The sequence below is a fragment of the Hemitrygon akajei genome, chromosome 4, assembly GCF_048418815.1.
Source record: "Hemitrygon akajei chromosome 4, sHemAka1.3, whole genome shotgun sequence".
Taxonomy (NCBI): Eukaryota; Metazoa; Chordata; class Chondrichthyes; order Myliobatiformes; family Dasyatidae; genus Hemitrygon; species Hemitrygon akajei.
In genome coordinates this window covers 36,563,086-36,702,348 of record NC_133127.1, presented here as the reverse complement: position 1 = coordinate 36,702,348, position 139,263 = coordinate 36,563,086, and the positions used below count along the sequence as shown (strand labels likewise).

At 41.6% G+C, this 139,263-nt stretch overlaps 2 protein-coding genes across 2 annotated transcripts; one reads left to right on the top strand and one right to left on the bottom strand.

The window, feature by feature from the left end:
• The first annotated feature begins 29,006 nt into the window (after positions 1–29,006).
• Positions 29,007–37,957, top strand: LOC140726240 (uncharacterized). Its single transcript, XM_073042341.1, has 6 exons — positions 29,007–29,223; positions 33,187–33,256; positions 33,916–33,954; positions 34,526–35,287; positions 35,750–36,059; positions 37,034–37,957. Exons 2-6 carry the CDS (start codon positions 33,203–33,205, stop codon positions 37,057–37,059), a joined length of 1,191 nt encoding a protein of 396 aa, XP_072898442.1. The 5' UTR covers positions 29,007–29,223; positions 33,187–33,202; the 3' UTR covers positions 37,060–37,957.
• A 32,526-nt stretch (positions 37,958–70,483) lies between these two features.
• pkd2 (polycystic kidney disease 2) lies at positions 70,484–127,692 on the bottom strand. The gene is made up of 15 exons (XM_073042340.1): positions 127,052–127,692; positions 110,778–110,891; positions 103,973–104,106; positions 93,823–94,073; positions 92,745–92,969; positions 91,240–91,468; positions 89,217–89,387; positions 81,736–81,917; positions 81,363–81,483; positions 80,473–80,571; positions 78,797–78,918; positions 78,592–78,709; positions 77,326–77,489; positions 75,723–75,870; positions 70,484–74,520 (listed from the first exon to the last, which is right to left on the bottom strand). The coding sequence occupies exons 1-15, from the start codon at positions 127,446–127,448 to the stop codon at positions 74,293–74,295; spliced, it is 2,703 nt and encodes a 900-aa protein (XP_072898441.1). The 5' UTR covers positions 127,449–127,692; the 3' UTR covers positions 70,484–74,292.
• Between the last annotated feature and the right edge of the window lie 11,571 nt (positions 127,693–139,263).

Genomic DNA, 139,263 nt, shown 5'->3' with positions numbered 1-139,263 from the left:
TGGGCTGACATGTCAGAATGGGAATAGGAAGTCGAATTGAAATGGGTAGCTGCTGGGGAATCCTGTTTTTTTTAATGGATGAAGGTGTTCAACAAAGCTCTTCTCCCACTCTGTATCCGGTCTCACTGATACAGAGGAGGCCACATCGGGAGCACCAGATACAATAGATGATCCCGACAGACTTGCATGTGTGGTGTCAGCTCACCCGAAGGACTGTTTGGGACTCTGAGTGGAGGAGGTGTACGGAGGAGGTGTAGGGGCAGCTTAGCCCGTCCCATTTGCAGGAGGGAGATCAGTGGGAAATGACGTGTGAACAACTGAGTCAAGTAGAGAACGATCTCTGCAGAGACAAACAGTGGGATGTGGGAAGGGAAAGAGATACCTAGTTGTAGTATCCGTTGTAGATGGCAGAGTTGTGGAAAATAGAACTTTGGAAGATTGGAGAGGTGGGGACCTCAATCAGGTCCATTGCCCAAGGATAAACGGCAGGAGTAGTTCTTGGCAGCATAATAGAGCTTTGAACAGCAGCCATTTGGCATTTGGGATTGATTAGTAAGAGCGAATTAAAGGAAGACAGGGGAAAGCACAGCAGCCATAGTTAGAGTGGTGATCTTAAGGCTTCAGCGAAGAGAAGCTTCATTCAGAGAATGCAAAGGAAAGAAAAGCAAAAGTTTTTTTCATTATCTTCTTTACATCATCTCTCTGACACAGTGGTGCCAAGAAAACAACCTCTCCCTCAATGTCACAAAAACAAAGGAGCTGGTTGTGGATTACAGGAGGAATGGCGATCGACTAACCCCTATTGTTATCAATGATTCTGAGTTTGAGAGGGGAAACAGCTTTAAGTTCCTCGGCATCCACATCACCGAGGACCTCACTTGATCTATACAGCAGATCACCTCAGACAGTTGAGGAAGTTTGGTATGGGCCCCCAAATCCCAAGAACTTTCTACATGGGCACAATTGAGAGCATCCTGACTGGCTGTATCACTGCCTGGTATGGGAACCGTACTTCCCTTAATTGCAAGATTCTGCAGAGAGTGGTGCGGACAGCCCAGCTCATCTATAGTTGTGAACTTCCCATGATTCAGGACATTTACAAAGACAGGTGTGTAAAAAGGGCCTGAAGGATCATTGGGGACCTGAGTCACCCCACCCACAAACTGTTCCAGCTGCTACCATCTGGGAAACAGTACCACAGCGTAAAATCCAGGACAGCTTCTTCCACCAGGCCATCAGACTGACTAACACATGCTGATTTGAGTGTATTTTTATGTTACATTGACTGTTCTATTTATTATAAATTATTATAAATTTCTGTGATTGCACATTGCATATTAGACGGCGATGTAACAAAGATTTTTACTACTCATGTATGTGATGGATGTAAGAAATGAAGTCACTTCCATTCGTCTGCTCAGCTAGGACAGTAGAGATGTCAGGCAGGATAGAGCAATGTTCCTCGTGGAATATGGGGAGGCAGGGAGATCACCAGTAGCCCTGACCACTACGACTGTAAGAAGTGCATCCAGCTGCAGCTTCTAACAAACCACGTTTGGAGCTGGAACTGGATGAACTCCAGATCATTCTGGAGGTTGAAGAGATGACAGAAAGGACAGAAAGAGAGGTAATTACAGCCAGGGTGCAGGACACAGGAAACTGGGTGACACTCAGAAAGGGGAAAGGGGTAAAGGAGCTAGTCAGAGTACCCCTGTGGCCATCCTCCCCTCAGCAATAGGTATATCACTCTGGATGCAGTCGAGGGGGGTTGGAATGACCTCAGAGGAAAGTCAATGGCACTGAGTCTGCTTCTGTGATTCAGAAGGGAAGGAAAAAGAAGAGGCAGGTTGTGGTGAAAGGGGATTCGTTAGGGGAATGGACAGGAGGTTCTGTGGGCGAGAAAGAGATTCCCGGATGTTATGTTGCCTCCCGGGTGCCAGGGTCCAGGATATCTCAGATCGAGTCCTCAGCATTCTTAAGTGGGAGGGTGCACAGCAGAGGTCATGGTCCATGTAGATATCAATGACGTGGGTAGGACAAGTGACGAGCTTCTGCATAGTGAGTTCAGGGAGTTAGGTGCTAAGTTAAAGGGCAGGACCTTCAGGGTTGTGATCTCAGGATTGCCACCCGTAACACGTGCTAGTGAGACTAGAACTAGGAAGATTATGCAGTTTAATACGTGGCTAAGGAGTTGGTGTAGGAGGGAGGGCATAAGATTTTTGGATCACTGGGCTGTCTTCCAGGGAAGGTAGGAACTGTACAGAAAGGATGGTTTGCATCTGAACTGGACAGGTCCAGTATCCTGGCAGGAAGTTTTGTTAATGCTGCACAGTGGGGTTTAAACTAGAGTTGCAGGGGGTATGGGAACCAGAGTGCCAGAATAGTCAGTGGAGAGGTTGTACAGGAAGACATTGCTAAGACCTCAGACAAAGTCAGGATTCAAAAGGTTGAGTGTGGTGCAACAAAATGAAATCATATCATTAGAAAGAGGTGGCATAGGGTTGGAAGGTGTTGAATCATTGTGGATAGAGCTAAGGAGCTGCAAGGGTAAAAAGACCCTGGTGGGAGTTGTATACAGACCCCAAACAATAGTAAGGACGTGGCCTACAAATTACAATGGGAGATAGAAAATGCACGCCGAAAGAACATGTCACAGGGCACTTTAATAGGCAGGTAGATTGGGAAAACCAGGTTGGTGCTCGATTACAGGAGAGGGAATTTCTAGAGTGCCTATGAGATGACTTTTGAGAGCAGCTTGTGCTTGAGCCCACTAGAGGATCAACTATTCTGGATTGGGTGTTGTGCAATGAACCAGAATTGATTAGAGAATTTAAGGGGAAAGTGATCAAAATATGATAGAATTCACCCTGGAATTTGAGAAGGAGAAGCTAAAGTCAGATGTACCAGTACACTTTTGTCTGAGATCTTACCAGTGGAGTAAAGGGAATTACAGAGGCATGAGAGAGGAGTTGGACAGAATTGATTGGAAAAGAACACTGGCAGGGATGATGGCAGAACAGCAACGGCTGGCATTTCTGGAAGCAATTTGGAAGGCACAGGGTATATAGATCCCGAGAGGAAGAATATTCTAAAGGGAAGATGACACAACTGTATCTGAAAAGAGAAGTCAAAGCCAAAGAGAGGGCATATAATAGAGTAAAAATTAGTGGGATGTTGGAGGATTAGGAAGCTTTTAAAAACCAACAGAAGGCAACTAAAAAAGTCTTTAAGAAGGTAAAGATGGAATATAAGCATAAGCAAGCTAATAATATTAAAGAGGACACCAAACATTTCTTCAGATACATGAAGTGTAAAAGAGAGGTGACAGTGGATATTCGACCACTGGAAAACAATACTGGAGAGATAGCAATTGGGGACAAGGAATTGGGCAAAATGGCCCAATTCTGCTCCTATGTCTTATGGTCTAAAATGATGTTCTGGAAACAGAGGCTCATAAGATGGTAGGTTAGGATTAGGGGAACCCTATCCCTGTTATTGCAGCGGGAGGATGAGGTGAGGGCAGATGGAGGAGATACGGCGAAGAGCAGCATCATTGGTGGTGGAATGGACACCCTCTTCCCTGAAGAAGAAGAACATCTCAGATGAAGGACTTACCCTGAAAACAAACACTTTTTTTTCTTAGCAAACATGAGGAAATCTGCAGATGCTGGAAATTCAAATAACACACACAAAATGCTGGTGGAACACAGCAGGCCAGGCAGCATCTATAGGGTCCTGACGAAGGGTCTCAGCCCGAAATGTCGACAGTGCTTCTCCTTATAGATGCTGCCTGGCCTGCTGCGTTCCACCAGCATTTTGTGTGTGTTGTTTGACTTTTTTTTCTTACACTGTTCACAAATTATGTTATCCAGATGGCGATACTAATTAATTAGTCAAGGTTTTACAAAGCATTTTGTGTCCATACTAAAGTTCATTTTTGAGCTTGAACCTGTGCTTCCTGCATGCAGTCACTGTCTAGGCCAAAGGAATATTTCAGGTTTAGTTTTTCTCATTTTGCCTATCTTGTGTCTCCTTCAGTTTGTAAAGATTTTTTCCAGTCACTGTTTAGAACTTAACAACTCAGCCTCAGCATCACCTCCAGGGCTCTTTTGCCCCTACAGTCACTAAAATACTGTATTGAACAATCGAGCCAGTATTTCCACCAGTTAAACAAAGAGAAAACTGAAATAATTGATTTTGTTGCGAAAAAAAATTACAAGTCAGTGCTCGCTTAGAATCCCTGTTGTTACAGACAACAAACCACTCCAAAAACCTTGGTGTTGTGATGGACTCGGACTTAAATTTTAACTGTCAAATTAAGACAATTACAACGTCAGCCATTTTAAAAATATGGCAAGAGTTAAAGGGCTGATGTCCCAGCAAGATCTAGAAAAACTTGTCCGTGTATTTATTTTCAGTAGGCTTGACTACTGTAAAGGCGTTTTCACAGGTCTCTGTAAAAAATCCCTCAGACAGCTGCAGCCCGCACAGAACACCACTGCTAGAGTCCTCGCTGAGACCAAGAAAGTAGAACTTATCTCTCCAGTTCTCAGATCACTACACTAGCTTTCTGTCAGTCAGAGGATTGACTTTAAAACATTACCACTGGTTTATAAAGCACTGAATGGTTTAGGGCCAAAATATATTTCCAGATTCCTGCTGCATTATGAACCTTCCTGAGCTCTCAGGTCATCTGGGGCTGGGTCTGTTTACCGTCCCCAGGGTCAAAACTAAACATGGTGAAGCAGCTTTTAGTTACTCTGCTCCACCTATCTGGAATTACCTTCCAGAGGATCTGAGGTCTGCCCCAACTTTAAGCTCTTTTAAATCGAGGTTTAAAACTTTTCTTTTTGCTTTTAATTAGAATCTCCTGCACTGCAACTTCTATTTATCATATCTAATTTTTGTGTGATTTTATTCTCTTATACATTGTCTGAAATTTGATGTTTGATTTTTATATTTTGTTCTATGTAAAGCACTTTGAACTGCCTTGTGTTTGAAAAGTGCTATCCAAATAAACTTGCTTGTTTGCTTGTAGGAGCATGAGATCGGGGCTGATGTGTAATCCAGTTTCATCCTGAGGAGCCAGCTATGTCATTGGTAATGAGTTTATTACTGACCTCATGTGAAAGCCTTTTGTTTGGTGCCACCCATACAGATCATTCCATACATGATTGCGTAGAGGCAGTGCATATGGAAAAGAAAACCAGGATGCAGGACGCAATGTCACAGTTACAGAGAAAGTACAGCTTAGGTAGTCACTAAAGTGCAAGGGCCATGGCAAGGAAGACAGAGAAATTAAGAGAAATTTACATTTAAGTCAGACAACACAATGCTTTATATTCTTTTGCATTTTTTCTCTTTCACCCCTCAGGTTTGCCCTTGGGATTGAGGGTGTCTCACATTCACCCTGGTACCGTCAGAGGGAACCATGGTCCACAGCAGCAAGTTAGTAGGAGGCCTTTCTCTCATGAATGTTGAGCGTATGGCTCTTTCTCTTGTAAGCTTCAATGACAGTATCAATGATGGCTTGGACCAGGAACGTACACAAATGTCAGCGTTACCTACAGCCTGTAGCTGGGTGACCTTGGTTCTGGAGTGAAGTTGCTGCAGATTAAGCAGCTTTCCATTTGAACCACTCCTGCAGGACATTTATTCGGAGTGATAATCCAATATTGCAGAAAGACAGATTTTAAAAAATGTAGGGGCAAAGATGTAACCTTGATTACACCAGTCTCATGGAGACAGATGGCACAGAAACTGGACCTACAGCCCACCTTGCCCTTGCTGACCGTGGTACTTAGCTACACGAATCCCCTTTCCCCCATTAGGCCTTTATCCCTCTGCTCCCTTCCTGTTCGTGTGCTAGGCCAAATACCCTTTAAATGTGGTAATTGTATCTGTATCTACTACCCCTTCTGGTCACATGTTCCCAATGCTCATCACCCTCAAATCTTACTTTAAATTGCCTCAAATCTCTTTTTAATGTTTCCACTCATATCAAAGTTTGTAACCTCTTACTGTAGAATGGTCTGGCCTGTGGGTAAAAGACTCTGACTATCTAACCTGTCAGTGTCTCTCATTTGATCGTCCTCCATTTGGTCACTTGTCTGACTCCTGTGTTCCTCTGTGAATAAGCCGGCCTGTCCAATGTCTCCTTATAATGTTCCGGGTTACATCCTGGAGAATTGTTCCTGCACTTTCTTTATAGTCACTGCATTGCACTTTGATGCACCATCAATAACTCACTCTGAGACGTAGGAAGCGAGGTATTGGCTTTTATTGACTGGAAGAATGAACAACACTACATCCTGGGGAATGAGGCTGGGCAACAGGCCTCAATCGCCTTTATACAGGGGTCTGTGGGAGGAGCCACAGGAGCAGTCCAGACAGGTATATGTAGTTCACCACACACTTGTACAGTAGCTTGACAACCCAAGTTGTACACAATGCTCTATGTGCAGCCTAACCAGTATTTGTACAGCTGTAACAAGACGTCCCACCCTTTATAGTCAATGCCTTGTACTATGAACACAAGAATACCAAATCTCTTTTTCATCATCCTCGTCACTCGTGTTGCCACTTCCAGGGAGCTCTGAACCTGCACCCCAAGGTCTCTCTGTAATCAATGCTCCTCGGGTCCCTGTCATTCATTCTGTCTGTCCTACCAGAATTTGACTTCCCAATGTGCATTAGCTCACACATGTCAGAATTAAATTTCACCTGCCACCACTCCACTCAACTTTACAGTTGATCAATGTTCTTCAGTATCAGTGAATAACCTCCTTTGTTCTCTGCACCCCTGTGGTGAACTACATATACCTGTCTGGACACGCCCCTCTGCTGACTGCTCCTGTGGCTCCTCCCACAGACCCCTGTATAAAGGCGATTGGAGGCACTGCTCCTCCCTCAGTCTCCAGGATGTCGTGGTCTCTTTCACTGCTAATAAAAGCCTGTTGTTCACCTCCCGTCTCCGAGAGTTATTGATGGTGCATCAATTTTATTAGCAGCAATTTTAAAACATGGAGAGCATTTTACGACCAGACAGATTGGATCTCGACCCTCAATCCCAGGAAGCCAGCAACGCTTTCGATCTCTGGCTAGCATGCTTCGAATCGTACCTGGAGGAGATTCATGTGACTGACCCTGCCACGATGCGCAGGGTTCTCCTCTCCAGAGTCAGTGCAAGGGTCTACTCCATGATCAGAGACCAAACGGACTACCAGGGTGCGATGGATGCCCTCAAAAGACAATACCGGCGGCCCGTGAACACCGTCTACGCAAGACATCACTTAGCGACACGATGGCAGTGGGCCGGAGAGTCGAGCGCTGAGTTTGTTCAGGCCCTACAGACACTCGTGCAGGCCTGCGACTGCAGGGGACTGACGGCGGAACAGCATGCGGAGCTCCTGGTACGAGACGCCTTCGTTACGGGGATCAGGTCAGTGTACGTGCGCCAGCGGCTGCTGGAAAACGCCGATCTTACCTTACGCTCGGCGAACGAGATGGCCAACACGATGGAGGCTGCTCTGCACAACGCTGACGCTGTCCAGGCGCACGATCTCCCGCCGGCCCCATGGACGCTGCAGACCCCGCAACCCGCCGGCGAATCGACCTTGGCTGCTGCCAGTCGCAAGTCCATGCAGTGTTACTTCTGTGGACTCGAAAAGCACCCCTGAAAACGCTGCCCGGCCCGAGAAGCTATCTGCTCCAGCTACGGAAAGAAGGGCCTGTAAGTCCAAACCACGAGCGGGGTCGAGCAGCATCACGTGCGAGGCATGGGGGTCGCCATCTTGGTCGCTGCCATCTTGCCTGCCTGCCGCGTGCAAGGCATGGGGGCGACCATCTTTGTCGGCGCCACCTCGCCCCGCCTCCGACCCACGGGTGCTTACCGGACACCAAGACGACAATTCAACTCTGGCCTCCGTGACCCTCAACCAAGGCGCCCCACACCAGCTTGCAAGGTCAATGATGGACATCCTGGTGGAGGGGCACAGGACTAGCTGCCTGTTTGACACGGGCAGCACTGAGAGTTTTATTCACCCGGACACAGTGCGATGCTGCGGACTCGTGACACGGCCGGTAAGCCAGAAGGTCACCGTGGCTTCTGGATCGCATTCCACAGACATCCGGGGGGGTTGTGTAGCGACATTGATGGTGCAGGGCACAGAATATTGGGACTTTGCGTTACTGGTCATGCCTCAAACGTGTGCCCTGTGCTATTGGGGCTCGACTTCCAGAGCCACCTGAAAAGTGTGACAATGGAGTATGACGGGCCCCTCCCACCAATCACTGTCAGAAATCCTCAGTTCTGTGGGACTTCGCCATATACCCCGCTACTGACCACACACACACACCAACCCACACATCCCACCCAGCACCATGCCGACAGCTGCACTACTGACACCACTTGCAGCCTCTCCACCCTCAAGATCCCTCCCCCACCGCTGTTCGCCAACCTGACCCCCGACTGTAAACCTGTGGCAACTAAAAGCAGGAGGGACAGCCTTGTTGTTGCCTTGCTGCTGCTTGTGTGTGGGGAGGGGGAGTGGGGGGGCTTTGGGGTTCTAACGTTTAGCTGTCATTCATTCTTTGGGCCACTCCTCCGTTTTCGTGGATGTTTGCGAAGAAAAAGAATTTCAGGATGTATATTATATACATTTCCCTGACATTAAATGTACCTATTGAACATATTGAAGTCATTGACATAAATTACAGTTAATGAAGGTTCCAGCACTGATCTCTCTGGTACACTACTGGTTACAATCTTCAAGTCAGTGGCACACCCCTCCAACACTACCCTCTGCCTCCCGTCACCAGGATCGTTTTAGATCCAGTTTGCCAATACATGTCTAATCCTTTGTTTTTAATACTCTGGCCCATTCTACCACTCGTGACTTCATCAAATTATACTGAGAATGGACCCACACACACAAAATGGCAGAAGGACTCAATGGATCAGGCAGCAGCTATGGAGGGAAATGAATACTGTAGTTGATGTTTTGGGCTGCGACCCTTAATCAGCTCTGGAAAGGAAGTGGACCTCTTGGTCAACCACATGACTTGGATTGTGAATTTAATGTGAGCAGCTGAGTCTAGGGATTGAGTCCCACAGATATTTCTGAAACCCCATCTCACTCCCTCACCAAAGACTTTATTGAAGTTGAGAAAAGCCCAGTATGGTAGTTGCTGCTCCTCATATTGCCTTGGAGACGAAGCTGATGAAGACCTTGTCCTCCTCTGCCTTCTGGTGGACAGAATTCACACTGCGATTTGTTTAGTCACTGGGAGGAGGGGCATGGGGAAGAACCTAGGAAATAGCTGCGTACAACACGGAGCCACAGTTGGACTTAATTCTCTCCTATTAGCAAAAAGGCCACAATTACCTCTGAGTTTCAATGGAACATTCTCGCTTTCCCAGATGTAGATGATGAGATTCTGACGGAGACTCCTCATGACGAAAGCACAGAATTCAGCAGGCATACAATCTACTTCCAGTCTTGTTATCATTGAATTGGGAATACAAAAATTGCCCTACAAGGCTGTTCTGGATAGATTGCAATGTGGCAGAGTCAAGGATTCTCATGTCAAGAACAAGGTTCAAGTTCAAGTCTATTGTCATAGGCAAAGATACACAGGGTATAAGCACCATGAAAATGAGCAGTGTTTGCTCTCTCTATGTGTGCTTAGGTCACGGTTAAGGAAGTCTTGGCGTGGTCCTTCCTGCTACTGGTAACTAGGTATCTATCCTTGGTGTGCTCATTCCAGTTGTCCCCTTTCAGTGGGGTGGGGCGTTGGTGCTGCAGCCACAGGCTTTTCCAACATGACATGTCTGAGCCTTCTGCACTCCCTTGATACCCCATCTTTCTTTATTTGCAGTAATTTCTGCTGGATCACGGCCTTCAGGGGCCTGACAAGCTGATCACCTCTCCCTGAGGAGAGGTGGAGTTTCCAGAACAGGAAAACCTGGAGAACTCTCTCCTCGATCTCTCAGTCATTCTCTTCAAACCAGCTTGCACTCTCTGTGAAGTAATACAGTAGCTGTTCTGCTTTTGGTCAACTGTAAGTGGAAAGAACTGATGGTAGAATTAAAATCATTTTTTGTTAACGCCAATTAGTCCAGTTAAGATTGAATACCGTGTTTGTTTATGGAGGAACAATCTTGATCAAAAGGAGAGCAAAGGAAAATAAAATAAAAAGGCAAAAGCTTTGGCTTTGTGAGCAAGTTTGAAAATGACAATGTGAGAATCAAGGAGCTAAGAAATCAGCTAAAGTTATATGGAAGTTGAAAGAAAAGTCTGAGTTACTATCACTATTCAGTTTGAACATTATGCCTGGTACTTACAGGAAAAGAGTGGACAACAGTCCAGGTCACTTGTCAATGGAAATGAAAACATAAGACTTTGACCAACAGAAAGAGAACTTTAAGAATGTACTGAACTGAAGAATGCCTAAGTACCCAGCATGAGCTGAGAGAGCCCAGATATGAAAATTCATACTTCATACTGGAGGTTTAAAAGACCCAAAGGCTGTGCTGGTCCCTGAGATGATAATAAATTTCCTCAATAGTGTTAGCCTTCACTGGAAAGATCCTGAGATATGGTAAATTTTCCAGGACTTTGCTGGCCCCTAGAAGAGCAGTCCGGATAGTCCCATTCACCTCCCCTTATTTCCCTGTACCCCTGCAGTTTCTTCTCTCTCACACAGCCTCATGACCACCTCCTTATTTATTTTTGTACTTACCGACACAGAAGACAACTTACAGCGATCAATTAACCTAACTGAACACAAGGAGGAAACACAAGTGGTTAGTGAGAATGTGAAAACTTCACCCAGTCAGAGCACTAACTGCTGGGCCGTCTTGATCCTTATCATCTTCCTCCCATATTGGTGTGGGCAAAGAGACCAAACTCCAGGGGTCTGAGATGATACAGAAGTTGGGTCTTTGCAGGGTGCATCGGGACCCTGATGGAGAAGCTGACACCTTGGGAAAGGAACAAACTGGCAATAGAGTCTGCCAGCAGCTGATTGGCTGGCAGCTGTTGTACACTATCCTACAAAGTCAAAGGTAGCCTCCAAGTATGTTCTAGTGCTGTGGTTCTCTAACTTTTTTGGGCTACCACCCCTTGGCTTCCAGACCACCTCCCCAGTGCCCTCAGTCCCTTTCTGACCATTACATAAAAACTATAAAGAATTTTGATTTACAATGCACAGTGAAAGACAAGAGAAACTGCAAATTCAAAGCAGTGACAAATAATTGCAAAAAATAATTCAAGTCAATTTAAAGCTACAAATAAAATTATTTCTTTATTTAATTATGGTAAAAACAATTTTCATCAACAATTTTAGAGTGTACATTAGTACTTCAACAATTCACTACTTCATTACTTTTTTGCCTTTCAATGAGATGGATGGGTTTGGGGCAGTGATATCAACTTCTCAGCACTGGGCTGGATGTCACTCAGGAGTCTCAATCCCCATGTTCAGTAATTTTCAGTCTGTTTCATTGTTTTGAAAGAAGTTCGGCGATTGCACTGGAACTGCACTCCACTAAATACGTTGGAAAGGCATTAAAGTACATTTTGACTTTCTTCCACAATGCAAGATAGTATTGGGATTTCTTTCTGCAACCAAGTGTCTTGATATGAGTTTTTTGAACTTCGGTTTCAACTCAAAGTCATTTTGTACTGAGATCAGGTCTTCCTCTGTACTTCCTCATTACAAGAGTTCAAGAATAGATTTATTACCTAATCTGGAATTTGGATCAAGAGAACCTCTGATGTGGCTTTTCATGCAGGTGGGCACAGTATACCTGAAGATCATCATCTGGTAGTTTTCATTCATTAATGAATTAGATTCATTCTCTTGTGGGCATACTCAATAAATCCAATAACTTTAATAGAATCAATGAAAGATTCACAGGAATTGCATCAGTGCTAACGCTGCACTACAGTAGCGAACAGCAATATTGCAGAGTCCGGGCCCAGAAATTAAACAATTCCTTCTGTCCCGATTTCTCACAATATGCCAAATACAGAAGTGCCACATTGTTTTCCAACAACTATAACACACTTCAAGAAAAATTTTAAAGAGTGGAGGCTAGCAAGAAAAAAGGTGATTATACGATCATTGAAATTCATTATGAGGCACTGAGGATCAAATGCTTAGAATAAGTAATTTACTTCTTAAATTAAGCCTGTAATCCCTCAGCTGCCCCCTTGCTACTGAGCACCACCCACTTTATCTTTAACGCTCCCTTAGAAACTCCCACTGCCCCCAAGGGGGTGATATCACCCACTTAGGGAACCAAGGTTCCAGAGCAATATAATCATTCATTAAAGTCTATTCAGATCATGTCTACTATACTAATAAGGGCTTTTGTATAGGATGTTGTGGTGATGTCTATATTTTGATGGAAGTGTTCTGACAGCTGATATCTGTGAGAGGAAGAAATGTAAATGTAACTGTATCTGGAAATTGAAAGTTTTGTCAAGCTGAGCAAAAAAAAATCAAATAAACAAATAAATAGATAGATAGATAGATAGATAGATAAATAGATAGACCGATGAACTTTGGCCACAGGAGAGTGTTTGTAAGCAGAATTTATAGGTTTATGGTATGGAGTAAGAGTTTCAAGGTAATAAAAGGAAGGCCTAATGAAAGGCCTAGATAGAGTAGATGTGCAAAGGACATTTCCAGTTGTGGGAGGGTCTATTACTAAAAGGCATGGCTTTCATTAAGACACCCCTTTAGAACAGAGATGAGGAGGAATTGCTTTAACCAGAGTTTGGTGAAGCTTTGGAATCCATTGCCATAGATGGCTGTAGAGACCAAGTCACTGGGTATATTTAAAGCAGAGGTTGATAGGTACTTAATTAGTAAGAGTATCAAATGTTATGGAGAGAAGGAAGGAGATTGGAGATGAGAAGGAAAGTAAATCAGCAGCCAAATTCAATGGTGGACTTGACATGATGGGCCAAATGGCCTATTACTGCTGCTATAACTTTTGGTCTTATGGAAGAATTGTTTTCACCCAGAGGATGGGTGGAGTCCGATCACACTGCCTGAGGGAGGAGACAGAGACTCTCACAGCATTAGACAGGTATCTGGAAGGGTGAAGGTGTTGAAGGAGTTGTTAAGTGGGATTAGAGGGGACAGGCGTTTGAAGGTGGATATGGATACACTGGGCTGAAGGAAACATTCCCCTGCTGTACATGTCTGTGACTCATACACCTGTGTCTTCAATATTAAAGAAATTCTTTCTAATGATGACCACAAGTACACTTGTTACAAAACTGAAAGCCAGTTGGAAAGTTCAAGAGGTTTTCGATCAAGTCTTTAAATTGCTTCACTAATACTGGGAAATTAATCATCCGTGCAAGTTGCTGCAGAGGGAAATTGGAACAGACATGAATCAGATCACATGCAGTGAGTTATCAGAGTGCAGTGTGGACCTGAACCACCTAGGGTCAATCACCAGTAGGACAACCTGACCTCACCCCATCACAGACATTCCCCTTGTCTGCTTCATCCCTCCCCCACCCCTGCTGCAAATTCAAACTACTCTCTTTCCCAATTCCACTGACGGGTCTTTGACCTGAAATGACATCTCTGTTTCAAACCTACAAAAAGAGAATGTACTATCTGTTTCAAAGGCAGCTTCTATCCCACGGTTACTAGATTCTTGAATGGATCTCTTGTAAGTAAAAGATAAACTCTTTGTCTCTCAACCTACCTTGTTGTAGCCTTCCACTTCATTTACCTACCTGCACTGCACTTTGTCTGTCATCGTAACTCTATACCCTACATTCTGTTTTCCCTTTCCTCCCTCAGTGTACTTATGTGTGGAATGATCTGTGTAGATGTCGGTCAAACAAAAGCTGTTCACTCCATCTCTGTACACAACCAGTTAACATTGCACAAATGTTGCCTAATCAGGTTCTGTTGCATGTCTGGACGATTCTGGAATATTCCAACGACTTTTTATAGCATACTGCCCTCTGGAGGAAAACACGATGCAGGGAACCTCCACATCCCTGATCCAAGGATCCAAACTCACGCTCCGTGCAAAGTCTTGCATATCTTAGATTTATGATGCCCACTTCAGGTCCCAGACACCAGGGTGGATAGTCTGAGTGCCCACGAAGGGAGATTTATTAGCATTGTCCCTCCTCTACTCTCTGTGCACCCAAGGTTGTGACGCCACCCACAGCTCCAATCTGCTAATTAAATTTGCATTGATCGGCCTTACCTCAAAAATACCAAGGCACCCTACAGAGAAGTCATCACCCTGGCACAGTGGTGTCGAGAAAGCAACCTCTCCCTCAATGTGGTAAAACAAAGGAGCTGGTTGTGGACTACAGGAGGAATGGAGACAGGCTAACCCCTATTGACATCAATGGATCTGGGGTTGAGAGGGTGTACAGCTTCAAGTTCCTTGGTATACACATCACTGGGGACCTCACTTGGTCTGTACGTACAGGCTATGTGGTGAAAAAAGCACAACAGCACCTCTTTCACCTCAGACGGTTGAAGAAGTTTGGCATGAGTCCCCAAATCCTAAAGACTTTCTACAAGGGCACAATTGAGAGCACACTGACTGGCGGTATGTACGTAATGTGAACAGAGAGGACTAGCTTAGGAGGCTTTATATTGCTAGTTTAATTAGTTTGGCACACAGTTGTGGGCTGAAGGGCCTGTTCCTGTGCTTCCTGCTTGTGTTCTCTGAATGTGATCCCCCACTGTGAGCAGTCTTGGCCAGATGTTTCCAGGAGTCAATGAGGGCTGTGTAGTTCTTCAGGGATTTTGATCACATCCTTGACTCTTTTCCTCTGCCCATCTACAATCCGTCCAGTGCCAGTCTGAGTCTGGTGTTGAGAGTGTGAATGAACTGCACTGCCCAGTTGGTATTGGAATTGGATTAATATCGTCACACGTACCAAGGTATTGTGAAAAGCTTTTGTCTTGCGTGCGTTCAAGGCAAATCACTCCATATCCACTTTATTAGCTTTACCTATACACCTGCTTGTTAATGCAAATATCTAATCAACCAATCATGTGGCAGCAACTCAATACATAAAAAATATGGTCAAGAACAACACATACAAAATGCAGGAGGTTCTGCCCAAAATGTCGCCCATACTCTTTTCCTAAATGCTGCTTGGCCTGCTGAGTTCCTCCAGCATTTTGTGAGTGTTGCTCGGATTTCCAGCATCTGCAGACTTTCTCTTGTTTGAGATATGGTCAAGAGCTTCAGTTGTTGTTCAGACCAAATATCAGAATGAGGAGGAAATGTGGTCTAAGTGACTTTGACTGTAGTGTGATTGTTGGTGCCAGACAGGATGGTTTGAGTATCTCAGAAATGACTGATCTTCTGTGATTTTTCATGCACTCCAGTCTCTAGAGTTTACAGAGAATAGTGAGGAAAACAAAAAGTAAAACCTAGTGGCAGCTGTTCTGTGGGTGAAAACACCTCGTTAATGAGAGAGGTTAGAGGAGAAGGACCAGACTGGTTCAAGCTGACAGGAAGGTGACAGTAACTCAAATAGCCACGCGTTACAACAGTGGTGTGCAGAAGTGCATCTCTGAACACACGAAACATTGAACCTACAGCAGCAGAAGACCGCAAACAACATTCAATGACCACTTTATTAGGTACAGGAGGTACTTTAAGGAAATAAGAAGAAAACAGAATGCAGAATATAATGCAGCAAGTGTCACACAAGTAAATAAACAGATTGCAAGGGCCATGATTCATTTGATTAGAAGATCAAGAGTTCATCTTTTAGCATACAAGAGGTCTATTCAGGAGTATGATAACAGCAGGAGAGAAGCTGTCCTTGGAGCCTGGAGCCTTGGGAGCCTACTCTCAAATTTTTGAATTTTCTCCCAAAAGGAAGAGAGGTAAAGAAAGGATGACCCGGGTGGGAGAGGTCTTTGATATTGTTGGCTGCTTTTCCAAGACAGTGGGAAGTGTAGAGGGAGTCAATGGAACAGAGGCTGTTTTGCATGAGGGACTGGGCTGAGTCTACAACTCTTTTTCATTTCTTCTGATCCCAGGAAGAGCAAATGCCATTCTATGCTGTGATAGAACATTTTCAATGGTGTATTTACAGGATTGTTAAGTCATCAGAGACATGCGAATTTCCTTAGCCTTCTGAACATTCCTTTCTGGACATTCCTTTCATGTGGCTGGGCCAGACCAGTTTTTGGTGGAGCTGACTGGGTCTCAAGAGCTGGGACTTTGGAATGAGAGAGGTCACATATCATCAGATACCTGCTGTCAGTTGTCCACGTGTCTGAAACACGGAGGAGAGCAGGGATCTCTGGAGTCCGATAGACCATGACCTTTGTGCCAGGTCTGAGGTCTCGATCTTCAAACCCTTCTTTCCTCAATCATATGGTGAAGGCTACATTCTCTCAGTAGCAGCCTTTTGGCCGCTTGGAGGAGTGAGTTCTGAACAGGCCTGGTAGTGACCTTCCCTGTGACAGGGAGGCCACTGTATTGAAGATGGTCACAATGATGGCATCTCTGAGATCCTCTGGAATATTCTCCCTTTCCCATGCGTGGGTAATGAGGTTGTGGATCCTGATCACAAAACCTTATTGTTCCTGAGGCAGGTTTTCTCAGCCTCTTGCTGGCAGCAGGACCAGTCTGAATGGGATGCTGTTGAATGAAGTCACAGCTGTGGAGGTCTTTGAAGCTTTCATTCCTTCTTCTCTGTGGGTTAGACCTGAGTATTACAGTGGCAGTAGCCTTTTCCACCACCGTAGAACCTACCACATCATGGCTGTCAGCAGGTTCTCTCCACCTCTCGTCTGTTCTTTACATCTTGGATTTCTGTTGGACCTCAGCGCTAAGGAGCCTGTGGTGTTAATTCTTTTCTCTCGAGAACAGATGGAGCACCCAGTCCAGGAACACCTCACATTGTGGCTCATTCTGTCCTCAGTATCTCAGTCATTCTCTTAAAACAGTCTAGGTCCTTGCTCTAGATTAGTCAGGATCACACACCTTGGCAAGTAATACAGGGGTCTGTGAGAGGAGCCACAGGAGCAGACAGCAGAGGGGGGGGGGGGGGGTGTCCAGACAGGTATATATAGTTCACCACACACACCTTGGCAAGTCACAAGTAATGACCTGAAACATAGGATATAGGAACAGAATTAGGCATCGCGTCTGCTCCACAATTTCTTCAGGACTGATCCAATCTTCCTCTCAGCCCCAATCTCCTGCCTTCTCCCTGTATCCCTTTATGCTCTGACCAATCAAGAATCTATCAACCTCTGCCTTAAATATACATAAAGACTCGGCCTCCACAGCTGCCTGTGGCAAAGAATTCCACAGATTCACTACTCTCTGGCTAAAGAAATTCCTCCTCATCTCCGTTCTAAAGGACGCCCCTCTGTTCTGAGGCTGTGTCCTCAGGTCTTAGACTCTCCCACCATAGGAAACATCCCCTCCACATTCACTCTATCAAGGCTTTTCACCATTCAATAGATTTTAATGAGGTCACCCCTCATTTCTTCTGAATTCTAGTGAATACGGGTCCAGAGCCATCAAACTCTCTTCATGTTCAATCTTGGAATCATTTTCGTGAATCTCCTTGAACCCTCTCCAGTTTCAGCACATCCTTTCTAAGATAAGGGGACCAAAACTGCTCACAATACTCCAAGTGAGGCCTCACCAGTTCTTTATAGAGCCTCAATATTACATCCTTGCTTTTATACTTTAGTCCTCTAGAAATGAAACCTAACATTACGCTTGCCTTCCTCACCACAGTCGCAACCTACAAATTAACCTTCAGGGAATCCTGCACAAGGACTCCCAAGTCCCTTTGCACCTCAGTTTTTTTGTATTTTCTCTCCATTTAGAAAGTAGTCAGCCCTTTCATTTCTTCTACCAAAGTGTATGACCATACACTTCCCAGCACTGCATTCTATCTGCCATTTCTTTGCCCATTCTCCTAATCTATCTAAGTCCTTCCATAGCCTCACTACTTCCTCAAACTTACCTGCCTCTCCATCTATCTTCATATTGTTTGCAAACTTTGTAACAAAGCCATCAATTTTATCATCTAAATTATTGACATATAACATTAAAATAATTGGTCCCAACATAGACCCCTGTGGAACACCATGTCAGCAGCAGAAAAGGCTCCCTTTATTCCCACTCTTTGCCTCCTGCCAATCAGCCACCGCTTTATCCATGCTGGAATCATTCCTGGAATACCTTGGGCTCACAGCTTGTTATGCAGCCTCATGTGCGGCACCTTGTCAAAGGCCTTTTGAAATTTCAAGTACACAGCATCAACCACTTCTCCATTGTCTATCCTGCTTGTTATTTCTTCAAAAAAATTCCAACAGATTTGTCAGGCAAGATTTCCCCTTGAGGAAACTGTGCTGAGTACAGCCTATTTTATCAAGTACCTCCAAGTACCCTGAGACCTCATCCTTAATAATCAACTCCTGCATCTTCCCAACCACTGGGGTCAGACTATCTGGCCTATAGTTTCCTTTCTTCTGCCTCGCTCCCTTCTTGAAGAGTGGAGTGACATTAGCAATTTTCCAATGTTCCAGAACCATTCCAGAATCTAGTGATTCTTGAAAGATCATTACTAATGCCTCCATGGTCTCTTCAGCCCCCTCTTTCAGAACTTTGGGGTGTACAACATCAGGTCCAGGTGACCTTTCAGTTTTCCAAGAACCTTCTCTCCATTTATAGTAACTTCACACACTTCATGCCCCCGACACCTGAAACTTCCACTAAAATATTAATGTCTTCCACAGCGAAAACTGATGCAAAGTACTTATACAGTTCATCGGACCCAAGGCTTCTGTACCTTCCCCCGATGGTAGAAGTCAGAAGAAGGCATAGCCTGGATACAGGGGGTTGATAGATAGGCGAGGGAACAGCAATAAAGATAAAAATCTGGGACATAATTGGTACAATTACCTGTACAATTAATTAACAGCTTTAATTGTCAAATGATTAATGGACATTTTTCTGTAAAGCCTTTGCCAAGGTCCCACAAGAGAAGCTGGCTGGCAGATGGCAGAAAGGTTAGTGGTGTTGTAGATAATGAGGGCAGTAGCCATCTGCTGCAGGATGGTATTGATAAGGTAGACATAGAATCGGCAGAACGGCCAGGGAATATTGGAGAACGGAGAAAACTTGATGTACAAATCCAAGAATTCCTGAAGGTGGAAGCACAACTAAATAAAATGATTAGGAAGATGATTTTGCCCACCCCCCAGGAAGAAACATGAGGACTTGTCCTCAGTAGTTAGGATATTGAATATAAGAGGGAGGAGGTTAAGGCATGACTTTATCGAAGTAACATTAGGCCACGGCTGAAGTACTGTGTACACAGACTGCACTGAAGAGGGTACAGAGGAGATTCACTCCGTTGTTGCCGGGCACGGAGCATTCAGTGATGAGGAGACACTGGTTGTCTTCTTAGGAAGGCGGCCTGATGGAGAGGGACAAAATAATGAGGGACGTAGATCAGCTAGATCAACTTTTGTCCATGGCAGAAGCGTGCAAAACCAGAGGGTATAATTTGAAGGTAAGAGTAGGAATATTTTTCACCCAGAGGGTGGTTAGAACCTGGAACATGCTGCCGGGGGGGGGTGGGGGGTGGTGTATGCAGAGACTCTCTCAACATATAAGAAGCATTGTGATGACACTGAAAATGTTGCTGATGATGAATGGGATGGCTTCCTCGATGCGGTGGGTCAATTTCTGTGCAGTGTGATCGGATGTTGTGTGAGGGGAGGGTCACCATAGGAACCATGTGCTAAGCATTTATTACCCACAACCCTCGGGGAAGGCCTGAGGCAAAACCCTATGGCCACCTGATGAGGGTCTATGGTCTGGGCAGTTGCAGCCGGGGATTTGGGCTCGGATTCAAACTGTGAATGCAGCTTCTACTCAGAGTGGGGATAGCTTTCGGCCAGCTAATCGACATTCACAACCCAAGTTAGCTTACTATCTCCCCACATGACCTTCGAGTTTAGATGAGGAGGGATCTTGCTGAAACCTATCGAATATTGAAAGGCCCGAGTAGATGTGTTCTTTTTTAATAAAATTTTGTATAATTTATGCATAGATTTTTCTTATAAGTGCATCTCTGATGCTATGTACCTGTGATGCTGCGGCAAGTACGTTTTTCATTGTTCCTAAATTCACATGTTCTTGTGTATAGGACAGTAATCTCAACTTTCGACTTTGACTTTGAAATCAGGATGATGTGCAGTTTTGAGGGGAACCTGAAGGTGGTGGTGTTCCACTCTAGTTGCTGCCCTCGTCCTCACTGGGAAGGGTCACGGGTTTAGGAGGTGCTGCTGGACCAGTCTGCATGAGTAACTGCAGTGCACACAGCAGCCTTTGTGTAGCAGTGGTAGAGGAGATGAATGTTTAGGATGGTGGATGAGTGGGCTGTTTGCCCTGGATAGTCTCAACATTCTCAAGTGGTTTTGGAATTGAACCATCCAGGCCAGTAGAGAGTGTTCCATCACACTCCTGACTTGTGCCCCGTCAACGGTGGAAAGGGTTTGAGGTATCAGAAGGTGAGTCATTACCACAGGGTACACAGTCTATGACCAACAGAATTACAATTCAAAAGCATTAAATTACTTCCTGGTAAGCTCAGTCGCATTCAACAAAGTATTTTGGTACATCAAATACCAACAGATACTGTACGTATGTAATGGCTGAAACCTCAGGAGATTCACACTCAATGTTTTAGGAACAGCTTTTTCCCCTCCATCATCAGATTTCTGAATGTCCCATGAACTAACTATCTGTCCATCTATCTAACCTGTCTCTATCACAACATATGCAAAGTGCCAGAGGAACTCAGCAGGTCATTTCTGATGGAGGGTCTCAGTCCAAAATGTCGACTGTACTCTTTACCACAGATGCTGCCTGACCTGCTGAGTTCCTCCAGCATTTTGTGTGTGTTGCTCTGGATTTCCAGCATCTGCAGACTCTCTTGTGTTTGTTCTCTGTATCTATCTATTTGTTTGTTTATTTGTCTTTCTGTATATTCAGTTATTTATTTATCTATCTATTTATTTATCTAAATATTTACGGATCTATTCATTTATTTATTGCAGCTTACAGTAATTTTTACATCTTGCACTGTACTGCTGGCACAAACAAACAAATTTCACAACATCTATCCACAATAATAAACCTGATTCTGATCTTGAGAGTTGATATGCAGAAGGACATTGGGGTGCAGTTCATAGCTCCCTGAAAACGGCCACACAAAAGAGATAAGGTAGTAAAAAAAGGCATTTTTATGCGTGTCTTCATTAAATATAAGACTTGGGATGTCACAATACGGTTCCACAAAACACTGGTCACTTGGAGTATTGTGTACAGTTCTGGGTGCTACACTGTAGAGGGGTAACTATAGAGGGAGTGCAGAAAAAGCTTGCCAGGGTGTTGCCTGGAATGGAGTTGTAAGGAGAGTTTGGATAGGCTGTCTTCATTTGCTCTGGAACAAAGGAGGCTCAGGGGTGACTATATAAAGGTTTATGAAGCTATGAGGAGCATAGATGGGATAAATAATCTGAGTCTTTTTCTTGGGGTTGGGGAATCTAAGACTAAAGGGGACAGGTTTAAGGTGAGAGGGGAAGAATTAAAGGGTAACACTCACAAAACGCTGGAAGAACTCAGCAGGTCGGGCAGCATCTATGGAGAGGAATAAACAGTTGATGTTTCGGCCCAAAGCCCTTCATCAAGAGTAAAGGGGATCTGAGGGGCATGTGATTCACACAGTCAGTGATTGATATATGGAACGAGCTGACAGAGGAGGTGATAGGCAGGCACATTGTTTAAAAGGCATTTCGACAGATACATAGATAGGAAAAAAAAGGAGGGATACAGGCCTAATGTGGCAAATGGGGACAGTGTAGACAGGCATCATGGTCAGCATTGCCAAGGTGGCTCTAAGGGCTGGGTTCTGTGCTGTACCCATCTCTGACTCTAAGCAGAGTGCCTGAGGGTTTCTACTGAGAACACCTTGTACATTGCAGGTTCTACCAGATCACTGATTTGTGCGGGTACGCAGGGTGAACATCACACGGCACAGGCTGCACCAGTAGTAACACTGTGGTTTCCTCCTTAATCTGCACTGCTGCACAGAAATAGGGAGGCCCTTCAACCCATCAAGTCAATGTCAGTCCTTCGTCACCTTGTGACATTCCCAAATCTCCTGCCACCCGCCTGCAATCGGAGCGACCCTCAGCCGTGATATTTGATCTTTGAAGTTCCTCCAGAGGAAGGTCTCACAGTCACTGGGAGAACACAGAGACTCCTGGTATTCGTCAGCCCTGGTCAGAATCGGCTGGGAGGCAGCAACACCCACCGTTGTTCCTGATAGTGCCGGTTCCATTGTGGATCGTTGAAGAATGCTGATAAGTTCAACATCATAATAGATGCAAGTTCTGGGATGCAAGATGCAACATGTAACAGAACAAAGTTTTATTGACTCCAAAGATTTTGGAATGAGAATCCACAGATAGAAGTGTCTTCCTATCTGCACTCCTTCCTTCCTTTGTGTTTCATTTCCTGTGGAGTGAATGCCTCTCTGCCTGGTCTGGAGGGTCTGACTTAAGGAAAGATTAAATAGGATACGGAAGACTTGGATAACAGAAGACTGGGGGGAGATTTGAGAGAGGGATATAGATAGGGTAAATGCAAGCAGTCTTTTTCTACAGAGCATGGGGGGGGGACTACAACTAGAGGGTATGGGTTAAGAGTGAAAGGTGAAAAGTTTAAGGGGAACATGAGGGGGTTGCTTCTTCACTCAAAGGGGTGAGAGAGTGTGGAACGAGTGCCGGGGCAAGAGGTGCGTGCCAGTTTGATTTCAGTGTTTGGGTAAGTATATGAATGATAGGGGTATAGAAGGCTATGATCACGGTGAGGATCGACGGGAGTAGGCAGTTTAAATAGATCAGCATGGACTAGATGGGCCAAAGGGCCTGTTTCTGTTCTATGACTCAATGACTCTATTCCTCTTTTGGAGTTCAGTTCTGGTCCCAGCTGGATGAAGAACAACCTGGTGGACTGTTCAGAGGCCAGTATCTATAATGTGTTTGTGTCTCTGCACGTGTACATTATACAGGGAGAAGCCACAAGAACTCCAGCTGATGGATTTGGTGATTAATGCTCCAGGCATTAGTCGGTTGGGACTTACTTTCATTCCAGTTTGGCTGACTACACAGTAGGGTTTATGTACAGTATGTAAACTTATAATTCATCAGTTTTACTAAGTTTCCAGCTTAAGGGAATTTAGACTCTGACAGTACCTCCCAATGTTTAGGAAGATCACTCAGCCCTTCTCAATTTTGTCCATAAGACCATAAGATATAGGAGCAGGAGTAGCCCATTTGGCGCATTGAGTCAGTTCTGCCATTTCATCAAGGCTGATCAATTTCTCTCTCGGCCTAAATCTCCTGCCTTCTCCCTGTATCCCTTCATGCCCTGACCAATCAAGAATCTATCAACCTCTGCCTTAAATATACCTATAGACTTGGCCTCCACAGCTGCTTGTGGCAATGAATTCCACAGATTCACCACTGGCTTAAGAAATTCCTCCTCATCTCCACTTTAAGTGGATGTCTCTCTATTCTAAGGCTTTGTCCTCTGGTCTTAGACTCCTACGCCATAGGAAACATCCCCTCCACATACACTCTATTGAGGACTTTCAACATTCGATAGGTTTCAAGGAGATTCCCCCCTCCTGAATTCCAGTGAGCACAGGCCCAGAACCATCAAACACTCCTCTTATGATAAGCCTTTCAATCCCGGAATCATCTTTGTGAATCTCCTTTGAACCCTCTCCAATGTCAACACCTCTCCTTTCTTAGATAAGAGGCTCAAAACTGCTCACAGTACTGAAAGATCATTACTATTGCCTCTACAAGCTCTTTAGCCACCTCTTTCAGAACCCTAGGGTGTAGGGCATCTGGTCCAGGCGACTCATCCACATTCATACCTTTCGGTTTCCCAAACATCTACTCCGTAGTAATGGCAACTTAACTCACTTCTGCCCCCTGACACTCTCAAACTTCCAGCACACTGCTAGTGTCTTCCACCGTGAAGACTGCTGCAAAATACATATTTGATTCATCTGCCATTTCCTTGTCCCCAATTACTACCTCTCCAGTATAATTTTCCAGCTGGCCAATATCTACTCTCGCATCTCTTTTACACTTTATATATCTGAAGAAACTTTTGGTATCCTTTTTAATATTATTGGCTAGTGTACCTTTGTGTTCCAATTTTTCCTTCTGTAGACGCAAACACGAGGAAATCTGCAGATGCTGGAAATTCAAGCAACACACACAAAATGCTGGTGGAACGCAGCAGGCCAGGCAGCATCTATAGGAAGAAGCACTGTCGACGTTTCCGGCTGAGACCCTTCGTCAGGACTAACTGAAAGAAAAGATAGTAAGAGACTGGAAAGTAGGAGGGGGAGGGGGAAATCCAAAATGATAGGAGAAGACAGGAGGGGGAGGGGTGAAGCTAAGAGCTGGAAAGGTGATTGGCAAAAGGGATACAGAGCTGGAGAAGGGAAAGGATCATGGGAGGGGAGGCCTAGGGAGAAAGAAAAGGGGAAGGAACCTACTTACATATTGAAATCCCCCTGTGGTGAACTACATATACCTGTCTGGACACGCCCCCTGCTGACTGCTCTTGTGGCTCCTCCCACAGACCCCTGTATAAAGGCGATTGAGGCCTGAGCCCGGCCTCTCTGTCTCCAGGATGTAGTATGGTGGTCAGCCACTGCTTGTTCCTTCTTCCAGTCAATAAAAGCCGATATCTCACCTTTACGTCTCAGAGTGAGTTATTGATGGTGCATCACCCCCATGACTAGCATAACATTGCCCTTTTGACATGCATTTTCTACCTCCTGTTGTAACTTGTAGACCACATCTTTGCTGCTGTTTGGGGGCCTGTATATAACTCCCATCAGGGTCTTTTTATCCTTGCAGTTTCTGAGTTCTACTCACAACATTTCTACACCTTGCAATCCTATGTCACCTTTTTCTCAGGATTTGATTTCATTTTTTACCAACAGAGCTACCCCACCCCCTCTGCCTACCAGTCTGTCCTTTTGATACAGCGTGTACCCCTGGACATTAAGTTCCCAGCTATGATCTTCTTTCAGCCACGATTCAGTGATGCCCACGTCATACTTGCCAATCTGCAACTGTGCTACAAGTTCATCTACTTTATTCTGTACACTGCACACATTCAAATATAACACCTTCAGTCCTGTGTTCATCACCTTTTTCAATTTTGTCCCTTTTACATTGCAACTCATCTGATCGACTGCAATTTTGCCCTATCATCAGCTTCTCCTTGCCAGCAGTCTCACTACACACTGACTCTGTTTGTAAACCAACTACCTCATCCTCAGCACTGTCACTCCGATTCCCATCCAAATTAGTTTAAATCCTCCCAAAAAGTTCCAGCAAACCTGCGCACAAGGATATAGGTCGCCCTCGGGTTCAGGCGTAATCCATTCCTTTTGTACAGATCATATCTTCCCCAGAAGATATCCCAGTGATCCATAAATCTGCACCCCTGCCTCCTGCACCAGTTCCTCAGCCACACATTCACCTATACTTACCCTCACTGGCACAGACAGGATTACTGCCCTAGAGGTCCTGCTTTTCAGATTTCTACCAAGTTCCCTAAAATCTGTCTTCAGGACCTCCTCACTTTTCCTACCTATGTCACTGACACCAATATGTACTGACATCTGGTTGCCCATCCTTCCCTTTGGAATGCCGTGGACCTGATCCGAGATGTCCCTGACCCTACCACCCGGGTGTACCTATCTCCAATGGTTTCTAATGGTCCCCAGGTCCTTGCCCATTGACCCAGACCTTATATAAAGTTTGATCAACTTGCATTTCAATTCCAGGTGTGTTTCCATCCTAACCACAGGAAAGCAGTTGTCTCCAACTATATCACTGATTCAGATGGGTAAAAGGTGTGGTATGAGGACAATCATTTGTAGCTTGCTTTTCTGCTTCTGGTTACAGCAGGACCAGACTGTTGCTTAATACACTTTCAGACAGAATAATGTTCCTCATATCCTTGCTCCAGTCTCTTCCCTCCTCCTTCTCTGCAATTTCATGACTATAACCACAGAATCATTGGAGTGAAGCATGCAAGTTCCACTCCCGCTAACAGCACACTTACTTCCTACACAGACAATGAGGTATCCAGATACAGTGAGAGGCTCCCTGTTACCTTCTCCCAGGGATCATTACCACAATCACATATTCAGGCTACTGGAGTGGCGGTGTCTGAGTTGTGGGAGTGTGTTCACGGGCGGTGTAATCCCAGTCTTGTTCACAATACTGGTGCGTTTGAGCAAAAGAAAGGTGAACGTGGATATCAGACCACTGGAAAGGTAGTAATGGGGAGCAAAGGAATGGCAGACAGACTTAAGCCTTCACTCTAGACGTTCTGGAGCTCCGGGGGCAGAGGAGAGTGTAGTTGCTATTACTAAGGAGAAGGTGCTTGGGAAACTGTAAGGTCCGAAGATAGATACGTCACCTGGACCAGATGGTCTACATCTCAGGGATCTGAAAGAGGTAGTTGAAGTGACAATGGAGGCATTAGTAGTGATACAAATTCTGCAATGGTTCCAGAGGACTTGAAAAATTGCAAATATCACTCCACCCTTTAAGAAGGTAGGAAGGCAAAAGCAAGAAATTATAGGCCAGTTAGCCTGATTTCAGTGGTTGGGAAGATGTTGGAGTCCATTAATAGAGATGAGGTTTTGGGTACTTGGAATCACTTGATAAAATATGCCAAAGTCAGCATGGTTTCCCTAAGGAGAAATCTTGACTGACAGAACTGTTGGAATTCTTTGAGGAAATAATGGACAGTATAGAGAAACAAGAGTGAATGTTGTTCATTGGATTCTCAGAAGACCTTTTACAAGGTGCCACACGTGAGGCTGCTAAACAAGGTAAGAGTTCATAGTATTACAGGTAAGATTAGCATGGATAGAAGATTACAAATCTTGAAGGGCCGAATGGCCTACTCCTGCACCTATTTTCTATGTTTCTATGGATAGAAGATTGGCTGACTGGCAGGAGGCAAAGATTGAAAATAAATGGAGCCTTGTTTGGCTGACTGGTGGTGTTCCACAGGGCTGGGACTGCTTCTTTTCACAACATATATCAGTGATTGGATGCTGGAATTATTGGCTTTGCCGCAAAGTTTGTTGACGATGCAAAGATACGTGGAGGGGCGGGTAGTGTTGAGGAAGCAGAGAGTCTGTAGAAGGACTTAGAGAGATTAAGAGAGTGGTCAAAGAAGTGGCAGATGGAATATAGTATAGGGAAATGTATGATCATGCATTTTGGTAGAAAGAATAAAGGTGTAGAATATTTTCTAAATGGGGAGCAAAGTCAGAAATCAGAGGTGCAAGATTCCCTAAAAGTTAATTTGCACGTTGAGTCAGTGGAGAGGAGGGAAAATGCAATGTTAGCATTTATTTTGAGTGGACTAGAATATAAAAGCAAGAATGTAATGCTGAAGCTTTATAAAGCACTGATCAGACTGCACAAAGTATTGCGAGCAGTTTTGGGCACCTTATCTAAGAAACAATGTGCTGACATTGAAGAGGGTCCAGAGGGAGTTCATGAGAATTACAAATGAGGATTATTTTAGGCTCTGGGCCTGTACTCACTGGAGTTTAGAAGAATGAGGGAGGATCTCATTGAAACCTATTGAATATTAAAAAGCCTAGACAGAGTGGACATGGAGAGGATGTTTTCTATAGTGGGGGAGTCTAGGATCAGAGGGCACAGATAGAGTGGATGTGGAGAGGATGTTTCCTATAGTGGGGGAGTCTAGGACCAGAGGACACAGATAGAGTGGATGTGGAGAGGATGTTTCCTATAGTGGGGGAGTCTAGGACCAGAGGGCACAGATAGAGTGGATGTGGAGAGGATGTTTCCTATAGTGGGGGAGTCTAGGACCAGAGGGTACAGCCTCAGAATAGAAGGACGTCCCTTCAGAACAGAGAGGAGAGGAATTTTTCTAGCCAGGGGGTTGTGAATCTGTAGAATTCATTGCTACAGACAGCTGTGGAGACCATGTCATAGAGTATATTGAAAGTGGATGTTGCCAGGTTCTTGTAAGGGTGGCAAAGGTTATGAGGAGAAGGCAGCAGAATGGGGTTGAAAGGGAATAAATCAGCCACGATGGAATGCTGGATGGCCTATTTCTACTATGTCTTTTGGTCTTACCAAGGGAACAGGTGTTATGAAGAGAAGGAATAGAACTCCTCAAATGGACCTCCAATATATAAACAGTGGTGAAAGTAACTGAGGTCAGCCTACCCCTACTCCAGGGCTTGGCCACAACAGAAATATCAAACACCAGAAGAAATGTTCTTATGCTGGGGGGAGGGTGGAAAATTTGATTTGGAAGGCCATGTGAAGGACAAGTTTCTTACAGAGTAGAGGGGCCTGAAATGGGATACCAGGGGCAATAATGGAAGCAGGCTGTTTGGTGGATTTTAAGAAGCTTTTAGATCCACGAGTTCCCAACATGGGGTCCGCGGACCTTTGCTTAATGGTGTTGTCCATGACATGAAAAGGCGAGAACTCCCGAGATAGACACATGAACATGAAGGGAATGGATGGATATTGATGATTCAGGGAAGAGGACATTGAATTGACATCAGAATCGGGGCAGCATCGTGGATCGAATGGCCTGTCCACTGATGACCTGCAATATCAACCCCTCACGTTCCCGAGTTGGCCCATTTGTCCTAAGAGCAGTGAGTCTCCCCCCGCCCCGTCAAATGATCGGCACGGTGTACACCAGGCGATGAAGGACAGACGCAGCTTTATCTCACGTAAAATAGCACGAAACTTTCTCTCGGTTGCAAAAGTGTGAAATGATGAAATGATGGCTAAAACATAATTGATATCTGGATTCTAAACAAGTTTGGACTGGGGCGCGTTTATCCGCTGTCTGGAGGGGAGTGATGCCTGCATCAGCCCATTCCCACCCCTTCCCTGTGCAGTGATTGGCTGTGGTCAGGAGCGTGTGGAGAATAAGTTCCAGGGGCGTGAGGTCCCTGTTCACTGTCGGAGAGTTCGAGCCCAGCTGGAATCTAGAGAGAAGTCCAGCTCACGCCTCCTTCAGCCCAGCATCTCCACAGTAGACAGGTAATGAGGTTAAACTCTGCCAACTTGTGGCAAAAGACCGGGTCTAGACCGAAACTGCGGAGACTGGGATGTCTGTTTTGAAGTGTTGAGGATGCTGGCTGGGTGGGTGACATCTTTGTCGTTTACTGAAGATGTAAGAGGTGAGCATCAGAGAACAGCCGGTGTGTGGTGTGGGTCTCTCACCCTGAGATTCAGTAACTGCCCCGGGACGGGCTACTGATCACTACAAGTTAGTTCATTTACACTCTCCCATGTAGCAGATTCTATCTTCCTTCCTTATTCGCGGGCAGAAACTTAATTTTGTCTGTCTAGGGGTGGCATCTGAGGTACAAGATGCTGGAAACGCGCCAGGTCTGGCAGTGTCCGAGGTGGGAGACTACCATTTGCGTTCTTCTCGCAAACTGCAACGAGAAGTGTTTTATTAAGTTTGCAGGCAGTGGGGTGTTGTGTGACATCGGGCGGCGATCTCCCTGCTCTAACTCCAACTCTGTCCCAGCCGGTGAGGGACTGCTGATTTCTGTCTGTTTCACCTTCCCTTCTCCGTCAGGAGTGTTGTGAATGTGCCGAAGAGGTTCTCACGGGTATTGGGGTGTGGGCTGACCCAGTCTCCGGGGCACGGGGTTGTTGTCCATCAAAAGGACTCAGTATTTGACTCACGGGATGGAAACAGCAGAAACCTGGCGAGATTAGTGTTTGGGTAAGCGATGCGAGATGGTCCCGTGTGAGCAAATACATTCCTGCGATTCATAAAAAGTGGAGGCATTTAGCACCGTTCGGCCCTCATCACTTCCCCGTGCTAATGAACACAAGATGGTGGAAATCCAGAGCAACGCACAAAATGCGGGCTTCGGCCCGAAACGTCGACTGTACTGTACTCTTTTCCTAGATGCTGTCTAATCTGTTGAGTTCCTCCAGTATTATGTGTGTTGCTCCGTGTTGATGAACTGTGTCTGTCACTAATCCTTTACCACAGCCCGCCACCGCTCCCTCGCTCCACCCGGCTGTTCCCTCACTATCTCCCGTGCTGCGGGGGCACCGCAGGCCGCTTTTCTTCGCCTGTCACTGGCCCGGGATTTCCAATTATTGATCTCGAAGCCACTGGGATCAGATGGAAGAAAACATAAACGGGGCGATCCTCGGGGTAATCGGGGTTGGGATAGATGTGGCTGGGGTCCAGGGGCAGTATACGTCTCACCTAGAGCGGTGAGAATGAACAAACCCGGCGCACGCCTTCCCACTTTGAGACTCTCCCCCGACATTACCGGCGCCGCTAGAGACAGACCGGGACGGTTCATGGTTCCCTTGAGGCTGCGAAGGTGGGGTACTTTATCCACACAGGACGCCCGAGCTCAGTTCGCCGTCTGTGACCCGAGGAGACATTTAGAAGCTGGGAGAGGGCGGCCAAGGAAGGCGCGCTCCCCAAAAAGGGCGGCGGACAGCTTTACCAAATCCTCGGCGGCGGAGGGTGCATCACCTGCGAACTGCTTAGCGTTCCTTAGTGGAGTTCAGTGGTCCCAGGAGAGGGAGCTTTCAGACGTGGGGAAGGGCGAGGAGAATAGAAATTCGGCCCGGCGAGCTGATACTGACCATTAATCCCATTTTATTTCCCCCACGCCCACTCACCATCAACCTGGTGCACATATATACCACCTCTATCCACCACAATCACCTCTCTGTCCTGTCACTCCCTCCACCTCTCCCCCTTCACTGTAACTCAAGTCTTGTTTTTACCATGACGGGCCATTGACAGGAATCATAAACTCTCCTTGTCCCGCCACAGACGCTGCCTGTCCTGTGGAGAACGTCCAGCATTCCCTGCTTATTCCAGCATCTGCCACAGCTTGCTCTTGGCTCTGCCCTTTCTGAGCAAGCAGATATGATAGTGGCATTTAAGAGGCTTTAAGACACCATAAATGACAGGCACCGTAAGGACCATGTTCAAATGGTCCTGGTTAGATTTCATTGTGGTTAGTGCAAACATGATGGGCCGAAGGGCCTGCCCCGCGCTGTGTGACCTGTGTAATACTTCTTACAGCCTCCATTTTCAAAGTCTGACAAAGCTTCAGCCCTTACCTCAGTGGCCAGCTGTTCTGAGGTGTCCCCTCTGTGGGAATCAGTGATACCTGGTCTTGTTCTCAGCTGGAGTTCCATCTCCAGGCGTACAAGAACAGCACGCCTGAGATGTATTTGCAAGGACATCCTGCACAGGGACAGGGGAGCTTCACTGGGTCACAAGTTGTTATGCTTCTGATGATGCACCCCTCCTTTTTAAAAAGAAAGGTCAGCATTTCTCTAGCAGGATTTTCCAAGCACTTGCAGCCAACAAAGTACTCTTAGAGTTTAACTACTGTTGCAATGTTCCAAATTGTGCACAGAGAGCTCCCATAAAATTTCCTCCTCTTGAGTTTTCAGGTCCTCATTAGGGCAAATGGCCCTGTTTTACAATAATGACCATGACAATGATTTTAGCAATATTAGTGTTGCCTAAGTGTTGGAGAATGAAGGGAGAGGTATACAGAATAGTGAGGCGTATAGATAGGGGAAATGCAAGCAGACTTTTCCCACTGAGGTTTGTTGACACTAGCTCTAGAGGTCATGAGTTAAGGGTGAATGCTGAAATGTTGAAGGCAAACATGACGAGGAACTCCTTCATTCAGAGTGTGAGAGATGCAGGTTCAATTTCAAAATTTAAGAGACACTTAGATAAATACATGGATGGGAGGCTATGGTCCGAGTGTAAAGTAGATAGAATTAGGCAGAATAATAGTTTGACACAGACTAGATGGGCCAAAGGGCCTTTTGTGTGCAGCAGTGATCTATGACTTGATGACTCAATGAGCATTAGCCTCAGAACCTCAGCTGTAATTACCTGGCAGTAGTCCCAGGGATATTCTCCATCTATGATGGGACCTTGGCTGAATGAGAAGCAGCAGTTGTACAGTCCTCCTTCAGTACAGCACCAGCATGATTTCTGTGGTCCAGGCTTTGAGTGGAGTTTGAATTCGTGACCTGTCTCAGCTGCAGGAGTTCTGCTGATAGCCCCTGCTGCCAAGGTTCCGAGCGTGAATGCTTCCTCTGTGTGGCTTGATAATGGCCATAGCTTTGACTTGTTTATTCCGTTCCCAGTTTGAAACTCTATCTGGTTATTTACCCATTTATATTCAAGGCCATAATCATCCCACAGCTTGCTACAGGCAAACCATAAACTCCTTCATTGCAACTATGAATAAGTGTGGGTGTAGTTTAAAGATGGAGACATTCTTGCCAATGACTTGCCCCAGTGGATTCATACATATCACCTAGTGAGGCAAAGTCAGTCATTCAGTTCACTAGATCCACACTGGTGTTCCTAAGACCATATGCCATAGGAGCAGAATGAGGCCATTTGACCCATCCAGTCTGCTCTACCATTCCATTTATTATCCCTCTCAACCCCATTCACATGCCTTCTACCTGTAACCTTTGACATTCTTTCTAATTAGGAACCTATCAACCTCTGCTTTAAATATATCCAATGATTTTGACTCACAGCCATCTGTGGCAATGAATTCCACAGGTTTACCAAAGTTCAAAGTAAATTTATTATCAAAGTACATATATGTCACTATATACAACCCTGATTAATTTTTATTCTCTTGCAGACATACTCAATAAATCCATAATAGAGTCAATGAAAGACTGAACCAACTTGGGCATTCAAACCAGTGTATAAAAGACAACTAGCTGCAAATCCAAAAAAAGAAGTAATAACCACCTCCTCATTTCTGTTCTAAAGGGACATCCTTGTATTCTGAAGCTGTGACCTCTGGTCCTAGACTCCCCCCACTACTGGAAACATCCCCTCCATGTCTACTCTGTCCAGGCCTTGGTAGAGATCCCCCCTCCCCATTCTATTTCAGTGATGTTTGGGAAAGCTCCTTCAGTCAGCTCTGTGCCCTGATGAAGAGAATTCCTGTTTTGCAGGTGGTTCCTCACAAGGATGAAAGTGGTGGTTCTCAGCAGTTGCCTCTTGGCCGTGGCTTTGGCTGCTCCGGTAAGCAACAGTTTTCAATAAAAACAATACTTATTGTCAGCACACCCACTGGCCAGTCAGACTGAACTCAGTCATAGCCTCTACTTGTCTGTGCCTGTCTTGGCCTGACTCATTCTACAGTGAAAGCTGTTGGCCTTTATTTCTTCACGAAGACAATTTCACTCAAAGTTATCAAGGAAAACAAGACCGTACCAATTTGTGAAAAGGTGCATCCACATCTAACTGCCCTGATTAAATGCAGCCTCATTCTCTCCTAAATAACTTGTAAAGATATTAAAAAGCCACCAAGATTCATTACATTGTGTCAGGCACTCTTCCGACCACAGACCTGTGGGCTTCAGAGCTGTGGGGAGAGGTGAAGAGTGTGGATTAGTTACCTGGCTTATAGGATTGTCAGTGATAGGACTGGGTCAGGAAAAGAAAAAAGGTAAGAAATAATCATCAGACTTCGGCCACCTCTGATGGGAAGGGAAGAATAACAGGGAAATCTCTGGGAACAGAGCATGGCCAACCTAAAGCCAAGGAAGTAGAAGCAGTGAGCCAGAGACAAAGGGTGTGAACCAAGGGATAGAGAGCATGTTACTTGTGGCAATGTTGACCAGGTATCACCATCATCATGTTCAAAATGTTCAATAGTTGTTCTACATTTAATTTCCCAGGTGTGGAAAACCAGAAGTTTGAATAGTGGCAGCAATGAGGTAAGTCTGATACTATCTCTGATAGCGGTTACTCTAGAAAGTGGGACGGGTGACAACAAGATGATGCTGAGTTCCAGGACGGGATGTAAGGGGGATTGTTGTAAGGCCAGAGAAATGGGTTGATGAAGGTGGTGGATAGGAGGGAGGGGGAGGCCTCCAATCAAGATCAGAACTAGGAGGGTTGGGAGTGGAAGCTGACAATCCCCATGGGGATGGGAAAAGGCGAGGTGGAGATTGGTGGATGTGGGGAGGAGATTGTTGGTGCTGAGTGTTGGGATACAGTTCCAAAGTCCCTGAGCATGAGTCATATAAGAGTGCTGATCCTTGGTCATCCAGCTGAAGTTGCCTCTGATATAAGTTGGTTCATAACCCCAGCAGAATGTTCCAAGGGGGCACCTCTCCCTACAACCAACAGACCCAGGAATAAAGCACAACTCAGTTGAATGTTTGACATAACATCATTCAACATAAAAACACTCTTGCAGACTGAGATAGAACAAGTTAGGATATGTATCAAACCTCAGGTAATGATAAGATTTTGATAATGAATCTCTTTGATTTTTAATTACAGCGATACGCTCGTTACTTTCAACCTTTTAACCCACCTTATTACCCCTTTCAACCATACCTTAGATTTCCCTACCACAGATACCCCAGCTTTCCTTTCTTTCCTGGAGTCACCTATCCTGACTATAGACAGGTACCTGTATTTCATGGCTTTGAAAGACAAGCCAATCCTGGGGCATCAAATGTGAAAGTGAACTATGTGGAAGAAAGTGCCCCAGAGGAATATTCCATGGTCAATGGAGCTAGTTTCAGCTCTGAAGTTTCCCTCGAGGACTCCAGCAGTGTTGAGGATGATTACAGGATAACCTTTGTGAATGTGCCAAGTGAGCTACCAGATGACAGGTATCCTGGCGTGCCAGATTACATGTACCCTGGGGTGCCAGATTACGAGGGTCCTGTAACACCCGATGAAGAATTCCCCGGAGTGCCAGATTACGAGGGGCCTTTCATACCAGGAATTGATACAAGTGTGAATGTTGACTTTCACCAGCAAAGCCCCAAGGACACAGCAAGTGAGGGATCTAATGTAGAGGAGGTCACCGGTGTTTTACCATTGTCAGACTCCTTGCAGAGTTTTGATTCACGTGGATTAACCCAGGAAGACAATGAGATGGTTGTAGGCAGTAATGAGGATGCTGGTCATCATGAAGCAGCCAGTGAACCCACAGAAAAGGACACTGATCAAGGGGAAATCTGGAATAGCCAGGAACCTGTGGGTCAGCAAAGGTCTAATGAAGACTCAGTTGAGGAACCACAATCCCATGAGGTAGGTCTTGTCTTCATCTATTTATTGCCCAACAGACTGTATAATAAGCTGACCTCCAACTGAGGGCACCACCCATCTTTCATGATGCATTCAAGCCACTTTACCCACAGTCTTTCAGAGGGTGTGAATAATATGCTTTCCAGTACAGAACGAACTTTCTTCCATGTTTCCTCAGCTGTCATTTCCACAATTATTCCCACTCCTTTAGAGCATCTCAGTCCAGGATTCTCTAATTTTGTTGAAAACATATTAAGAAGTCCCAGAATTATTTAACATGAGATAGTCTGACTTGGGTATGTTAGACTTGAGGTAGCTCACTCATACATTGCTAATGACCCAAAACTATTTTTAAAACAATGATTTTTTTGTTGGCTTCTGACATAGAATCTGACTGGTGTATATAGATTTTTAACAGCTCCAATAGGAATTCATCACCTGATGCTGATGTTTCTATTGACACAGAATGTTGATGCCAGTCTAAGGGATATGGATTTTACCACCCATGATAATGATGAAGATGGTGACAGTTATGAAGATGATGATAATTATGATGACCATTATGGTTTTGTTGACAATAACCAAAATCACAATGATGGAACTGAATCTGAATTCAACGAACCGGATTCCAATCAGAAAATTTCATTGGATTCAGATGAGACTGACCTCAATGCTGGTGGAATTGAGTTCAATGAGAACAACAGTGATGACAAGGATTCCAGTGAGGATGTCACCAGCAAGAGCACTGTTGAAGATGACAGTGTACTCGATGAAAGTAAGTATCTTCACACTGCAGATTTATTAGTAATAATTTCTAAAATGCACCTACATGGGTGGTAGTTCTCCTAGTTTGGCGATGGGCTCACTTTCACCCTACTGGTGAATGGCAGGAGGCAACTTGCTTTCATCGCCTCTACTTGACTTTGGTGCCAACCTGCAGCCCTTCTTTCACTTGGTTAAGAATGCCAGGTCTAAGTGCCTGCCTATAGGGTCAAGCAGTATCAGGGTCAAAAGATTAGCACAACATTGTGGGCTGAAGGGTAGGTACTGTGTTGTACTGTTCTATGTTCTGAAGCTTACACCACTTGTGGTACTGTACAATCTAGGAATGTATACAGAATTTTTTATCACTGATTTTTATTGCAACACCAACAAATTACATTCAGTATAACCAGTGGCCAATTACATTTTGACTGTTTAACTCAGACACCCCCCAACCCTCATCCCCACCCCTCGCCACCCCTCCATCTCCTCCCCTATCCACTCCCCTCCACCAACCAACTGTCTGTGCATACACAGACAGAGCATTCCTATTTTAACAGAAGATCTTTTAAGTTAGATATCAAATTTGTCCACATTAAGATTGTGTTTGGTCGTGCATCATTTATTCTTGCTGATGATAATTCCAGGTAAGAAATGTCCAAAAAGCTCCGAAGCCAGTGAGTACTTGAAATATTATGAGGATGTTTCCAACGCTGGACTACAATCTTCTTAGCTGCAATCAGGCCTGCCAGCCAGATTTTGTGTGTTTTTTTCCGTAAGGGAAAGGTGGGAGTCATAATTTAGAAGATGTACAGTGGGGTCCATTGGTAATTGTACCCCTGTTAGTTCTGTAAGAGTACTGATAACCTTCCCTCACAAACCAAAAACCCCTGGACATTCCCATACAACATGGGAATGTATACAGGATTTGAAGGTCACCTGGTGAATATTGTTGAAACTAACCTGTAGCATTATTTTTTGTTGCAGACAGCGAAACCAACTTTTCCTTCTAATGTGCTAATGGATGTGCAAAAGATGTTGGATTAAAGTAATTCTTTATACTTTTTACAGTCTTTGAACTGATGGACAGAATGTGTTAATTTCATCATTGGAGATGTTAAACATGCAAATTATGGACTTTTTGCTTAACTAAACTCACTTCATTTGGGGGTAAAATGGAACTGATGGACAGAATGTGTTAATTTCATCATTGGAGATGTTAAACATGCAAATTATGGACTTTTTGCTTAACTAAACTCACTTCATTTGGGGGTAAGGTTTTCTGACATTATATAGAATATATATTTCACACTATTGTACAAACCATCAGGGATCTGATGATACATCTAGAAGAATCTAAACAACTGTTTACTATAAAGCAATCTCTTTTCAAACTATTTGTTCTTGGTACATGGGCATTGATGGCAAGATCCATATTATCTCCCCATCCACAGAAAAAAATTGAAAGGTAATGGAGAACCATTGGAGACACATGTAGTGAAGGTGTTGCCTTTGGGAAGGATGACTCCGGATTTAGACCTAGTTATTACAAAGAGGCAAATATGTAGGTCTGAACTAGGATGGTGTTCGATTTGGAGTGTTATAGTGCTCTCATGACCCAGTTATTCCTATCCTCCTTTGGTCTTTAGCAGTTGAGGTTGCAGGTTTGGAAGGTGCTGCCAAGGACTCTTGGCAAATTGCTACATTTACATTCATCGTTCCTTTGACACGTCCCTTCCGGGAAGTTCCTGTACTGATTCATTAGAGATCAAGGGATCTAAATATTTTTATTCGACACTGCGATGCTGCATTTATCTGTACATGATTTTATTTTTATTTATATGTATATGTGAGAGAGAAAGGGTTTTAAGCAGTCATTCCTGTATTGAATTTGGTTGTGCAAATTGGTTGTGTCGGCTGTTTTTAAATCTATTTGAAAAACTGCTCCATTCCTATAAATAAAGAACCTTGAAAATAATCTTTCTGAGGAGTGATTCAATTCAGTATCTGGAATATTGTGAAGATTCCCTGTGAGTACCAGGACCACGCATTTCTGAGGTTCTGTGTTTGTACCATGCCTACTCAGAGGATGAATACATCAACTCTCCAGCTTTCTGGATCTACGATTCTCAACCTAGTGCAGTTCCAGTGAAAACCGTGAGGTCTGAATGAGTGTGGAGTGCGAATTATAGAGTTGTATCCAGTCAAACCCTACTGGGAGTGCAAAGGGGAAAAAGACAGACCACCCCCAGCTTTCACAGTCAAAACAACTGTCAGTTACCCCTCTCCACTGAGAATGAATGAACAGAGTCTTCACCCTTTGACAAATTCTCACAAGATTGACAGAAGTATAATGGGTTACGGGTAAAACACTACAAATGGGACCTGCTTAGGTGGGGCACCTTGGTTGGCATGGTCCAGTTGAACCACCAGGGCCTGTTTTCATGCTGTATGGCTCTATGACTCTGTGAGAGGAGTGTGATAGGTGAAGGCCACCATGACTGGAACATAAAAGGAGTTGATATTGCAGGGTGAACAACTGTCATTTTGAAGAAGAGGGTCAAAGTAGGTGAAGGAATTCTAATCAGTAATTAATACAGGGAAAGCAGGGATGGTGATTATCCCAAAGTTGAAAGTCAACATTGAGTCAGGGAAAATGTCAATGTGTCTGGTCAGGGGGTTGAGGTGCTATATCTGGAGCTTGGGCTGAGAAATGCAGAAGAGTAGGAGTGGGAAAATTAGGATGAGAATGGAATGAGAACCAGGTTACTGAGAGCTGCAGAATTATATTAGCTGATGATGTTTTGGACAGATTCCAAAATCACTTTATCTTGCTCCAGATGCGTGTTGCCTGATAACTATATAACCTGGAGTATGACAATCACAGACTAAAACTCTTCTGCCCAGTAACAAGGATTGATTTGCACCCAGGGCCATCAGCTAGTCCTTAATGAAGAACATTGCATCCTTCCACCTCACCTTTCTCATCCTCAGCTTGGCCCAGTACTTCATCAGGAGTTGTTCAAGAGGGTGAGGACACAAAGCTTTCATTGACAGGAAAGATTTTACAGGATGATTTCAGAAGCAGGAGCTGGGGATTTGCAGAAGAACCAGCTGAGTGACAGGGAAGAAGCTGAAAGAGCAGTCAGTGGTCTGGTCCCATCAGCTGCTCCTCATCTGTCTGAGCATTTCGATTCATGCTTTAATCTACAATCTACATATAGATTGGGTGAACCAAATTGGTAAGGGTGCTGAGGAAGAGGATTTCTTGGAATGTATGCGGGATGGTTTTCTGAACCAACATGTCGAGGAACCAACTAGAGAGCAGGCCATTCTAGATTGGGTATTGAGCAATGAGGAAGGGTTAGTTAGCAATCTTGTCGTGCGAGGCTCCTTGGGTAAGAGTGACCATAATATGGTGGAATTCTTCATTAAGATGGAGAGTGACATAGTTAATTCAGAAACAAAGGTTCTGAACTTAAAGAAGGGTAACTTTGAAGGTATGAGACGTGAATTAGCTAAGATAGACTGGCAAATGATACTTAAAGGGTTGACGGTGGATATGCAATGGCAAGCATTTAAAGATTGCATGGATGAACTACAACAATTGTTCATCCCGGTTTGGCAAAAGAATAAACCAGGGAAGGTAGTGCACCCATGACTGACAAGGGAAATTAGGGATAATATCAAGTCCAAAGAAGAAACATATAAATTAGCAAAAAAAAGCGGCACACCTGAGGACTGGGAGAAATTCAGAGACCAGCAGAGGAGGACAAAGGGCTTAATTAGGAAAGGGAAAAAAGATTATGAGGGAAAGCTGCCAGGGAACATAAAAACTGACTGTAAAAGCTTTTATAGATATGTGAAAAGAAAAAGATTGATCAAGACAAATGTAGGTCCCTTACAGTCAGAAACAGGTGAATTGATCATAGGGAACAAAGACATGGCAGACCAATTGAATAACTACTTTGGTTCTGTCTTCACTAAGAAGGACATAAATAATCTTCCGGAAATAGTAAGGGACCGAGGGATCTAGTGAGATGGAGGAACTGAGGGAAATACATATTAGTAGGGAAGTGGTGTTAGGTAAATTGAAGGGATTAAAGGCAGATAAATCCCCAGGGCTAGATGGTCTGCATCCCAGAGTGCTTAAGGAAGTAGCCCAAGAAATAGTGGATGCATTAGTGATAATTTTTCAAAACTCCTTAGATTCTGGATTAGTTCCTGCGGATTGGAAGGTGGCTAGTGTAACCCCACTTTTTAAAAAAGGAGGGAGAGAAAAACCGAGGAATTATAGACCGGTGAGTCTGACATCAGTGGTGGGGAAAATGCTAGAGTCGGTTATTAAAGATGTGATAACAGCACATTTGGAAAGAGGTGAAATCATCGGACAAAGACAGCATGGATTTGTGAAAGGAAAATCATGTCTGACGAATCTTATAGAATTTTTTGAAGATGTAACTAGTAGAGTGGATAGGGGAGAGCCAGTGGATGTGGTATATTTAGATTTTCAAAAGACTTTTGACAAGGTCCCACACAGGAGATTAGTATGCAAACTTAAAGCACACGGTATTGGAGGTATGGTATTGAAGTGGATAGAGAATTGGTTGGCAGACAGGAAGCAAAGAGTGGGAGTAAACGGGACCTTTTCAGAATGGCAGGCAGTGACTAGTGGGGTACCGCAAGGCTTAGTGATGGGACCCCAGTTGTTTACAATATATATTAATGATTTAGACGAGGGAATTAAATGCAGCATCTCCAAGTTTGCGGATGACACGAAGCTGGGCGGTGGTGTTAGCTCTGAGGAAGATGCTAAGAGGATGCAGGATGACTTGGATAGGTTAGGTGAGTGGGCAAATTCATGGCAGATGCAATTTAATGTGGATAAATGTGAGAAGGAAAACAGATTATTATCTGAACGGTGGCCAATTAGGAAAAGGGGAGGTGCAACGAGACCTGGATGTCATTGTACACCAGTCATTGAAGGTGGGTATGCAGGTACAGCAGGTGGTGAAAAAGGCAAATGGTATGTTAGCATTCATAGCAAAAGGATTTGAGTGCAGGAGCAGGGAGGTTCTACTGCAGTTGTACAAGGCCTTGGTGAGACTGCACCTAGAATATTGTGTGTAGTTTTGGTCCCCTAATCTGAGGAAAGACATTCTTGCCATAGAGGGAGTACAGAGAAGGTTCACCAGATTGATTCCTGGGATGGCAGGACTTTCATATGATGAAAGACTGGATCAACTAGGCTTATACTCACTGGAATTTAGAAGATTGAAGGGGAATCTTATTGAAACATATAAAATTCTAAAGGGATTGGACAGGCTAGATGCAGGAAGTTTGTTTCCGTTGGTGGGGAAGTCCAGAACGAGGGGTCACAGTTTAAGGATAATGGGGAAACCTTTTAGGACTATGATGAGGAAAAACTTCTTCACACAGAGAGTGGTCAATCTGTGGAATTCTCTGCCACAGGAAACAGTTGAGGCCGGTTCATTGGCTATATTTAAGAGGAAGTTAGATATGGCCCTTGTGGCTAAAGGGATCAGGGGGTACGGAGAGAAAGCAGGTACAGGGTTCTGAGTTGGATGATCAGCCATGATCATACTGAATGGCGGTGCAGGCTTGAAGGGCCGAATGGCCTACTCCTGCACCTATTTTCTATGTTTCTATGTTTAGTGAGAAACACATACGGCTCCACTAATAGACAGCCATCACTCATCCTACTTCCAAATTAAATCCACTCACCAGACATACAGGACAACAGCCAGAAGAAAGATTACTTCCTCACCATTGAACCTGGAGCAATACAGCATAGAAGTCCTTCAGCCCAACTAGTCCATGCTGACGAAGATGTCCAGCAGCAAAGCTAGTCCTATTTGTCCTTGTCCTTCCTATCCATGTCCCTGTCCAAATGTCTTTTAAAGCTGTTACTGTACCTGCCTCATCCACTTCCTCTGGTTTCTTGTTCTGTATACTGACCACCCACTGGCCAAAAAAATTGCCTCTCAGGCTCCTATTAAACCTTACCTTTCTGTCCTCTAGTTCTTGATTCCACAACCCTGGGGGAGGAAAATAACAGTGTGCATTCACGCTATTGTGTCTCTCATTTTATATAGTTGGGCCAAAGGGCCTGTATCCATGCCGTATAAAGTCAAAGTCCATTCATTGTCATATGGACAACTGCATGTATGCACACGTGTAATGTAAAGCTTACTTGCAGCAGAATCATATCCACATGCAACATTCCTTACTGCTGTTAGTGCGTCTGTACACAACTCCCATCAGGGTAATTTTTACCCTTACAGTTCCTTAGCTCTACCAACAATGATTCAACGCCTTCCGTCGCTATGTCACCTCTTTCTAATGATTTGATTTTGCCTTTTACCAACAGAGCCATGCCACCCCCTCTGCCTACCTGCCTGTACTTCCAATACAATGTGTATCCTTGGATGTTAAGGTCCCAGCTACAATCCTTTTTCAGCCACGATTCAGTGGTGCCCACATCGTGCACGTCAATCTACAACTGTGCTACATGTTCATCTATCTTATTCCATATACTGCGCGCATTCAAATATGACACCTTCAGTCCTGTGTTCACCCTTCTCGATTTTGCCCACCTTTCACACTGCAACTCATCCCGTTGATTGTAATTTTGCCCTATCATCAGCCTTTCCTTGCTCACTTTAATTACCTCATCCTCAGCACAATCACTCCAGTTCCCAATCCCCTGCCAAATTAGTTTAAACCTCCCAAACAACTCCAGCAAACTTGCCCGCAAGGATATTGGTCCACTTCTGGTTCAGGTGTAACCCATCTCTTTTGTACAAGTTGTACTTAAACCAGAAGAGATCCCAATGATACACAAAATCTGAAGCCCTCCCCAACCCAGTTTCTCAGCCTCGATTCACCTGCTAAATCATCCTATTCTTACACTCACGGACTCGTGTCATGGGCAGCAATCCAGAGATTACTACCTTGAAACTTCTCTTCTGAGCCACAGTACCAGACACCCAGTCACTGCAGATCCCCCCGGTAGGTCGCCCCCCTCAACAGTATCGAAAGTGGCATACATATTACTGAGGGGAACAGCTACTGCTGTACTCCGCACTGGCTGAGCATTTCCATTCCTTCTGCTGACAGTCACCCAGTTACCAGTCTCCTGCAATCTAGGGGTAACTCCTTCCCTGTAGCTCCTGTCTATCACCTCCTCATTCTCTCACATGAGCTGAAGCTGTAGTTCCTCATCTTTTCTGAAGAGCTGCAGATGTGTTTGTCCAGGAGGCTGGAGGTCTCCCAGAATTCCCACATCTCACACACATTACAAAACACTGCTCCTTGAGTCATTCTCACTCCATAACTGCCTGAACAGTTGAGGAATGAAGAAAGCCGCTCCAAACACTGACCCACTCACCAACAATGCTCGCTCCGCCTGCACCTGTGTTATTTTTACTCACCCTTTCCAATGAACCTGCCCGGTGATTGGTCACAGTCCAACTCTGAAAAATTGTCTCAAAGTTTTGCCTTTTTAATCTTGAGTACTGATTGAAAAGGTAGTGATCTTCATGTACTCCGGCTCGGTGAACGGTCACAGTCCAACTCCCTTTAGTGAGGCATTGGCAAAGTCTAAAAACTGAGATGCATGGGGGTTCATGGTGACTTGGCCACTTGGATTTGGAATTAGCTCATCCAAAGAGAGAGGGTAGTGATTGCTGGGACTTATTCTGGCTGAAGGTCCATGACCTGTGGTGTTTAGCAGGGATTTGTGCTGGGACCTCTGCTGTTTGTGATATATATGTATAATTTCCCCTCAATCTTGGGAGGCTTGGGAGATTGAGGGATCGGCACAGTATCCTTGCTGCTCCTAGAACTGCACTCTTCTGCACTGAGATCTCAGATGTTGTTCCTGGGATTTGTTGGAGCCACTCTCCCAGTCCAGGTGTCACAGCTCCAAGTGCTCCTATCACCACCGAGATTACTCGCTTTATCCAGCCACATCCTTTCTATCTGCTCTTTCAAGCCCTGGTATTTCTCCAACTTCTCATACTCTTTCTTCCTGACGTTACTGTCATTCGGGATTGCCACATCTATTACTATCGCTTTCTTCTGCTCCTTGTCCAATATTACTGTGTCTGGCTGGTTGGCCAGTACCTGCTTATCAGACTGTATTTGGAAGTCCCAAAGGATCTTGGCTCTATCATTCTCTGCTACCTTCTCAAGTGTTTCCCATTTGGACATGGGAGTGTCCAATCCATACTCAGCACTGATGTTCCTGTACACAATTCCTGAACTCGGTTGTGCCTTTTGGTGTATGCTGTCCCTGCCTGCATCTTGCACCCCGCTACCATGTGCTGGATGGTTTCAGTGGATTCCCTGCACAGTCTGTATCTTGGGTCTTGTCTGGGGTGAGAGACCCCTGCCTCTATTGCTCTTGTGCTCAGCACCTATTCATGTGCAGCCATGAGCAGTGACTCTGTGCTGTCCCTCAGCCCTGCCACTTCCACCCATGGGTAGGACTTTCTGATGTCAGCCACCTCTGATACCTGGCGATGGTACATCCCGTGCAGTGGCTTGTCCACTTCCATGTCCCCTGCCTGCTGTCCAAGGTATTCTCCTAGCAGGTCATCCTTGGAGCCACCTTCCTGACATACTCATAGACATATCACTTTTCTTCCAGGACTGTGGCCTTGACACTTCCAAGTCCCTGTACTTTTTTCTGGTGGGTGTATGGTAGTTGCTCAACGTTGGACTTTGGATGGAATTCAGAATTAGAATCAAAATCAGGTTTATTATCACCGGCATGTGACGTGAAATTTGTTAACTTAGCAGCAGCAATTCAATGCAATACATAATCAAGCAGAGAGAAAAAAAATTTAAAAATAAGACATAATAAATAAACAAGTAAATTAATTACATATATTGAATGTTATTTTTAAAAATGTGCAAAAACAGAAATACTGTATATTAAAAAAAGTGAGGTAGTGTCCAAATCTTCAAAGTCCATTTAGAAATCGGATGGCAGAGGGGAAGAAGTTGTTCCTGAATCACTGAGTGTGTGCTTTCAGGCTTCTGTATCTCCTACCTGATGGTAACAGTGAGAAAAGGGCATGCTCTGGGTGCTGGAGGTCCTTAATAATGGACGCTGCCTTCCTGAGACTCCGCTTCCTAAAGATATCCTGGATACTTTGTAGGCTAGTGCCCAAGATGGAGCTGACTAGATTTACAACCTTCTGCAGTTTCTCTGTGTATTGTTAGTAGTTTCCACATCTTGATGTCAGCGGCTTCCAGTTCGTTCCTTAGCCAGCACACTATTGTGGCTGGGTACCTGATGACTGATAGGGTGAATGTGTTGATGGCTGTGATCTTGTTCTTCCTGTTCAGCTGGCCTTTTAGGACTTGTCTCACTCTTTGGAGGAACTTGGATGTCACAGCCTTCCTTGTGTCCCCATCGCGGCTTCCACGCACCCACAGAATCCCCAGGTATTTGTAGCTTCCTGTACATCTGGTACGTGGCCTTCAGGTGACTCGGCTCCTTCAGTCGGGATGAGTTTGCCTCTTTTCACTACCACCCGGCTGCACTTTTCCAGTCCAAATGACATCCCGATGTCTCCGCTGTACACCCTTGTCAGGTGGACTAGTGAGTCAATGTCTCTCTCACTTCTGGCAGACAGCTTGATGTCGTCCATTACAGGAGGTGGCTGATGGTCTCTCCACTCCTGAACCTGGACACATATCCACTCTCTGAGATGATCTGGCTGAGGGGGGTCAGGCCTTTGTAGAACAGCAGTGGGGAGAGTGCATCACTTGGTATATTCCACGTCTGATGGTCACTTGTGATATTGGCTTTGAGTTAACTTCTAGCATTGTCTTCCAACAGCCCATTGAGTTCTTGATGAAGGTCCTTAGTGTCTTGTTGACCGAGACAGAGACAAGCATTCCAGGATCCATGTGTGGGGCATTGAGTCGTATGTTTTCTGGTCATCGATCCAGGGTGCGTTTAGGTCGGTCTGCCTGGTCTTTGAGTCTCGCATGACTGTTTTGTCTATCAGTAGTTGGTGCTTGGAGCCCCTGGTTCCATCACCAATCCCCTGAGCAGGGCTCAGGAATTTACACATATGTTCCTTCAGCCTGATCCCTGATAGGAGTTTCCATGTAGTTGACATACAGGTGATAGGCTGGTAGTTCGACGTTGTTGCTCCTTTGTGAAGATCCTTCATTATGAGTACTGCCCTTCTTTGCGTTAGCCAGTCAGCGTGGGAGCCTGCTTCAAGCAGCTGGTTCATTTGAGCTGCCAGCCGTGTATGTAATGCTGTTAGCTTTTTCAGCCAATAGACGTGGATCATGTCAGACCCTGGTGATGCCCAGTTCTTCATACTTCTGCTGCTGTGAATGTGGGAGATTACAGAGGCTTACTTGTAGATCTTTCAGCCATTGGGCACTGGCGTTTCTCCCACATACTCTTCCAGTACTCCTCAGTTGCCGTTTTGGTTGGTTCAGGACCTGGCATGTTGTTGCTTCGGGACTGTGTAAATACTTTCCCTGGTTATTTACTCACTTGGCCTCTGTGTCCTTAGTGTAGCTCTGTAGTCTGGTAGATGGGTGGGTTAGTAAGTTTCAGATGATACAAAGATTGGTGGTGTTGCAGAAGACATGGAATATTACTAAAAATACAGCAGGATATGGATAAGCTACAGAGATAAGTAGATAAATGATAAACAGAGTCTAAACAGGCCGAATGTGAGGTGTTGAGCTTTGGGCGATCAAATAGGCCAGAATGTTGTTAATGGTAAGACTTAACAGTGTTGATGTAAAGAGAGATCTTGGGGTTTAGGTCCATAGCTCCCAGAAAGGGGCCACACGGGTAGATGGGGCGGTAAAGACGGCACATGGCACACTTGTCTTTATTAGTTGAAGCACAGAGTCCAAGAGTCTGCGAGTTATGTTGCAGCATTCTGATTGGCTGCATCACAGGCTGGTATGGGGGGGGGAGGGGTTACTGCACAAGATTGAAATAAGTTGCAGAAGCATGTAAAATTCGTCAGCTCTATCATGTATTATAGTATCCAAGACACTTTCAAGGAGTAGTGCCTTAGGAAGGCTGCGTCCATCATTAAGGATCCCCACCACCCAGGACATGCCCTCTTCATACTGTTACCATCGGGAAGGAGGTACAGAAGCCTGAAGGCACACACACAGCAATTTAGCAACAGCTTCTTCTCCTCTGCCATCTGATTTCTAAATGGACGTTGAACCCGTGAACGCTACCTCACTTTTATTTCTGGTTTTTTTGCACTACGTATTTAAACTTAACTAATTAATAGACATATATATACTTAATATATCTAATTTTCCTCTGTATTTATTTATTTATCATCTATTTCACCAGTCTGTAAAGTTAACAAATTTCACAACATATGCCGGTGATATTAAATCTGTTTCTGATCTTTATAAAACTCTAGTTAGGCTATATCTGGAGTTTTGTCTTCAATTTTGGTCGCCCCAGTACAGAAAGGAAATGGAGACCTAGGAGAGGTGGTAGGAAAGGTTTATCAGGATACTGCCTGGATTAGAGGTATGGTGCTATTATGAGAGATCGGACAAACTTGGGATGTTTCCTCTGGAACGGTGAAATCTGAAGGAAACACAATAGAGGATTATAAGATTTTGAATGGCATAGATAGAGTAGACAGCTGGTATCTTTGCCCCTAGGTCGAAATATCTACTTATCACATGTATTTAAAGTGAGAGAGGTAAGAAACTTAAGGTAAGGTATTTATGGTAAGAAACAGTTACAGGATGGCTTTGTGTCAGTGGACTGGGCCGTATTCAAGAACTCATCTGAGGACCTGAATGACTACAGCAGGGTCATTACAGACTTCATTAAAACAGCTGTGTATGAGTGTGTCCCCACATAATCGTTCAGGGGTTTCTCCAATCAGAAGCCCTGGATGAACAATGAAATCTGGAACCTGCTGAGAGCCTGATCAGAGGCACTCAAGTCTGGAGATCAAGAATGCTACAAGAGGTGAGGGTATGATCTCTGGAAAACCATCTCTTAGGTAAAGTGGAATCAGCAGGAGATGTTTGACAACTGAGGCAGGGTTTGAATGCCATAAGCTTCTACTAAACTAAATATGGCAACATAGATTTCGCTTCCAAATGAGCTCAATGCGTTCTATGCTCGCTTTGACCAACAGAACAGAGAGGAATTATTCCGCATCCCCAGGGTTCCTCAGGATCCTTTGGTCTCAGTAATTGAAGGTGACGTGCAAGCTGCCTTCAAGAGAGTGTATCCAAGTTAAGCTTCTGGTCCAGATGGAGTACCTGGCCGAGTATTGACAACCTGTGCCAACCAACTGGCTGGTGTATCCACGGAGATCTTCAACCTCTCGCTCCGGCAGTGTGTGGTACCCACCTGCTTTAAGCAGGCTTCAGTTGTACTGGTGCCCAAGATGGTGTGGTAACCTGTCTCAATGACTGTCGCCCAGTGGCACTTGCGTCCACAGTGATGGAGTGTTTTGAGAGGTTGGTGTTGAAGCGTATCAACTCCTGTCTGAATGGTGACTTACATCCACTCCAATTTGCCGACTGAAGCCACAGGTCTGCAGCAGATGCCATCTTGTTGGCTCTTCACACAACCCTGGAACATCTGGACGTTTCAATGGCTGGGAGGGTTTTATCAATGATATGCTGGGCCGAATCCATTACCTTTTGCAGAAACTCTCCCAACCATTGAGCACATCTACACAAAACATTGCTGTAGAAAAGCAGCATCCATCATCAAAGATCCTCACCACCCAGGTCATGCTCTCTTCTCACTGCTGCCATTAGGTAGAAGGTACAGGAGCCTCAGGACCCACCATGAGGTTCAAGAACAGTTACTACCCCTCAACCATCAGGCTCTTGAACAAAAGGGGATAGCTACACTCATTTAAGGACTTTGCTATATTGATGGATGTTATATTGTTATTTCATGCTCGTTATTTATTTATACACGCATTTGCAGTTTATAGTTACTGGTCTAATAGGTTTTGCTAAGTATGCCCGCAGAAAAAGAAAAAAAAGAATTGCTGGGTTGTATGTGGTGACATATATGTACTTTGATAATAAATTTTACTTTGAACTTTGAGAGAGGTTGTATTCAAAGATGTGTGCAGCAAGTTTTTTTTACAGACTGGTGAGTGTCTGTTTTGCACTGCCAGGGGTGGCAGTGGAGGCAAAGAGAGTAGACATATTTAAGAGGCTGTTAGAAAAGTACATGAACGTGCAGAGAATGGAAGGATACTGACATTGTGTAGGTGGATGGGATTTGTTAGGTTAGGCATTTAATTACTAGTTTAATTAGTTCAGCACATCATACACTGAGGGCCTGTAACTGTGCTGTTGTGGCCTATGTTCTATGTTCTGCATGCAGTCTCATGTTTCACAGCTGGCTGTGGGCACAGATTGAACTAATCTGTCAGAATTATTCGCCCGCTCAAAGCCATGGTAGCGTTTTGCTATCCACAGTGGCCACAGAATGCCTGGTAATTATTGGTTTAATATAATCAATCTACTCCAAGTCGGATCTATGCCGGCTCAGCATTCCTGCTGAAATTATTGGTGAGGACCGGGGCTGACAGTTAGAATTCAGGGATCAATGCCCTGAAGCCACAGGATCACAACACAGATGGCAAACATGTTGCCCCATTGAAGATTTCACCACCCTCCCTGGCATCCATCCATTTTCCCAACCTTTCAACCAGAACCTTAACCCTCTTGTTCAGTTGTCCCTCCCAGTAATCTCCCTCCAGGCATTATTCCCTGCAAGCAGCCAAAGTTCTACATCCGCCCATTCACCTCCATTCAGGGCCCCAAACAGTCCTTCCAGGTGACTGGGTGACTGCTTGGTTGGACACCTCTGCTCCATTTGCCAAAAGCGAAAATTCTTGCTGGCCAAACATTTTAATTCTGATTCTCATTCTGACATGTTGGTCCATGGTCTCGTCTTGTGTCACGATGAGAAGCAACACCTTATATTCCATCTGGGTAGCCTCCAACCTGATGGCGTGAATATTGATTTCTTCTTCTGGTTAAAAAAATCCCCCCCACCTTCTATTCCTCCCTCTGGCCTCTTACCTCTTCTCTACCTGCTTATCACTTCGCCTGGTGCCCCTCCTCCTTCCCTCTCTCCTATGGTCAACTCTCTTCTGCTATCAGGTTCCTTTTTTCTCCAACCATTGATCTTTCCCATGTACCTGGCTTCACCCATCACCTTCTAGCTATCCTCCTTCCCCTCCCCACCTTTTTATTCTGGCATCATCCCCCCCCCTTCCTTTCCAGTCCTGAAGAAAGGTCTTGGTCCAAATCCTGCTTGTTCATTTCCATGGATGCTGGCTGATCTGCAGAGTTCCTCCTGCATTTAGCGTGTGTTGCTTTGGATTTCCAGCACCTACAGAATTTCTTGTGTCTCACTTAGACCCTTTTCTTCAGTGAGGATCACAAGCTGATTGTGTAACAGGAGAGGAGGGCAACAATAAATTTCTGGATAGAGAAGGATCCTTCGTACCCTTCTGGTTGATGGAATTACGTGTTTGCTTCAGTTATAGCAGCATGCCACATTAATGAGGATGAGATATTAAATTATTGATATAACTTATTGTTATTAGTCCAGATCAAAATAAAATGAGGGTAGAACACTACAATGAAACAGGTTTGACTCTGTTCACAGATGGGAAGCTTCAAGCCAAGCGTAGCAGTCAGTGCAATGTTATTACAGCTTGCAGCATCGGAGTTTGGAGTTCAATTCTGACACCGCCTGTAAGGAGTTTGTACGTCCTTCTTCTGAGCAGTGTGGCTTGTTAGGCCAGAAGGGCCTGTAGCTCTAAAAACCTGGGGTCAGTGGACGCTCAGTTAGTGCTAGGGGGCCGTGGCATAAAAAAGGTTGAGAACCCCTGCACTAAATAAAGTAATACAAATTAAAGAAAGTGCCACACAACATCTTCACCACTGCACAATGTCCCAGGCATTTCGGAGGAAAGTTTATTCCAAAAAAAATGACACAGTTAATATAAGCTGTCAAGTCAGGGGACCAAAGGCTATTCAAGGATGAGGGGCAAAGAAGGGGTATAATTTTTTTAACCATCAGGAGGATGATTAAATTCAGGGAGGACCAAGACCACTGGAGTTGGAAGGGCACAGAAGTCACAGCTAGTTGTTGGGTTGGAGAGGTCACAGAAAGTGAGCACTGAGAACAGGGAGAACGTAAACAGTGAACTTTAAAAGTGAGTGTCAAGGGAGCAGAGGGAGTCAATGTGGGCAGCACAGTGCAGTGACCGGATGGACAGCTCACGCCGGGATACAGTCAGCGAGGAGCTATTGCCAGCTTCTCACCATGGAACTTAGCGCCGTTTGCTGCGTTACATTTCTAACTGAAACATATGTTTGCTGTGCTTTCAATATCGATGATTTACTGGAATAGGAATATCACTTTCTGTCAGATCTTCAAACCAAATAATCATCTGGGCAGGGCTCCAGAGAAAAACTGAATGGCACAGCTGAATAGGGGAGAACTTTAAGATGATTCCAGATCACCTAAAGCTAATAAATACTGAGTTTTGTAATGTCAATCATCTGTGGATAACTGCTTCTTGATCTGGGCACACACAGTCTGCCAACATTGCCACAGGAATGATTTTATAACATTCAATCGTTCATTGCCTCAGTAAACATGCCTTCAGTCTAGACACAAGGGTGTGCATGTGTCTTGTGACACCAAGCTGCCATATTCTGCAGTCTGTATCCAGAGAAGAATTACTTTGTAAATTTCTTTTTATAAAGCCACACTGGAAGCCATTTATCCCAATTAATAGTCCAGTTTGAATCATCTGTTTGGCAGGTCTCCAGCACCATCTTCCCCACATGGGCTGGACCCATTCTGGGAGCTTCTCATTCCCAGCTGTCCCCCTGCGAAGCAACCCTCCAGCTAATTTGAAGAACTTTAACAGCCAAGATAAATAGATGCACACAGAATGGTCAACAACTACACAATCCAATTCAAATCCCAAGGATCTCCTTGCAGTGTGGGTGTAGTGCATCCCTGAGGTCTATATCCATTTACTGGAGAATCCGGGATAACCACAGAAGGTTAGTGTCCTGGGCTGCCCATGAAACTCTAAGCAGCCATTTATGCTCCTTGCTTCCAGTCCTCTGCCTGATCAATCTGCTCCGAGTTCACCGGAGCCCAGATTGGAAGCTCTTTGTAAACATGGCCAATTGTGGTTTCAGTGTTGTAATGTGGAGTCCAGCTATGGGGTCAGGGCTGCAAAATAAACCCCAGGAGGTGACCTTAGATTTAAGATTCAAGAATGTTTAATGTCAACTGCAGCTCACAAGTGTAAAGGAGAACAAAATAATTGTTACTCCGGATCAGATGCAGCACAAAAAACACAATAAGATAAAGAACGGAATAACGAAAAGTCACAATAAATACAAATACATAAGATAGCATATACATTGACTTCTGTACATTCAAAAAGTGATGCCAGGCACAGGAGTGTCTGAGCACAAGACGGAACAGGTTTGAGGGGCTGAATGGCCCCTAATCCACTCCAGGACATTTTGTAAATTCCAAGCAACTTTGTTGGAGCGCTCAGCAAAAAAATATTTGGAGGCAACATTGCACAGATGTCCTCAGGGGGGTAGATAAAGAAACATCAAAAGAGGAGAGGAGGGGTGTCTTGAAGGAGTTAGGGAGTGGATGGGTTTGGAAGAGGGTTCTGTGAGGGGAAGGATGAAGGGATTGGATGAGAGGAAGGAGGAGGTGGTTTTTAAAATTTATTTAGTGATACAATACAGAGTAGCCCCTCCTAACCCTTTGAGCCTCCTCAACAATCTCTGCAACCCCAGTTTAACCCTAACCTAATCACAGGACAATTCACAATGACCAATTAATCTACCCGGTAAGTCTTTGGACTGTGGAAGGAAACCGAAGCACCAGGGGAAAAACACACTGAGTTGTAGTTTGAACTTTCTATGTGGCTAATATCCTTGCTTCTGATCTCTTTGGAAATCCTGAGGTCATGTCAGGTGCTATATAAATGTAAACCCTTGATTTACCATGGCATAACGTGGGAAGCTGTGAGCATCTTCACCCCTTTGCTCAGTGGTTTTGAGGTCTGGCAGACCACTGCCTTCTGAGGTCAGCCAGGCACAGGCCTAGCCAGGGATACACAAACGTCCATCCCCCTTATAAAATCCATCACAGAAATGTAGACGTTGACTCTCCTGTTTTACAAACCCTTGGCCAATTCCTGCTGTCAGCGTCACTGCTTGAAAGCCAATTGTGGTTGAACAACCCACGGCAATGGAAGAAAATTTCCATAACCGCTGGCTTTGCGGCTTTGCCCATGACATTGAACCAGTGCCTAGCCTCTACTGGCTTATTGACCAGAGGAAATGGATTGTTTAATCTCTAAAAACCCTTCATAATTTTAGAAAACATTTAAATCTAATCCATGTCCCACCCAGCAGGCTTTCAGAGTTACAAATTCTTGTAAAGCAGATTGCTCCTCCCACAATGCGGCGCTCCCTCAGAACCCAGCCACAGCACAGTCCTTCACACAGTACTACATTCCCTCAGTTATACTAAATGAGAAACAATTTGCATTTCAGTAACAATGTCTCAGCTCTGTATATGAAACAACGGATCAGTCTTCTTGGATTTAATGTTATCTACAAAGAGATAAGATATGTAAATTTATTAGAACATTTGTTAGGTTTGTTAGAGAATGAACAAGTCACCCCATAGGAGTGTGACCAGGGAAGTTGACACTGTTCATTTGAATCTTATTTTGTTATGTTTCAAACAAATGAAAAGATTTGTCCTATCCTATGAAGGGTAAAGAGTCATTAGCTGAAGAGGAGAAGTCTGCTGTGAACCAGATAACTTCTTTTAGACAGTTCCAACAGTTCCTCCCCATGACCAACAAAGGTGGCAACTTTGGGAAAAAAAACCTGTGAGCACTGGAAAAAGAAATTAGGTGAAGTCATATCTAGGACAGAAGTAAAGAGAAAGAAAGTTTAGATGAAGAGATTTAAACATAATTTATAACAAAATTCATTAAACTATCTCCAGGAACTATTTAGGGATGGGGACTCAGTTGAGGTAAACATAAAGACAGATAGTCTGAAAATAGCTTGAGTTATTTTTTGCAAATTGTACGGAAATATCTGGTACTGTGCAAAGTAGAATTGCTCCTTTTCCAGACCACAGGTTAATAGCATTGCAAGAATGTAAATCTCCTTATTAAGAGAAAACCTCTACAAGTGTTAAATACTGGCCTTATTTTCTGCAGTTATTCATGGGAGGATTAATGCACAAGGACAGTAGTTTCTAAACCTCGTCAGGAACCCGAGTTGCCGTTTTCTCCAGCTGACTGGTAGTCCACCAGTGATTCACAACTCTTAAACTGTTTGTCACTTGCCAGAACCTGCAGGATTGTTGCCGTGTTGAAAGTAAAGGGCACTCACCATTATCTTGGGAGTAAATTCAAGTTCAAGTTTGCTGTCATCTGACTATGCACATATACAACCAAATGAAACAACGTTCCTCCAGACCACAGTGTGATATACAAAACATACGTCATACACACCACATAAAACAAAATATTAGCCATGATTAAGTTAATAAAATATCATTGTAGTGCACAGCAGGTAAACTGCTCACTGTCCTGCCAAATGAATCTCAGGGTTGTATATGGTGGCATATAGGTACCTTGATAATAAAATGTACTTTGAACTTTGATGAGACCTCAGTGGTGGCATTAGTCTCTCACAGCCTGAGGGAAGAAGTTTTTACCCAGCCTGGCAGCCCTAGTCCTGATGCTCCCTAGTCTCCTTCCTGACAGCCTCACAGCCTGAGGGAACAAACCCAGGAGAAGTTCATTCCATTTCCTGTGACATTACGAACCAATGATCTGCCAGATGATAAAAAGTGATCATTTTAACCTGCATCTTCTTGTGGGAGACTGACAGGGTTATTAATTCTACTTTAGTAAGCTCTCACTTGTAGAGACATCTAGATGGAAACAGACCTCTTAGCCCACTGAGTCCATACAACTTTCAAACTCCAGTTACACCAGTCCTACAATAATCCCTTTTTATTCTCCCCACATTCCTAACAACTCCTCCCTGATTCTACCCTTCCCCCACACATACTGGGCAGCTACAAGTCAATTAGCTCACTGACCTGCCTGACTTTGGGATGTGGGAGGAAATCAGAGCACTGTGGGGTGGTGGGGGTGAATCCACATGGTCACAGGGAGAACAGGCAAACTCTGCACAGACAGCACCCGAGGGACTGAACCTGGGTCACTGGAGCTATGAGACTGGGGCTCTAACAGCTGTGCCCAGAGTCCCGTGGTGTAAAATCAGCATTCTTCCCATTTCCCATCAGTTTCCCTTCCAATTTTATGCCTTTATGATTCACTTTTAAAATACTAACCTCCGTTGACATACACAGATTTCGTGGCTTTGCATGATCTTTGCCCTTGTTGACAATGAGTGACATTACAAACATCTCCCCATTGCAAGCCCCAGGTTAAAATCAGTACCCAACTCTCATTAAACTAACTTGCGCTTACTTTCAGTCTGGCCACTTGCCAAAGTACATGGGACCACTTTTGGTTCTCATGCCAAACTATGAAAAAACTGATAACATTTTACTCCAGAATCAAGAAAAAACACCTACTTTGCCCGAGTTCAATCTGTTCCGGTGCGGGGGAGAATATTAAATAAATATCCGAGTCAAACCTCCACAAATATTCAAGAAAACAGTATTTACACTGGAAGAAAATTCCTTATTTATTCCAAACGGTTTTGAACCCTCAGTAATTTTTCTGGAATGTCAGTTTTCCTAAACATATTAGTTTTAGTCAAATAATCTGGATAGTTGCCAAAATATATATGGAGGTTTAAGATGTATTAAAATCTTTCATCTACATCGTTCTCAGTAGTTTTTTGTCTGTTATTAACCCCTGTGGCCACATCTACAATAGTAAGTGACTATGTCAGCATTCACGTTGTAATTATACCTTCCTTCCATGACAGGCACTATAATGAGTGTAATTACAGATTAAGAAGTTGACATGGATGTTGGAGATTAACAACAGAGAAATCAAATGGCCAGCAGGGTTAGTGTAATGCTATTACAGCACCAGTTCAATTTTGCTGTTGACTCTCAGGAGTTTGTATGTTCTCCACTTGACCACATGTGTTTCCTACGGGTGCTCTGGGTTTCCTACCGAATTCCAAAAACGTTAAGGTTAGTAGGTTAATTAGTTGCATGCGTGTAATTTAGCAGTTGAGCTCATTGGGCTGGAAGGGCTTGCTATCTTTAAATAAAAAAGTAAAAAGTTAGGAACAGCAGATTACTTCAAGGGCAGAACAATAGCACAGTTGGTAGAACCACTGTCTCACATCTCTCGTGACCGGATTCGATTCTGACCTCTGGTGCTATCTGTATGGAATTTGTACGCTCTCCCTATGACTGCATGGGTTTCTTCTAGGTGATCTGGTTTCCTCCCACAGCCCAAAGGTGTGTGGGTCATTTGGTTAACTGGCTGCAGTAAATTGCACCCAAAGTGTAACTGTGTGATAGAATCTGGGGGAGTTAATGGGAATATGGTGAGAACAGAAAGTAGGATCAATGCATTATTAATGTAAATGGTTGGTCATTGGGTCGAAGGGCTTTGTTTCCCTGCAGGGTGATTAAATGAGTTCAGTTCAGTCTGGAATGATAGTATCTACTATCAGCTCTGTACACACATGAACCCCATTTTCATTCCAGATTTCCTTAATTAAGAGAATTTAAATTCCAAATTGCTATGCTGGGATTGAAACCATCCATGAATCCATACATGTGGATACAATTCAGTCACTGAACCCCTTTGCTGCCACTTCCTAGAACAGGGAAAGGGAGAAACCGCAAGACACAGAGGAAACAATAATTATTTGTGATGTTATCAAGAAATAATTATAACATAGAAGACCTTCATGTCTGTACTAGATCTAAATAATAGCAATTCAACTGGTCCCACACCCCTTCCATTCATTTCAGATACTCATCCAGGTCCCTCAAATGAACTTGGCCCTTGTGCTCTCCCTAGAAATGCATTCCAAACCCAGACTAGTCATGAGGAAAAAAATAATTGTTCCTGATGTCATTTTAGGTTTATTCCTAATTACTATCATTCAACATCCCCTGGTTCTTCATTCTCCACACACAGGAACAGTATCTTCTTATTTACTTTGTCTAAACCCTTCAAAATGTTAAATCCCTCTACCAGACCTCTTTCCACCATTCTCTCTTCCAAGGAGAACAAGTTCAGCTCCTATAACGCTCCAGTCCCTCATCTCTGGATTAACTTTAGGGATGATGAGAAGGTTTTGTGGAAGATGCAGAAAAAATTCACTAACGTGTGGCAGCCAGGATTGGATATAACATTCCAGTTGTAGGTGGACCAATCTTCAATGGACCATGACTTCCTTGTTCCAGCATTATGTGCTATTATTTATCTGGTCCAGGTATCTGTTTGTATTTTCAACCACTTTCTCAGCCTGCTCTGCCACTTTCAATGCATCCATGCAGACAGACCCTTGATCACCCTCTTCCTTTGCCCCTTTCTGGCCTCTGGTCTAATTTCCCTCCTGTCATTCTTCCTACCAAAGTATAACATTTCATATTTCTCCTCAGTTAATCCCGTTTAAAGTCATAGAGTCGCTCAGCATGGAAAAAGGCCCTTTAGCCTAACTCATCTATGCCAACCAAGATTCCCATGTAAACTAGATCCATTTGCCCATGTTTGGCCCAAATCTCTCTAAACTTTCCCCATGAATTAACCTATCCAAATGTCTTTTAAATGTTGTCATTGTACTTGCCTCAGCTACTTTCCAACGGGATCCCACTACCAAGCACATCTTTCCCCCCTCCTTTCTGCTTTCCACAGGGATTGCTCCCTACGCGAACTCCCTTGTTCATTCATCCCCCCCCCCCCCACCCCCATCCCTTCCCACCGATCTCGCTCCTGGCACTTATCCTTGTAAGCGAAACAAATACTACACCTGCCCTTATACTTCCTCTCTCACCACCATTCAGGGCCCCAGACAGTCCCTCCAGGTGAGGCAACACTGGTGTGGTATACTGTGTCCGGTGCTCCCGGTGCGGCCTTTTATATATTGGTGAGACCCCGACGCAGACTGGGAGACCGTTTCGCTGAACACCTACGCTCTGTCCGCCAGAAAAAGCAGGATCTCCCAGTGGCCACACATTTTAATTCCACATCCCATTCCCATTCTGATATGTCTAACCATGGCCTCCTCTACAGTCAAGATGAAGCCACACTCAGGTTGGAGGAACAACACCTTATATTCCGTCTGGGGAGCCTCCAACCTGATGGCATGAACATTGATTTCTCTAACTTCCGTTAATGCCCCTCCTCCTCTTCTTAACCCATCTCTTATTTATTTATTTTCCCCCCTCCTTTTTTTCTCTCTGCCCCTCTCACAATCACTCCTTGCCTGTTCTCCATCTTCCTCTGGTGCTCCCCTCCTCCTTTCTTCCTCCCTAGGCCTCCCGTCCCATGATCCCCTCCCTTCTCCAGCTCTTAGCTTCACCCCTCGCCCTCCTGTCTTCTCCTATCATTTTGGATCTCCCCCCTCCCCCTCCCATTTTCAAATCTCTTACTATCTCTTCTTTCAGTTAGTCCTGACAAAGGGTTTCGGCCCGAAACATTGACAGTGCTTCTTCCTATAGATGCTGCCTGGCCTGCTGTATTCCACCAGCATTTTGTGTGTGTTGCTTTCACCAGCAACTTTTTTCACATACCCAAGCCCTCTATGTGAAGAAGTTGCCTCTCAGATCCCTCTAATCCATGTCCTTTCCCTGGGAAAAAAATTACACATTCATCCTATGTCCCTCATGATTTTTTGATCTCTATAATGTCACTCCTCAGCTTCCTACACTCCAAAGAATTAAGTCCTAGACCTACCCAACTTCTTATTACAACTTGGACCCCTGAGCCCTGGCAACATTATTATAAAATCTGCCGCCTATACACTCCTTCCACCAGCCTTGACAATCATAGCCTCCTTTCTCACAGTCTACTATGCCTCCCATCTTCAGCTTGTAGACTGTGACCTGTACACCCTACTCCGGACAATTAAGTAAAGCTGACTGCAGGAGCTCCAATCTGAAATCTGGCCAGATTGAGAAACACCCCGTCAATGCTGCCCCATGATAACTGCACATGTTTTTACTGGTGCTGCTACAGTCGACTTTGTTCCAAGGGACTCATTCTTGACGATATCTGTTATGTTACATCTTCCCTGGTCTCATTTGGAAGCACTGACAATCAACACTGGGACACCTCAGGGAGGCGTGCTTAGCCCACTGCTCTACTCTCTCTTTACCCATGACTATGTGGCTAGGGATAGGTCAAATACCATCTATAAATTTGCTGATGATACGACCATTGTTGGTAGAATCTCAGATGGAGATGAGAGGGTGTACAGGAGTGAGATGTACTAGTTAGCTGAATGGTGTCGCAGCAACAACTTTGCACTCAATGTCAGTAAGACAAAAGAGCTGACTGTGGACTTCAGAAAGGGTAAGATAAGGAACACGAACCATTTCTCAGAGGAATCAGAAGTCGACATAGCAGTTTCAAGTTCCTGACGGTCAATATCTCTGAGGATCTAACCTGTTCCTAGCTTATCGATGCAGCTCTGAAGAAGGCCAGACAGCAGCTATATTTCATTAGGAGTTTGAAGAGATTTTGTTTGTCAAATAAAACACCTGAAAACTTCTATAGATGTACCGTGGAGAGCACTCTGACAGGCTGCATCACTGTCTGGTATGGTGGGGTGGGGGGCTCCTGCACAAGACTGAAAGAAGCTACAGAAAGCTGTAAAATTAGTCAGCTCCATCTTGGGTACTAGCCTCCACAGTACCCAAGACATCTTCAAGGAGTGGTGCCTCAGAAGGGCGATGTCCATTTTTAAGGACCCCCATCATCCAGGACATGCCCTCTTCTCATTGTTACCACCAGGAAGGAGGTACAGAGCCTGAAGGCACACGCTCAGCGATTCAGGAACAGTTTCTTCCCCTCTGTCATCCGATTCCTAAATGACATTGAACCCATGAACACTACCTCACTTTTTTTTTAATTATTTCTGTTTTTTCACTTTTTAAATATGTTGATTTACATATTTATATTTTTCTTTTCTAAAGTATCATGTATTGCATTGAACTGCACATTTCATGACACATGCTGGAGATAATAAACCTGATTCTGATTATAACACCTTTCTTTTATTAGTTAAGCACAATTTACCTTTGACAAATCCACCTTAGATTTCACTGACCAGTACACTTATTGAAATCACTCCAATTCTGTTCCAGCTGTTCAAAGAACTTTCCTCTTTGCCCAGTTAAAGAGACAGATCTGTGATTACTGCTTTATCCCTGCACACAGTTTAACATTTGCTGTTTTGCAGACTGTAGCCTCCGCCCAAGATGTTTGGAAGGCCTGTCCACGGTCTCTGTAATTTCTCCCTGACTCGCCTCGGTGAGCCATGGTGTATTGCATGTGGGCCAAGGGATTTATCCACTCAAAGTGCTGTTTTCCTATACCACCTCCTCAGTGATTTGTAGACCATCCAGAATATCACTGACGGACTCCAGCATCATGTTCATCAGAGATGTTTGACGGCCACTCTATATTGAACAGGACATTAACGTTACCAATCTTCAATTTGCTGATCACAAGGACATAGGAGTAGGCTACTCAGCGTCCCAAGCCTGATCTTTCATTATGACCGCGGCTTGTCTCCTCCTGGGCCATATCCTAGAGACTCTTCTCCCCCTTCAATCTTTTAAAAGTATATCTCCTTCCCCTATAAATACCCTCACTGATCCAGCCTCCACAGAAGACATTTCTAGAGATCCGCCTTCCTTGTAAGGAAGAGGTTTCCATGTTCCGCAGTTTTAAATCATCACTCCTCACCTTGTCCCCTTTTCGACTCTCCCAAAGGTGAAACATTCTGATATCTAACTTGTCAAGCCCTATGAGTATCTTGTAGGTTTCAGTCAGATTTTCCCTCAGATTGTGTGGAAGCCTCAAAGTTCAGTAATTGGTTCAGGGACAGGGCTAAGGCAGCGAGAGCTTTGCTCACCCCAGCTGTGCACAGTTCTTGCCACCGATTCCAAATGCCAACAGTGAAGAGTATTCAGTCCCCCAGAGAAAGTTTTCCTACTTCACTTATCAAACACACGAATCCACAAGGGATTGGCAAGATTTAGTGTCCCACTAAACTTAGTCATTCAGGTAAACACACCCACGGATATTTACAGCTGTCATGCAGAGGGAGCTGTGGGTTTTGTCTGTGGTGAACCTGGGTTCCAACCCTGTCTAATTTGTGACTCTCAACATAAACAAGTATAACCAGGTAAAGATTCAAACTGGGACCGAGGTAAACAAGTGAACATCACTAACATCTGCTCGGCCAACAGAGGGTCCTTTCACCCTCATTCCCATGGAGTTGACAGTGAGGACAAGCACCATGGCAAAATCTTCTTACAACCTGTGCCATAATATGTTCCCTCATGTCTGTGCCACCCACTGTGACCCCTCAGACACTGCCCTTCTGCCTCCAGGCTTGGAACCTTAGCCGAGTACAGGTCTTGCTGTTTCACCATGTAGCGTTAATACCCAAGCTTTGTTGTACTGTCAACACTTCGCTAGGAGGAGGCACTGAGGGAAGGTATAAAGTACTTCAGCATTTGGCAAAGGAAGACCAGTCAAATGGGATCAGGCTAGGCTGCTCCAGCTCAAAAGTGCTATAAATTCTACAATACGTTAAGTACATCCCCCTATTACTTTGCTGTAATTAATGCAGAAGTTAATAGAGTATTGTGATGTAGGAAATGCAGTCAGTTGGTGTATAGCACAATCCCACAAAAAACTAAAAATAGCCAAGTGATCGTTTCCTGTTACATGGGCTGGGTGTGGGATGGTGGAATCCCTTCTCCTTCATCAACACAATGCTCTGGATAGCATTATGTGAGTGTTCTTTGAGTTTGCAGGTAGTATACGAAAAGAGAAAGGTGTAACATATGCTTAGCTTCATAAATGAGCCATGTTGCAATTTGCCCTTTACTAGAGAAGGGAGGAATGTGAGGAGGCCTCTAAAAAGATACTGTGAGGAAGGTCCTGATGTAAATGGCACCACAGGGGCTACAGGAGATCTCACTGCAAAAGTTTCTACAGCTCTCGATTCACTGGAGATCAGCCAATGAGTTACTCAGTGGAAATACAAATATGTCAACCTGACTGAAGAAACTTTGCAACTGTGGAGATGCCTGTTGGTGTGTCAATGCTGGACAACACTAAGGACAGATGTCTCAGACAAGAAATGAACCATAATTCACATTATGGGCGGTATGTGTCAGGAACAGAGTCCATAATACCATAAGATATAAGAGCAGATTTAGGCCATTTGGCTCTACCATTTCAACATGACTAATCCATACTCTCAGCCTCAATCTCCTGCCTTCTCCCCATATCCCTTCATGCCCTGACTAATCAAGAATCTATCAGTCTCTGCTTTAAATATGCGCATTGACTTGGCCTGCACAGCTGCCTGTGGCAACAAATTCCACGGATTCACCGGTCTCCAGCTAAAATAATTCCTCCTCATTTCTGTGCTAAAAGGACAACCCTCTATTCTGAGGCTGTGTCCTCTGGTCTTAGACTCTCCCACTACAGGAAACATTCTCTCCACATCCACTCAATCAAGGCCTTTCAAGAGGTTTCAATTCGACCACCCTGCATTCTTCTGAATCCATTGAGTAGAGGTCGAAGCCATCAAATGCTCCTCATATGACAAGCCTTTCAACCCTAGAATCATTTTCGTAAATATCCTTTGGACCCTCTCCAACGTCAGCACATCCTTTCTTAGATAAGTGGCCCAAAACTGCTCACAATACTTTAAGTGAAACCTCATCAGTGCTTTATAAAGCCTCAACAGTATATCCTTGCTATTATATACTAGTCCTCTTGAAATGAATGCAAATATCGCATTTGCCTTCCTCATTACTGACTCAACCTGCAATTTAACACTTGGGGAATCTTGTACGAGGACTCCCAAGACCCTTCAACACCTCAGATTTTTGAATTTTTTCTCCATTTAGCAAATAGTCTATGCTTTTATTTCTCTACCAAAGTGCATTACCATACACTTCCCAACACTATATTCCATCTGCCACTTCTTTGCCCATTCTTCTAATCTGTCCAAGTCTTCTATAGCCTCTCTACTTCCTCAAAACTACCTGTCCCTCCAACTATCTTCATATCGTTTGCAAACTTGGCCACAAAGCCATCAATTCCATCATCCAAATCATTGACATATAACACAAAATAAAGCAGTCCCAACAAAGACCTCCGTAGAACACCATTAGTCACTACAGCCAGCTAGAAAAGGCTCCCTTTATTTCCACTGTTTGCCTCCTGTTAATCAGCCAATGCTCTATCCATGCATATATCTTTTCTGTAATACCATGGGCTCTTAACTTGTTAAGCAGCCTGGTGTGTGGCACCTTGTCAAAGGCCTTCTGAAAATCCAAGTACACAACATCAGTTGATTCTCCTTTGTCTATAGTGCTCCTCATTTCTATGAAGAATTTCAACAGGTTTGTCAGGCAAGATTTTCCCTTGAGGGAACAATTGTGACTACGGCCTATTTTATCATGCGCCGACACACTGAGGTCAAACTAACTGGCCTATAATTTCCTTTCTTCTGCTTCTCTCCCTTTTTGAAGAGTGGAGTGACATTTGCAATTTTCCAGTCTTCTGGAACCATTCCAGAATCAAGTGATTTTTGAAAGATCATTACTAATGCCTCCACATTCTCTTCAGCTACCCCTTTCAGAACTCTGGGGTGTACACCATCTGGACCAGGCAACTTAACTACCTTCAGACCTTTCAGTTTCCCAAGAAACTTCTCTCTAGTAATGTTAACTTCACACACTTCATGCCTCCTGATACCTGGAACTTCCACCATACTTTCACAGTGAAGACTGACACAAAATACGTAATCAGTTGGTCTGCCATATGCTTGTTCCCCGTTACTACCTATTCAGCATTACGTTTCAGCTGCCCAGCATCTATTCTTGCCTCTTTTGCACTTGATATATCTGAAGAAATTTTGGTATTCTCTTTTATATTATTGGCTAGCTTACCTTCTTATTCCACCTTTTCCTCCTTTAAGACTTTTTTAGTTGCCTTCCATTGATTTCCCAATTCTCTAATTTCCCACTAATCTTTGCTTTATTAATTGCCCCCTCTTCGGCTTTTATGTTGGCTTTGACTCCGCTAGTCAGCCACGGATATATCATCCTGCCTTTAGAATATTCTTCATCTTTGGGATGTATATATACTGCGCCTTGCGAATTGCTCCCAGAACTCCTAGCCATCATCCCTGCCAGAGTTCTTTTCCAAACAATTTTGGCCGTCTCCTCTCTCATGCCTCTGTAATTCCCTTTACTCTACTGTAATACTGATAAATATGACTTTAATTTTTCCTTCTCAAATTTCAGGCCCTAAGGGTTCCCTTACTTTAAGCTTTCTGATCAGTTCGAGTTTATTGCACAACATCCAAACCAGAATAGCTGATCCTCTAGTGGGCTCAACCACGACTAAAAAGCCATCTTGTAGGCATTCCAGAAAGTACCCCCCTTGGGATCCAGAACCAACCCGATTTTCCCAATCTACCTGCATATTGAAGTCCCCCATGACCATCGTAACATTGCCCTTCTGACATACATTTTCTATCTCCTGCTGTAATTTGTAGACCACGTCCTTACTACTGTTTGGGCACTGTATACAACTCCCATCAGTGTCTTTTTACCCTTGTAGTTCCTTACTTCTACCTACAATGATTCAACACCCTCTGATCATATGTCACCTCTTTCCAATGATTTGATTTCATTTTTTTGTACCAAGAGTCATGCCACCACCTCAGCCTACCTGCCTGCCCTTTTGACACACACATCTCTCAGCTTCCTCCATAGGTAAATCAGTCTTTATACACTGAAACTGACATTTATTGTCAGGAAATAAACTACAAAATCTTAACTGAGGTGACAAGTTCACCATTTCATTTTGCTGAAATTGGAAAAATCTGAATGTGTGTATACATGCCAAGGATGGTTGTTGTATTTTATAAACCAGCCAGGGAGTGGGGAGAACGTTGGACTTACCCCCTTTGGGAATAAGGTAGTGAGGGGAAGTTGGATAAACATGAGGGAAAGAAAACAGAAGGAAGTGGGAAAAGAGAAGATGGAAAAGGATGTGATACACAGAGAAGAGGAGCCTACTGGCCTCAGCTGAAAATTCTATACAACAAACAATGGGCAATATCACACCTTACTGAACATAGATTTACCTTCAACTCTCCAGAAGTAGAAACACTACAGACAATAAACACTGACATTAGGGACAATCAGCATGATTTTGTACAGGGAAGTCATGCCTTACAAACTTGATTAAGTATTTTGAGGTGGTGACAGAAATGATCGATCTGGGCAAGGAGGTGGATGTTGTTTACATGCACTTTAGCAAAGCCTTCAAAAAGGTCCCGCATGGTAGGATAATCCTCATGGGATCTGTTCAGACTTGGCAGATTCAAAATTGTCTTGGCCATAGAAGACAGAGGGTGGTGGTGTTGGACAGGTGTTATTCTGACTGGAGGTGTGTGATCAGTGATGTTCTTCAAGGATCAGTATTGGGACCTCTGCTGCTTGCAGTATGTAGTATATAGCCATACATTGTGGAGTACACTCTTCTGGCCCCTTGAGCAATCCCTGCAATTCCACAAACCTGATTAATCCTAACCCAGTCACGGGACAATTTACAATGACCAATTAACATAGCCAGTATGCCTTTGGACTGTGAGAGGTTAAATGGAGCACCCGGGAAATCTACACATTCCATGGGAAGGATGTGCGGAGACTCCTTACAGAATGGCTTTGGAATTGAATTCTGAACTTCAGAATGCTCCAAGCTGTAACAGCAGCATAGGTGGAGAGGGTTGTAAAGAAGCTGTTCAGATCTCCCACTCAAGGATCTCTTCAATTTCAGACCAAGCCCAGACTGGGTGATAACTTTACCAAGCACCTGCACTGTCTATGGCCATCTAGTACTCCCAGTTGCTAGCCATCTTGATTCTCCTCCCCATTCCCATCCTTTGCCAGATGAGGCCAAACACAAACAAGAACAGCACCTCATATTCCACCAGGGTAGTCTACAACTAATGGCATGAACATTGAATTCTCCATTTCCAGGTAAATTGTTCATCCTCTATTCCTTCCTCTTTCCTTGTGATCTCTCCAGCACTTCTCTCACATCCCTTCTTTCCACTGTTATGGTACAGCAACAATGATTATAGAAATGAGAGGTTTTTTTTATAAACAAAGAAACATTTATTTAAACTCAGCTCAACAACAAATGAAAAGTAAACAAACGACTAACTTAACCGGAAGTTAACGGCTATACGGCAACTCGAACATTTCTTAAAATGGTAAATGCGAACACAGTTCTTAAAGCAATAAATGCGAACACGGTTCTTAAAAGTGGTAAATGTGAAAGTCCAAATGATTTACACAGTCAATTAGGAGAGACTTCCCTGAAGTAACAAATTCCTGACAACGTGACGTTACTGCTGATCCCAGCCGAAATATGTCTTGCCCAAAGGATTTACGACGAAGGAAATAAAAACAGCTTAAAAGGAACTGACCTTTTCCTTGGTGAATAACGCTGCGCCCAACCCTTTCTGCTTTTATAGCAGGGATTATCTCGGATGCAGGTTACTAATTCCTTGAGCGAAGATTCAATAAGGTCGACCCTGTATTACCACCGATGACACCAACTTTACTCGATCCTTCGGGTTCCCGTACTTCAGCAAATCTTCAGTCTCCAATAATTAGACTTTAAAATTAAATCGAAGATACATCAAACATAACTGTCAGTGATTTTAAAAACTGCCGGCACACCTTATAATAGAAAGTAAAACTCCGCTTTAAAACGAAATTGCGTCATGAAACCAAATATACAGCATAACAGAGTAACTGACGACTTAAACGATGTCTCAATACAAAAAACTCCTGCATCACAGCAGGCCATTTTATACCTGTTGGAACAGGCCATCACATGACCTCTCACTGGCGGGAAAATTACATCATGTGACCTCACACTGGCGGGAAATTACATCACCCCACCATCACAAGACCATTACATCATTCTCACCAGATACTCAATTACATCATGGTCATAAGACAGTCACAAGATACCCACAGGGTATGTAACACCACACAACACCTTACTGCACCCTCAAACCCCCCACACACTCCATTCACCCATATCACACATGCTTCTCCCACAGTTCCCATTTGCCCTCCCCACCTCCCTTTGCCAGCAGATTCCTTTATCTGCAGCCATTTGTTACCTCCACCTATCAATCTCCCCCAGCCTCTATCACTATCTATACTTTTCCTATATCCATTAAAATTCAATCAACCCTTCCAAACCTAGATCCACCATCCCTCCCCTTCAACTCTTTATGTTGGCTATCACCTTCTCACCCCTACTCTTTCAGTCCAGGCTGCGACCTGAAAAGTCAATTGTATACTTGCCTCCACAAATGTTGCCTTACCTGGTGAGTTCCTCTAGTAGGGAGACAGCACACATGGTCTTGTCTACATCAATGGTTTAGCACTTCTGGTCCAACCACATTGAATACATGACCAAGAAAACACCTCCACTTCCTCAGGAGGCTAAAGAAATTTGGCATGTTCCCGTAGACTCTGACAATTTTTACTGATGCACTATAGAAAGCATTCTATTTGAATGCATAACAGCCGGGTACGGCAACTGCTCTGCACATGAAAGAAATAGCAGAGAATTGTGAACACAGTTCAGAACATCACAGGAACCAGGCTCCCCTCTATAGACTCTGTCAATACGTCTCCCTGCCTTACTAGAACAGGCAGTATAATCAAAGGCCCTATCCACCTCAGATGTTCTCTCTTCCCCCCTCCCAAATCAGCTTCTATTCCACTGTTATCAAACTTCTGAACAGATCTTTTGTACAAACCTTTGTAAGTTAAGATGCACTGTTGGCCCACAATCTACCTCATTATTATCTTGCACCTGTTTACCTGCATTGCACAGTTTCAGTAGCTTTTACATTTTTTTCTGCATTCTTATTGTTTTACTTTATTCTAGCTCAATACACTGTGTAATAATTTGATCTGTATAAACAGTATGCAAGACAAGCTATTCATTGTATCTTGGTACAGGTGACAATAATAAACCAATACCAATAGCTCATTTTTGCACCTTCATTGCCTTCTGGCTCTTGACCCCTCATTGAGAACAGTTTCTCTCACTTTGTTCTGTTTTTAAATATTTCCATTACATCCCTTCACTACTACCTCTGCTGGCAGTCTGACAGTCCACCCATAGTGACTGGAGAAGTAGAGAATGCTCCCAGTACAGCAGTAATGTTCAGGTTGATTTTCTTCTTTCCCCACAGTGATTTTTTCCTGGGACTAAGCAGTTAATAAAATTCCCTGCTCAATTAACAAAACAGCATCAGATTAATAACTGTTAGGTATGCCAGGGGACACTTTAAATATTTTATAATGCTCCCCACTGGGATTATATTAATTACTATCTGTTGTGTTTGTGAACTAAAGTTTAACATGCATTTGGAATTATAATTAATGTACGTATTTTTAATAAACACACTCAAAATGGAATTTGGACTGATAGCTGAGGTGAAGGGGCTTGACCTGAAACTATGTTTGTACATTTCTTCCTCAGATGTCATCTGACCCACCAAGTTCCTCCAGTGGTTTGCTCCAGACCCAGTACAGTCTCTTGTGATTCAAGTTTAAAAAAATAATAATTTCTTGCAAATTCAAAATAGAAAGCTTACCTTGGCTCTTAAAGTCAGTGCTATTTCATTGGGATTTTTCTGCATAAACTGCAGAGATTCCATAATTATCTTGTCAGATTACTGGGAAAAGGGGAAAAGCAATAGATTGAGCAGTCTTACCCAACAGCAGATACAACAGTAGACCAAGTCAGATAACACAGGTTAATAGTTTGAATAAATGAATCATTAAATCATGAATGAACTCGACATATAAAGTTTAGATGCAGTCATTTCCCCAGCTAAGTAAACTTCACACAGAATTTATTATACTGCAACTCTTATTCCAACCAAGAGATAAGAGATTCTGCAGATGCTGCAAATCTTCAGCAACACACACATGTTGGAGGAACTCAGCAGATGAGGCAGTATCTACGGAGTGCCAAGACCCTTCATCTAGGGTAGAATTGGGGAGGGGTAAATTGATGGGAATATGAGAAGAACTTTAAAAAAATGGGATCAATGATGGATTAGCATAAATGGGTGGATGATGGCCAGTACAGACTTGATGGGTCAAAGGTTCTGTCTCTGTTAAAAAAAATGGTTCAGAGGCCATGTTCTACATATCCCCCAGTTCTGATATAAGAAACTGACCTCTGCTTTGATTGATCCCAATAACGGAACCATCTGAACTACTTACTTGCCTCCATCGATGCTATCTGACCTAGTGCTTCCCTTCTGCCCTTAACCGTGTTGCCCTTATTCCAACCAACCCAGCAGTATGCACAGAAAGTATATCAGGTGATTAAACATGACAACTTTGTACAAAGCACTATCAAATTAATACCCAAATCTTCATACATTGCAAACTGCACTTCAAGAAAGATTGAAGATTAATAAATATTCGCTTTATTGGTCACACGTACAGTACATCAAAACAAAGTGAAATGTGTTGTTTGTGACAATGTGTTAGTTTGAGGATGTGCTGGGGACAGCCCACAAGTGTCTCCATGCTTCCAGCAGCAAAATAGCATGCCCACAACTAACTAACTCTAACCCAATACAACTTTGAAATGTGGGAGGAAACCGAAGAACCTGGAGGAAACCCACACAGTCACAGGGGGAATGTATAAAACTCATTACAAATAACATCAGAATTGAGCCACCCAAATAATTCAAATTGGCATTATTCAGAATTTTGAAATTGTAACATAACAGCTGATCAATCAGCAGTCATCCTCAAATGACAAAATACATAGAGCCAGTCTAACTCCTATCTTCTTGCATCCTAATAACCTCTAGCCTTCTAGCTTTCTAGCCTTGTGCTTGTTATTCAAATTTTTCAATACCTCTATTCCCATTTATAGGGCAACTCAACAATGGCCCCGAAAATTAACTCCCTGGGTTTAACATCCCAAGACATTTTATTTCTTCCTGGAGTATGAAAATTACAGGAAGATGAGTAAATCTGCAGAGAAGGTATAGTTTATTAAAGTGCTCGAATACAACATGCTACAATCTACAAAAAAAACAATGGAAGACAAAATTTATCATAAACTAATTCTGTTACATTTGTAAACAAAGTGTACATGGTTACATAAAACAAGAAGAGTGGTAATTAAAGCTAGATAGTTCATTTGAGATTAAGAAAAAAATATAAAATCAATTCTACAAACTAGACTTTATGCATTGGCACGCACAGCGTCAAGATACAGCATGGATACCCCATGAAATTATGCACTTCAAAATGAAGTTTGTTAAAATTCCTACACATCACTTTAATAAAATCTGTTTGGTTCATAAAATGGTGATGCATTAATAGGTACGTGAATTCTTATTCAACATTATGCAAGTAATGTCAAATCTAAACTATGAGGAAAATATACATGATTAAGTAAAAAAAACTATTTGTTGCATTATTTGGCAAAGGCACTTTCATTCGATATTTGGAAATGCAACTGTGCAAAAAAACAATTATGTTGAAAATAAGATTTAGATTGTTAATAACAGCACAGGTTATTTGAAAATCATGTTGCTCTAGATAAACTTGATAAACCAAATGTTCTCATTGTGCAAACATAGTCCAAAATTTCAGAATAACAATACAGCATTCGTTGCCATTGTTACCTTGACCACGGTACTGACTTGTGAGTGTCAAGCACCTCATTTTGTTTTTAGGATGTGATTAAGGCACTGATGGAAAGTCACTTCGAGAGGTTCTTGGGCTGTAATTGTGTACAACCTACATTCAACACAGGCATGATCTCATTATTGTGTTTCAGAGAAGCAAATTCACAACAAAAACAGAAAACACTGGAAGCATTCAGGACTTTTTGCTCACAGCAAGGCCAGGTTTTTGTCCAATTATAGTTTATGACAATAAAGAATAGATACAAGGCATTGAACTCCTTCATGTCTTTGTTTAGCACAGCTCCTCCACACAATATACCCAAATGTATCCAATGTACTCAATACCCACTTACTACCTATATCATGCAAAATAAGTTTTTTCATAACCATTTCTTTTTAGGGAGTTTCAGCAATGAGTTTGAGTAGAAAATACCAGGGTTCAACCATAATGTACCTTAATTCATTGCAATGATTTCTCATGGATCAAATATAACAGTGTTAACCATTTATAGAGTCATTCTGTCAACTCAGTTAACCAAGAGAGTAATAGTCACCTCATCCTAAACTGTACCTTTGCCCATTGCTTTTCTATTCTTACAAACGGGAGCTCAAAACTACAAAACATTCCTATTGTTCATTAAACAGAGTCATGTCCTTCAGTCCACCGCATCTTTGCTGCTCACTGCATCTACTTATATCACTTTTACCAAATTAGATCATAGCTTTCTACATCTTTTTGATTCAAGCATGTGAACCGATAACCAAGACTTGAAAACTACAACCAGTTAACTGCTCCTATATAGATTCCAAGGAAGAATGCAGTAATGGAATTGGGAGTAGACTCATATGGAACAATACAGGCCACATGGGCCAAGTGGTCAGTTTCTGTGATGCAGACAGAATCTTGCCCCTTCCAAACATTATTACACTCTAGTTCTGTGGGCAGTTTCACAGTCCTCATTTGGAAGTGAAAGGTATGTGATAGAGATGTAGTACTGTTAGCAATGATCCCATTTATCAGGATGCTCAGCTCTCACATAGAGAACTACATAACATAATAATTCGGTCTCTCATTGCTGACTCATGAAGAAAATTATGAAAAAGCTTTTGGGAAAAAAAAATCAACTTTGTTTAACAAATTCCACTGGAGGCACTTTTAGCAGTCATGGTGATGGGGCTGGAAACTCTGGTTTGGAATCATCCCCAATATCATCACTTCCATGTCATAAAGAAAGCTTCTGGCACACTGGCCTTCATAAATCAAAGTAATGAATACAGGAGATGGGGTGTTATGCTTAAGTTGTATAAGATTTTGGTGAGGCCTAATTTGGAGTATTGAGTGCAGTTTTGGTTGCTTTTCTACAGGTTGAAAGGGTAGAGAAAATTCACAAGGATTTTGCCGGGTTTAGAGGATCTAAGTTATAAGGAAAGATTGAATAGGTTAGGATTTTATTCCTTAGAACATAGAAGTCTGAGGGGAGATTTGATACAGGTATACAAAATTATGAGGGTTATTGATAGAATAAGTGAAAGCAGGCTTTTTCCACTGTGGTTGAGTGGGGCTGCAACCAGGGGTCATGGGTTAAGGATGGAAGGCGAAACGTTTAAAGGAACACAAGGGGAAACTTCTTCACTCAGAGGGTCGTGGGAGTGTGAAACGATCTACCAGCACAAGTGGTGCACACCAGCTCAGTTTCAGTGCTTAAGCGAAGTTTGGAGAAAAACATAGGCACATGGACTGTAGGGATATTGAGGGCTCTGGTCTTGGTGCAGGCTGTTTAAATGGTTCAGCATGGACTAGATGGGCTGAAGGGCCTGTTTCGGTGCTGTACTTTTCTACGACTCTAACTCTGACCTTTCCCCCATACCAAATTCACAATCCATCATATTCAATCAGTTATAAGGGGTCTGAAGAGAAGTGAGTAAAAAAAATCTTTTTTGAAAATCATAACATGATGTTCTAAAACACCACATCCTCCTAAAGGAGATAGTGGAGTACATGGAAATGGAAAAAAAACAACACACCAGCAGGTTATCACTCACCTTCCCCAGAAAATGCAATAACAAAAATTAACATATTGTGGGCCATAGCTATAGGCCAATTGTATAGGTACTGCCTCATTAGAACAGGTGGCTGGTGCTCATTCCAAATTCTGATGACATTAATAAATTAAAATCAATTGATAGGCAGCAGCCAATTAACATGAAGCCAATAGTATTGAGAATACTGAGTAAAATCTTAGCTAAAAGATCAGTAGATTCAGTCACTATTGACAGTCATCAGAAAAATAGTAAACACAAAGTACACTGCAGATGCTGTGGTCAAATAAACACGTACAAACAAGCTGGATGAACTCAGCCGGTCGGGCAGCATCCATTGAAAGGAGCAGTCAACGTTTTGGGCCGAGACGCTGACTGCTCCTTTCAACGGATGCTGCCTGACCTGCTGAGTTCATCCAGCTTGTTTGTACATATTTATCAAAAAAAGAACTTGTTGAGGCCACCCATGGATACAATCAAAATATTGCCATTTTAAACAGTTCAATGATGGGGGCTAAGAGAAATCATAAAGATCTGATAATGTTTTTTTAATAGAACTTACAAAGGTATTTGCTTCTTTTAGCCACAAGCTTGGGCAGGAAGGAAGTTGATGTTCATTTAGTGAACCTCAGTTCAGACCTATATACCAACTCCAATACTCATTGAAAACATCTAAGCCAGGACCATACAAATTCCCATTTTAAGAGGGATTAAATAGGGTGATCTGTTTTCCCCCATTTTACTTCACACTGTGAAAAACGTCAAGGTAAACTGTCTAGTGTTCTTTATTCACTGTATCTCATTACCTAATTGCAATCTCCAATTAAGCCCAAGACCAGGCTCTTCCCCAATTTATTGGGAGTTTCACCAACCAAGGGTGGGGTGCATTAAAACAATGGTGTTCAACTTCCTCTAAATTTCTTGATGAAATGCATGCTATAGATAGTTCATAAAAATTCACGATTTCATGGCTATACAATCCATCCCAAAGTGTTGTGTGTGATCAATCAACTTAACTGATCCAGACATGAAAATACTGATGCAATGTCAAACTAACATGACTATGTATATCCATGGATATAGTCATCTTCATTTCCAGGATACATAGGCTAAACGTGGCTGCCTCCAAGGCCCCCAGCATCCAAACCATCGGTGGACTGAGACGAAGATGGGCGAGAACTGCGGGACCGAGAACGTCCATTAATTGCCAGCGGCGTCCCAAGATGATGACTCAGCTGTGACACCGTTTCATCAGATTCCCAGCGTTCCAGCTCCTCTCGTACCAAGCGCTCCATCTGCTCTCTGTGAATGTCATTGTCCCGACCCAGGCGCTCGTCCTGTGGGACAAAGAATCATTTACTCACATCAAATATTGGAAGCTTCATTTAAAGTTTATAAACAGTAATTGCTCTTTGTGATTCATCTTCTGGGATCAGGCTGAAAATCTGGAGTTGATGCGGGTCTAAGATATCAGATTCTGACAGTTTATAGCTGTCAGCTAAGGGCTAGAGGTGGAGGCAGACATGCATTAATTAAAAAAAATTAAACATACGAAGAACAGGTAGCGGGAGATTGTCATTCAACCCTGAAGCACCCTCAAAGTTCAAAGCAAATTTATACTAAACATATAATAAAATGTACAAACAAGAGAAATGCTGCAGATGCTTGACTGATACTAAACAGATTTGTTTTGCAGAAATGCACAGTAGAAGAAATACTACAGAAACAATGAAAAACTACACGCAAAGACTGACAAACAACCAATGTGCAAAAGAAAACAATCTGTGCAAATAAAAACAAATAATAAACAACACTGAGAACATACTCTAACTTTGTCCACTTAGACAGTGCCTTACCTGTAATTCTTGTGCTATTTGCCTTCCTTCGTTTGGCAAGTCTTAACACTTATCTAACAATCCTAGTTCTGGCAGATTCAAGATTTTCTTGGTGGAGTGAGGGCAGGGGTAACTTTTTTTTCTGTTTGTACATTCACTTCCAAACATCACCTCTAAACAGCCTCTCACTTCATTCTCTCCTTATTCCTGATCTTCGCCAGATTAAATAGCTTCCTGCTGCCCATAGTGCAAAGTGATCATTTGTAGAAACACCAAAATAAAATGCCAAATTACATTTAACAACAACTTATTTGCCTTTACAGACATCAACTCACTTACTGAAAAAAATCAGTACAGCTGACGTAGTTCAAATTGAAAATCTTTATTTTTCTTTAAGGATTTAGGACTGAGAGCAGGGATGAAAACAAAGAACCATTTTTTTTAAAAAACATGATCAAGAGTTCTGTTAATGTTGATAAATCCATCAATAATTCAGATGGCAAACATGAGGAAATCTGCAGATGCTGGAAATTCAAGCAACACACACAAAATGTTGGTGGAACGCAGCAGGTCAGGCAGCATCTATAGGGAGAAGCGCTGTCGACTTTTTGGGCTGAGACCTGACGAAAGGTCTCGGCCCGAAACATCGACAGCGCTTCTCCCTATAGATGCTGCCTGACCTGCAATAATTCAGGTAGACTCACCTCTGTAACACCATCCAGCAACCTGCCCAGTACGTCCCTCCTTTTCAGCTTGGCTCTCTCCATGGCTTCCAACTTCACAATCACCGCATCAATTTTTGACACGATGCTCCCAATGGAATGCTCCATTCGATCCACACGCCTCACAAGGCTAAGCATCAAACAAACAAGACACCACAATTAGAAATATAGCTTTAAAATTAACTATACTTGTTTAATTATACAGTTACTGTTTATAGATTTACATAGCCTCTACTGAACAGCTATGAACTATTTACAATATACTAATTTATTAAACTACTTGGTCAAATATTTCTGGCAGAGATTTTGAATTCCAAGAATATTTTTGTTGTATTTGGTAAACGCAAATGTCACAGGTTCAGACAAGGAACTGCATTCTCAGAAGCTGACTGTGCTCTCCTACGAGATAGAGTTCTTTAGCACTAAGTTGCCCACTGGTGAGTGTATCTGCTTTGATAAGGGCTCATTATAGAGGTTGAAATAACCAAAGTCTTGCTCTTCAAACAAGGCGAAGATTGATGTTGCCCACCTCTGCTTAAATCATTGTTAACACTGGGAGTTAATCGATGAGTTTGGCAATGGGTAAGAAAATTATAGTGCTGGGCTATCAAGAGACCCTCACAGAGCACGAGTTTGTATTTTGCAAGCCAAGTAATGGGACAAGTGGAAATGACTTTATTGCGAATCAGAGCGTTAAGGATACAACCACTTTGCTGTTCAAGCATTCAGTTACTGTTTTAAAATTACAGTGTCTGCTTACACCAACCATTCAGAATATTTGAAAATGCAATTCTCACTGAAAAAAAATCTCCTTCCACTTCTGATTCCTTTGCTGTTTACCTTCAATCTATCCCCTACAGTTACTAACCACTTTGTCCATGAAATAGTTTCTCCTTAACCATTTCAAGTAGGAAGTATGACTACTTCCATTAAATCTCCTGTTAACTACTGTTGGTTTAAGAAAAATAATCTCAAATCTCCAGTCTCTCAGCATTCCTGAAGATCCCTCTGTTACCATTCTATCATATTCCCTTGCTTCCTTGTCAAGGCCCTTTCATTCCCACTACAAGTGGGATGACCAAGAGTGGATACAATACACTAAAAGGGGCCTAATCTTAAACAACACACACACAAACAAAATGCTGGAGGAACTCAGCAAGTAAGGCAGCATCTATGGAGCGGAATAAACGACCATTGTTTTGAGCCAAGCCCTTCATCAAGACATAGGAAGAGGCCAAATCTGCAGTTTAGATTTAGCATAACTTCTGACTCTTTTTTCCCTGCATTTTCTAATTTTATGAGCAAAAATCTCCCTGATTTTGTTCTCCCATGTCTCTATTACTTAATCCAAGGTTAAGTTTTTTTTAAATAATTAAACCAATAGCAGCATTTCCTCAAAGAGAACGTTTCTTGGATCATTGGGTTTGTAATTCTGCACTATAAATTGCAATCTTTAGCCATTATTATCTCTACTCATTCTTCCTACCAAAAAGAATCAGATCTCTATCATCTGCATTGAGTTACATCTATCACGTGTGACCTTCTGAAGTAAAGGATGTAATGGTCCTCCAATCTGAATTCTTACACTTGAAACTCTTCATAGGACACCCCTGTGGAACTGCTCCCTCTTCTTCTCGAACTATGACCGCTGTCTTCATCATCCTCTTCCTCGGAATCATCCATGCTCCGCGGGAAGCTTCGGCCACTGGTTGAGCGAGGCAGTGAGCTCCTGTCCAGGTCCAAATCATCCTTTAAAACCACAGGATTTAAAATATGAACTTTTCATTTATGCATATTTTCCATCACAGACAGAACTCAAACTGCACATACTCCTCTTCCCCCACATAAAACATAAAAGTAGCACAGATGCTTCAAAGTTCAAAGTACATTTATTATCAAAGTATGTATATATTATACAACCTTGAGATTCATCTCCTTACAGGCAGCCACAAAACAAGAAATCCAAAAGAATCCACTAAAAAAAAGACCAACGAACACCCAATGCGCAGAGAGGAAAAAAAACCACTAACTGGGCAAACAATGAAAACAATCAACAGCATTCAGAACGAAAGCGAGTCCATAGGCACAAAGCCTGAAACAGCCAGAGCAGGCCCACAGCCTCCAACTATTATTATAGCATCCATTAGTGAGACCTACCCATCAAGTACCAACTTCACAGAATTAACAGCCTGCTCTCTATTCAAAAACTGTGCAGAACAACAAAGTTGCCAGACCGCAGAATCATGCTACTTGGCTGAACAGAAAGGTAAAATGAATAGGTCAACACCCAAAATAGCTTTTCTCATCTCAGAGACTTAATGTGGGAAATCTTTGAATGTACTTATGACAAAACAACTCATGGGTCCATTAACCCAATAACACTGCTGAGATCAAAGACAAAATCACAGCTTACCAAGTCAATTCACAGCCAAATCATCTATTCTTTTGAATGATGCTTTATGTGACCTTGTATTAAGTGTCATTTCATTAAATATTCAAGTTCAAGTATCCACTTTGGTAACACAAATGTTTTAAATACTTAAATATAAACTAAAAATCTATTTGTAATATTATTTCTCATTCAGTAGTAACATTCTGTGACACTTTAAGCATGGCTGGTTAACTGATTGCAAGCTTACACCTGCTCAACTCATGCAAACTTCTATTGGATTTTTCTTCCTTGACATTGGTTAATATTTCATTTCAAATTATTCTGGAGACTCTTTTGAAAACAAGTAATATGTAATCCATCACCTAACGTAAGAGTTCACCGAATTATACTTTACAAATCAAATAGACTTGAAGTACACTTGAACCAATATAAATGAACCCAATCATGTGGCTAACTCACTCTCTCCTTCTCCAAGTCGTCCCTCATTTGTTGATGTTCATGTTCTGTCAGCTCCTGTTCCCCATCCTGATCATATTTGGCAAAGATTGCTTCTATCTCAGCATCTGTGTGACCCCTCCTAAAAAAAAAGGACAAAATCAAATGATTGAAATCCATATATATCAATTAAAGAACATTCTGCAACATCTGGAAAAGCTTTACTGACCCTTTCAAATCTTGTCGTAATTCATCAAAATTTATTTTTCCTCCAGCTTGTCGTAGAGTCTCCGTGATGTCATTGACAGTTGTCTTCCGTAGTCGGAGTTTCAGCATGGCTTTGCTATAACCCTAGTTAAAGGGAAAGTTTGCAGCTGGTGAGCTCTCACTAACCAGAGCAGGTTACTCATCAAGAACTTCAGATTGAACACTCATATGTGAAGCTTTGGCTCTCATATATGCCAGTTAGGCCTTTGGATTTCAGAACAGTTACCGACATTCAATTTAAAATCTCTTACCTGTTTCAGGTTATACTTTATTGGCTTTTTGTGAAATACTTTGCAAATAATTCTACTAATTTTGAGGAGATGGTTTTATAAATTAATTGCCCCTTTTCAGTAAAGAAAATCTGAATAGTTTAACATCGGTAGCTGAGTGAAGGGCGCTGAGTAGGCTACGGTCAATTATGGAAAACTCTGAACATCCTCTACATAGCACCATCCAGAGACAGAGAAGCAGTTTCAGCGACAGGTTACTATCGATGCAATGCTCCTCAGACAGGATGAAGAGGTCAATACTCCCCAATGCCATTAGGCTTTACAATTCAACCGCCAGGACTTAAGAACTTTTTAAAAGCTATTATTAATGCTTTTTGAGATAGTGATTTAGATGCATATCATATTTTTTACTGAGTTAAGTATTGTATGTAATTAGTTTTGCTACAACAAGTGTATGGGACATTGGAAAAAAAGTTGAATTTCCCCATGGGGATGAATAAAGTATCTATCTATCTATCTATCTAAAATAAGCGTGACTGAATGAAGAAAGGTATCACATTCATGACCAGAGAGGTACAAGTACAGGTTTGGGCTATCCTGGAGTAAAGATGCCACAGATGATACAAGCTGAATGTAACAATAAGAATGAGGCAACCTCTGATTTCAGATTAGATTTTCAGGAGGAAACAATCAACAACAATACATCTGCACTTGTCTGCACAATACTACAAACAATGATTGGGTAAACATAAAACACTTATTTTTGATATCTTAAGTTGCTGAAAGCATCAACAAGACACCAAAAATCTGAATAAACATGAAATGGAAATAATGAACACAAATAATAAAATAGAATTCTTTGGAAAAATTAAATGAAAATAACCTTTAATCTGGGAATCTTTACCACCACCTGGGATGAAATTGGACCAAAGTAAATTGCAAGGCTGAAGATCAGCAATAAGGAATGGAATAGAGTGGTGTTTTCAGCAGTCTACCTCAATGACACTGTCTAGGAGGTGCTCTTACTGTCACTGACCAAAACCCTTCCATATGAAACAGATTCATAAGAGATGCTGGAATCTGTGATGCTGAATTCCTCCAGCAGAATGCCTGCTGCCTTCCATATGGAACACCCATTGGCAATTCAATTACATCTTCTGCCTAAAGTCTTCCGACCAAAATGGACCACAGCAAATATTTAAAACTGCAAAGGATCACTGTTGTGAAAGGATTCCATAAATCATGGGTTGGATTGTAAATCTAAGCAACCTCAGGTTAGATGACATTCTTAACAGCAAACCACAAACTAAATTACAACAACTCTCAGCCAAAATATGCTATACAGAACCTGCAACTTAAGCAAATTTTGAACAACACATCAAGGTTGGAATGATGCAAAATCAAATACCTTCTTAATAAGGTCAGTAAGTTCCATCTCATTCCTCTGCTGGGCCATGTCAGCTTTCACTTCAGAGTAGGTGTCGTTAATGATGGCCAAAAACATGTTCTGGTTGGGCAAGCAGAACTCAAGTGAAAAACAATCTCAGGAAAAACATTTTGCAAAATGCTAGCAGATGCCTTACATAATATGTGATGATATCTTCACCACATTAATGATGTTATAACTACTACCCATTCTTTTTCACCAGTATTACTTAGCAATACACACCACATACATGATGCATTCTCACAAAGAGACTCCTCTAACCAATGACATCTATCAACCAGGACAAGGATGGCTGGTACCTGGAATTCTACCACATATGGCCTTTTTCTAAAGCCCACTAGGCTTACTGGGAAATGTACTGCCTCATCACTATTTCAAAATTTGAAATCTGAGTACCCAAGAGCGGGTAAGATGATCGGCATCTATAAATTGCCATAATTATGCAGGTGACTCGTAGAATCTGGGGAGAATTGATGGGAATGTGGTGATAAAATAGATAGTTTAACGATGGTTGGTGCAAACTCAGTGTTTCTACACTGTGTGGATTAATCTTAACTGTTCTGAAGCTTCAGGCTTGAAATCATGTATGAATCAACTTCCAATAGTACTAAACTCATAAGAATGCAGCCCAAATAAAATCTGGATGGATCAATGTACTATAAAACTAGATTCACACTGAATTTTCTTAACTCATCAGCAGCCACATTGGCACTCCTCCATCAGTGAAGAATAACCATGCAGAAATACTGAAATGGTAATGCATGTAACAAAAAAAAAGAAACTCTCCTTTTCATTTTCATACACCACGTCTTCATTTTGCAATTTTAATATTGCAAGGCTTGACAACTCACCAAGAGAATAAAGAAAATAAAGAAGACAAAAGTGGCAAAATAAATTGGTCCCAGAATCCTGTCTGCCTCCTCAAGTTTGGCAAAATCGAAATCTCCCAAAATGATGCGAAATTGAGTAAAGCTATAAGAAAGAAACAAGGAATGTGTTAATACGAAACACCTTGTCGATTTCCCAACAAGAGTTCTGCCACCTATACTGATATTTGTGATCTCCAGAATACCACTCTAACCTCAGCAACATTGTCTCCATCTAATAGTTCTGGAGAATTAGACCCACTCCTCCCTATCATATGTTAATAAGCAGATGCATATAAACAGGTCGAGCAGAGAATGAAGGAAAACAAGAGGTCTCCAAGGACCCAGTGGAACTTACATGCAAGCGTGGAAGGTGCTGAAGTCATCAACCTGTGTACCAAAGACAAGGTATGCCAGCTGAGCATAAGCCAAGAAAACAATAAAAAACATGATGGCAAAACCCATAATATCTTTGGCACACCGAGACATGGTAGAAGACAACTGGATCATGGTTTTATTGAAGCTAATAAATTTGAAGATCTGTGGAAACAAAAGCTTCAATGTAATAAAGCTACTTCATTTTTCAATTTAACTATTATATAGGGTATTTAAATCCCTAAATGCCATTGATCTTTGTAATCTCACAGTACTAACAGGGCATCTGACAAGAAATGGAGGCAATCAAACAGAGCTTGTTTTACTCTTTCATTAAATTATGTCTGATCTGCAGCTATATTTTTTATATATATATGTATATATAAATTTAAAAAATTTAGAGATCCAGCACAGAACAGGCCCTTCTGGCACCACCCAGCAACCCACCTATTTAACACTAGACTAATCACAGGACAATTTACAATGACTGATTAACCTACTAACCAATACATCTTTGGAATGTGGTTGCAACTGACTCCGCCTTCCACTCACGCACATGTAAGACACAGTTTCTTTCTGTCTGCCTTTAATCTCTCCCTTTTCCGACTTAAACTTTGAAATTTCAACTTTATTCAGTCGGATCTGTAGAGCAAGTTATAATTATGGCTACTTTAAGAAGCACCAAAAGGAACCTGGACCCAGGCAACGGAAAGTCTAAAAAAGCTGACGAGTTCTCGGAGGAACCCCCTTGGGTGAAGAGATTAGAGTCTCAAATCAGCAGTATCAGCACTGAAATAACTCAACTAAAAGAGAAATTTGAAGAAAGAATTGACTCTCTGAGCCTCAATCTTAAAGAAGTTAGTCAAAATGCAGCTGACCTTTCTTCTCGTTTGGAAAAGGCTCCAACAACAAATCGTGGATCTGGAAACTCGGTCGCGTCAGAATAATATTCAAATTGTTGGATTAAAAGAGAAATCAGAATCTGCCGACACACTGGATTATTTTGCTAAAATGTTTCAGTCTTTATTTCTAGAGGTTTGTTCCCTACCTCCGGATATTGAAATGGCTCACAGAACCGGTGCTTTAAAACTTTTGGATCAAGGTAAGAACAGGCATATTGTTATGCGTTTTCACTGTTTTAGAGACAAAGACCGCACTATTAAGCTTGCAAGTAAACAAGGTTGTTTCAATTTCAAGGTTCGGAGATACGTTTTTTTGAAGATCTTCCACACGAAATTGTTAAGAAGCAAACTGGATTTGCTTCGGCTATGAGATCAGCATATCAAAAAAAGCTCTTTCCATTGTTACAATACCCAGCTAAATTAAGGTTTTTTGTCAAAAATTCTGGGGCTCATATTTTTGGTGACCCAAGCCAGAGCATTGCGTTTTATTAACTCTTTGCCTAACAAGTCTGATGACGAGTCTGAAGCCTGAAGTTTGAATGATTTACAACGGTTTGATTGTCTCGTGGCGTAAAGAGTGATGAAATTGGAAGATTTGATGGTTATAGAAAGTCTTTACCTTAAAATGTATTTTTATCTCTGAAAAAGACTGGTTTGGATGGTTTTAACCTCAGAAGACATAGCGGGAGAACTGTTGAAAGACTGTAGATAATTCTGAACCATCCAGAATTTTTTCTCTGCAGCATTTAAATGAACAGTTTTTTTTGTTCTGTATGTTTTTGTAAAGATCTTTTAAGTAATTATTTGGATTTCTTTACGTTGTAAAGATAGATTGGATAATTTAAAGATGGTGATTGCTTTTCTTTTGTGCAAATATTTCAAGAATTGTTTTGGATGTGTTTTTCTTCCCGTATCTAATATTATGAAGGTTACTTTCAAAATTGAAGGTCGTTTTGTTTTACAAAAAAAACACGGTTCCTTCCAATTTAATTATATTGAGCTACATGTCAACTGTAATGAGTTTTATGTTCGGTAGAGGGAGACAGAGATTACTTTTTTCATTTTTTTATTTAGGTAGGTGGAGTTTATAATTGCTTCTATGCTTTTCTTGGAGCTTGCGTCGATTGATATCGACTTATTTCTGGGCTTTGTAGTTTGGGTGGGTTTTTTTTCTTTTTTTTTATATCCCCATTATGGAATCCCGGAGAATACGTAAATAATTATTATTGTTGTTCATCTCCGCCATTTTCACCTATCTTATCCTGACATGCGTCTAACTACTCTTTTTAGATACAAAGTCTCATGATGATATCTAAACAGTTAAATGTTTTAAGTTGGAATGTCCGTGATTGGAATCATCCTATTAAGCATAAGAAAACATTTAAAATTATTAACCGATTCCAACCTGATATAATCTTTGCTCAAGAGACGCATATCAGGTTATGTGATAAAAATCGAATTTTTTTAATCTTGGAAGGGTCCTCAGTTTCATGCAAACTCTCAGAGTAAAATTAGAGGTGTTTCTATTTTTATTGATTCCAATATCTCTTTTAATCAGGAGGATATTATAGCCGATTTTAATGGTAGATTTTTTATTGTTAAAGGATTAATTTATAATAGGAAAACGGTTTTGGTTTTTATGGACCAAATGTCTTTTTACAGCTGTCTTTGCTCTATTACCTGATTTAAATGAATATATGTTATTAATGGGTGGTGATTTTAATACATGTTTAAATCCTTTAATGGATAAAGTCATCACCCAAACATCAACTCCCTAATCGTTCTGCATCACTTATTAATTCCTTTTTAATTGATTATGGTCTAATTGAAGGATGGAGGCATATACATCCTAGTGATAGAGAATACTCTTTTTTCTCACATGTTCATTATATATTTGAGAATTGACTATTTTATAGTTGACCCTTGACTTCTATATAATGTTCAGAAATGTGAGTATGATGCAATTGTTATCTCTGATCATGCTCCTTTAAACCAAATATTTGAACTGAAAGATGTTGCTTCTAATAGACCATTTTAGCGTTTACCAGAACACTTGTTACAAAGTTCAGAATTTGTTGAGTTTATTGAAACTCAGATAAAAGAGTTTTTTCTCTTTAATAATACAGGAAACGTCTCAAAATTAGTAATTTGGGATACATTAAAAGCCTATTTACGTGGTCAGGTTATTTCGTATATAGCTAAACTGAAGAAACAAACAAGAATTAGATAAAATCTCTAAACAAATTAAAGAATTAGATAACATCAATGCAATCTCTCCAAATGTTGTTTCATTTAAAAGAAGAGTAGAATTACAATCACAATATAATTTATTATTAACATATCCTATTGAAGGATATTTGCTTAAATTGAAAAGTCAATTTTATATTTTTGGGGTGAAAATAATCTCTTAGCTTCCCAATTAAGAGCAGCTAGAGCTAAAAGACAAATTTTAAAGATTCGTAAAAATAATGGAGACATAGCAAGTAACCATGAAGACATTAACAATATTTTTCAAGATTTTTATTCTGATCTTTATAGATCTCAATTTCCTGCAGATTCCTCCAAAATGAAGGCTTTTTTACATAAGATTAAATTTCCTCAAATTTCTGCTGAAGATCAACAGACGCTTGATGCTCCAATTACCGAACATGAAATTCAGAAAGCTATTTCATTAATGCAATCAGGTAAAGCTTCTGGACTTAATGGTTATTCGGTAGGATTTTACAAAAAAATTGAAACATTACTTTCTCTGTATCTTTTGGAAATATTTCATGAATCCTTTGAGAAAGGTAGTTTACTTTCTTCCTTTTATGAAGCATTTATTTCCTTAATCCTTAAGAAAGATAAAGAGCCTACTGAATGTTCATCATATAGTCCTATTTCACTATTAAATGTGGATGCAAAAATTCTCTCTAAGATAATGGCTAACTGCTTAGAAAATATTTTAACTAAAATCATCTCTATGGATCAAACAGGCTTTATTAAAGGCCGTTACTCTTTCTCTAATGTTTGGAGATTGTTGAACATTATATATTCACCAATATCTAAGCAACCTCAATGTGTTATTTCTCTCGACGCAGAAAAGGTATTTGATAGAGTTGAGTGGCTATATTTGTTTAAAGTATTAGAAAAATTTGGTTTTGGTAATAATTTTAATAGGTGCATTTAAATGATTTATAAGAATCCTATTGCCACGGTTATTACTACTAACTTCAGGTCCTCTTTTTTTTCCACTTCCTCGTGGTACTAGACAGGGATGTCCATTAAGCCCTTTATTACTTAATCTTGTATTGGAGCCTTTGGCAATAACATTACATGAAGCTAAAAATATTCATGGTATCTCTATGAATGGAACCATACATAAGATTTCTCTTTATGCAGATGATCTTTTGGTTTTTATTTCGCATCCTGGAGAATCAATTCCTAATCTTTTGGAAACACTAAAAGATTTCGGTAAATTTTCAGGATATAAACTTAACTTGAATAAAAGTGAATTGTTCCCATTAAATGCTCCTGTTTTTATATATAATGACATTCCTTTTAGAATTGTTAATACTTCTAAATATTTAGGTATTATAATTCCTAAAAAATAAAGATCTTTATAAAGCTAATATAGTTCCTTTAATGGACTCCATGAAACAACTATATTCTAGATGGAATCCACTTACTCTCTCTTTAATAGGTTGTATCCATACTGTGAAAATGATGATTTTACCTAGATTTTTATATATTTTCCAAAATATACCTATCTTTTTAACTAAAAAATTTTTTGATCAGACTGACTCTCTCATTTCTTCCTTTATTTGGAACAACAAAAGACCAAGAATTAATAAGTATCATTTACAAAAATCTAAAAAAGATGGTAGACTTACACTTCCTAATTTAAAACTGTATTATTGGACTGTTAATATCAGACAATTATGTTTTTGGCTATATTGGCTCAACAAGAGCCAAAAACCACTATGGGTTGATTTGGAATTAAAAGTTGTTAAACAATTTCATTTAACTTCAATATTAGGAGCTCTATTACCTTTACAACTCTCTAAAATTCCAAATTTAAATCTTTACCCTGTTATTAATCAGTCCTTACGGATTTGGTTTCAGTTCTGTGATTTTAAAAGTTTTAAACAACTTAAGTTGTCTAGTTTTTTATATCGAAACTTTTTATTTAAACCTTCAATAACTGACCCCATTTTTCTCCTATGGAGAAATAAAGGGATCCGTTCTTTTACAGATTTATTTTGTGATGGTCGATTGATGACTTTTGAAGAGTTAATTACCGTAACAAATATTCTCTCGCTCATACACATTTTCTGCAATATCTTCAGGTTAGACATTTTTTACACCAATATTTATCTAAGTTTCCATATTTGCAAGAATCTGATTTGTTGGATACCATTTTGAAGTTGAATCCTTTAGTGAGAGGTTCCATTAGCAGAATTTATAATTTACTTTTGTTACAAAAAGAGAACCTCTCACTAAAGATTAAACAAGATTGGGAGAGAGAACTTAATATGACCTTTGTTAATGAAGATTGATTGCGAGTTTTGAAAAATGTAAATTCTTCTTCTATATGTGCCAATCACTGTTTAATTCAGTTTAAAATTGTTCATTGTTATTATTTAACAAAGGAAAGACTATCTAAAATATTTCCAAGTACAGGCAACTACTGCGATAGGTGTAAAACTGAAGTAGCTACTTTGTCACATATGTTCTGGTCATGTTCTTTATTAAAACTGTTTTGGAAATCTTTATTTTCTACAATTTCTAAAGCTCTGAAAATTAATTTATAACCTAACAGATTGACTGTTCTATTTGGAATAGTTCTGCATCATATTCAGGGTATTTCATCTTCAGATCAACATGTAATTGCATTTGTTACATTATTGGCAAGAAGGGCTATTTTATTAAAATGAAAAGATACCTCTGTCCCTACATTAATTGAATGGTTTTCTCAAGTAATGTTATGTCTCAGTTTGGAAAAAAATTAGAAGTAGAACTTTTGATCCCCGATTCGATTTTGAGAGAAGATGGGGCTCTTTTGCCAAATATTATTATTTCATTTGAATTATTTTATATGGTTTCCTTCCCATCTTATTCTATATAAATATGTTTTTTATATATATATAGATATATATCTATATATATATATAAAATGGTAAGACGTTGATTCCTAATGGGTTCCCCCCTTTTTTTTTGTAGTGTTTTTTTTCCTTAGTTAGATGCGGTTCTTTTTCTTCCTTCTTTTCCTTACATATACATTGTTTTTTCATTTTTTCTTCAGCTTTATTAATTGTATATATATTAATTTGTTGAAGTTTTGTATCATTTTATAGCTGTAGAAGATTATGTACCAATAAAAAGATTCTAAAAATGAAACTGGAGCACCATAAGGTCACAGGAAGAATGTACAAACTCCTTACAGACAACACCAGAATTGAAGTTCAAACTCCAATGTCCCAAGCTGTAATAGTGTTGTGCTAACTGCTGTGCTAACATACGGTAATTGCTCTGCCCAAGACCTCAAACTGAAGAGGTTTGTACACTGCCCAGCCCATCCCACAAATCAGCATCCCCTCCACTGAATCAGACTATACTTCTCACTGCCTCAGGAAAGCAGCCAGTATAATCAAGGACCCCTTCCACCCCGATCATTCACTTTTCTTCCTCCTTCCATTGGGCAGAAAATATAAAAGCTTCAGAACACACATGACCAGACTCAAAAACAGTTTCAACTCTGCTCTTCTAAGACTCTTGAACAGACCTCTTATAATGATAAAGATAAACTCCTACTGTAACACTATATTCTGCATTCTGCTTTCCTTTTTACTATCAAGACACACTTGTATATTTAGTGATCTGTCTGGATGGCATACAATCAAAAGTTTTTCACTGCATCTCAATGCATGTGACAATAAGTTAATTATCAATTAAATACTCTTAATTATTTCAATTAGATCACACCACTAACTTCGGTGTACTAATTTTACTCCATTGTAAGGCAGCCTCTCATAGCAATGCAAGGAAAACTAGTTGAGTATGCAATAGACACATGGGTGAAAGGGGATAGTCTTCTAATGTGGTGGGAAGAAAGGACTTTCAAAGTAGTGATTAATTTGTAAAAATGACCTTCTAACTATATGTTTTGTGTGTTCAACAACCTCATCCCCAAATGGCCAATGTATATATGCAAAATAAATTCTAAAATGTGATACAGGACCTCCCCAGGTTATGACAAGCTTTCAGTCCTGATAAATATTTACAGCCTGAACAGACTGAAAGTTGGATGCAGCCATCAAGCAATGCATTTTAATACAAGGGCAACAAGTGGTTAAACTGAGGCATTCAAACAATCAGATTCCTCTGTAAGATGCTATATTGCTGCAAACAATAATCCCACACCTTAGAAGATGCCTACATCTTACCAGTCTCCCAAATACTCATCCCTCTGTACAGAAGTTTGGTATTCATAACCTGGGAAGGATCTGTACCTTAAAAAAATGGTGTGGGGAAAGTTAAAAGGTTTGGTCAATAAATAATCTAGATGTTCATATAAATATACCTTAATCCACACAAAAAACACAACCACTGCAGCCATGTTGTTAAATTGAACCTGCCGATATGCCAGAGACTCAAGATTGGCATACGAATTCTGGTTCTCGAGTACCTCTCCGAGTAACTCCTCAACTACTGCTGTGCGATAGATGTTGATGCAAATTGTTATCAATGACAGCTGGAAAACAAGAGAAAAAAATAATCACTGAAATCCATAAGGAATGTAAGACATTCCTGTAGAAACAAAATTTATTTAAAGTTCTGAACTACTACATAGGCTGTTACCATGGGAAGAATTAAGTTGTCCATTCCCACTTTGCACATCTTCAATCTATAATATACTTGAAGATACTTTTAATAAATATTGGTGGACTCTATACACTGTAGGCAGAGTGCACAAGCTTTCTGGCTGAACACCATCAGCAGTTCCAAAGTCCACACTTATAAGGTTTTAAATTCAAGCCAGCCGAAGGCAACAACTGAAAAAGACCCTTGAGACATTCAGCATCACCTCCTCTATGGTTGGGAAGTGGACGTGGATAGAGTGGTGTTGGATGGTAGTTACAACAGCAGTCAGTTCCTACAACAAGCTTCAGGTCGTGACTATTCAGACCAGATGAAGGTCTTGACCCTAGAAGTCCACTTGCTCCGAGCTGATCAGCCGAGTTCCTTGATCAGCTTGTTTTCTTTAGCTCCAGATTCCAGCATCACTTCAGTCTCCAGCTCCTACGATGTGTCCTATTCTTGTCACCTCCTTCATTATATAATTTGTAAAACAGTTTTGAGTTCCTGACCTGTCGTCTGATCCAGCTGATCCATAACAGGCACAACCCTCTTCAAGAGGCTGGCAAGAAGGCAGCACACAATCTAAGGAACCTCACCATCAGGGACATGCCCTTGTCTGGCTACTACCATTGGAAGGGAGGTACAGAGGTACAAAGACCTGAAGACACAAAATGAATGATTTAGGAGCAACACTTTCCCTCTGCCATCACATTTCTGAACTGTCCATGACACTACCTTGTTCTTTTTTCTTTTCATTATTTCCTTATTTTGTTACTTATAGTAATTTTGATGTCTGTACTGCACTGCTGCAGCAAAACAACAAATTTCACATTGTCAAGTGATAATAAATCTTATTTGGAACTTCTGAATAGAGAAGTAACTAATTTTTCAGATCAACTGACCGTTCTACGGGTAGGATAATGCAAAGTGAAGTTACTGGAATATTGATTTAAAGACAAATTTAAATTCCTGTGTAATAACAGAGGGATTCAAAATAAGTACAGGAAGTGTGGAATAACTAACTAATATCAAAAATTGACAGGAATCTATCATTTTAAAAGCTATCTTGTTCATCAATGTCCTTCAGAGAAGGAAGTCTACCATCTAGATTACGTAAGGGACTGCAGATGCTGGAAATATGAGTGAAATACAAAATGCTGGAGGATGGCAGAAGGTCAGGCAATATCTGTGGTGGTAAATTGTCAAAACCCTTCATCAAGACTTAAAGAAAGAGGTGAGATAGCCAGTATAAAGAGGTGAGGGGAAGGGGTGGAGCAAAAGCTGGTATTCTACCGCATTGTGAAATAAACCTTGAAAAGACAACGATGTTAAACCCGCCAGCAATATCAATATCCTGTGAACAGATATATACAAACATAATCTCCTTTCACTCTTCTATGCTTCAGTCCCAAGTTCAAGGATATTTCCATTTAAATAAGTGTAATATTGTAGTTTGTCTAGATAAAAGCCAACTGTCAAACAATCATGATAAACTTGGGGCAACTTTGCCAAGAACTGTAGTGAGATTCTATAATTGGACCTTTTGCCATTCTGCTCAATTTGAACATTAGTTCTGAGGGTAAAGGTCTAAAATATTCTAAGTTCTAATACTGATTACACTTGAAAACTGTCACAAAAAGCAGTGTAAAATAAAAGCTCTTTTCCATTTCCAAGTTCTTTGCAAGCTAATACATCCCTAATACTTCGACAGATTTAAGCAAATTAACTGCCAGTTAGATGCTCACCACAATGATCAGAATATCCAAACAGTTCCAGACACTCCTGAAGTAATGCAGCTTATGAACACGGATCTCCAGAAATTCTTCAACTATATAGTAGAATATGAAAACACAGAAAGCAACTTCACAGGCAGCCAGGAAATAATCAAATGAGGAGAGATAGCGAAAAAGTTTCACTGTCTGAAATTGCCAAGATGAGAGTGCACCTCCAGTTGCGGGGAACTCAACCACCAACCTGCAAGATTGAGACAAAACACCAATGTGAAACAATTAAAAAATAGAATAAAAATGTCTTATAATACAAGTAGAATACAAACTATTTAAATAGGATAAATAATGATGTGCTCAATAATAAAGCGTCCAACAACAATTTGGCCGTTATACTGAGAGAACTTCACTCTGATGGGAAGAGTGGAAGTTTGTGGGAGGAGTACATGCAGCCATAGTAAATTAATAGTCTCATTTATCCATGTCCAATCATTTTAAATTTGCTTACAGATCTGGTGATCTTCCAACTTCCTAGAGATGCTAATCTACTGACCTCACAATCCACCTCAACAAGGCCCTTGTACCTTAGTGTCTGCCTTCACTGCACATTCTCTGTGACTGTTAACACTACATAGTGCATTCTGTTATTCCTTTCCCTTTATGTCCTCAATGTACTAATATATTGGAATGATCCGCATGGATGGCTTGCCAAATTAAGTTTTTCTCACTGTATCTTGGTTTGTGTGAAAATAATAAACCAAGTGTAACTGGAACCAATGCCAGAATATCCAAACCAATGGAACCAGACTAATAATTCTATTTTTGGAATTCCAAAGACAATTGAACCACAACTTTCAAACTCTACAATCACAGCATTAATATTTCAAGTGTATTTCACCTTCTACATACCAAACTTCTTTAAGTCACTTTGACCATTCATAATCAATCTCTTACTATGTAACTGTCTTAATTGTTATTTCAATAGCTTACTCTATATTTTATAGGGTATGCTGATTTATGATTATTATGCTTAGTCAAATGTTACTTTTAACTAAGCACTTCCTTGTAATATAATTTACAACTTGATCTTGTTTTAAAGTATGCAGCTTTGATTTAACCGCCTGTTCTACCATCAAAAAGTTATTGATCATGTTTGGTTCTCTTCACTTAAGCCTTACCACAACTGAAACTATTAAAAAAGTGAATATCATGTTAGGTCAAAATTGTTTATATTTTCTTAATATTGCATTTTTGCAATTGAACACAAAAGCTAAAAGATTTTAAATTAACAGAACTGCACAAAAAAATCATTATTGACTCCCCACTCTTCAGCTGATCTTCATGTACATCTTGCTACATCTGTACATGTACATGTACATCTGCTAGCTTTGAGTTACTGAAAATTGTTCCTCCTATTGAAAACCGAATAATAATAGAACTTGTGTTGCTTAAGGATGTATAATTTCTGTCAAGCTTCTAGCTTAGCCAACAAGTAAAAACACATTCATTGTTCCTGATCGTACCTGATCACACAAAATAAGTTAATGTTTCCATTGTAGACAGAGAAATCAATAAACACAACCCTGGTGCCTCGATCAAGCCATAGGTTCTCCTTCAGCACCTTCAACTTTGCAGCTGTTTCATCTCTATTTCTTGCCAGGTCCAAGTAATATCCTGCTCCACTGTATATGGCAACTAATCCCCAGTAGCCGATCTCTTTCAGATCTTTCTCACTCGTATATGTCCAGCTGTTTGGAAGAGAAAAGCCACATATTTATGCTTCCAAATTATTTCTCCAGAATCACACAGAATTCATTCAAGGAGTGACCCAAGACACTTCGTGCTGGCAGGTTTTGAGTAAGGAATATATCATAATTTAAGTTGAAGTTAACCTCAACCAAATATCATTTAGTGGGCTATTTCTCTCCATAGATGCTGTCTGACTTGCTGACTTCCTCCAGTTGCTCAGTTTTTGTTGTTGCATTGTAAACTTTGGTATTGAATTTCTCTAGCTACACAGCAGTGACCCTGGTTGATAAATTTTGACCCTTTTGCTCCTTTGAGTGTTTATTACTACCTGGTGAATCATCTTAAAGGAGTGAACAAAGACAGGAAGAAGAAATAGATTGTTTGCTATTGCTATTTACTTGGCCTACTTACAAGGTTAGATGCAAACAGCAGAAGATGAAAAAAGAATGACAATCTTGTGCTCCCAGAGAGACAATCAAAATACAATGCCACAACCCCAGTTCTCGGATATACACCCATCATGGGTTGAAATTTTCCCTAGGTTTTGTCAATATCAATTATTCATGTTATTATGTAATACATTCAAAGCACAGAACTAAATACAATCTGGGGAGGGGAAAAAATCACATGAAAGACAAAGCTTAAAGAAAAGTAGATTGCAGTGAAATCACCTTCAACAGCTTGGCAAGTGAAATTAGGGAAAAAAGTCACCATATAAAACCATTATTTCATGTCAACAAATTCATTTTATTAAATGTACACCTCTTTAAAATATTTTAGTGATGTGTTCACGAGGTGTCATTTAGAACATAGGGAACCACAACAGGAATCATAAAATGAAATGATACGTACGCCGTTTTATTCATGAGACCAAATGACGCAGTATCTTCGTTTGCAATAGAATATACATCATAGCATTCCTTGATCTCATCTTTTAGGTCTTCATGTACTTTACATGATTCATTCTTTACTTTCAGCTGCCTGATGCGAGGCACTCCCAAAAGCAGATTTTCATAATAAATTAAACTTTTGTTCACACTTAGTGTTTTATTATTGTACCACAGGTCCCAATAAAGCCCATCGAGCAAAGGACCTTCTGTGAACTAGATAGAAATGAATGTACAAAAACAGACACAAACTGGGTTACTCATGAATGTACATAAAATCTAACAAACAACATTCTACAAATGCACACAAACATATTAATTTTGAAAAACGAACAATCCTATAATTTCTCCATCTTAACTCCAGATCAAAGCAAATGTATTATTTGTACATTCTATCCAAATAGTAACCCAAAATTAGACTGAGGTCTTTGCCACTTCAGGAAGCAGAAACTTAAGTGATATCATCTTTAAACCTAGTCCGCCAGTTGGAAACCTATAACTTAAGAGGGCTATTTCTTCTAATAGATCATAGACAATCTGACCGTCACACACTAAATTTAATCTAATTATGTGTAATTTTAGAAGCTTCCTTTGTGCAGGGAGACATTAAAATCTACATCATTCCGTTTTATTTGTCAGATTTTCCAATTACAAATATTCCAACAGAGCACATTTATAACAGAAACTTGTCACACGATAAATAGACCCCCTTGGCCTCAATTTCACATCTGCCAATTACTGGACCTGTACCTCACAGAAACTTACCTACATATAATTCAAACTGACATAGTGTTCATCCCCTACTTTAATCAAACACATTTTGCCCTCAAGTAATACATCCTAGCAAGTTACAAACAAGAGAAAATCTGCAGATGCTGGAAATCCAAGCAACACACAAACTGCTGGAGGAACTCAGCAGGGCAGAATAAAAATCCTAGGTTAGGTAAAATATATTTACAGAAAGCAAAGAAAGAAGGTGGATTGGCATTGCCTAATTTTAGATTTTATTATTGGGCAGTTAATATCCGATATTTGATATGTTGGTTAAAGGATTGGGATATATCTTTTAGCCCTCATTGGGTGAACTTGGAAATTAAATCTGTACAAGGATTTGCATTGGGTTCTATTTTAGGGACTTCTCTTCCCTTTGCTCTTTCTAAATTGCTGAAACGAATTGACAACCCGATAGTTAAACATACTTTACGTATATGGTTTCAATTTTGGAAATTTTTTGGGTTGACTCAGTTTGTTTTAAATATTCCTATTGTATCCAATTGCTTTTTTTATCCTTCTATTATCGACCAAGCTTATTCAGCTTGGAAGACCAAAGGATTATTACGATTTTCCGATTTATTTTTGGATAATTGTTTTATGTCTTTTGAGCAATTATCTAATAAATATAATTTGCCTAGATTTCATTTTTTTAGATATTTACAGATTAGGAATTTCTTAAATACTGTACTTCCTACTTTTCCAAATTTTGTGTCTTCAGGTATTTTGGAGAATTTGTTTGAACTAAATCCTTTTCAGAAAGGGCTAATATCAAAACTTTACAATATAATTATGAAGATACGTTCAGAGCCCTTTTATAAGACTAAAAATGATTGGGAAAGAGAACTTAACCTTATTATCCCTATTGAGAATTGGGATAAAATTCTTCAATTAGTTAATACATCATCTATATGTGCTAAACATTCATTAATACAGTTTAAAGTTGTGCACAGGGCTCATGTGTCCAAGGATAAATTGGCTCATTTTTATTCCTATATAAATCCTATTTGTGACAGATGTCATTCTGAGATAGCGTCTTTAACTCATATGTTTTGGTCATGTCTGCTTTTGAAAAAATATTGGAAAGATATTTTTGATATTATTTCTGCGGTATTGAACATTGATTTACAACCTCATCCTATTACTGCAATTTTTGGTTTACCAATGATGGACTCACTCCATTTATCCTCTTCCGCTTGTCGAATGATTGCATTTCTTACATTAATGGCTAGAAGATCTATTTTGTTGAATTGGAAAGAAATTAATCCTCCTACCGTATTTTATTGGTTTTCTCAAACTATGTTATGTTTAAATTTAGAAAAAATTAGAAGTGTTGTATTTGATACTTCTATTAAATTTGAAAAGATATGGAGACCATTTATTCAATATTTTCATATGATGTAATATGACCCTGATCCAAGCCTATTTGTTTTTCCAGTTTTGATTGTATATATGTTGAGAGGATCGGAGTTGACGACACTGATGATTTTCTATAGTTGCGAGATATTATAAACAGCCCTTTTTTTCTATTTTTTCTTTTTCTCTTTTTTGTTTTTTTTCTCTATTAGTTATTAGATTAGTTTTTCTTTTGCATAATTTTTTTTTCTTTTTTGTTTAAAAAAAAAATATATTATGATATACCTAGGTTTGACTTGTTTATTTGTATATTGTATCGTTCATGATTTGGGAATACTCATTTATACTGTAATCATTGCTTATGTATTCTCTCATGTTTAGTTGGAAAGTGTATGTTTGTAATCCCATTATCTATGTATCATTTTATTTTGTTGATATTAATAACAATAATAAAAAGATTGAAAAAGAAAGAAAGAGGAACTCAGCAGGCCAGGCAGCATCTATGGAAAGGAGTACTGTCAACATTTCAGGCCGAAACCTTTCGGCAGGACTCTTTTCCATAGATGCTACCTGGCCTGCTGAGCGCTCCAGCATTTTGTGTGTGTTGAGCAAGTTACAAGTGGATATTTATGTTTTGATATATTTTGATACTGTGAGCACTGATCATGACTAGACTGAACTCCTGCCTCAGCAAGGATCTGGACCCATTGAAATTTGCCTATCGTCACAATAGGTCAATGACAGATGCCATCTCAATGGCTCTTCACATGGCTTTAAACCACCTGGACAACACAAACACCTACGTCAGGATGCTGTTCATCGGCTATAGCTCAGCATTTAATACCATCATTCCCACAATCCTGATTGAGAAGTTGCAGAACCTGGGACTTTGTACCTCCTTCTGCAATGGGATCCTCGACTTCCTAACCGGAAAACCACAATCTGTGCAGATTGGTGATAACATATCCTTCTCGCTGACGATCAACACTGGCGCACCTCAGGGGTGTGTGCTTAGCCCACTGCTCTACTCTCTATATACACATCACTGTGTGGCTAGGCATAGCTCAAATACCATCTATAAATTTGCTGACAATACAACCACTGTTGGTAGAATCTCAGGTGGTGACGAGAGGGTGTACAGAGTGAGATATGACAACTAGTGGAGTGGTGCCGCAGCAACAAACTGGCACTCAACGTCAGTAAGACGAAAGAGCAGATGGTGGACTTCAGGAAGGGCAAGACGAAGGAACACATTCCAATCCTCAGTGGGATCAGAAGTGGAGAGAGTAAGCAGCTTCAAGTTCCTGGGTTTCAAGATCTCTCAGGATCTAACCTGGTCTCAATATATCAATGTAGTTATAAAGAAGGCAAGACAGTGGCTATATTTTATTAGGAGATTGAAGAGATTTGGCATGTCAACAAATACACTCAAAAACTTCTATAGTTGTACTGTGGAGAGCATTCTGACAGGCTGCATCACTGTCTGGTATGGAGGGGCTACTGCAAAGGACTGAAAGAAGCTGCAGAAGGTTGTAAATCTAGTCAGTTTCATCTTGGGTACTAGCCTACAAAGTACCCATGACATCTTCAAGGAGCAGTGTATCAGAAAGGCAGCTTCCATTAATAAGGACCTCCAGCACCCAGGGCATGCCCTTTTCTCACTGTTACCATCAAGTAGGAGGTACAGAAGCCTGAAGGCAAACACTCAGCGATTCAGAAACAGCTTCTTCCCCTCTGCCATCTGACTCCTAAATGGACACTGAATCTTTGGACACTACTTCACTTTTTTAAAAATATACAGTATTTCTGTTTTTGCACATTAAAAAAATCTATTCAATATACACAATTTACTTGTTTATTGATTATTATTATTATTTTTACTTTATTATGTATTGCATTGAACTGCTATGTTAACAAATTTCACGTCAAATGCCAGTGATAATAAACCTGATTCTGATTCTCGACTGTACTAAAGTTTTCGACAATGATCACTCTTGAAAGGCTGGTCCAGAAGATTAAGGGATATGAGGTCCATAGAAACTTGGATTCAAAATTAAGACAAACAAAATTGCTGATGCTAGAATCTGAAGCAATAAACAAGATGCTGGAGGACCTCAGCAGGTCAGGCAGCATATGTTGAAGGAAACAAGACAAATGACATTTTGGGTTGAGACTGAAAGATGAAAGGGGGATAGCCAGTATATAAAAAAAGGTGAGAGAAGGGGTGGAATAACTGCCGGCAAACAACAGGTGGTTCAAGGTGAGGGAGATGACAAGCAGATGAAGAAGGGTAAGAGTGTCTTGTAAAAGTATTCAGCCCCCAAACATTTGTTCACATAAATGAGTATTACAACCAGGGATTTTGATCAACAGAGAATTTTTATTTGTGAATCACATGCTCCTTTTCCACAGTAGAGCCCAAAAAACAGGGAAAATTGTAAAGCATGAAAAACTAAAAATTCAAAAATTGAATGTCAGCGGTTCAGAAGTATTCATCCCTTTTGCCCAGTACTAAGGTGAACCATCTCTTGCAGCTATTACAGCCAGTTATCTTTTTGGATAAGTCTCTATTAGTTCTGCATAACATGGTGGAGCAAGATTTGGCATTCCTCCTTGCAAATTGCTCAACCTGTGCCAGGTTAGTCAGGGAGCGGCAGTGGATAGCAATTGTGAGGTCTTGTCAAGGCTCTGACTGGACTGCTAAAGAACATCAATTTTTTTAAATTTTGAAGCCACTCCTTGGTTGCTCTGGAATTGTCTTGCTTTAAGCTTTCTGGCAGAGGCTAGCAGGTTTTTATCCAGGATCTCTCTGTATTTAGCAGCATTCATCTTCCCATCAGTTCTGACCAGATTTCCAGTCTCTGCTGCTGAAAAGTATCGCCATAGAATGATGCTACCTCCACCATACTTTACAATAGGGATGGTATTACCTGGCTGATGTACAATATTAGATTCACGCCACACATACCGCTTAGTGTTGAGGTCAAGAAGTTTCACTTTAGTCTCATCCGACTACAAGGCCTTCTTCCATATCTTTACAGTGTCTTCTAAGTGGCTTTTTCCAAAGTCTTTACAGGTAAGGATATGTTTATTTTAGTCAGGGCTTCCTTCTTGCTACTTCCATTAATACTCTTTTTCTGAACTTAATCTCCAGTTGCAGCCAGTAGCCTCTCTTACAAGTATCATTCTTCTTCGGTGACTAAGTTCAGATGAGTGGCCTGACCTAGGGAGTGTGACTCTCCAAGGTATGTTCAATGTCTTTGAGATGGTCTGGTACCCTTCCTCAGATTTGCACTTCTTTATTTTCATTTTCCTGACTTAGCCTGAATGCTCTTTTGTCTTCATTTTGGTTTGGTCTCTTAAAAATCTTCAATACTGATGGACCTTACAGAGAGAGGGAGTATTTATTCTTATGAAGTCATTGAAAACAGGTGATCTTCCAGTTTTTGACCTTAACAAATTGGGTGAGATGGTAAGGTAATACAGTATGTTGCACCTGTGGAGAATTAGTGTAGTCTTTACAAAGGAGATAAATATTTTTTTAGCTTCACAATTTTGGTTTTTAAGTTTCAGTAAATTGTTGCCTTTGGATTTTTTAAAAAATTTGACATGATGCATAATGTTGTGTACTTTAGCTCAAAAAATTCCACTTCAATATACAGTGGCATGCAAAAGTTTGGGCACCCCTGGTCAACATTTCTGTTACTGTGAATAGCTAAGCGAGTAAAAGACGACCTGATTTCCAAAAAGCATAAAGTTAAAGATGACACATTTCTTTAATATTTTAAGCAAGATTACTTTTTTATTTCCATCTTCTACAGTTTCAAGATAACAAAAAAGGAAAAGGGCCCGAAGCAAAAGTTTGGGCATCCTGCATGGTCAGTATTTAGTAACACCCCCTTTGGCAAGTATCACAGCTTGTAAATGCTTTCTGTAGCCAGCTAAGAGTCTTTCAATTCCTGTTTGGGGGATTTTCACCCATTCTTCCTTGCAAAAGGCTTCTAGTTCTGTGATATTCTTGGGCCGTCTTGCACGCACTGCTCTTTTGAGGTCTACCCACAGATTCTCGATGATGTTTAGGTCGGTGGACTGTGAGGGCCATGGCAAAACCCTCAGCTGGTGCCTCTTGAGGAAGTCCATTGTCCTGTTGTAGAAGCCATCCTCATTTCATCTTTAGCTGCTTTTTTTTTTCAGACGGTGTGATGTTTGCTTCCAGAATTTGCTGGCATTTAATTCATTCTTCCCTCTACTAGCGAACTGTTCCCCAAGCCACTGGCTGCAACACAGCATGATCAATCCACCCCTGTGCTTAACAGTTGGAGGGGTGTTCTTTTCATGAAATTCTGCACCCTTTTTTCTCCAAATATACCTTTGCTCATTGCAGCCAAAAAGTTCCATTTTAATTTCATCAGTCCACAGGACTTGCTTCCAAAATGCATCAGGCTTGTTTAGATGTTCCTTTGCAAACTTCTCGCTGAATTTTGTGGTGAGGACACAGGAAAGGTTTTCTTCTAATGACTCTTCCATGAAGGTCATATTTGTGCAGGTGTCGCTGCACAGTAGAACAGTGCACTACCACTCCAGAGTCTGCTAAATCTTCCTGAAGGTCTTTTTGCAGTCAAATGGGGGTTTTGATTTGCCTTTCTAGCAATCCTACAAGCAGTTCTCTCGGAAAGTTTTCTTGGTCTTCCAGACCTCAAATTGACCTCCACCATTCCTGTTAACTGCCATTTCTTAATTACATTATGAACTGAGGAAACAGCTACCTGAAAATGCATTGTTATCTTCTTATAGCCTTCTCCTGCCTTGTGGGCATCATTTATTTTAATTTTCAGAGTGCTAGGCAGCTGCTTACAGGAGCCCATGGCTACTGATTGTTGGGACAAGGTTTGAGGAGTCAGGGTATTTATAAAGCTTTGAAATTTGCAACACAGGGCCTTTCCTAATGATGACTGTGAACAAGCCATAGCCCTAACAAGCTAAGGGCTTGTTAGAGCTTGGTAAAAGTTATCTGAGAGCTCAAATCTCTTGGGGTGCCCAAACTTTTGCATGGTGCTCCTTTCCCTTTTTTCACTCTAAAATTGTACAAAACAAAAATAATACACTAATCTTGTTTAAAATGTTGATAAGAATGTTTCATTTTTGACTTTATGACTTTTGGAGATCAGTTCATCTACTCATTTAACTATTCACAGTAACAAAAATTTTGACCAGGGGTGCCCAAACTTTTGTATACCACTGTACATAAAGTTTAGAAAATGAGTCAGTAAAATGTGAAGATAGCTGTGAGGGCTAAATGCTTTATCAAGGCACTGTAGGTGGAGGCAACAAGGAGCTGCAGATGATGGAATCTGAAAGGAAAGGAAGACAGCATGGAATCAAGTAAGGGAGATGGGGAGGGCAGACAGGGATAGTGAGGGTGGGGAACAAGTGGAAGGAGTGTGAGGGTGATGGGCAGATGGAATGGGTGGAAGAGGGGAATGAAGTAAGATATTGGGGGGGTTGAGGGAGAACTGAGTATATCAGGAGGAGAGAGAAAGGAACAAAAGAGAGCAGGTTTATCTGAAATAGTTTTTTATACTTTAAAGGGAAAAACAGTGCAGAACTTTAATATTTATGGTCATTATATTCAGTGGTGATAACTTATTTGGCCACCGGTGCAACTGTATATAGCTTTGGTTAGACCACATTTGGAGCATTACGTATAGTTCTGAAATATGGTTCTGTAGACATTACAGGAAGGATGTGGAATCTTTGAAGATGACACATAGTTCACTAGGATGTTGCTTGGAATAGAATGTATTTGCTTTAAAGATAGACTAGACAAACTTGGATTGTTTTCTCTGAAGCTGGAGGGTGAGCTGATAAAATTTTATAAAAATATGAAAGAAATAGGTAGGGTAAGTAGTCACAGATAAAGTCTTTTCCCCAATACTAGAAAGAATATAGGAATATCTTTACAGTGAGGGGGTAATACTTAAAAAAGATTTACATGGCTAGACATTTTAAAAAGAAATACAGAGTGGCAGGTGACTGGAATTTGCTGCCTGAGGAATGAGTAGAAGCAAATACTGCAGCAACATCTTAGACAATACATGAACAGGTAGGAAACTGAGAGATACAAGGTCGACACAGAGATTCTGGGCTGAAGTGCCTATTCCTGTGCTGTACTACTCTAGTATTAAGACCATAAGACATAGGAGTAAAATTAGGCTATTCAGCCCACTGAGTCAACTCCGCCATTCCATCATGGCTCTCCCGGATTCCACCTGCTTCCACTTTAAACATACCCAAGGGCTTAGTCTCCACTGCAGTCTGTGGCAGAGCATTCTACAGATTCACTATACTCTGGCTAAAAATATCTCTCTTTTCGTCATCGTCTGAACCCTTAGTGGCACATGGAGCCTCCAATATTTCTCTTTACCCCGTTCTAAAAGGTCGCTCCTCAATTTTCAGGCTGTGTCCTCTAGTACGGATACCTCCACCATTGGAAACATCCTTTCCACATCCACCCTATCTAGTTCTTTCAACATACGGTAGGTTTTAATTAGATCCCACTCCCCCCACCTATTCTTCTTAATTCTAGTGAGTACAGGCCTAAAGCTGCCAAACGCTCTTCATATGTTAACCCTGTCATTCCCAGAATCATTCTCGTGAACGTTGTCTGGACTCTTTCCAATGACAACACATTCCTCCTGAGATATGGGGCCCCAAACTGTTGACAATACTCCAAGTGCAGTCTGACTAGTGTCTTATGAAGCCTCAGCATCATCTCCTTGTTTTTATATTCTATTCCCTTTGAAATAAATGCCAACGCTGCATTTGCCTTCTTTACCACAGGCTCCAACCGTAAGTTAACCTTCAGGTAGTCTTGCACGAGAACTCCCAAATACCACTGCTCTTCTGATGTTTGACTTTTTGTACATTTAGATAATAGCTTGCACTATTGTTCCTTTTAACAAAATGTATTATCATACATTTCCCAACACTGTATTCTATCTGCCTCTTTTTTTTTGCCCATTCTTCCAATTTGTTTAAGCAAGTCCTGTTGTAATCGCATTGCTTCCTCAACACTACCTAACCCTCTACCTATCCTTGTATCATCTGCAAACTTTGCTACAAAGCCATTAATTCCATTATCTAAATCAATGTCAAACAATGTGAAAAGTAGCAGTCCCAATACTGACCCCTGTGGAACACCACTAGTCACAGGCAGCCAACCAGAAAAGGCTCCCTTTATTCCCACTCATTGCCTCCTGTCTGCCAGCCAATCCTTTATCCACACCAGTATCTTTCCTGTAATGCCAAGGGATGTTATCTTGATAGCAGCCTCATGAGTGGCACCTTATTAAGTGCCTTCTGAAAATCCTAGTAAATGACATCCATTACCTCTCCTTTATGGACCCTGTTAGTTCCTTGAAGAAATCGAACAGATTTGTCAGGCAAGATTTCCCTTCACAGACACTATGCTGACTTTGATTTATTTTATCATTAGTCTCCAAGTACTCTGAAACCTCATCCTTAATAATAGACTTCAACACTTCCCCAATCACTGAGGTTACACTAACTGGCCAATCCATCTCTCACATTTATTCCACCACTCAATAAGGGACATGAGTGAAATGTTGCATAAAGTTCTGGCACAGCCTCCCTGAACTTGTAGTTTATGCCCTGGCAAAGTACCTAATAAATTAAGCAAAGCATCCTACATGCCTTTTTAACCATCACATCAGCTCTCCTGCTACTCTTAAAGATCTGTGGGCATATATTCCAAGGTCTTTGTTCTTCCACAGCAGTCAACATCTTCCCATTCATTTCTTATCCTGTGGCTTGTTCCACATCCCCAAAGATATTATCTAATTTCTCTGGATTAAATAGCACTCACCTGCTTTCTACCTATTGACTAGACATCTGTATGTTCCTATAATCTGAAGCTATCCTCCACTGTTGAAACATACATTGTTCTTAAGGCAACTTAAGAAGTGTACCTTCCAAAAATCATCCATGCTGGCGATACTCCTGAAGTTAGTTTTCTCATTTTCAGAAAAAGGAGTGTCCAGGAAAAGATTGGACATAACTTTGGTGTAGTAGTACATGTTAGAGCTGACCATCCCATAGGTTGCTACAAGAAGAGAAAAACATGAAAGGAAATTTGTTTTTACTGTTTATTCATCCTCTTAGACACGTTAAACACAGTTCATGAAAAGAAAAAAAAATGCTCAAATCTAAAATAAAATTAAGAAGTACTAGAAACAGCAGATCAGGGAGAATTTGTGGATGGAGTAACAGAAGTTAACATTGCATGTTGAAAACCCTTTGTTCTGATCTGACATCTTCGACTCAAAACGTTAAATTTGGTTCTCTTTCTACAAATGGTCCTTGACCTGCCAAATGATTCCAGCAGCTTCTGACTCTTCACAAAAGACACGATTTAAATGAAGAAGATTGTCAAGACTCAACTGAAGACTGGAAGGACCTTTCAGACCCAGTAAATAGTAACTTGACCAACATGATGCCTCATTCAATTCAAACAATGGTTCAGCTAATCAAGGAGCTGTCTCACAGTTCCAAAAGTGTTGGTTCGACCCTGACCTCCAGAGCTCTGCAGAGTCTGCCTCTTCTCCCTGTGACCACTTGGATTTCCCCTGAATGCTCCAATTTCCTCCCACATGCCAAAGATGTGTGCAGATTCGTATAACAGTTGACCACTGTAAACTGTGTGGGTGAGTGGCAGAATCTGGAGGAAGTTGATGTGCATGCAGAGAAAATAAAATGAGGCAAGTAAAAGTCAAGGCTTGATAGCTGATGTGGTCTCAGTGAACTGAACATTCATTTCCTCAATGTGTTACTCCAATCAGCCATATTGATAAATTTAACCACAATCTACTTTTGGTTATAAAACCATGCAATTAATAAAACAAATCTCATTGATTTTGATGCATAAAACAATATTTCATCATTAAAGCAACTGCTTTTCATAATTAATTTAGATAATTAGTTTAATTGCTCTACTTCCAGCCCATTTTCTTTCAGTGGCACAGAATGTATTTGTATATGCAGTAAGGTTCAAGATTTATTATGGCAAGTTCACATTCAAATTAAACAAAGAATTTTTCTTGAAGAGTTAACATTGGGGAAAAAAATGACTATCAAGATCTGAACTGTTCATTGAAAAGACAAATACATTAGGCAGATGGATGAACCCATCTAGTGCACCAAAAGTGACAGTGTTCATCCCACACATCCTGCTTTTAAACAAAAGTACATCAGGTGTACTTTGAACGTCAGAGGTAGGTTCCCGCCCCCCACACAGAAAGTGGTGGGTGCCTGAAACCACTGCCATAATGCTGGCAGAGGCTGATACATTAGGAAAACATGAATTAAAGAAAAACTGAGGCTTATGGGCTATGTTGGAGGGAAGGGTTAGATTGATCTTGAAGTAATTTGAAGATTAGCACAACATCATGGGCCGCACGGCCTATACTGTGCAATAATGTTCTATGTTCTAGAATTGTGGAGGACACAGTTTAGCACATCACAGAAACCAGCCTCACCCCCTCCCTTGTACTGTCTACACTACTCACTGCCTTACTAAAGCAGCCAGCCATCCTGGACATTATATTTCCCTCTCCCATCTGGTAGACGATACAAAAGCCTGAAAGTATGTACCACACTGTTCAGGAACAGGTTCTGTCCCACTGTTACAAGACTTTGAATTGTTCACTACTACAATAAGTTGGACAATTGACCTCACAATCTACCTTATGACCTTGCACCTTTACTGTCTACCTGCATTGTACTTTCTCTGCAAGTTTAACATGTTCTGTTATTGTTTTAACTTGTACTGCCTCAATACGTTATGTAATGAAAAACTGATCTGCATGAACAGTATGCAAGACAACTTTTCACTGTACCTCTGTACATGTGACAATAAACAATCCAATCCCAATCAAACCCTTAAATATTTTGCATTATTTACTATTTAAATGTCAGCAACCTGCACAACATTTTAAGGCACTTCAGCCAAGCAGATATTATTAGTTGATCATCATCAGATTTGCACTTCTATTAATGGCCAAAAGCACAACAGTGCCCAATGTCGTAGGAAACAGGATGATGTGGGAAAAGGTACGAAAAAAAACTTTAACTGACAAATGGCCTTGGATGTTGGTACAGGAAGTGAGGATTGGGGAGTTCAGAATCTCGAAGGAGCACTAAAAAGTAAATGTATCTTTTGTGCTCTATTAATGTTTGCTGATCTTTGTTTACTGTACAAATGCCCACAAATTACATCACCAAACACTCAAAAGTTCATTGCTCATTCTGTATGCCAAGTTTACACATAAAATTACCTCATCTAAAAGGACAGAACACTCAGCCTACAACCAAAATAGAAAAAAAAACAAATTAATTCTCAATTAAGCAATCTACTTCTATTCCTGTCGACAAAGAATTCAGGGCAGATTGAAAATTTCACAAAAAGAATGTTTGTTACCAATTCAATTCCTTGCTTGTAATAAAGCACTTTAGAACTTAATTTCCAGTCTCTTTTTGGAAATAACAAATCCTTCTTAAATTTTCATAGGACTTTCGTAACTGCTATTGACAAAGGTTGATCATTGAAAAATTTAATAATTAAATATGAGTGGAAGCTCTTAATTATGGAATATAATAAATATAAAAAATATTCAGTTATAAAATAGCCACTTGAAAGACAGTAAAAATTTAGTGAAAACTCAGTTCAGGAAATGCTATGGTTTCCAAGGGTTTTCCATTTCTAGCCCTGTCGTACACAATCACCTTTTTTTACCTACCACGTTCGATTCAGCATTCCATGTTTGGTACAGGAAGGGCATTAGACATTTTGAATATCTCTTCATTGGTAACCGCTTCGCTTCTTTTCAACAGCTCTCTGTTAAGTTCAACCTGCCTAATGCTCACTTTTTCAGATATCTTCAAATCCGACACTTCACTGCTCCTTTAATTCCTAACTTTCCTGAAATGCCTGCGAAAAATGCTATGGACCTATTTCTCTCCATTAATCCACTAGGTAAAGGTTTAATTTCAATTATCCAAGATAAACTAGCAGCCTTACGACGGGCCCCTGTGGATAAAATTAAAATGGCCTGGGAGCAGGATTTAAATATCACCTTATCCGAGGAGAGCTGGGACTCAGTTCTCAAGTCGGTTAACTCAACCTCTCTTTGTGCTCGCCATTGTCTCTTACAGTTTAAGATTGTTCATAGAGCCCATATGTCTAAATCTAAACTATCTCGATTCTACCCTGGCATTAGTCCACTCTGTGATAAATGCAAGAGGGGCGTGGCCTCTCTCATCCATATGTACTGGCTCTGTCCTAGCTTGGAGAAATTCTGGAAAGATGTCTTCACTACACTATCGGGTATTCTGAATCAGCACCTAGAACCTAACCCCTTAATTGCTCTGTTCGGTTTTTGGGGCGAGACAGATTTATGTCTGGGTCCGACCAAATGCCGAATACTATCCTTTGCCTCTCTCCTGGCGAGACGCTTGATCCTCCTTAGATGGAGAGATGTTGCCCCGCCCACTCATGCGCAATGGCTTAACGACATTATGGCCTGCTTGGACCTCGAAAAAATTCATTATTCAGTTCTCAATTCGGATTTAAAGTTCCATAAGGTCTGGGGGCCTTTTATCGAGTACTTTCATAACCTTCCTCTTGACTAGGGTTTTTTTTCTTTTCGGTCCCTTGCTTTCAGCTCCCTTTTTTTTTCTGGTAGTAGGCATTATTATCCTCTGTTGCTAAGTGTATTCACAGTCTGGGAGTTTGACTGTCCGGACTTATACTCTCTATATTGTGTGGTGGTTGGTCTGGAATTGTTGTTTTTTTTTCTTGTGTTGTGGGGTTTGGGGAGGACACTAAGCTCACTTGTCTTTAATTTAGGTGCTTTTTTGTTAAATTCTCTTCCTTTGTAGCATATTGTTATTGTATGCTTAACCTTGCTCTGTATTAATGCTCCTCACTGGGATTTGGGGTTTTTAATTTTGTAAAATGTTTTGAAAAACTAATAAAAAAATTTAAAAAAAAATTAGTGAAAATAAAACATAAACATAGTGAACATAAAACATATTTGATCCTATACTCAAATACATATTTAACATTTTGTCCTTGATTTCAATCTTTACTCTAATTATAATTTCAAATTTCTGAGGAAACAAGAGGCAGATGAAACTCACGCGGAATAACCCAAGGATTCTTCTAATGGAATTATAAAGTTATCAGCAAAATTCACTTACGAATTTGAGACAGGAATTTGTAATAGGAAAAATTAACATGCTAACCAAGATGCACCTTCCAAGCTAGTTCCATTTGCCAGCTTTTGGCCCATAACCTTACCAAACCATGTATTTGTCCAAATACCTTTTAAAAGTTGTTATTTTACCTGCCTCAACCACTTCCTCTGGCAGCTCATTCATATAGGTACCACCCTCTATGTAAAAATGTTGTCTCTTAAGTTCCTCTTAAATCTTTCCCTTCTCCCTCAAACCTATGCCATGTAGTTCTTGGATCCCCAACCCTGGAAAAAAGACTGAGTGCATTCACCCTATCTGTTCCCCTCATTATAGTACACACTTTTATACGATCACTTCTCAGTCTTCTACACTTTAAGGCATCAAGCTACAAGAGCAAGGATAGAAATAGTCTCATTTCAATTGAAGGTGAAATCCACGTGTGCTCACGTTCGACCCAGAAATGAGTGTGCAACAAAAAATCAGCACAGGTTTCACATGCTAGGCCTATATTTGAGCCTGATCACATCACTTATTAAGGAAATGTTTTTTCAAAGTCTTGCATAAAATTGTGTCTTAGGCTACATTTTTGCTTTGGTTTATGGTTTTTAGTAACTTTGCTAAATAGTATTAATTACAACCTTTATTAAATTAAATCTACTGAAACTACCTTTAGAAAAATTAAATCCTATTTTGGCTTAAGCCAGTTATTTAACAGAAATGTATTATGTTTGCCTTATGAGATTATAGAATTTATGAAAGGAAAAGAAAGATTAATTTCAAGAAAGGCAAGCTAAGCTTAACTACCCTTTTCTCTCCCCCCCAAAGAAAGGCTGGCTAAAAGTTAATTCTCTACTCAAAAGAGCATTGACAATTATTTTTGGATTATTGTATCTACAACTTACTGATCATGCTAACAAACCATAAGTGTAGATATAATAACTTTTTTTTTATTTTTTAATTTTTTTTTTTTTTACACAGGGGTTCCCCAAGACCTGAAAATAATTTCAAGGGCTCCTCCAGGGCAAAAAGGCTGAGAAAGACTGGTGTAAAGAATAAAGTCCTAGCTTGTCCAATCTCTCCCTATAACTCAATCCCACAAGTCCTGGTAAAATCCTTGTACATCTTTTCTGCACTCTCTCCATTTTAATAACATCTTTCCCATAGACGTTTTCAGGCAGGAACACGCCATTTCAGTGTGGACGGAGGGTCAAAACAAAGAGAAAAAGCTTCGATTACAGATTTATCTGGTCTAGTGTGGACACAGCCCAAGGCCACAGCAGGATACAGATCAGATGGAAAGTTGAGTAGAGTGTTGGCAGATGGAATTCAATTTCAGCAAGTGCACGGAAATGCATTTTGGGATGTTAAATAGGAATAGGGGAGACAGTAAACTGTAGAGTGCAAAGCAATGTTGATGAACAGTGGAACCTTGGGGTTTGTCTGTGGTTCTCTGAATGTGATGAAAGAAAGCATACGGTGTAGACACTAGAGATTTTGCATCAACACATACAAAATGCTGGAGGAACTTAGCAAATCAGGCAGTATCCATGGAAGGGAATAAACAGTCAGTGTTAGGACGGAGTCTCTTTAACTGGACTCATGAGCATCTTGTTCCTGTTACTCAAAGCATACAGCATGTTTGCCTTTATAAGCTGGGGCACAGAAATAAAAGTTGGAAATAACATTGCAACATTACAAATCACTGATTAGATCACACTTAGAATATCCTGTGCGGTTCTGGTCACCACCTCATAAGGAAAGACGTGAATGTGCTGAAGATATCGCAGAAGTGATTCACCAAGATGTTGCTTCAATTGAAGATCTTTAGTTCTGGGGAGAGCTTGAATAAACTAAGTTTGTTTCCCTTGGAATAATGGAGACTGAGGGGTGACCTGATAGAAGTATACAAAAAATCATAAAAGCAGGATAATGCAGATAATCATAATGTTACTCCCACAGTAGGGATAGAGCACAGTTTTAAGGCAAGGTGGAGGAGTTTTAGGGGGTATCCAAGGTAAAGTTTTTTGACACAGGGAGTAGTTGATATTTGAAACACACTGCGAGCAATAGTAAAGGAATCAAATAAACATAAGACTTTAAGCAGACACTTAGACCATAAAACATAGGAGCAGAATTAGACCATTTGGCCCATCAAGTCTGCTCCACTATGACTGATTTATTTTTCCTCTCAACCCCATTCTCCTGCCTTTTCCCTGAAACATTGACCCTGATGGGACTTAAGAGACCTAATGCAAGCAAGTGGGACTAGTGTTGATAGGTATAATGGTTAGCATGGGAAATGGTGAGACAAAGGGCCCCATTTCTATACTGTACAACTACGGAATTTTATTGGTAAACTGGAACAACTTCCTTCTCTAAGCTGAAGAAACTGATATAATCTATTATCCTACAAACACTTTATTATAAAAAACAAAGATGTAAAAAGCAACCACTTAAAATATTATAGCATTAACCAAAAACAAGATTAAAAATAATCGTTAAATGAAAGATCACACTTACAGATGCAGAGAACAACCATGAAAACTGAATATGTCACTAATTCTCGCAACATGTTCTTCAGGTATCTTTCTCTGTTGACAGTCTGATCCTCCATCAGCCGGGTTCCCCATAAAGCTGAAAAAAAGTACACATAACAATGATTTGAACTATTGACTATTAAGGCACCATTTTTAGCAGTACTGAGTAATTAAGATAACAGACAAGCAAGTTAATGCAGGCATGTAGATAGAAAAAAATATATCAAAGTATATACAGACTACTTTAAAGCAGAAATAAACAGGTCACAGTCCATGAAATTTATAACATTTCTAAAGTTTACCACTGGCTGGTTTGATAATGACAACTGTGCAGTAATGAAAGCCATTTAATGTTGAAGGCAAAGCCTGTCAGAGTCCCTCTCACTCAAGAACACACAATTCATATACAGCAAGGAATTGAGGAAGATTAATTTAATGCTAGATTCTTAATACTTGTTAACTTTGTCAAAGCATGGACTCCATACCCACTATCAAACCAATTTACACTATCCTTTTTTTATATATTTATTGTTCCTTTATTCCCATCAACTCTCCCTAGATTCTACCATACACATTTACAGTAGTCGTTAGTCAATTAATTTAGAGATACAGCACAGAAAAGGCCTTTCTGGCACTTCAAACCACATCGCCCAATAAACCCTGCCCCCCCCCCAAACCTATTCATGGGAAAACTTACAGCGGCTAATTAATCTACCCAGTACATCTATTATCTGTGGGAGGAAATGGGAAAACCCATGCATTCCAGAGAGGACACAGACACCTTACAGAGGATGTCAGGATTGAACTCCAAACTTCGATGCCCCGAGCCGCAACAGTGTCTCACTAACTGTTATGCCACCCACCAAATAGCATGCTATTGTAATACAAGAGGAAACAGGATCACCTGGAGGAAACCCACACAGTCACAAGTAGAATACGCAAATTCCACACCAGAGATCAGGAACGAACCCAAGTTCTTGGAGTTGTGATCTAGCAGCTCTACCACCTTAATCACTGTGTAATTTAACAGGAATGAACAAGCTCCAACCGCTTTACCTTAGCCACCCAATGTTATAAAATGCTAAGATGTATATAGCGAGAATGTTGACTGATTTATATTATACCCACAATTTTATTTTGTTACTGTAAATATTTTAAGCATGATGTTTTGTCTGAATCACCTTCATTTCAGGTTTTATAAACTGGAGCTACTCTGTGCAAGCAACAAGTTTTGTGGCTGAGGGAAAGGAAAGAATGAAGATAGAAACACTGGAGGCTGCAATACAGTGCATGTGTAGTGGATGAGAGACCAGCGTGCAATAAACATCTGAGGCCAATGAGCTTGATGCAGATCATCAGGAAACACTGCATTCATTTCAGACTAAATAATCATATACCTGAGGTAACAGAGAATTTAATGAAGGCAGACAATAGTTGTTGTCTATGTGGTTATCATTAAGGCTTTTGACATATTCCTGCATTGTATGACTGTCCAAAAGATTAAAGCACTAAGAATCAGAGATCGACTCAGTGATAACAGGCAAAGGGTAGTGGTGAATGGACACCTGAACTAGAGGTCATGGGTTAAGGGTCAAAGGTGAACTGTTTAAAGGGAACATCTTCACTCAGAGGGTGGTGAGAGTGTGGAATGAGTTGCCGGCGGAAGTGATGTATTTGCGTTTGATTTCAACATTTGAGAGAAAATTGGATAAATATATGGATGGGGGGGGGGGGGTACGGAGGGCTGTGGTCCGGGTGCAGGTTGATGGGACTAGGCAGATTAATAACTTGTCACAGACTAGATGGGCCAAATGGCTTGTTTCTATGCTGCAGTGTCTGTGACTGTTTTTCTGACTAAAAATCTCTAACAAATGGTCTACCACACGGATTTGTGCTGGAATCTTTATTATTTGGGAGGATACAGGGGGTATGATGTAGGGGTTATTATTCTATTATGGATTTATTGAGCATGCCTGCAAGAAAATGGATCTCAGGGATGTATATGACGACATATGTACTTTGAACTTTGAAATTTTGATGATTAAAGTTTGCAGATTACACAAAAATTGGTAGAGTCTTAGATAACAAAATAGTTTAAAAATACTGGACACAGATCAGCTGAAAAGTTAGACTGAGCAGTGGCAGTTGAAACTTAATCCAAATAAATGTGAAGTAATGCACATTGAGGGGTCAAATTCTGGAAAGACAAAGTAAATGGCAAGGACCATAAGAGCATTGTTGTACAGGGAGGCCTTGGGGTAAAAGTCCATAGCTCTCTGAAAATGTTGTTGTTGTTCGTCCTTTGGAGTCGAAGATGACCACGACTTCTGTCAGGTGGAGGGTTTGTGACTGTGGGTCCGGAGGTGACTGGTGAGGCCAATCCGGGCCCTGAAAGCTCGCCCACGTGTGGGACACATGAGGGTAGGTGCTGCAGTGGAAGTGGAGGTAACTCGAGCTTTGCGCGCGGCGTGTTTCCTCTGAGCCTCTGCGGTGCGTCTGATTTCTGCTGCATACGCTCCTTTAGTGGTCCTGCTCCACCAGGTTGGGTGGTCCAGAGCAAGCGATTCCCAGCTACTGGGATTGATGTTGAGATCTTTGAGGGACACTTTGAGGCAGTCTTTGAAACGTTTCTTCTGCCCTCTAACTGAGCGCTTGCCCTGGCTCAGCTCTCCATACAACAGCTGTTTTGGTAGTCAACTGTCAGACATCCTGACGACATGGCCAGCCCATCTGGCTTGGGCTTTCTGTAGGAGGGTGTAGACACTGTGGGTGCTAGCCCGCTCCAGGACCTCCGTGTCTGGGACTTTGTCCTGCCATCGTACATGGAGAAGTCTGTGGAGGCAGCTCAAGTGGAAGTGGTTGAGCTGTTTAGCGTGTCTGCTGTAGACAGTCCAAGTCTCGCTGGCATAGAGGAGGGTGGTGAGAACCACTGCTCGGTAGACCTTCAGCTTGGTGGTAAGGCTGAGTCCTCTCCGCTCCCATACATTCTCACGGAGTCTCCCAAAGGCAGCACTGGCTTTGGCAATTCTGTTGCTGATCTCTGCATCTATGTTCACCGCTCGTGATAGAGTACTGCCCAGATAAGTAAAGCTGTCGACTGCCGGTAACTTTTGCCCCTGACTACACAGGTGGAGAGGGTATTGAAGAAAACACTTGATATGCCTGCTTCATAGGCCAAAACATCATATAAGAAGCGGATGACATGTTGCAGTTGTGCAAAACGTTGGTTAGAATACATTTGGAGTAAAGATTGCATAGCGCATTAATGCCTTCTGGAATATAGGAGATTGAAAGGTGACCTTGTAGAGCTTTACAAAGTTATAAGTACAGACAGGATATAAATTCAGAATCTTTTTCCCAGGGCAGGAAGTCTAGAATTAGAGGGCACTCTAAGGTGAGAGGCAGAGAAATTTAAAGAAGATCTGAGGGCCAAGTTTTTTTTTAAATACACAAAGGATGATGACCATCTGGAATGAGCTTTCAGAAAAGGTAGCGGAGGTCACTACCATTACAACATTTAAAAGGCACTTGGACAGGAAAGTAATAAAGGGATATGGGCCAAAGGCAGCAGATGGGATTAGCACAAATAGGCATCATGGTTGGAATGGACAAGGTGGACCATTAGAGCCGATTCTGTGCTGTACATTTTTGTGATTCTATGATATTAGGCTTTAATGTTTGGATTAACCAGAATAACTTTTATATTGTTGGGTGCAACTTGAATATTTTTAGACAAAAATACCAATTAGGAAGTCTGTTTAAAATGCTGGATATACAACTTCTTGAATACATATTGTGCAGCAGGGAATTTACAAAAGTTGGTTAAAACAGAAAGATGTTGCAAGGCTCTCCTTTGCTTCACTGCAAGTGTATATCTCGAATTGCACCCAAAGTAGTGTTGTTGGGGTGGTGGAAACAAGTTATCCCACATTCTCCTCATGCTTGCAATGCTACCCCAGCATTGATGAACCAATTAACAGCCAAGTTTCCTACCTTACAGCAACAAGAGGAACAGAAGCCTTAGGTCCCATACCACCAGGTTCAGGAACAGATTTTACCCTACAACCATCAGCCTCCTGAAAAGACCTGGATAACTTCACTCACAACTCTGAACTGACTCTACAATATACAGACTCTTTATAACTCATGATCTCAGTATCATATTTTTATTTCAATAATTTGTCTTCTTTTGCACAATGTTTCTTTATCAGTTTTATGTATGGTTTTTCAAAAAGTCTATCGTATTTCTGTAAATGCCTGCAAGAAAATGAATCTCCAGGTAACATATATGTATTTGATAATAAATTTTACGAACGTTTGTACTGTGACTTCCAAACTTCTTCATTATCTGTAAAGTGCTATGGGACTTCCTGCAGCTATGAATGACACTTCAAAAACAAGAGTTTTGCTTTCATCCATCACTTAGTATTTCCCAACAAGATCTACAGTATTGTGTAAAAGTCTTAGGCACATATATATAGCTAGGATACCCAAGACTTTTGCACAATACTGTATTAACTTTATATATTACACTGTATTGCTGCTACAAAACAAAAACAACTTTCATGACATATGAGATTGTTCATGACAGATGATAAATGTGATTCTGATAACGGGTTTCAATTGTGGACTTAGAGTGGAAAAGGGGGCAGGAGAAGGGAATCATGGTTGGGAAAAGGGAAAAGACCAGAGAGACATTCTGTAATGATCAATAAATCAAATGTCTGGAATCAAGGTGTCTCATGGCTGGGTATGGCTGCACCCTTGCCAGCTCCTGCCCCTCGCACTCCTTCTCTGCCACCTATCCCTCACCACTCCTGGGGTGCTCCATCCTTATCATTCCCAACATCCTTTGATCCAGCAGATTTACAAACTTGCTCTCCATTCTATGTTGACAAATAGAGTACTGTGCAAAAGTCTTAGGCACCTTAGCTATATACATGTGCCTAAGCAGCAATAACCTCCACCAAACTTTTCCTGTGGCTATTGATCAGATTTGTATAACGGCAAGGACCATCTCTCCATACAAGAAGTTTTCAGTTCATCAATATTTCTGGGATATACAAACTGTAAGGAATCTCAAATCACAGCTTATGCAGGTCAAAGATGACTTGGGACACAGTACAGTTGGCATTTACAGTATTTCCTGTGAATGCGGAGCAGCGTATATCAGCCAGACGGTTGAAATCCTCATCAAGGAGCACAGAAGGTGTAGCTGTTTGAGTTACCCAAAGAAATCGGTGGTAGCAGAACATTGCATTCGCAATGGTCATAGGATTCACTTCAACAGCACAAAACTACTGTGCTGCGCTAATGGATTTTAGGACCACCTAGTGAAGGAAGCCATTGAAGTAAAACTAGAGGAAAAGAATTTTAACAAAGACTAAGGTTTCACTCTAAGTAAGAACTGGAATTCAATTGTAAACAGGGTGGGACAGCAAAAACCAAATTGGATGAGGGCAAACCAATTAGGAGGGATAGACGACAAGGGTATACATACCATCAGACTAGACACACCCAGGCATCATCCCTGATGAAGATGGCAGAGTTTGCCGTCAAAACATCAGTTAAAATCATACCTGTACCCTGCTGGAAGTCCAAGGAGTTTATTCATCATACATACTGGAAAAGCACTAGATCCTTTTTCTGAGATACCTTGCACAAACAACCCTTTTCAGGTCATGCCACAGCACTTCAATTGGGTTAAAAGCTGAACTAAGACTTGGTTATTCCAAAACTCGAATTTTCTTCTTTTTAAACCATTCTGTTGTTGATTTAGTCTTGTCTTTCTGATGATTGACCTGTTGCATCAACCAACTTCTATTAAGCTTCAGGTGACAGACCACTACCCTGACATTCTCCTGTAAAATGTCCTGATACAATTTTGAATTCACTGTTTCTTCAATAATTGCAAGCCATCCAGGCCCTGAGGCACCAAAGCAAAATGATGCTTCTTCCACCATGCTTCTGAGGTTGGGATGGTGTTAGTGTGCAGTGCCGTCTTTCCTCCAAACATAGCGGTTTGCACCTCTGTCAAAAAGTTCAACTTTTGTCTCATCTGTCCACAGAACATTGTCCCAGAAGTGTTGTGGAACACCCAGGTGATCATTTGCAAACTTGAGACATGCAGCAATTTTTTTTTTTGGAGAGCAAGGTTTCCTTCATGGTGTCCTTCCATGAGCACCATTCTTGTTCAATGTTTTTCTTACAGTGGATACATGAATAGATTTTTGCAAGTTCTAGCGATTTCTGCAGGTCTTTTGCTGTTACCCTTGGGTACTTTTTCACTTGAGCCCTTGGCGTGATCTTTGCAGGATGTCCAATCCCAGTTTAGGCAGTCACTTAGATGAAGATCAGACCACATTTTGAGTAATTAATGCAAAAACCAGGTAACTGCAAAGGGTTCACAAACTTTTCTTGCAGCTGTACATTATGTACAACCTTGAGATTTGTCTCCTTACAGGCAACCATGAAACAAAGAAACCCAATAGAATTCAATAAAAACCATCAAACATATAATAGAACATAGAATAGTACAGCACAGTACAGGCCCTTCGGCCCACAATGTTGTGCCAACCCTCAAACCCTGACTCCGATATAACCCCCCACCTTAAATAATCTACAAAAAAAAAGAACAAATCGTGCAAACAATAAAAAGCAAATAACATTCAGAACTAAAGTTCATGAAAGTGAGTTCACAGCCATGAAGCTAGTCATCACTGCAGCCCATCCAATAGCCCATTAGTTGGAGGCCACAGCCTTGTTCAGAGCAGAGCAGAGAGCTGAGCAATGAGATGAACACAGGCCTGTCCCTGACACCCTGACCTTTTCAATCTAGCCCAGTGCTTAAATCAGGCAAACACAGATCCATTCCTTGCTGCCAGATCTGGGCCCTGCTGCTTTGATACACTCTCAGGTCACCTGAAGAACATCAAGGTAGATAAGTCCCCAAGTGCTGATGGAATGTATGCCAAGTTACTGAGAGAACCAAGAGATAAGATTGCTGGAACCTTGACTATTATCATTGTGTCCTCTCTATTATAGGTGAGGATACAGAGGACTGGCGAGTAGGTAATGTTGATTCATTATTCAAGAAAGGAAATATGGATAATCGTATAACCTATAGACCACTGAGTTAACATCAGTAGATGGAAAGTTGCAGCAGAGGATTCTTAGGGATAGGATTCACAAGCATTTAGAAAACTATGGCCTAATTAGGAACAGTCAACATGGCTTTGCGCGGGACAAGTTGATTTTTTTGAGGAGATGACAAAGGTGATTGATGAAGGTAGAGCTGTGGATGTTGCCTACATATTTTGAGTTAGGTATTTGACAAGGTGCCCCCCCCCCCCCCATGGGAAGCTCATTCAGAAAATTAATGTGCATGGGATCCATAGCATACTGGCTGTCCATAAAAGATAAGGGTATAGAGGTTGATGGGACTTATTCTGGTTGAAGTTCTGTGACTAGTGGTATTCTGCAGGGATTTGTATCAGGCTCTCTGCTGTTTGTGATATATAGAGACGATCTGCATGAAAATGTAGATCGGTGGGTTAATCCATTTGCAGAACACTGGTGGTGTTGAGGATAATGTAGAAGATTGGCAAAGGATACAGTGGGATATAGTTGCAAATATAGGTGGGAAAGTGGCAAATGGAGTTTACCATGGCTCAATGTGAAGAATTCCACATTGGGTGATCAAATGTAAAAAATGTACACTTAATACCAATTCCCATAATTATGTTGATAAGTAGATTTGTCCAAGTCCATAGCTCCCTAAAAGTAGTTACACAGGCTGATGGGGTGGCAAGAGGAATATGCCATGCTTGCCTTTATTAGTCAAGGAATTGAATTCAAGAGTCAGTAAATTATGTTGCAGCTTTATAAAACTCTAATTAGGTTGCATTTGAAGTATTGTGCTCAGTTCTAGTTGACCCATTATGATTTCAGGAAAGATGTTGAGGCTTTGGGAAGAGTGCAGAAGAGGCTTACCAGGATGTTGCTTGGATTAAGGGCATGTGCAATAAGAAGAGGTTGGACAAACTTGTTTTTTTTCCTAGATCAGAGAGGAAAGCTGAGGAAAGACTTGAAAGAAGTTTATAATATTATGAGAGGCATAGTAAGAGTAGGCATTTCCAGTACCATTTTCTCCAGAGTTGAAAAGTCTCATAGCAGATGGCACGCATTTAAGGTTAAAAGAGGCAAGTTCAAACGAGATGTGTAGGGCAAGTTGTTGTTTTTTATTAATACAAAGACTGGTGGGTGCCTGGAATACACTGCCTGGGGCAGATGCCATTAAGATAGAGACATTCAAGAAGCTCTTAGATAGGAGCATAAATATGAAAGGAATGGAAGGACATTGACATTGTGTATGCTGAAGGATTAGTTCAGTTGGGCATTGGATTACTAATTTAATTAGTTTAGCACAACATTATGTGCTGAAGGGCCTGTTCCTGTGTGGTGCTGTTCTATATTTGACCTAATACACAAACGTTTGTATTAAAAAAAAACAAGTTTTTCAGCGTTTGAGCCAATCAGTCACAAAATGAAATGGATCAACCAGTTATTAACCATTTCAACGGGCATAAAAATAATCTACAGACAACAGCCATTACGGATCAAAGTATTTCATTGTCTGTGAAGTGCCTTGGGTCTGAGACTCAATTGGACAATAAAGTATTATCATTTAATTTAATAAGAGGTTTGGCATAATGATCACATTTCATGATTCATTGTTTAGAACTTTTAAAGCATTTATATAACCCAGTCTGATTTCCTTAAATTTAATAAAGTTACATGGAACACAGAGCAAACCACTGCTCAAACTTAATTCTGAACATTTATCAAAATTATATTTATAGACTGAATCATACAACAGATCATACTGTACTAAACAATATATTCAACAGATGAAACTTTCCTGTTATCTCATACTTTCTAGCCTAACGTTATCAAAGTGTCAAATACTTAAAAGTGCCAAATACAAATTCACCGTTGACAACACTGCTGTTGGAGGGGATTGATGAGTCAGCATTTGTGAGCAAGAACAGGACACCTAGTTGAGTGGTACCACAAGTCTCGCTTAACATCAGTAAAACTAAAGAGCTGGTTGTTGATTTCAGGAAGGGCAAGGAGGATAAGTATGCACCAGTTTACAATGGGGGAAAATCGGCAAAGGTGAGAGTCAGACATTTTAAATTCCTGGGTGTTAACATATCAGATGACATGTCCTGGGCCCAACATATAGATGCAATCACAAGGAAGGTGCGCCAGGGTCTTACTTAGGAGGTTCAGCTTGTCACCAAACACTCTCACAAACTTCTACCAATGTACTGTTGAAAGTCTGGTATGGCAATTTGAATATGCAGGAACGCAAGAAGCTGTAGAGTGTAGAAGACTCAGCCCAATACATCATGGGTACATCCTTCTCCACCAGCAGTAGTATCCAGACAAGATCCTCTCTTAACAAGGCAACATTCATCAAAGATCATCATTTGGGCTATGCCATCTTCTCACAGCCACTATCTGAAGTCCCTTACCACCAGATTCAATAACAGCTACCTCCCTTTAACTATTCGGTTTCGATCACTTTGCACTAAAAATCGATTTATTTTTAAATTGATTTAAAAATTGATTCTAATAGTGTTCTTTCTTGAATTATTTTATGTTTTTCTTGTGAATGCTGCTTATATGATGTTCTGTGCCAGTGTGCTTTTGCAAGTAACTTTTTCATTACACCTGTGCATAAATTTACTTGTGCAAATTACAATAATTTTCACTTTGAAGTGTGCCCAAGCTAATCCAATCCAATGCCTCATACAGTGACACCTTCCGGCAGCTTTGCCTTTCAACTTGTCCCCTTCAGCTCCCTGAGCAGGACCACAGATTCAAAATGCCAATTCTGATTCCATTCAAACTGCTTCTATTCTGGAAGGTGGGGTCTGGTGCTTGGTTAAAATACAGCCAAAATAATTTCATCCAAGGTTTCTGCATAAGAAGGTGATGTACAAGATTAATCAAAGGTATTCTAAGTAGTTGCCGTCACCTAAAATGGAGTTAAATTGAGATAAAATTGAGTTAATTAAAAGTCACTTGGTCAAAGCAACCCCAAAGGAAAATAGAAACATAGAAAATAGGTGCAGGTGTAGGTTATTAGGCCCTTCGAGCCTGCACTGCCATTCAGTATGACCATGGCTGATGATCAATGAGGCAGATTGGAAAGGTAATTCCAGAGCTGTACCAGAATACAAGAACCAAACATACAATTGTTAATGAATATGGAGAATCAGGAATGCATATGTCAGAACTGCAAATGCAGAGGTCTTGATAAATTGTTAGAGGTTACACAGCTAGAATGGTAGAAAGGAATATTGTGATATAAACATATTAAAGGGAATTTTAAAAGGAAGTTTCTGCTGGAACAGTAATAAATGATCAGCAAGCACAGGAGTGATAGATAAAGGAGGCTTGGTTCAGCTCAATAGAAAAGTAGCACAAACCTTAAATTATTTTAATGGACAGACAAAAACATAATACAAGGACCAGGTCCAGCAATAGGTTGCCAAGCCAAGTAAAGGAATTGTAAGCAAGCAGGCCCAATATCAGTGGTGGGAAAGAAACAAAGAAAACCTACAGCACAATACAGGCCCCTTGGCCCACAAAGCTGTGCCAAAAATGTCATTACCTTAGAACCACCTAGGCTTACCCATAGCCCTCTATTTTTCTAAGCTCCATGTATCTATCCAGGAGTCTCTTAAAAGACCCTATTATTTCCACCTCCACCACTGCCGACAGCCCATTCCACGCACTGACCACTCTTTGCGTAAAGAATTTACCCCTGACATTTTCTCTGTACCTACTTCCAAGCACCTTAAAACTATGCTCTCTCGTGCCAGCCATTTCAGCCCTGGAAAAAAGTCTCTGACTATCCACATATAACTATACAACAATTACAGCACGGAAACAGGCCATCTCGGCCCTTCTAGTCCGTGCCGACTGCTTACTCTCTCCTAGTCCCACCAACCGGCACTCAGCCCATAACCCTCCATTCCTTTCCTGTCCATACCTATCCAATTTTACTTTAAATGACAATATCAAACCTGCCTCTACCACTTCTACTGGAAGCTTGTTCCACACAGCTACCACTCTCAGAGTAAAGAAATTCCCCCTCGTGTTACCCCTAAACTTTTGTCCCCTAACTCTCAACTCATGTCTTCTTGTTTGAATCTCCCCTACTCTCAATGGAAAAAAGCCTATCCACGTCAACTCTATCTATCCCCCTCATAATTTTAAATACCTCTATCAAGTCCCCCCTCAACCTTCTACACTCCAGAGAATAAAGACCTAACTTGTTCAACCTTTCTCTGTAACTTAGGTGCTGAAACCCAGGTAACATTCTAGTAAATCTCCTCTGTACTCTCTCTCTCTACATGATCAATGCCCCTCATTATCTTGTACACAGATACTAGTGTGAATTCTGAGTGACATGACTTATTTTTATTTGGGAAAGCAAGGACTGATTAGGGATACTATACATATTTTGTGCATGGGAAATTATGTCTCACAAGTTTTATGAAGTTGCTTTTGAAAAGGTCGCCATGTATATTGATGACACTAGGCTGCTACACACTAATTATATTTCAGCAAACCTTCAAACAAGGTCAGATGGTCTGAAAGGAGAGAGCACATTGGGATTTAGGGTGAGCTGGCCAACTGGATACACAATAATCATTGGTATTAGGAAATAGAGTGGTAGTAGAGAGTTGCTTTTCAGATTAGAGATCTGTGGCCAGTGGTGTGCAGCAGGAATTAGTGAGTCCCCTGCTGTTTGTCATACATATTTGATGACTTGAATAAGAATGTAGGCAGCAAGAATAGTAACTTTGAGACCACACCAAAATTGGTGACATAGTAAACAGCAAAGTAATTAGTCCACAAGACATAAGAGTAGAATTAGGCCATTGGGCCCATCAAGTTTATGCTGTCATTCCATCATGGCTGATTATCCCCTCAACCACATTCTCTTGCTTTCTCTCAGTAACCTTTGAAATCCTTACTAATCAAGAACCTATCAGCTTTGCTTTAAGTATACCCAATGACTTGGCCTTCTCAGCTGTCTGTGGCAACGAATTCCACAGATTCACCACCTCTGCCTAAAGAAATTTCTCATGTCTGTTTTAAAGGAATATTGTTGTATTCTGAGACTCTGGTCTTGTGTTCCCCCACTATAGGAAACATCCTCTCCACATCTGCTCATGCCTAGATAGCCTTTCACTATTCAATAGGTTTCAATGAGATCCCCCCTCATTCTTCTAAACTCCAGCAAGTACAGACCCAGTGCCATTAAGTAGTTCTTTCATTACTAGAATCATTCTCATGAACATCCTCTGGACCCTCTCCAATGCCAGCACACATTTTCTTAGAAAAGGGGCCCAAAACAGCACACAATACTCCAAGTGCGGTCTGACCAATGCCTTATAAAGCTTCAGCATTACATCCTTGTTTTTATATTCTAGTCCTCTTGAAGTGAATGCTAACATCACATCTGCCTTCCTCACCACCGGCTCAACCTGAAAATTAGCCTTTAGGAAATCCTGCGCGAGGACTCCCAAGTCCCTTTGCATCGCTGATATCTGAATTTGCTCGTGTAGAAAATGGTTAATGCCTTTATTCCTTCTACCAAAGTGCATGACTAATCACTTCCCAACACCGTATTCCATCTGCCACTTTTTTGGCCATTTTCCTAATCATTCTAAATCCTTCCGCAGACTCCCTGTTTCCTTGACACTATCTGCTCCTCCACTTATCTTTGTATCATCTGCAAACTTGGCTACAGAGCCATCAATTTCACCACTTTAATCACTGACATATAATGTAAAAAGAACTGGACCCAACACTAACTCTTCTGGAACACCACTAGTCAAAGGCATAGACTAGTCACTGGCAGGCAACCAGAAAAGGCCTCCTTTATTCCCACTCTTTGTGATCTGCCAGTCAGCCAAACTTCTATCCATACTACCCTCTTACCTATAATACCATGGACTCTTATCTCATTAAGCAGCCTCATGTGCAGCACTTTGACAAAGACCTTCTAAAAATCCAAGTACATAACATCTGCCAATTCTACTTTGTCTACTCTGCTTGTTATTTCCTCAAAGAATTCCAACAGGTTTGTCAGAGAAGATTTACTCTTAAGGAAACCAGGCTTCCTTCAGACTATTTTATCATTTTATCTAAGGTTACAGCATGGTGTTGAATCAAATCTGTTGAACTCTAAATATTTTTTATGTCTCTGTGTTGTCACTACTCATTCTTCTTGAGTACAGGCCACTACAGACCTAGCCTACTTTATCTTTTCTCATACAACAGGCCCACAACCTCCGCAACTAACTACACTACCTCCATAACAAGGATATCAATATTCCAGACGTGCTCTCACCAGGGCTCCAACTAAATACAATAATTGCAAAATGAATAAAAATTACTTGCCTTCCATTTTGCTAGCTGCACCTACACGTTAGCTGTCAATGACTTGTGCACTAGCGCACTCAATGCAGTGCTGGATCCCAACATAATTAGGAAGTTTATCAATATTACAGCTAAACTACCACGGCAGTTTTCCAGTACTATTGTCATATCCCTGATTACCATAATATCCAGAAATTTATCAGTCTCTTGCCCCAAATCATGACTATGGAAGAGATCTAAATAGATTCAAATTCCATGAAAAATTTTCTATCAATCCTAAATGGCCCCAGACAGTTTACATCTCAAACGGTGGGAACATTCTCCCTGCAACCAACTTGTTGAGCTCTGTTAAGATTTTTTAAGTTTCAATCTCAATCTACTAAACACCAGACAATACAGTTCCATTCTATTCAATGACTTCTTACAGCACCTGGAACAAGTCCGTGGACCTACACTGCATTCTCTAAACAACTACATTTATGTTAATTATGAAAGATACAACATAAAAGCAGGCATTTCTTCCCAGAGACTCTATTGATCAAACACTCAAGAATCCTAAATTAATCCCATTTTATTCTCCCCACATTCCCTTCACCTCTCCTTAGACTCTACACAAAGGAATTTACACCAGTCAATTGTTCTATCCTATTTGCACTTCTTTAGGTTGGGAGAGGACACAAAAATATCTGGAGGAAACATACATGGTCATAGGGAGAACTTGCAAACTCTGCCCAAACAGGACCAGAGGTCAGGAGATTAAACACAGGTCAATAGCACTGTGAGGCAGCAGCCTGCCTGCTGCACCACTGTGCAGTGATGGACAGTGATATTGATCCCAAAGGAAATGACAGTGTCACAGTAGCATTACAAGTGCACAGATATAAATATTATAAGAGAAGGAGAAAGAATTTAAAAAAAAATTACCACAAACAGTGTAACAGGAGGGGGTCATCACTTCCCTGGCTACAGGTTGACTCATTATAGAGCCTAATGGCCGAGGAAGAATGACCTCATATAGCACTCTTTGGAGTAGCACAGCTGTCCTAGTCTATAACTCAAAGTGCTTCTCCGTTCAGCCAAGGTGGCATGCAGAGGGTGAGAAACATTGTCCAGAATTGCCAGGATTTTCCATAGGGTCCTTTGTTCTACCAAACCTATACACAATATAGACACAGGCACGGCAAGTCTCACCCTAAACAGTCCTTCAATATGATGCAGATCTTCACATGTGAATTCCTCTGTGTAATTTATTGCATCCAATGCTCTTGAACAGAAAAGCCTACAGAAAGTAGTGGATACAGCCCAGTCCATCATGGATAAAACCCTCTCCACCAATGAGTACATCTACAAGGAGCAATGTCGCAGGAAAACAGCATCCATCACCAAGGACCCCACCATTCAGGCCTGCTCTCTTCTCACTGCTGCTATCAGGAGGGTAGTACAGGAGCCTCAAGGCTCACATCACCAGATTCAGGAACAGTTATTATCTTTCAACCATCAGGTTCTTGAACTACAAGGGCCAACTTCACTCACCCAAACACTGAACTGTTTCCACAACCTGTGGACTCGTATTCAAAGTCCTCATCCCATGTTCTCAATATTTATTGCTTATTTATTATTATTTTTTCTTTTTGTATTTGCACACTGTTTGCCCATCTTATAGACAATAGACAGGTTTTTCATTGATTCTAAAGTGTTTCTTTGTATTTACTGTGAATGCACACAGAAAATGAATCTCATCATAACAGATGGTGACATTTTTGTACTTTGGTAATAAATTTATTTTGAACATTGAACAGGTAGCCTTTTAATTTCACTTCCTATTCCCACACTGATGTCTGTCCACAATCTCCTCAATTGCCAAGTTGAATCTAGACACAGATTAGAGCAACACCACCTCATACTCCATCTCGGTAGTCTCCAAACTGGTGCCATGAACATTGATTTCTCTAACTTCCGGTAACCAAATCCCTCTGTTCCCCTTAACCCAATAACCCCATTATTCCTTCTGCTCTCCTTCCCCTGCCCTCTCAATCTGCCCATCATCCACACATTACTCCCTCCAGTTCTCCTTCTACTTCCATGGTCCATTGTCCTCTCATCTTCTCAGGCACTTTGTCTCTTCCAGCTCTCATCTCCCAAATTCTCACATCAAATGCTACTCTCCCATCCCTCACCTACCTCTCATCAATCTTACATGGATCCATTTATCACCAGCCAGCTCTTGCTCCACCCATTTACACTGGCCATCTCTCTTTCTTTACTGTACTCATGAACAGTTTCAACCTGAAACATCAATTTTCAGTTTCTTGCAGAAGAGATTGCAGATGAATATGGAACAACACACAATCTGCTGCAGGAAATCAGGTAGTCAAGTAGCATCCAAGAAGGAAAGGGATTGTCGATGTTTCAGATCAAAACCCTGCATCCAGTCCGCAACATGCATCTTGATACAGGCTTCTTGACCAGAAACATCAACACTTTCTTCCCCCACAATAGATCCACTGAGTTCATCCAGCAGATTTTGTACACAATATACCTGGTGCTAACCAAGTCAAAGAGCATAATGAAATGTAGTTCTAAATTATGAATAAGGATTGTTGACCAGAAACGTCAGTGTTTTTTTTTCCCTCATTCCACATACCCCATTTAAGTTGACTGACTTGTTGCGTGTATCCTGCGCTCTTTGATTTATTTTCTGTTATTGCACTCAGGTCCACAAGGCAGCTCCGGGACTTAGTGCCTCAGTGAAGATCCCACAGCCAGCATGGATCAGAAGACTGCACTCACCTCGGACCTTGCGCAGGATGGTGTGGCCACAGCCCGGCCGGCTACTGTGCTGGGCCTCGGGGCTCTGGTCAGGGTACAGACCAGCGGTCCTGGCGTTGTGCCGGGCATTGTACCCGGCTGGGAGCCCGCTGCCGGACACGGGGCTAGGATTGCTCGGCGCTCCAGACTCGGCCGCCGCAGTCCAGTCCAGCTCCATGTCCAACTCCTCATCGGCCGGCTCGTAGCCCGGGTTGTCGCGACTCCACGCCTGGCGGCCCGCGCCTCGACCCCCGCCCGCCGTTTCTTGCCGGCTCTCCGCGCTCCGCACTCGGCTCATCTCCAGTTGCTCTCCGCCCGATTCCTGCAGGTGGGAGCCAGCCGAGGAGAACCCGGGCTGAGGACGCACCCGGGAGCCCATCCTCGTCTGGGCTTTCACTCCAAGGGCCCTGGCAGCGCGTCTCCTTGGCAACTGGGTAAGCCTAAGGCCTCGGCCACTACTGGACTCGGCCTATACAGCCGCCGGGCACCCTCACAGTGGCCTCGAGTCTCCGCCCGCCATCCACAGGCTGGCGAGATCAAATCAATGACCGACCCAACATCACGTCTGACAAGTTGGGGACGGCCGCAGGAAAACTCCAGGTCCCACACTACTGCCAGCTCCCACCGTGACGCACTGACTGACACCTGGTCCAACCAATCATAGCCTTTGTTGGCGGAATAGTGGGATTGTACCTTGGATGTCCACAAAACTATTGGTCAATCGATCAAAATTGACGCCGGCCAACGCCTTCCATCGTGATTTTATTTACACTCCAGACAATGTGGGAGATCTGGGCTGACGGAACATAGGGGCGGGCGTTTGTACGTCACCCTGATTGAGGTTCAGTTTGACCAATAACACAACAGATTCGGCAGACGCTGGTAATCTCGAGCAATACACACGCGAAATACTGGAGGAACTCTGCAAATCGAGCAGCAGGCGGGAACAGACAGTCGACGTTTCGGGCCGAGACCCTTCGTCAGGACCAATAGTTTCATCAAAAGTTTCGCCTTTTCCTGAGATTAAGTTGGCTGGAGGAAGAGGCCACTCAGCCACCCAACTCTGCCATCTGGGCAAGGCATCAGAAGAGGAAGGTAACGGCGTGTTAAATTTCGACGGTACACGTCACCACCCGAGGGTTCTCCAACAAATAAAAAGAATAAATTACATATTAAAGAAAATCAGCCACTGCACTCAGCGGATTGAGGCATCATCTGTGGTGGGAAATGGACCGTCGATATTTCAGGTCGAGACCCTTCTTCCAGTCGAAACTGGTGGTCAGCAGGTGATGGGTGGGTCCAGGTGGGGCGCTGATAATGCGTGATCTTCACCCAAAATATCGACTGTCCATTTGCCATCTGTCACAGATGCTGCCTGACCCGCTGAGTTTCTCCAGCATCCTTGTGCGTTGGTCCAGATGTCAGCATCTGCAGTCTCTTGTGTCTTGTAAATAAAAACAGAAAATGAATCTTCAGGGAATATCACAAACGAGAGAAAATCTGCAGGTGCTGGAAATCCAAGCAACACACACAAAATGCTGGAGGAGCTCAGCAAACCAGGCAGCATCTGTGGGAAAAAAAAAGCACAGTTGATGTTTCAGAGGACATGTCTGTGCCTGGGAGTTCATGGAGAGGAGCAGTATTCAATGGCCCTCTGCGGGCTTCCAGGACTGGCAGATACTGGAATGCATCCTGAGCATTGGGGAAAGTATTTTAGTTTTAAAATAATGTAAATATTGCAAACATGAAATTAATTTTTGATATAAAAGAAGAAACTGGAAACAAACAGTAGGTCAGCAGGATCTTTGGGAAAACGGAGGTACTGTTTACGGTTGAAGACCCTTTGTCAGAACTAGAAAAATACTTTTTAAAACATCTGATTTGGGCAAAGCAAGCTCTGACAAGCAGCAATGTGATAATCCAACCACGTTGATTGAGGGATAAATATTGACATCCAAACTGATGGCAACCAACTGACTCCACATCTATCAATTGACGATCTCCTTCAAAGTAGTGTCATTCAGCAGCAAGGCCATTCATCTCCACTGGTGTATCTATACACGCCAGGCAAGCCATCTAGAGCATAGACCTTCTATGTATGCTTTGAAAGGGAGAATACAATTTCAGCTGTGAAGATCCCTGCTGCACCTGATGACCCTGTGCTCTCTGTCTCAGAGGCTGATGTTAGGCTGTCTTTAAAGAGAGTGAACCCTTGCAAGGCGGAAAATCCCGATGGAGTACCTGGCTCTGAAAACCTATCCCAATCAACTGGCAGGGGTATTCAAAGATATTTTCAACCTCTCACTGCCACAGGCAGAAGTTCCCACTGCTTCAAAAAGGCAACGATTATACTAGTGCCTAAGAAAAATACTGTGAGCTGCCTTAATGACTATTGCCCAGTAGCACTCACATCAATAGTAATGAAATGCTTTGAGAGGTTGGTCATGACTAGACAGAACTCCTGCCTCAGCAAGGGCCTGGACCCATTGCAATTTGCCTATTGCCACAATAGGTGAACGGTAGACGCAATCTCAATGGCTCTCCACACGGCTTTAGACCATCTGGACAACACAAACACCTATGTCAGGCTGCTGTTCATTGATTATAGCTCGGCATTTAATACCATCATTCCCACAATCCTGATTGAGATGTTGCAGAGCCTGGGCCTCTGTACCTCCCTCTGCAATTGGATCCTCAACTTCCTAACTGGAAGACCACAATCTGTGCGGATTGGTGATAACATATCCTCCTCGCTGACAATCAACACTGGCGCACCTCAGGGATGTGTGCTTAGCCCACTGCTCTACTCTCTGTATACCCATGACTGTGGGGCTAGGCATAACTCAAATACCATCTAGAAATTTGCTGATGATACAACCATGGTTGGTAGAATCTTAGGTGGTGATGAGAGGGCATACAGGAGTGAGAAATACCAACTAGTGGAGTGGTGCCATAGCAACCACTTGGCACTTAACGTAAATAAGACTAAAGAGCTGATTGTGGACTTCTGGAAGGGTAAAACAAAGGAACATATACCAATCTTCATAGAGGGATCAGAAGTGGAGAGAGTGGGTGTCAAGATTTCTGAGGATCTAACCTGGTCCCAACATATCGATGCAGCTATAAAGAAGGCAAGACAGCAGCTATATTTTATTAGGAGTTTGAAGAGATTTGGTATGTCAACAAATACACTCAAAAACTTATATAGATGTACTGTGGAGAGCATTCTGATAGGCTGCATCACTGTCTGATATTGGGGATTACAGCACCGGACTGAAGGAAGCTACAGAAGGTTGTAAATTTAGTCAGCTCTATTTTGGGTACAAGCCTACAAAGTACCCAGGACATCTTCAGGGAGCAGTGTCTCAGAAAGGCAGCATCCATTATTAAAGACCTCCAGCACCCAGGGCATGTCCTTTTCTCACTGTTACTATCAGGTAGGAGGTACAGAAGCCTGAAAGTACACACGCAGCAATTCAGGAATAGCTTCTTCCCCTCTGCCATCCAACTCCTAAATGGACATTGAACCCTTGGACACTACCTCACTTTTTTTTAATATATAGTATTTTTGGTTTTTTTGGATGATTTTTAATCTATTCAATATACATATACTGTATATACTGAATAAGATTTACTTATTTATTTTTCTTCTTCTATATTATATTTTGCATTGAACTACTGCTGCTAAGTTAACAAATTTCACGTCACATGCCGGTGATAATAAACCTGATTCTGATTCAGATTCTGAACAGTACAGCACAACCCTTTGACCCACAGTGTCTGTGCCAAACACAACGGCAAATCAGTTTTGCTTACTCATGATCCCTTTCTCTCAATTCCCTGCATATTCATGTATCCATCTAAAAGTCTCTTAAATTCCACTATTGTACTGTATCTGCTTCCACCACTACCCCTGGTAGTTCATCCCAGATAACAACCACTCTGTGCCAAATACTTACCCCTCACATCTCCATTAAGCTTTCCTCCTCTCACTTTAAATGCATTCCCTCTCATACTTGACATTTCTACTCGAGGAAAAATATTCCTGCAGCGCACCGTATCTGTGCCTCACATATTTTTATAAACAACCCAAATTTATCTAGCCCCTCTTTATAGCTTCAAGCCTCTAACCCAGGCAGCACTCTGATAAATCTCTACTGCATTCCTTCCAAAACCTCCATATTCTTCTGAATTCTGTTAAATCTGTATGTACTTATGTTCTGGAATGATCTATATGGAGACAAATAAAACACTGTATTCATGTTTTACACTGTATCTCAGTACATGTGACAATAATAAACAAATTACCAATTAATGGACCAATCAGAATTGGACGTAATACTTAAAGTACAGCCTAACCATAGATTTATATAGCTGCAACATGACTTCCTGATTCTTATTCTCAGTGCCCACCAAATGAAGGCAAGCATATCATATGTCTTCTCCACCATATTGTCTACTTGTGTGGCTACTCCCAGGCAGTTATGGACATGGAACACAAAATCCCTCTCTATATCAATGCTATTAAGCATCCTACCATCAACTGTGTACTTTCCTCTTACATTAGACGTCCCAAAGTGTAGCACCTCACACTTGTTTATATTAAACTCCAATTTCCATTTCCGCATCCATATCTGCACTTAACTATATTCTGCCACATTGTGTGACAGTCTCCTACCCTGTCCATAGCTCCACCAATCTTTACGTTGTCTGCAAACTTACTAAACCACCCACCTCTATTTTAATTCAAATCACTTATACAAACAACAGAGGTCCCAGCACTGATCCCAATGGAACATCATTGTTCACAACCTCCAGCAAAAATGATAGCCTTCCCTTTCTACCCTGTTTTCTGTGAACAAGCCAATTCTGAATCAAAACTGTTAGGTCACCACAGATCCCAAGCATCTTCCAGATCAACCTACCATGTGGGACCTTATCAAATGCTTTACTAAAGTCCACGTAGACAACATCCACTGCTCTACCCTCATTAGTCCCCTTCCTCACCTCCTTGAAAAACTCAGTCAAGTTTGTAAGACATGACCTGCTCCACACAGTCATGTTAACTATGCTTAATGAGGCCATTTTTTTGTCCAAGTTGTAGAGTAACAGTAAACAACCAGAAAGTCAAACAAAATATTTGTCTCTACTCCAAGAGGGTTTGGGAAAAAAATCAAAGACCTGATGAAAGACGGCACCTGGAATGTTGTGTACAGGGTGGCTTCACAAGCCAAGTAAGGACATTGATTCTATTATGGTTATTGGATTTATTGAGTGTACCTGGAAGAAAATAAATCTCAGGGTTGTATATGGTGACATATATGTACTTTGATAATAAATTTACTTGGACTCTGAACTTTGAATATCAAGAGCCAAGGCAGGGAGATTCTTTACCAACCAAATGGATGGAATTGGCTTAATCAGCTCCTTCTATGTCATAAAGTTCTAAAATTTCATGAACATAGATTCACAAAGGCCATTTTTCCAAGATAGGTAAACACATTGCATATTCCCCAAAATGCACTGTACTAAGAACTCTTCTGTCTGTGTGTGTGTGTGTGTGTGTATCTATGGATGTGTGAATAATTTTTACCAGCAGGTTGCAGCATTTCCCAACAGATTAGCCTCTTTGCTAGTGTGCTGATGCCAGACCTCACACCCGTCTGCAGAATTGCTCATTCTCCATGTACTGGGGTCATTATCCAGTTTATTGGTGAGATTCCTTTGAACAACCAGGTAATGTCTCAGCTTTCATCTTATGAAAAACAGCTACAACCAGGTCAAACTGAAACCACTCTCCACTGTGAGCTTACTTCAGTTTCAGATACTTGTAATCTCAATGACTGCCACCTCAATCACCGTGCTGTTTCATGGATCAAATATTCGTAGTAGCACTTCCATCCACAGCGATGAAGTGTTTTGAGAAGTTGGTGGTGAAACATATCAACTACTGAGTAGCGATTTGGACCAGCTCCAGTTTTCCTACCAACACAACAGGTCCTCAGTAGATGCCATCTCACTCAACCCTGGGACATCTGGACAGCAAAGGTGCATATATCAGGATGCTCTTTATCATGTACAACTCAGCATTCAATACTATAATCCCCTCAAAACTAATCAATAAGCTTCAAGACCTTGCCCTCAATACCTCCATGTGCAATTGGATCCTCAGTTTCCTCACTTGCAGACCGCAGTCAGTTTGGATTGGCACCAACACCTCCTCCATGATTTCTATCAGCACAGGTGCATTACAAGGCTGTGTACCTAGCCCCCTGCTCTACTCACTTTATACTTATGACTGTGTGGCTAAGCACAGCTCCAATACCATATTCGATTTTGCCAATGACACCACTGTCACATGCTAAATCATAGGTGGTGACAAAACAGCATATAGGAGGGAGTTTGAAATTCTGGCTGAATGGTGTCACAACAGCAACCTCTTACTGAATGTTAGCAAGACCAAGGAGCTGATTACTAACTTCAGGAGGAAGAATCCAGAGGTCCATGAGCTAGGGATCAGAGGTGGAGAGGGTCAGCAACTTTAAATTCCTTGGCATTATTATTTCAGAGGACCTGTCGTGGGCCCAGCATGTAGGTGCAATTTTGAAAAAACACGGCAGTGCCTCGATTTTCTTAGGAGTTTGTGAAAATTTGGCAAGTCATCTAAAACTTTGACAATCTTCTATAGATGTGTAGCAGAGAGTATATTGCTAGGCTGCATCACAGCCTGGTATGGAAACACCAATGTGCTTGAATGGAAAATCCTACAAAAGTGAGTGGATGCAGCCCAGCACATCATGGTTAAAGTCCTCCACACCACTGAATACATCTACACGAAGCTTTGTGGCAGAAAAGAAGCATCTATCATCAAGGTTCCCCACTACCCAACCATGCTCTCTCCTTGCTGTTGCCATCAGGAAGAAGGTACAGGAGCTTCAGGACTCACACCACCAGATTCAGGAACAGTTACTACCCCTCAACCATCAGGATCTTGAACCAGACGGGATAACTTCCCTCAACTTCACTTACCCTGATGTTGCTACAACATATGGACTTTCAAGGATTCTTTCATCTCATGTTCTCAATATTTATTGCTTATTTATTTATTTATTATTACTATTTTCTTTTTGTATTTGCAGTTGGTTGTCTTTTGCACACTGGTTGAACATCCAAGTTGGTGCAGTCTTTCACTGATTCTGTTATGGCTATTATTGAGTATGGGTTTATTGAGAATGCCCACAAGAAAATGGATCTCAGGGTTGTATATGGTGATATATATGTGTTTTGATAATAAATTTACTTTGAAATTGGAATAATTCCACATAATAAATGTTTTAAATCTATCTTAATCTACTTATTTTGTTTACCTATTTCATATTTATCTATCAGTGTATCTGCTATTGATCTATTATCTCTTTATCTTACAATTAAGAAATAAATTTAAGATTTTCTTTTAATCTATCTTTTCTATTTTAATCTATCTTAATTTCTGCCTTGTAAATTAAATATACCAGCCTTGACATCTATTCTATCCTCTTCTTGTGAAATCAGATGTAAAAGAGATTTTAGCAGGGTTGGATTACGTGGGTGAATCTTTACAGATGAAATTGCATCATTGGGAAATCGGCCATTTTTTCTTTTGTGTGTAATCGACATCAGTGCAGCTGATGTGTTTTATAGAACATAGACCATATACCAATACAGCACAGGAACAGGCCTTTTGGCCTACAATGCCTGTGCCAAACATGATGACAAATTAAACTAATTCTCCTCTGCCTGCACTTGATCCATATCCCTCCATATTCATGAGTCTATCTAAAAGCCCCTTGATTGCCACTATCATGTCAACTTACTCTACAACACCTGACAGTGCGATCCACACACCCATCACTCTGTAAAAAAACTTGTCCTGTAAATTCCCATTAAACCTTGCCTCTCACCTTAAATGCATGTACTCTAGTACTTGGCATTTCTCTCCTTGGCATGTCTCCTCTGTCCATGCTTCTCAAAAAACTTTTAAACTGCTGCCACGTCTCCCCTCAGCCTCCAAAATGCCAGAAAACAACCTAAGCTTGTGCAAACTTTCCCTACACCTCATCTAGGGTGTATCCTGGTGAACCTCTTATGCATCCTCTTCAAAATCTCACTGTCCTTCCTGTAATGGGCAACTGGAATTGCATACAATACTCCATGTGCAGCCTAACCAAACTTGTATATAGATTAGGTTTATATATTTAGACATAGTAAGATCCCACAAACATTTGACAAAATGAGGTCATGATCCCACCATAGTTGTTAGCATAAATGTTAGTTCAGGGTACAACTTACAATGTTCAGTCAACATTCATGCAAAAAAAAAAGAGGATATTGCCCAGAAATCAGCAATGGCATGTCAGTGAGATGAACTGCACTGCAATTTTGAGGTCATACATCTGCCAGCCTTAATTTTCTCTGCTCAGGCTGATGGAAACTTTGTTTCAGGCCATATTAGAGCCACTCTTCCTTCCCTAACCTCAACAAAGTTCTACTAGAGGTATTGGGAGTGGTTTAAACTAATATGGAAGGGAGATGGGAACCAGGATGATAGAGATGAGGATGAGCCAGCAGGTTTACAAGTAGATGATGGATGTAACATGAATGTAAGGAAGGACAAGCCAATGACTGGGTACAAATGCAGACAAAGCAAAGAGTTAAATTGTACCACAGATGCAAAATACAAAAGGGCGAAGAATACAGAGCTGAAGGTGCTGTATTTAAATACGCGTAGTATTCGGAGTAAGGTGAACAAACTCACGGCACAATTAGAGATTGGTGGGTATGATGGTGCGGGCATTACTGAGTTGTGGCTGAAAGAAGGCCATAGTTGGGAACTTAACATCAAAGGATATACTTCGGATTGAAAGGACAGACAGGAAGGCATAGGTGGTGGTGTGGGTCTGTTGGTAAAAGATGGAATTACATCTTTAGAAAGAGATGACATAGGGTCAGAGACTGTTGAATCTTTGTGGGTGGAGTTAAGAAACTGCAAGGGGAATAAAAACCATTATAGGAATCATATATAGGCCTCCAAATAGTAGCCAGGGTGTGGGTTTGAGATTGCAAAGGGAATTGGAAAAGGCATGTAATAAGGGTAATGTCACAATTGTAATGGGGTACTTCAATATACAAGGAGAATTGGGAAAATCAGTTTAGTGTCAAATCACAAGAGAGGGAATTTGTTGAATGCCTTTGAGATGGCTTTTTAGAGGATCTTGTGCTTGAGCCTACTCAGGGAAAGGCTATCTCAGATTGGGTGTTGTGTAATGACCCAGATCTTATTAGGGAGCTTAATATAAAGGAACCCTTAGGACACAGTGAGCACAATACAATTACATTCATACTGAAATATGAGAGGGAGAACTTTAAGTCACATGTATCAATATCACAATGGAATAAAGAGAATTACAGAGGTATGAGGGAGGAGCTTGCCCAGGTGGATTGAAGGAGGATACTGGCGGGGATGACAGCAGAGCAGAGGTGACTGAAGTTTCTGGAATAGATCACAAGGCGCAGGATAGACATGTCCCAAGTTCTCAAATGGCAGGGGTAGGTAACCATGGCTGACAAGGGAAATTAAGGACTGCATACAAGCAAAGGAAAGGGCATATAATGTAGAAAAAGTGAGTGGGAACTTGGATGATTGGGAAGCTTTTAAAATCCAACAAAAGGCAACTAAAAAAACTAGAAGAAGGGAAAAGATGAAATATGAGGGCAAACTAGCCAATAATATAAAGTAGGATACTAAAAGTTTTTTCAGTTATGTAAAGAGTAAAAGTGAGGTGAGAGTTAATATTGGACCACTGGAAAATGATGCTGGGGAGGTAGTAATGGGGGACAAAGAAATAGCTGATGAACTTAATGGGTACTTTTCATCAGTCTTCACTGTGGAAAATACTAGCAGTGTGCTAGAGGTTCGTGAGTGTCAGGGAGCAGAAGTGAGTGCCGTTGCTATTTCAAAGGAAAGAAGTGCAAGACAAACTCAAAGGTCTTAAGGTGGATAAATCACCTGTACCAAATGGACTACATCCCAGAGTCCTGAGAGAGGTTGCTGAAAAGATAACAGATGCATTGGTCATGATCTTTCAAGAATCACTTGATTCTGCCATGATCCCAGAGGACTGGAAATTTGCAAATGTCACTCCACTCTTTAAGAAGGGATGAAGGCAAGAGAAAAAAAATTATAGACCAGTTAGCCTAACCTCAGTGGTTGAGAAAGTGTTGGAGTCTATTATTAAGGATGAGGTTTCAGGTACTTGAAGACTAATGATAACTAAGTCAAAGACTGCATGGTTTCTGTAAAAGGAAATCTTGTCTGACAAATCTGTTAAGAGTTCTTTGAGGAAATAACAAGCAGGGTGAACAAAGGAGAGGCAATGGATGTCATTTACTTGGATTTTCAGAAGGCATTTGATAAGAAGCCACACATGAGGCTGCTTAACAAGATAACATACTTTGCAATTCTAGGTAAGATACTGGCATAGATAGCAGAATGGCTGACAGGTGGGAGGTAATGAGTGGGAATGAAGGGAGCCTTTTTTAGTTGGCTGTCAGTGACTAGTGATGTTCCTCAGGGGGTCGGTATTGGGACGGCTACTTTTCACATTGTTTGTCAATGATGTGGATAATGGAATTGATGGTTTTGTAGCAAAGTTTGCAGATGATACAAAGATAGGTGGAGGGGTAGGTCGTGCTGAGGAAGTAATGCAACTGCAGCAGGACTTAGACGAATTGGAAGAATGGACAAAAAGTGGCAGATGAAATACAGTGTTGGGAAATGCATGATGACGCATTTTGGCAAATGGAACAATAATGCAGACTTTTCTAAATTGGGGAGAAGGTTCAAACATCAGAGGAACTTAGGAGTCCTCATGCAAGACTCCCAAAAGGTTAATTTACAGGTTGAGTCTGTGGTAAGGAAGGCAAATGCAATGTTGACATTTATTTCAAAGGGAATAGAATATAAAATCAAGGAGATAATACTGAGCCTTTATAAGACATTAGTCAGGCCACACTTGGAGTATTGTCAACAGTTTTGGGCCATGTATCTCAGAAAAGATATGTTGTCATTGGAGAAAGTCCAGAGGAGGTTCACAAGAATGATTCCAGGAACAAAGGGGTTAACATATGAGAAGCGTTTGGCAGCTTTGGACCTGTACTCACTGGAATTTAGAGGAATATGTGAGGATCTTATTGAAACCTACTGAATGTTGAAAGAGCTAGATAGGATGGATGTAGAGAGGATGTTTCCTATGGTGGGGGTATCCAGAACTAGAGGGCATGGTCTCAAAATAGAGGGGGTGACCTTTTAGAACAGAGGTAAGGAGGATTTTTTTTTTTTAGCCAGAGAATACTGAATCTGTGGAATGCTCTGCAACAGACTGTGATGGAGGACGTCTCAAGGAAGCCTTATATTTAAGGTGGAAGTTGATTGTTTCCTGATCAGACGGGGATCAAAGGATATGGCGATAAGGCAGGGGTATGAGGTTGAATGGGATCCAGGATCAGCCAAACTGGAATAGCAGAGCAGACTCAATGGGCTGAATAGCCTAATTCTGTGCCTGTGTCTTATCGTCGTATGATCTAATGTTGAACTGATTCCACCAGCTATAGACTCACTTTCAAGGACTCTGCAACTCTTGTTCTCAGTACTATTTATTTACCTATTTTTAATTACTTACATGATTTGTCTTCTTTAGCTCATTGGTTATTTTTTCAGTCTTTGTTTATGTATATATTTTCATAAATTTTATTGTATTTCTTTACTTTCCCACAAGATACTGAATCCCACAGTAGTATATGGTGACATACATGAATTTGGATAATGAAGTTACTTTGACTTTCCCTGGCCCTTGATTCCTGCCCCCACACCACCCCATTTGTGGCAAAGGACTCAATCAGAGCTAATTATCACGTGTGGGTACCTACACACAGGGGATGGCTGCCCCCCTCCCCTCTGTGCCAGCTGTGTAAAGGTCTGTAGTTCCTGCCCGTGTTCAGTGTGACAACAACAGGGTGGATCCCTATTCCTGATGGGACAGTACACTGGCCCTGGACTGAGTGCAAGCAACCTTGCTGCTTTAACGCATTTCTAGTCAATTTTCAGGGGCATTAGAGCTTCACCCTTCACAACTTCCCTCAGTAAATCCAACAAGTGG

Excerpts from the sequence above, each read along its gene's own strand:
- LOC140726240 (XM_073042341.1), top strand. The coding sequence starts at position 33,203 with ATGAAAGTGGTGGTTCTCAGCAGTTGCCTCTTGGCCGTGGCTTTGGCT. Across the intron at positions 33,257-33,915 it reads CCGTGGCTTTGGCTGCTCCG|GTGTGGAAAACCAGAAGTTT; the intron begins GTAAGCAACAGT and ends TTAATTTCCCAG. Across the intron at positions 33,955-34,525 it reads TGAATAGTGGCAGCAATGAG|CGATACGCTCGTTACTTTCA; the intron begins GTAAGTCTGATA and ends TTTTAATTACAG.
- pkd2 (XM_073042340.1), bottom strand. The coding sequence starts at position 127,448 with ATGGGCTCCCGGGTGCGTCCTCAGCCCGGGTTCTCCTCGGCTGGCTCC. Across the intron at positions 110,892-127,051 it reads CATCCTGCGCAAGGTCCGAG|CTTTATGGGGAACCCGGCTG; the intron begins GTGAGTGCAGTC and ends ACTTTTTTTCAG. Across the intron at positions 104,107-110,777 it reads CATGGTTGTTCTCTGCATCT|CAACCTATGGGATGGTCAGC; the intron begins GTAAGTGTGATC and ends CTCTTCTTGTAG.